The following is a 144,179-nucleotide window of genomic DNA, read 5'->3' as shown; positions in this document are numbered from 1 at the left end:
ACAGTCATACAGTATTGAGAACATGACCTTCCTTCTATTTTTTATTTTTATTTTCAGAACTACACTAAGCCTCCCCAACCCCTACCCATCCCCTCCTGCCCCTACCTTGAAACCCTTTAGAGATACAACTTCAACAAAAAAACACAGTAAAACAGAAATAATATGAATAATCAAATAAATAAATAAATATTCAAATGTATTGGCAATAATTAACATTAAGTAACACTGCCTGACAGCAAATCCAAAAAGCATATGAATGATATTACTCCATTCAGGTGTGAGTGTTTTGAAGGTCCTTTTATCGCTCATTGAAAGCCAGAAGGAGTAAAGTGGAAAAGCTATTAAAAAAATGCATGTTAGAGCATTGCTCACATCTTTCAATGTAGTCTTTTTGCAAAGAAGCATTTTTCTTGGGGAGAATCTCAGGGGTTGCATTCACTGTTAACAGCACTAAAGGAACAGGCTATTATCCTGGCAGGGGGGTGGTATAGTACAGAGAAAAACCCCTATTATGAAATGTGGTTACAGTGCTTCATTGTACCCTGGTCTTATGAAGTGCCAGAGCTTTGAAGTGTGCCTTTTTGGGATCAAAAGAGATGATTTCTTGTATCTACTTCAAAAGAACTACATTATTTAAGTCATGTTTTACAGTGTGCTACAGTGTATACATTCAGCTTTAGCTTGTGAAATCCTCTGGAAAAAAGAAGAGCGTGATCATAAACAGGACGTGGCCTCCTCATGGTAGTTATTCATCTTCGTTGTGTGGACAGACAGTGTATTATCAGACAGCAAGGGTTTGCAGTGTTTCTCAGAGAAACCCCGACAACATTGGTGGTCTTTGTGGAAGTCATGAACTATCCTCCAAACCCAGCTGCCAAACAAAGGGGGAAACAAAGCATTGTGGTGTTGCTCACTGTCTCTATGTTGTCTGTGGACTGGACTTTTGATTGAAGAGATAAGTCTGTGGATATTTTACAGTTGTCAACATTCCGTTGGGGGGACCAAAACCACCAATGAACTGAACCAAGTATTTTCTGTGTCCTTTCTGTGAAACCATTTTGCCTGGAACCTATTAAAAACACACCAGTAAACCACAGTATTGCATTGGATGACATGTTTCTTCATTAATATAACCATGGACAGTCTAGGTATTTTTTCCTTGCTTCAGTAAACACTCCAAAATGTGACAGATACACAACTGAAATAATTAAAAAATGATCACTATTTACACAGAGCCCAGCAGTTTTATGAATTTGTTTTGTCAAGTTAAAAGGCTTGAGGTTGAAAACAACACACAAGCTTGTTGCAACAATGCTTTGGCTATGTGAGGCTTTGTATTTCACAGTCGGGCTTTGCACTAGATGCTAACAGATCTTTAGCGCGTTAACATGCTAACAATTTACTCATAAGCACAAGCTAATGCTGATTGTAAAGTAAGTACATTTTTTCCAGTATTTCCTCAAAAAACAAAATAAAAGACAAATTAAAATTTGATCTGATGATGGCACGAGGTAAAAAGTTAATTCATAGTATTTCAAATGAAAGTTGAGACAGTTTTTCACAAACTCAAAGATGTGAGCCTCAAACTCAGGAGGTCCACAAAGTCGGACCTGAAATAAATCACAATTTATCAATATACAGTATATAAGAATAAACATCCGGTGTCATGGCCCACCAGACCATCATTACCATATAAGAAAAAGGAGACCCTTTATTTATCTTTATATAACGGACAATTCAGTTGCTCACTCTATTATAAACAGTACAATACACACATTAGGTCTAAATACATACATATACTGTATATAGAAAGGCATTTTTGTTATGGAGAGGAGTCAGAGTTAGAAGTGTTGTTGCCTTGCCTAAGGAATACCCATTGTGTTTTTGGTCCGAGCTGGACTTGAATCGGCATCCTTCGGTTCCCAAGCAAAGTCCCTATATCATCTATTGCAGCCCCACACATAGAGCCAGAGATGTGTCACAGCTAAAGTTTTAGAATACTAATAGCTCTATCCTTTCAACACAGATGGATTGCTGATACACATGACTCAACTGTTTACGAAAAATGTGAAACTTCTCTAGGTGCTTAATCACCCTTTCACAAAGGTGTTTCCCTTTCATTACGCACACAGGCTCTTGCCCAGTGATCCAGCTTTGCAACTATAGTGATGTTGTACAAGTAAACACCAATGTGCGTTTAATCCAGTTAGTGCACGGTTCTTATATAATAGTATCCTGAAAAACCTGCTTTACTGGTCCTCTTTTGAAGCTTCAGCAGTCCTTTGTTAGATGAGAACTTTAACACAGGATGTGAAGAGGCAAAAAACTGAGTGACATCAGGAAACATGCTGGGTATCCTCTCTGCCTCAGAAGGTTTTCCACTCCCTAAAATTAAAAGCACTGATTCCTCATTCTCCCTCAAACTCTGTTTTTCTACTGCACAAGCACAGTACCACACCCATCCGAAAACCTTAAAAAACATGTACATCCCAAATGTCGGGTTCAGAGAAGCTTGTTTTGAATGACATTTGAGAATTTTAAAAGTAATCAATCTGTCTTTGAAAGGGGTTTTGTAACATTTTCTTGTATGTGATCTTTTATTCAAAACTTTAATTCAAAATTGGAAAATCCCTTACAATGGAGTTATGAGGCTTTCAAATCCGCAAGATGTCACTCAACACCTTCAGTGTTTGGGTTTCCATTAGTCCCTCTCCTGTTTTGGAAGAACAGGATGATCTTCGTCCATCCTCTTTGTGGGGATCATATTACAGGAGTTCCCCTTTTGTACTTATATAAGACTTTTTCAAAGATGATGAGGGCAAAAGTGTTTAACTGAACTTAATCTAAACTATAACACTTGTGTTCTGTACAGTAAAATCGTCAATAAATTCACCATAATGGGGTTGTAAAAGCTAATCAGGATAGAAGAAATTTGCATACATTGAGCAACTGTTTTGGCTCCTCTTATGAATCCTTTATAACCCTTGTATTATTTTACAGTTTAGTTTCAGCCTGTCTACACAGAGATACATGTATTTTTGTTAGTTATTCAAACATCCATATACAATTGTAAGCCTTTCCAATGAGCATTTTGCTCATGAATGAACACACACAGTACATTCTAAATGGTTTAATGATAGAATACTTTTTGGAGCATGAAAATAATGTATTCTGAGCTAAGCTGGAAGGTATTACCTGGTGAGTATATGAAGACCAGATGAGGCTGGAGGGGAGCTGGATGCTCTTCAGGAAGTCTTGAATCAAATATGATTCCTTACTGCTGGACATTAAACTGGCTCCCATTACATTCATTTTTCAAGATCAGGATACCATGATGAGTCTTAATAGTGTTAGGACACATCCGCCCTGTTAGCCCTGCATTAATCCCTGTGGCTAGAGGGGAATCCCACCATAGAGGTTGGGATTCAAGTTTACAAATGTGGTAAACAAGGAAAAGAATAACACCTCACACTCACACAGGCCAACTCATGTTTCTGTGGCATCACAAAATAAACCCTGCAGCCTAAATACTGTGGGATTTGAAGCCTTTTTTAGTTTTTATCTATTTTGAGTGAACAGTTACTCATAATTTGGTGAGTATGGTGGGAGTGATCATAGCACAACAGACCTAACAGTGCCGGGAAAAAGAATGAGACAGGAAAAAACAGTTGTTGGTAAAATACTTAAAGCTCCTCTTTAACCTTGTTCTCATGAGTAGGGCAGATGGAGATCTTTAAAATGAAGACAAACAAGACATAAATGGTTCCCACTAAGGCCTCGGGGTTAGACCAGAAACAGATGTTACACGTGAATACCCTACCATCAGTGTGGCAGCCATTTCAATGTAAATGTTTACATGCTTTTAATACAGCTGCTCTTACTGTAAGCATCTGCCAAAAGTACCAATACCTGTATTAATGACCATGGAATTATTGTACTTGATTGACCAGCAAACTAGCCTGACCTGAACCCAATAGAGAATATATGGGGTACTGTCAAGAGCAAGATGAGAGACAGGATACCCAACAATGCAGACGAACTGAATGCCTGGGCTTCATTAACACCTCAGCAGTGCCACAGTACTGAGTACTCTTATGTAATATTAAAATGTTCTGAAAATGTACTGAATTTGGGGTTTTCATTAGCTGTATGCCAGAATCCTCAAGATTAAAACAAATAAAATCTTGACTTTTTTAAAAACTCATTACAAACTTTGTACGTAGTGAGTTTAACTTTTTAATTGAATTACTGAGGATTAAAGAGGTGCTGCAGCACAGGCAGTATCAGAAAAATAAAGACATATTTGAACACTAAAGTTTGTAAACATGTCACAGTAGAGCAAAAAATACAAATTTGAGGAAAGGAAAATATGTCCTCCCTAACATAAAAGGGATAGTACTGTAGACTTTAATATAACTACTTGTCAGATGGTTGCATAGCATCTGAAACCCCATAATTTTGGAATTTCAAAGCGCTGTGTCTGACATTTTCCTTTACTCTTGGAAAATCTGATATTCACACCCACTTAATAATTTCTCCAGCCATTTCTGTCACTCTATGTAACTACAAACGTATGCACTACTTTGTAAGCCTTTCAGGAATGCCCATAAACAATAGCAGTATAAACACTTCCCTTTAGATTGTGTTGACTGACATGCTGTACTATCTGGTTTTGATCAACTATACCCCGACCTTTACAGTAGTTTGGTTAGCGATCTGATAATATCTGTGTAAAGTTTGCTGACATTAGCCAGCGTAACCACAGGTGGTCATACAATTAGGGCTGTATCAGCACAAACTTGAATTAATACTTATGAATTAAACTCTTAATAGAAAAACAAGCAGGCTATTTTCTCTTTCATAGGTAAAATAATCTCACTTTAAATCTTTAATTATTGTTCCTCCCACATCAGCTGAGGTCAAGGGAAAATACTGAATGTGCTTTACGCAACCATGGAAACTGTCACACTAACCACATTACAGTGAAGCAGACAGGGCACGTCAATTCAGAGCTGGGCGGATCCTGAATAGATGCTGCTGCTGATGTCATGCTAAATTGAGACACGCTGTATGACTCACATTGGTTACAAAGGGAAAGAACATGGAGGTTCTTGTTTATTGTTGATATAGCAACAGACTCGTCTAAGAATAAATCCTTACCCATTCACCAGGTTGGCTTCTTGCAGACACCAGAGAAAAAAATAAAGACATGATGGGAAGACTTTTCAGTTTCTGTTGGTAATCAGTAATTAAAAATAATCCTAGTGTTGGGCCGTGTAGCCGTATCAGCCAATACATTGAACATTTACCTCATGGTTGCATAGACTATATTTTATGGTTATTCATTCTATGTAGATAGCTAAGCTAAATACTGAGTGTATATATATTGTATCAAATGATGCTAAACATGAGGGGAGATCTGATATTTATTACAGCAGTGCTTTAAAATGCTGTAAATATCGACTAATAAATAGTTTATTAGCTACATTTTTGTCACACAGACAAAACTGCTTAATTAAATGAGGTAAATAAAACACTGTAAAACTTAGACCAGATATTCTTTATGAATGAAACAATTAGTAAGAAGCTTTGGACAACAAATGTTAATTCAACAAAAAAATGTGCACTATTCTTAGATTTAAATGTAATAAATGAATTGCAGAACTTGACAGCTCTGAAGGCTCACAACTTCTGAACTACTGAAGTAATCATTAACCAGATACTTTTCTTTGTTAACAGCTACCCTCTGTTCCTGGAGGAAACGTACAGGACAAGATAACTGTAAGTGGAACTTGCACGCAGCACGGCTGAGTGACGGCAATGTGATTAACAAATAAACTGAATCATTTAAAAGTGCAGCAGACTATCAAGAAGGAACTCAATAGAACAGGGATCAAGGTTATCTAGTAAAACCTTCACTGCTTCTGTTATTAAAAAACAAACAAACGCTAGCCTTGGATCGTAGCTCATTGCTGCCATCTTCTGGTACTTTTAGGGAATTCATGATGCAACTGCTGGAGCCAAGCTCTGTTGATATTCCCTCTACATTGTAACCGATTTCAAATGGTGCTAGACATGATGGAAACTCTGAACACCAGACGAAAACGGTCAGCCTTGGTAAGAAGGGCAGCCAGCTTTTCAGGAGATTTTTTTTTCTTCTGGTTATTGGATCGAAAGCTAATACAGGATTCATCCAATGGCCACATAATTGTATAAAAGGATAGTCGTGACAGATGGAATAACACATCTGAAAATGGTTTTTTAAATAATTGAATGCAAACACTTCCACCAAACTGCATTACTAAACTTATTGATGGAACTTGAATGTGAATGAAGTGAACACTGTCGTCATTCCTGGAGTCGGTTCCCACTCAAGAACACCGATTTCAAATGGTGCTAGACAATATTTTACACTCTAAATCACCATCTGAAACCAGTTCCCTGGAGAGGATGCCTTTAAGAAAAAGAAATGTCCTTTCCTGCAATTAAAAAGAAGAAAAATCATTACTAAATAAGAACTTTTGAACATGTGCTTTCATTGATTGACTTAAATTATGGTGGGATAAAACACATGATCAGACATCTGATGCCTCAATGTTATTACAATTAAATAAATCAATAGTTTTCACTAACTAAAATAATCGTATACTATCAACAATAGTGACTGACCCTTTTACTGGTTACAATATGGTAAATCCATGTGTGAAGGAATGTCATCTCAATTTATACTACTATACTTTTACTACTTAATTTTCAAACTGCTTTGCTTCGTAGAGATGAATATGCTTTCAAACAATACTATCATTATAGAGCCATCATCTGCAACAACAATATACCAATGAATATAACGGAACATGAGACAAGGTATGGTAATAGCATGAAAGCATAACAAACGATGCAGTACAGGCAGGTAGACGTAAAACTTAACTGTGAATTTACACAGGCAATAAAAATCCAGCTCTTCAGGACACAGAAGTGTTTTTTTCATGGCTATGAGATTAAGATAACAGATTCCTTAGACACACACTCTAATACTTGTTTTGCCTATGAAAACATCTGCAGTTTGTTGGTGACGTTGCCCTCGATTGTATGCAGGGGGTTTGCAGACACTACATTTTACAGACTATATAAATCATGTTGTAAATCAAGTCTGTTGATGGATACATTTAAGTTTATTCATATAGGCTCTTATTTGCGCTGATCATATTATCCTTTAAAAACAATTAAGAGTTATTTCCAAAGAGAGAGACAGGCGTAAACAGAGACGTCGATGCAGACGCTTGGCTGGCACCACGGTCGAATAACCACTGAGTCATGGTCAGATCCTGTAGAGTGACACAGCAGCTCAGTCTCTTGCATAAGTGCATCAGATGATCAAGATCTCAGAGTAAGAAAAGACACGGCAGCAGACTGGCACCAGAGATGAACTCCAACAAAAACTGTCTGTGAATCATACTGTGGAAAAATAGATCCTTGCAGCTCCCTGTAGACTTCTTTGTAATGCACAATAGGATAATGTGTCCTCTCCTGGCTCCACCTTCAGGCCTGCAGTCCTGTTCCTGGTCCTATTGGGGTTGAATGTGGTGCAAGAAGCAAAAAAAGCAGCTCCTGAAATAGGTAAGGATCATTAGCACGAACCCCTGTCGTTCTATGCTGAGACATGCAGTGGAGAATGTCTATAGAGAGCTCATTTAATACTTTCTCTGTCACTATTCCTGTTCCTATTTTCTATCGAGATGACAGCATACACACAGACAACTAATGTGGTAAACTCGCTGGATTCTATTTGCAGGTCTGGTATTAAAGGACTGATGTTATCTGCCTTGTCAGCGTCTCAGACACTGTTGTCCTGTTGATGGGGAAAGGTGACGTAGCAACTAATCCAGAACATTCATGTGTCTTTCGGGTCACAACCTAATCCTCTTCACTGCTACTTTAAAGTTTTGTCTTACAAAACAACAGCAGCTTTACTGATTGGTTATATACCCACCACTGATAATCACATTTGGGCATGTATGATGGCCTTCATCATTGTTTTAACAATGTCCACCAAATAAAGATTAGTCAGTATTAAAGACAATGCACGGCAAGTGTACAGAGTAACTTCTTATAGACAGTGTATAGTATGAAGGCCACACAGCATTGTGTGTCCTCTCCTTGTTTTTGCTTTCTTACTCCCCCGGTGAAACAATGCTATTTGAGAGCGTGTCTCCCTCTTTCTTGCTCTCTTGATCTTTAACTACAAGCTCTTTCCTCCGACAACTGAGTGTGCAGAAACTTCTTTCTGCATTGTAGCATTTTTTCCGCCAAGTCACCTGACTATTTGCTGCTTGTTAAAGGCACATTGCCCCCTTTAAAAACAAAAATAGATAAAGCAACTATTAGTGTAATTTAGAGCCAATGTATCAAACAGTGAGCAAAAAATATTCAAATGTATCTGATTTAGCAGAAGGATAAAAAAGTTTCTTCACAACAATAAGATAATAACTGTGAATCAGGCAGCCCAAACTGTGTCACAGGGAGAGACACTGGGTCGGTTCATATTAGGGTAGGCAATGTAAAAAGAACACTAAACGCCTGTTTGCGTGTGACAGTGGACAGTGTGTGTGTGTGTGTGTGTGTGTGTGTGTGTGTGTGTGTGTGTGTGCGTGTGTGTGTGTGTGTGTGCATGTGTTCACAGGGTAGGTGGTTAATCCTCTTAGAGATTACAGGTCCTAATTTATCAGGAGTGAGAGGGGCAAACTCACTGAGGTAATGTGTTACTACAGTATCTAGATATCTACAGTATCTAGAATATATAAAATTGTGTATTACTTTACATTTAAAAATGTGTTTGACTGGACCAATCAAAGCCAAAGGTGGCACACACTTTATTTCCTGCTTATTTTTGCCTACAAACACGAGGTCCTAAAAGTACCAATTGTGTTTTGATCTTGTAATACAACTCGGGATATCTCCTTCTACGTTGCATCATCTTCCCTTCGGAGCAACAAATTGTGAAATGTTCGAAGATGAAGGAGCCTGAACATGCTCAGAGGACCCTGATGCTTTGTTTGTTCTATCTTCCGCGCGATGGTTGGAAATAGACTGGAAGGCCACAGATGGACGGGTTGATTTACATTTTGTCACCCTCTTCTGGCTCCCACTCTGCCTGTTGGGAAATATCAGATGTGTGGCTGATAACGTGTGTGGCTTTCTGAGTTAAATTACTAGAGTCAAACCCGTACATAAAGATTTAAAATGGGGCAGCAAGGTGTCTGGTGAGGCAGGTTTCCAATAATAAGCTATGTCACTATTCCAATCTCCTATTTACTGTAGATCTTAAAGAAATATTTACAGAACATATTAAATACCTTTCAGTAGTTTATAGACGTTTTGTACAACCTTTTGCAGCATGTTATGTGTGGAGCTGCTAACGATACATGCAAATGAGTGCTTCCACACACTTGTCTATTAATACATCGTCATCGAGCAAGGCCGGCAGTGCTTCAAGTTTAAAATTAGCATCGTCATCTCTTGGCTCTGTGCCACCTCCTATTCTATAATCTGTGTGTAGGAGGGATTTGTATTAAAAGGCAGTGGGTCATTAACCATTTCCTCTGAAGTTGTTTGTGGGCTACAGGTGATGCTGGCCCCCTGCTGTAAACATACGGGCCAGTACATATTTATGCGGCCTCTCCTCGAGAGTCTTGAAAGTGCGTTTTTGCTGCATTTAGTTTTGGCTTCAACAGCATCTTCTGAATTGCATTAGCTTTAGCTGATAAAGCAGGGATTGTTTTTGTTGTCAAATTTCTCCAAGAACTTTGAATAAAGTAGTAGAGTGCATAACATTTAGCCCACTTGTACTGGGCTCTTCTGTTTGTTTGACTTTAGAGGCAGTGCCGCTCCCTGAAAGAATGGCAAAATAACTATTGAGGTCACGTTTTCTTCTCGGTGAAACTGGGTCACTTGTTCTACTGGTCAGCCTCCAAAGGCATGATAACATCACAACTGCAGAGGATATGGTAGTCAGTAAAACATATGTGGTTGTAGATTTTTGGTTTTTATATCAGCAAATAAGCAAAAGGTATGTTCTTGCTGCTATAAGATCACCCCTGACACTCTTTAAGAGATCAGCTTGTACTTACTCCCATGACCTTTACCTGTTTGTTTTAAAACTGCCATAATGACATTCCCTCAGGAGTCAAGTTTCTATTTACTACACTTATTAAAGCTCCCCTCCCCTTCTGTCCTGATCTTTCTCTCTCTTTCCATTTTCTTGCCAAGGGTTTAACAAGGAAAGAAGCGACTGCTGATTCACCCATTGACCAAACAAATCCACTTGGCAGGATGGAGTTTCCTCCTCCTTTGTGCCTCATTTTCACCTCACCACTGTAAAATATGACAAATCACTTTATCTCCCATACCCTTTTGGCAGGTAAGCAGCAGGAGGCCTTCCCTTCACTGGGGTCACTGGAAATGTACGAGAGGCCAGGTACTTTGGTGTCAACAGCAACATCCCATCAGGCATTTCATGCATGTGTCCCATTATGCTTTGGCAGGTGTGCATTACAAGATCTAGTAAAGGGACACAAATCCGCTAAATGGTTCTTTCACAGCAACAACAGCTTAACAGAGAAAGTTCAAGGCTTTGTGTAATGTATTGTAGTTACATCATTTGTTATCAGTGCAAAATGACATAACATTGACTCCAGAGATAGGGGGGAAAAAAGCATAACAGTAAGTATTCAGGTTATGACAAATACCTGTATGTCAACATCCCTTTACAGCTGATGGTACATCCTAATGGTTGTGCTGCTCAATAGCCCCCCCTATGTTCGAGAAATAAGCTTGTTTTCATCATATCAAGTGCGCAATAAAAAGCCTGATTACTATTAAGGACCTCCTGGGATCTCAGTGACGCAGCAAATGTTGTTTGACATCTCAAAGATAAAGCATGCTGCGTCACCATTGTGTTGCTGTAAGTTTTTATTTCCTTTGGAATTATGCAAGCAACAGCACAACCATCCGTGCGTCAATATGTGACCATGTTTGGAAAGTCTCTCAGTATTCAGCTTTCAGGGGAAAAAAGGAAAAAAAAGGACACGTTCTTTCTAATAACAATATTATAAAAGAGGTGTGAATGATCGTGCCAATATGAACTGCGTAACATCGTCCTCTTCAACAACAGGATTACGCACGATCCATCTCTTGCGCAGCATCCTATTCCGAGCTCTCTCTTCACACGCCATCCCCACCGACTGCACGCTTTGTTTACACCTTCATTTTATCATTAAAATCAGCCCCGACGCGAGGTTCAGAGCCAGCACAACAACGCTGCCATGCCGTCGCAGCATGTTCCACCAAAGCAGCGGAAGCTCCCTCTGGATTCCATGTGTCGGTCCCTCTCGCTGACGCAGTTTAATTTACCTGTTGTCATGTCGATGATAAAAACACTTTTGATTTCAAAAGTGACATCAGGCTTTTTCATCAACAACACCCCGCGTCCTGTTTCTCTGCAATTATGTGACTTTTATATTCTTCCTTTCAATATTATTTACACTTTTACGACAGCGCCTCTGGGCTCGCGTTATTACCTATTCACCCAGTTCTTGAGTGGTTATGAAAAGCATAGTGGTATTTTCTATGCACCATACGCAGCATTATGTCCCTCTCTTCCTATAATAACATAAATGACTTACGTGTTTATCCAAATCATGTTCCCCCTCCTGTTCCGAAGCAGTCTGGTCCATTTCCCGGCTGGCTTTCCTCAGATCCGGTCCTCGGTGAAGGCTCAGGCTGCGAGGTTCCCGTTTCAGCCTTATTGTCGCTATTATCAATCACGGAGCGCACGTTTATCACTGTGTATCTCCCGTACAATTTTCCATAGAGCAACACGGGAACCCCGCCCCTGATACTCCCCCGGCCGCTGGTTGGTCGGAAACTATTTCCTCATCGTCAAAATCACATGTGGTTGACGCATGTTTACAAACATCGGTGAAATCACATGGTAAAAGGGCGCCGTTTTACCGTAAACTACCTCCGTTTGACGCAGCTTCCAGATGTCGTGCCGAGAGTCTGTTATTATTTATTTTTTTACAACAGTATTAGCCTGAACATTTCTATGTATAAGTGCCCAGCCTGTCAAAAGTCACATAGTTATGTAATACATTAGGGAAATTCCAAGGCAACCTATAGGAACCTGTTCCAACCCGATGAATAAAAAGGTCTAATAAGAAATGAGAAAATCCAATAGGCCTACGAGAAATGTCTACATTTTGGATTACTTTTGTACATTTCTTGCCTGCAAAATGTTCTATTCTTATATCTAAATTTGCCTTTACAAATCCATTAAAAAGGAAACATCCAAAACAGAAAGGACCTTTTTCACTGAACTGTTTACAACCCATATGAGGCCAGAAGTAATTGCTTTATTTTAAATAGGTCATTGACCAAAAGGATAATTTTCCGCTATGTATAGCCTTTAAATCTTCTGTTGTCAATATTCTGACATCCTGCTATATCCCCTGGTTATTGTTAGGTGTCTTCTAAATAGACATTGCCATTGCCATATTTGTCTTGTATATTCCTTATGGTAATATGATTACTTTTTTTGCATAACAACTGTTTTGTAATCCGTAGTACCTGATCAATTTGTGAGGTGACAAGACAACAATTTTTTAAAAAACGCCTAAATTGTAGTCTCGTCTTAGTTGCAGCAGATGGCAGTGTAACCTTAGTGTGTGTAAACCAAACGATTGACTTAGGAAAGTGGATGTGCTTAAGCTTTACATGAGTGTGTGTTTGGCTTTATACTTTTTGAATGCTCTTTTGCATCACCATGTTCTTAATTGGGTAGGGTTATTGTCTGAATTGACAGTATAGCTATAGATCTATAGCCTATAGGTGGTTTATAGCATCTAATGATGTATTTGCAATGTTTTAGGCTAAAGATAGTAATTTGTCCCATACTAGGCTGCTACTATACTTACACTCAGAAATGAAGGAAATACTCATATCTTGTACAGTACTTAAGTGAAAGTAGAAGTACCAGAGTGTAGGAATACTTCAGTAATAGCCATGCATTGCAAATGTTACTAAGTAAATGTACAAACGTATTTCCATCAAAAAATACTTAAAGTACCAAAAGTAAAAGTACTCATTATGCAGACTGGCCCATTTCAGAATAATATATGTTTTGATTATTATTATTGATGCATTTGCAAGTTTTATCAAAGCTGCTAAAGGTGCAGTTGGTTTTAATGACTGTATACTGCAGGGTAACTTGTGAATTTACTCCAAGTGTAACTAAAGTCTTATTTAAGAGTATTTTGTAACTCACATCATTAATACAAATTTGTAAAGTAACCAAAGGTACTAAATAAATGTAATGGAGTAAAAGTAAAAATTTTAGCTTTGAATTGTGGTGGAGTAGAAATACAAAGTAACGTAAAATGGAAATACTCAAGTAAAGTACAAGTACCTCAAAATTATACTCTTAGTTAATTTACACCACTCCTTATACTCGTGTTAAGGCTACTACTAGCCTGCTTGTACCGAATAGTACTCATGCAACTTGTGAAAAGGAATATGGCTACAGGTTTTCGAGGGAGATTGTGCTATCTTTGTTGCTCTTTTTTTCTTTGACACCATATCCAATATTCATTATTGCATGGTATAGAACATATAGCAACGACAAAGTCATATATTGAGTAGTGTTGTCTACAGCATGTCGATTGTAGGGGCGTAACTCACTGCTTCTCTTTATTGTCCCTTACGGTAATTGGCACCGTACGTCACGTTTTGTCGAATATCAACCGAGCCCCCAGTTCAAATCAAACAAACTTAGTGACAGGTGTGCTCGTCGTACCATGTCACACAGACACTCACTAAAAGCCCTCTCAAGTAAGTTCCTATGAGTAAACTTGTGTAGTACTTACTAGTTGTACAGTTTTAAAGTTTAGTTTAGTAGTTTCTTACACATTTTTGGTCTATGGTGGTTTAGCAGAAAACGCACACAACTTTCAAAGTATTTGACAAGAAAACAAGCTGTTTCATTAGTAGCATATAGCAACATGTAATACCGGTTAACACCGAGCACATATGTCCATGCCGACAATAACACAATCTGAGCTCAGTTTCTAGTATTCAGGCCTCTGGGATTAATCAGACATTTGTTTTAACAGCAACCATGAGATGAAATGACGAATGACTCCCAGTAGGTGGAGATACAGTATAAACTTTGGGTCGTGCTTGGCTGGAAAAACAATTAGTACATGGATTAAGTTTTGCTCTACCCAAATCTCATTCTCTCCAGGTTGTTTTTCCATGCTGTCAAAGTGTTAGTGACTATTCAATGTTGATGTGTGCTGCAGTGAAAAGTAAATTGTATTTGTAGGTTTAATAGAAATAGTGTAGCCTCCCTTAACCAAACAACTATATATTTTTTAAATTATTTTTTTTATAGCTAGCAGATTAACTTTGCTATGATTAAATGTGTACTGGTGTAGTGTACTACATAGTGGTTAGCTCAACATGACTAAAGTGCTCATTAATTTGGTATATTAAACCAACAATACAGTGGGGCAAAAAAGTATTTAGTCAGCCACCAATTGTGCAAGTTCTCCCATTTAAAAAGATGAGAGATGCCTGTAATTTTCATCATAGGTACACTTCAACTATGAGAGACAGAATGGGGGAAACAATCCAGGAAATCACATTGTAGGATTTTTAATGAATTAATGAATACATACTCTTTTGCCCCACTGTATGTGTAACATATGCCTTTAAGATCTATTATTGATCTGAAAGGGGTTATTCTGGATAAAGAGTACTATTCATTTTAGTACCGGACATTTTACATGTTTTACATGCTGCAATTATGTCTGTACTTTTACTATGGTACATTTTTAACTGCAAGACTGAAGTTATAGATTTAAATACTTTTTTTTACAACTGGTTATATTGCGTTCCTTGGCCTTTTATTTGTAAAGGAATTTTAAGATTGTATGAAATATGTACCTGATCTTTATTTAGATTTATGGGGTTTGAGTTTAAGTGATATGAGGTCCACATGTCAAAGTTTCCTTAAGCAAGAAACACACACCAAATGAATGGAGGTATAGTAAAACTTGTTGCTAACAATTGTCTTTGACTGAGTGGCAAATGTAATATTTTATGTTTTAAGAACTGACATTTTCCTATGTTTGGATATTTGTTGTTATAGGAGTTCAGCAATGGAGCGATACAACCGTGTTCAGAGTCATTGCCGAGCGGCTATCAGCAAACAACGTGCTGAACTTTGCACCCACTCAGCTCTGCAGAAGCCTCTAGCCCAGTGGGCTCGGTAAGTGAACCGTAACGGCAGCCATGTATGTGCTGTCAGGGTGTAACAACAAGGGTTGAAAAAGGTCACATCAGCTAGAATGACAGCAGCGGTTAATTTACTGCTGCTACATCAGCTGTGCACACACACCTACACATATAGAGTCAGGCTTTTCACACACACACACACACACACACACACACACACACACACACACACACACACACACACACACACACACACACACACACACACACACACACACACACAGACACACACACACACACACACACACACACACTCCCTCTCCGGAGTATCAATGTGACCTTGTGACCTTTTTTTGTGTGACTGAATGTGCTTCAAGGCCATCTGGAGTGCATAGGTCATTGTCTTTTTGTCACAAAACACTCTTGCATTAGAATGTTGTTAAGATACACCTTTAACTTCAGGTTACATATCAAGATATTCAATTGTTACATGACAATGCTGAAAAGGCACACTGTATGATTTAGATAATATTTTGTTTGGGATGTGTCAGTGTTTTGCTATTTCTATTTTTATCCATGAAAACACTAGTTGGCCTTCATGAATATTTAGTATATATTTGCCCCAAGCTAGAGGACACTGATGGAATTCAGTATGTTTACCGACAAATATGTATATACAGTGGTATGCAAAAGTTTGGGCACCCCTCTGAGATTTCATGACAATTTGCTTTTCCTTTATAATAGAAGATCACAGCAACAACATTTGTTTTCCTACAAAGATGTAGACGTTTTAGTGTTTTCCAGACCAAAATTCTTAGGGTAGCATTACATAGTTTTATTATAATAAAATAAAATGCAAAAAATGGGATGTGCAAAAGTTTGGGCACCCTTATAAATAGCATTCATTTCAACACCTGTACGGATTTATAGCTGACAGGTTGCTGCACAAAATTGCTTTGATTAGCTCATTAGACCTTCAATTACAAAGACAGGTGGAACCAATCATGAAAAAGGCTATTTAACATAGGTAATAGCTGGCTGTGCCTGGCCTAGGTTCTTTCTTAGGGAGTGGCAAGATGGGGACCTCAAAACAACTCTCCACTGACCTGAAAGCTAAGATAATCCAACATTATAAATTAGGAGAAGGGTACAAAAAATTATCTGACAGGTTTAAACTGTCTGTCTCCACAGTCAGAAACGTAGTTGTGAAATGGAAGGCCACAGGAACAGTCCGTGTGAAGGAAAGATGTGGTAGGCCGACAAAAATAGGGGAAAGGCACAGGCGAAGGATGGTGAAAATGGTCACAGAGAAGCCACAGACCACCTCCAGAGAACTACAACAACATCTGGCTGCTGATGGTGTAGTTGTTCACCGTTCCACAATCCAGCGTACTTTGCACCAGGAAGAGCTCATTGGAAGGGTGATGTGCAAAAAGCCTTTCCTGAGTGTTAATCACAAGAAGAGTCGCATGAGGTATGCAAAAGCACATCTGGACAAGCCAGAAGCATTTTGGAACAAAATACTGTGGTCAGATGAGACCAAGATTGAGTTATTTGGTCATAACATGAACAGGTATGCATGGCGAAAAAAACACACTGCATTCAATGAAAAGAACTTGTTGCCCACTGTAAAATTTGGTGGAGGATCTATCATGTTATGGGGCTGTGTGGCTAGCACAGGTACTGGAAAACTTGTTAAAGTTGAGGGCCACATGAATTCCTTACAGTACCAGGAGATTCTTGACAAGAATGTTCTAGAGTCAGTCACAAAGTTGAAGCTACGCCGGGGTTGGATTTTTCAGCAGGACAATGATCCTAAGCACCGATCAAAATCCACCAAGGAATTCATGCAGAAGCACAGGTACAATGTTCTGGAATGGCCATCCCAGTCCCCAGACCTTAACATCATTGAAAATGTATGGATTTATTTGAAGAAGGCTGTCCATGCACGGAGGCCAAGAAACCTGACTGAACTGGAGACGTTTTGTGTGGAAGAATGGGCCAAAATACCACCTGCCAGGCTTAAGGGACTTGTCTGTGGCTACAGGAGGCGTCTACAGGCCGTTATTGCAGCAAAAGGAGGCAATACTAAATATTAATGGAATTATTTCTTAGGGGTGCCCAAATTTATGCACATGCCTATTTTTGTTTGAATGCACATAAACATGTTTCTGTTTGACCAATAAAAGTTATTTCACTACTGAGATGTTTCTGTTACCATAAGGTATAACATATGTTAAAATGAAGTTGCTGCTTCAAAAGCTCAGCAAGTGACAAACTGATGCAGTGGTTTTCCTAAGGGGTGCCCAAACTTTTGCATACCACTGTACCAAGTGTGATAGGCAGGTAATGAGTCACAGTTTGATCATTTATGTTAAATAGTTTACCAGTAAACATGGATACATTTGTGTTTACATTTTAAAATCACATCACAACTTCACATTTTAATGTCTACCTTCATGTTTTTCTAATTGAGTGCGAAATACTCTGATATACTTATAGTGCACAAACATATCTACTGTATATCTATCTATAACTACTATATCTCCACGCTAATCAAGATATACTATAGAGTATTTTAATAGCAGACAAAGTTGAGTTTGGCTGCACAGTCCCAGCTGACCAGGTGCAGCTCCTCTAGTGTGAGGGCCCCACAGTGGTGATTCCAGGTGGGGCACTGGGACAACCCGTTTTGGCCCCATGCCTGGCTTGTCACGTTGTCCCCGTTCACCCACAGCCAGCTGCCTGCCAGGTAACGCATGCCGGTCCACACATGGTTTGTCTGGGCTTCCTTGCTAGTCTGCAGGATTTGAACCGGATCATCTTCTGCGTTTAGACTCACCAGGTCGGTGTATTGGTAGCGACAGTGATCCATCGCCTCCTCCCACGTCTTGTTTTCTTTCACCAAAAGCAGTTCTTCATGATAGCAGTAGAAGGGGTGTTTCTGGAAACAACGTGTTTTGCTCCAGCCTTGTCTGGTTAGTACCACACATTGGTTTCCTACTGCAGATGAAGGGGTGAACACACACGTTCCATCCACATCTTTGTAGGAACCGATCCACGCATGTTCACGCATGTAAGTTTGATGTTTTGCCATGAGTTGTTCATGTTGCACCTGGTTGCAGGTCGAAGACGGAGCAATGTAATGATCTATGCAGTATTGTTGGGCCTCTGACCATGTCATACATACATCCACATAGTTCCACCCACAAAGGTCCAACTTGACAAGACTTGCGAGGATGAGAAGCCGGAGTGCACTTTGCTTCATATTGAGTTGATGTTCCAGTCTGTGGAATTATCTCATCTTGTCAAGGGTCTTAAATACACTTCAAGGAGCAACAAGCACCCAATCACTGTGCATTCTAGGCTGTTATGAAAATACCCAGGTGTACTTATACAAATGAAGGGCATTCAAATTCATACAATAAGGCTTAGTGGAAAGATTTGATTGCCTTGACTTTGCTTGCAAACAATTATGTCATTACAAAACATCGATCCTTCCATTTAGGCTAGATAATGGAATAAAGACAACATATTTAATGTTAAGTTGCATGTTTTATGCCACACAACTGGACAAAACATAACCCCCAATAAGTAGATTGATGATCTTATTAAATGTTTCTGATATTGATCTTTTTATTATCAAAAGCTTCCTTTGTCACTAACTTAATAACATTGTATAAGCGCAAACCCATACATGCGTAAGACAGTATCATTACCATTTGCAAATCCTTAAAGAGTGTTGTAAGAACATTGAGCTTTTTTAAACTTACACATATTTGGCTAATGGTATGTTTTGAATATCAGATTTGTTTTTTCGTAATAAACATTCAAACTACACTACATCAGTTCTTCGGGCTATCCCCTCTGCATTAGTCAAATGACTGATTGTCATATCAATAGAAACTATGACTGACTGTAAAACCATGTGCAATTTAACCTTTGGTGTTGTTTAGTGTTGACTAGTCTTTCTATAATTGTCTTTGATCTGTGCTTCACATAATTCATATTTTGGGACAAGTTCAAATGTCCTTTGGAGATCAAGTCAAAATGAGTTAGCCTGTAATACGTCATAACTGAGTTAATCAAATCAACCAGCAGCCTACTGCTTTGCATGATGGGATGTTTGTTTATTGTTTTTAGAATAGTAAATAGATCAAATTAGCCAGGAACGTGTTCTGTTTCATTGGTGGTTAAGGATAATGAGTATGTAGTTCTCAATTCGTTTATGTTTGGATGGTAGACAACATATACCAAGTAGCTGGTTTAAAAACCACATATCCTGGATATATAGAACAACTGTACATGCTGTACATCTATACATTTCATAATGGGGGAAAAAAGTATTTTACTGGAACTGGCGTTGAGTAATTTTGATGTATGTATATATGTATTTAAATGTTTCTGTTCAAAAATCAAGTAAGCTCAACAGAATTAAGCTGAAGACGACCCACATAGATATTGTCAACAATCACAGTTTATGAGTCAGGCACAGGTACTAATAACAGAGAAAGCAGGCTTATTTACACATGCAGTACATTACGAAAGCAGCCAGTTGTTCCATAGAGAAGCTAGAAAATGTGTGTACCACAGATGTAAAACTGGTTTTATATCAACAAGGAGATAAAGGCGAACTCGGGAATGCTGAACCTGCTTTATGTTGTGTCAAAATTGAATGGCAGTTTCATATATCAGTTTTGCAACTTGAAAACTCTGTTTATTTTTCTGGGTTTTTCCCTTTTTCTCTGAATTTCAAAATGCTGCTACTCTTCCTCATTTAGAAAGACAATAGTGAGAGTAGTAAAAATGTGAATGTGTTATAGAAAAACAAAAACTGTACACTAATGTCATCATGAAAATCACCACAATATCACAAAAAAATGTACTTTCCAACCTATCCCACCTACATGTTGACCAAACGTCATGTTGTTCATTACGCTGATCAGTCTAAAACCTTGAGGCAAATACCTTTTCTGCTGACATTTCCATGTTGTGAATAACTTTTTAGTGTTGTTAAATCATCACTAAAACCAAAGAATATGCTTGCTGTTTCATTTATCAATTTCGTACATTGCTAATGCTTAAAGAATGGTTAAGAACGGTAATAAGCAATTCCTTTTACAAAAATGGCAATTGTATTTGTTACTTTTTCTGTTGGACAATCTGTGAGAAAATATAGAAAACTTTCAGTAAATTGAAAAGTGATATTTTCTTTTCCATTTTTTTGCCCATCCAACAGGTCTTAACAAGGTTGAGGCAAATAGAAAGGATAAGAAAACATACATTTCCTGAAACAAACAAATACAAATTAAAACAATCCAGCAGTGAGCATCAGTCCTTTTTTAAAAACTGTACAAAAGCTGATCTTCTTTCAACTGCCTGGCTTTAATGGTTTCGTTGCACCTCATTTGTGCATAAAACCATAGAGCATTGGCTGCTTCTTTGTTTTGAATCAACAGCACATATTTGGCATTATTTGGGGATTCTACAATGATTGTACAACTCGATGGAAGTCAGGGCAGCTAACAAATCCCAGTCAGTACCCTACTGAGCAGCCTCAGTCCCAAACACAGCGTATGTAGGCTCCTATTGACACCAGCAAAGGCCAGTGATCCCTAACTTTTCACATTACAGGCATTGTCAATATCGTCATCATAGTCATGAGCTTCATCGTTGTTGTCTTCATTGTCTTGAGATTTGCGGTACGGAAGAGGGGAGGTGAATGTAATTGGTGGAATTTGTCTCAGTGTTGACAGTCTCTGAGGCAGTACAGGGGCTTGTGGGTAGTGTGTCCTGGTGGGTGATGGGTAGAACAGGATGTCATGGGTGTCGAGATTCACATCTCCGTGTCAGCCACCGGGGTCTGGGTGGCAGAGTGTCCGTTAATGGTGGGGGTGGGGTTGTTCCCATTTTCTGGTGGAGACTCCCCATTTGCGGTGGGCTTGTTGACAGGCTCCTGGGGTAGAGGGGCCACGGACACCAGGGTGTTAGCCTGGTTCTCCTCATCCACTTGGAAGGTATCAGCCTAGCAAAAGCAAAAAGCAAAACACTGCCATCAGAGCTCATACACGTTTAAGATGCACTTTAAAACCAACATATTTAATTTAACGGTCAACTTGGACATGCCAAAAAAAAGCAAGCAAGGGTGTTGAAAATTGGTTGTTTTTGGCATTTAACAAATGCATTCCTTGTCATGAGGTTTATTGGTTTCATCTGTGAGCACTCAGAAGCATTTTGGTAATTTGTTTTACTTTTGGGTGGTTAACATTGTGCATTCATGCTTGTTGTTTCATTTAGCTACTAGTTGAAAAAAACCCTTGAACCTTTTGTACAGGACTTTTTAAAGTTTGGGGATATGCTTTGTCTTTCTGCAAAAAACTGGGGACAACATTTAATTCCTTTGCCTGACGCTTATTCAACAAATAAGGAAACAAGCGTAAGAAATTCAGCAATCTGTTTCATCCTAAGCATCATATGGGTGTGCCCCCATATGTAAACACTTTGAGGAGTGATGTCATGAGCTTTAGTAAAAACTGAAACCATCTGTTGCCCCCTGGAATGGGATTTGGAGTAGAAATATCAGAAAGCGCCAATGCTGCTTTGAGTTAAGGTGACATGTGAGTCAAGCATGTCCTCCCTTGAGTGAGGAATTGAACGGAGGATAACCATACGTTTGATCTAAAATCCATATGTACACAGTCACGGTGTTCAATTTCCTAAGTGAACTGGATCTTGTGGGGCATAATTATTTAAGCTTAGGTCAGTAAAGGTAGTCGCGTCATTGCCACACATGATGTTATTCTCCACACATTTTAAGCACTAAAAGCGAAACAGGACAGAAATAAAATATTGTGTCTGTGGGATTTATTTTAAAGTCAGTCGGGTTTGTATAATAACTGTTACCAGATGATGAACAATGATGGCTTTGATAACTTTAATGATCGCGCAAGTATAAACAACTACAGATTTGTGGCTCAGAAGGCATTACCAGTGTGACACCTCCTCTAATCTACTCACCAGTCTGACTCCTTTAGAGTTTTTGCGATGGGTCTTGAGGTAATAAGCGGCTACCAGCAGGGCAGCCAGCAACAGGCCAGCCAGCAGCAAGGAAACCAGAACCAACTTAGAGTTCTTCCCCCAGCGAGGACTAGCCTCCTCCACATCCGTCTGATGACAAAAACAAGAAAGAAAAACATGAGTCATGTGTTTGTGTCCGCAAACAGGTCCTTGAACCCTATCTAGGTATATACTTTATCCATCATGCATGAGAACATGATGTACGTGAAAAGGTGTACGTTATGTAATTATTATACTCTCTTTATTATTCGATTAATGTTTTCTATCATGACTTATAGCTAGAAAGGAAAGAACCCCACCCAAGGCCTTTGTTTACGAAGATGAATCTAGAGATTTGGCAGTATTTCCTCTGACTTCAAAGAAGTGTCAAAACAAAAAGATAATAAATTACCAAAGGTTTATTCTGTCTATAGTGTAGTTAAAACTGAAACGTAGTGCATGTGGAATGCAAAGAGGCAGAGGGGTGTGACAGGCACACCCATGACCCAAGATTGCTCCCAGGGTAGTAGAGAAAATGTTTTGCAGCTGACAAATGGTTTGTTTGTGGGCTTTTTGTTTGTCACTCAAACTGACAGCCTGGCAGCTTGAGGATTTAAGTCGTCACACTCAGGCAGTGTTTTGCTTCTCCCCAGTATATTCCCCTGTCTACTTTCATTAAGAGGCGACCAGAAAATCTGTGGTGGCTGAGTCTAGTAGATGTGTGTTTGTTATAGTGTTTTGTAATGACCCTTTATATTGCATGGTGTGATGTTAGCTGGATATGTAACATTGAATACCAGCTTATACATGACGCTGCAGTTCCAGAACAAAATAATAATTCATAATGCCACACCACTACCATACTATTGTACAATTAGGACATGAGAAATAGAATTTCTACTGTACCTTGTCTTTAATGTTGTCATTGTTGAACTTCTCAGCCATGCCTGCAACGTCATCTGCAAATAATAAAAAGAAAAATGTGTTTGTTAGTGTTTTCCTGTCAATAGTTTAAAGTAGAAGTAGAGACACCTACTAACTGATTGTTTCACTATCAAAGAAGAAAGATAAACCATCAAAATTGCATGCAAAGTAAAATAGATTTTGTGAAGTTTGCCACAAGCAAGCAGATTGTAAATGTTGGTTAGTGGGAAATTGATTGCTGCTTAGAACACTTACAAAGCAGCCTTTTATTGACCGCTCATTAAATATTATGAACACTGAATAACACCTATAATGAGTACTTGGTTTATCTTTATTTATATATTTACTACCACAAGGATGTCACTCACCTTCAACATATTTCCCAGATACAATGATTTCGTCTGTGTTGTCCTCCTGGTAGATCTCTAGTTTGCAGTCTTCACCACACAGCTCCTGCAGAACACTTTCAATCTTCCTTTTTGTGTCTTGCTGCAAGGAGTCCAAAAGAAAAGATGATGAGTATTGAAATATTTTTCATTTCAACATGTGACCAATTTAACTGATTCACTTTTAGATTACACAACGTGAAATTCAACAGTCATCCCAAATAATTAGCTCTCTCCAAATCTTAACACCTGCCTTCAATATTGTCTTGAGTCTTCTACTCCACCTCTAATCCCTTCTTCCTCTGTTTCCTCATCTTTTTTTCTTTTAATCCAATAAGGGAAGTGCACAACCTTTGTAATCCACAACCTCTGTAATCCAAACATCAGAATCTGCCGCACCGTAGGAGCCATTGATCCAAGATCAGATGGTTAGATTCACATCTATGGGTAGGACACGCTGACCCCTTCCTGGAAATCTTTATCATAGGAAGCTCTTTATCTGATTTCTGTACAAAGAAAGCTCAGAAACGACTGTATTTCCTAAGCAAACAGCTGGATTTTAGTTATCTCCAAGACCTGCTTTATTTACAACCCCATTATCCTTTCTCAGTCTCAGATCTGAAATACTGAATTTGATTACTTAACTTAAGCCCTTACTTTCAATATCTTAAAAACAAATGTGACAATATTTTTGCACCAAATAAGATTAACCTTGGTTTATTTTAACTTTGTATTCCAACAGCATCAAAACTGGTTTGAAACTGACTTTAAATCTCAGTTAAGTACTACATGTGTTGGAGAAACAATAACCTAAATAAAGGAAAACAAACCCAGAAAAATATATAAAATGTAGTTGTATTGTTCACCTATATTTCATGTCTTTGACCAAGTACACAAGGGCCGCTCTATGCTGTTTTCAGCTGTTTACATCTTGTTTGAATGTTAAATAATGCACTTTCTGCTCAGGCTACATGAGCTGAAATCACATCTCCTTATGCATGATTCCTGTAGAACTCAAAGCTGTTATCCTGAGAAACTGACAAATTTGTGTTTCAGAACATAAACACATCCACGCTGCGGATCCAGGCCTCTATACATCACATATTCTACAGCAGCACTGAGCCCACCCATGGTGCCCACCTCCCTCTGCCCTCACAGCTCAATATATACCCTGCCAAACAGGCAACAGAAATCTCTTGGACGTTCCACCCCACATAAGAAGAAAACTATGATAAAAATGTTGAGTTTTCTCCAGCTTCACTGATTTATGGGAAATGGAGATGAAACGGTCATAAATAAGGAATACATTCCTGCTGAGCTTCTGTTCAGTCAGCTGATGGCCAACTGAAAATGGCATCAAAACCAAGCCAGAGACTATTTTCCTTTCTAGTGTACTTTGTTGGTATGTGTGTAAGCATACATCTGCAAGAATATCTTGCACCCCGCCAAGTTCACACGATCCTTTTAAGATGTCTTGCGTCCCTTTTTTAAACAAAAAATATATATGTTGTGCTACACAAACTGCCTTTATTGTAAAGAGCACATATACATATACTTAAACAGATAGAAGGAGCTGCTTTCTGAACTTACACAGTTGGAGGATGCCTTGAGTTTTAGACTGACAGATTTTTTGTCCTGGACCGCCTCTTTGCTGACACAGACAACATCTTCCTTTGGCACCGGCTGCAGATAAAAATAATAATACATATTATTTATTTAGCATTTTTCAAAGTATTCAAAGACGCTTTACAATCGGAAAAAAAAAACATTGCATACAAACAGAGAGAAAAACAAAATGACTTCCATAAATTCGTAAAGGGGCTCTATTCTGCTCATTATCAGGTTTCATATTTGTATTTTGTTCCTCTACTGTAACATGTTTACATACTTAAATGTGTGTCATACTGCCTGCCCTGCAGCACCTTTTTCACCCTCTTTCTCAAACCAGAGCCCAGTCTACTCTGATTGGTTAGCTGGCTCTGTTATGATAAGTCATCCCCTTAGATATGTCCCGCCCCTTAGCTTATCAATGTATTGGAGCCAATAGAAGCGTGACTGTTACATAGTGTTATGGAAGAACTACAATCATGGCGTTTCAGGTAGATGGGGAGTGTGTGGGAGAGAAACTCCCTCTGGCGTGAGCTTGGGGATTTTAGCCTTTGCAGACCATTCACATGACCATAATAATGTTAGTAATAATAGATGTATATAGTGCCTTTCAGGGGACCCAAGGCCACTTTACATGGGGTAGGGACAGACAAAAAAACAAGTAATAATAATAATAAGGTAAAAAAGATAGGAGTAGGAGTGGAAGCAGAGGGACTGTGATGGGTTAGGGGTCAAAGGTTATGGTGAACAAGTGAGTTTTTACAGGAACAACACCCTAATGCCATTAAAACATTTGAGAATTTGATATAAAAGTGTGTCCTTAACATTTCAAAGTAATAATGAGGACTCATTAGACAACATAGCACTTGTATTTGATTGTGATGTCTGGTATCCCTTTTTATGTATTTATGCCATTTACTGGTTACTATCATATTACATGCTTCTTTAGAGGTGACCATACACATATATCCAGACTGAATATTACAAACCAGGAACTTGATATCTACATAACTTTATGAGAGACTGAGGGATTTGAAAGGACTTCTTTGTCTCACCTGTGGCAAAGTGTCAGAGCCATCCCCTCTGGCTGGGGTCTCTGGTTCCTCAGTTTTGGGCATCTCAGTATGTACCTCAACCGTGAACTCAGATGTATCATCTGCTGACTTCTCTGTAGCTACATGGCTGCTGTCGTTACTGTCGACGGCCTCTGGAGTAGCTGCCGGTGTTGCTGCTGCCTGTGTTGTCGCTTCAGTCGCTTCAGATAGAGTGGGGAAAACCAGGACTTGTGGATCCCCTGTCTCTGAAAAAGTCAGTCAACTTAAGATGTTAATTTGTGATTTGATAACACATACGTGTTGTTATATTCCAGACCACATCTTAAAGGGTTTGAATGAATCAGGTTTTAGCAAAACAGTATAGTATCTAGAACATTTATTTAGAATTTATTTCTCATCTCTTCATTTTATTTTACACATCAAAGCATAAACTGTAGTGTTGGTAAGCTTTTGCCTTTTGGTAGAGACTGATGGCTGTGTTTACAGAGGAAGGTCTTAGGATATAATGAACACATTTTATAGCAGCACACACGTAGATTGAAGGTCAAACACTATTTGTATTGAGGATGCGACGGAAATGCGAGGTCGCTTGTTCTTACGATCTTGATCTCTTCTTTCGAGCTGATAAATGACTCTATAGAGAAAACATACACAGTATTTCTATGAATAATTCTGGTCAGTATTTCTTACCAGGAGCTTCTGATGTCAGTGGATCCCTGTCTCCTCGTACAAATTCCATTACTTCTATAGGCGCCGCTGTCCCGGTTACAACCTCCTGTGCCGTGACTCCTCCTGTAAAATCCAAACAAAGCTAAATGTCACTTTGTTTTAAAGAACACAGTAGCTTATTGATACCATTTTATTTCACAGGAAGTAGCATATTGGTCGCTTTAAATCTTGGCAAGACTTTTTCAAATCGAGTGTCCAGACATCTTGGAAAAGGATGTGAGTAATGTGCACACAGCAAGCTCACATGTTCCAAAGTGAGATCTTATAATCACTGGTGCAAGTCTAATGCTGAGCTCTAATTTCTCTGCTTGGAGCACTCACTCACTTGCCACTGCTTGTGAGCACACTTTTCCATTTTGTATTACCAGCTTCTCACAGGAATCTGAGGTATAACTCCATTTCAACTAATTCTGCTGCCATAATATGATAAAGTTGTTATGTGAGGTCCTAGCTCAGAGCTTAGGTGGTTGGTAGTTTTCACCAGTGTGCTATTGTAACATCAATTATCTCCTAATGCATGAGCTCGTGCTCTTTGCTGTGCTCCCATCCAGATTTCAGTGCGTGTCCCTAGAGGCTCTACAGTGATGGAAGATTAGTTAAGAGATCTTATTGCAGTAGATAACAGATCTGCTCAGAACCACAGATCACATCATGAAGTCATTTACCTTGAAATCAAATCTTTCTCACCCTGAGGTTTTTTAAAAGATCCCGTGGTAACAGTGACTCACTTTAAGTTAGGCAAGAATGAGATAAACTAAATAAGTTGCTGAATTATATTAATTTGAGTGTCTGATTTTCCAGTTGAATGTGCTGATTAAATGTGCCGCTAGAAGGTGCCAGGTAATGATGCCATTGAAAAAATCACTCTTTCCAACTCTTTTGAATTATGTAATAGACCATTATACCATTTTCCATTTTTCAGGGATCCGCACGACTCTGGGGCAAGAGTCCTTGATAAATTGCAGCCCTAAATCAAAGTTCAGATAGGGTATATCTGGTCAGGTTCTCTCAGCTGTAAATGACTTCAGCTTGGAAAGTTTTAATAAGCTGGATAACTTTCAGGGCACATTTTTATTCTCCATGCAAATTAGTAAAATGTGCCACCACACCCTGCAGCCGCCCAGCTAATAAGCTGAGTCTTTATGGCTCTGATTTCCACAGGTCAAATAGCAAGTGTAGGATCCAAGAGGCTCCCCAGGATACCCAGAATACTTTTCTTTTACCTAGATTTCCCTCTCTCTGTCTATGAACAACAAAATTACCTCACCCGCAAAACATTCCCATAATGCCTTACCTCTGCAGATCTCATTACTTTGTTTCCCGCACTGGCTGCCAGATTGAGTTTGTGATTGATTTTATATTATTAATCCAAGTTTGCTGCCCCCTATTGTAATAAATCGTACTGCCATTCATACTTTTTTTCCCAATACTGTCCTCGGTTTTAACCATTGTGTCTTTTTTCTTTCCTTTTATGTACACACACTTTCCTAGCAAATATAGCTGATCTGATCATGATTGATTTGATGGCTGTCTTTGTTTCCACTTTGGGAAGTGACTTTTAAAAAATAGCTTAAAATACGTTTATTTATAATGATTCCATGTAAGGTTTTTCTAACATATACTGTAAATTAGAGGTAAACTGAAACATAGAATTTAATAGTTTGAAATGTCAAACAGAATAGCGTTTTTTTAGATATTTCCTCGTGTGGTTGCCTCTCGTGTTAAGAATTACAACTAGTTTAAACCATTTTACACCATAACCAATCTTTTTTTTCTCTTGCTTCCGCCTTCCTTGTACACTATAGTTTTTTTCTTTTTAGATCTCTGCTTCACCCTGTAGTCTTCTTGTGGTCGTCTCTAGTCAGTACTTGAGATTTTCACACTTGAGGCTCCTACATTCACACAGAGGTGGCACTGTGACACATGTACACTGACTGCCTCAGATAAATCCATGTGACAGACAGGTGCCACAAGCACATAGTAAACAGTGTGTGTGCCGTTCTAGCACATGGGGCAGTATAATCTGCCAGGAGGTCTTTTGGCATGTTTTAGTGCCAGCAACTGTCCACTGCAGCTGTCTGTCATACTGTGTCTAACAGGGGATTCAAGTCTACAATTTGTAACTAGTTGAAATAAATGAGAAAATGCATCAGAGCCACTGACCTTTTTAAAGCAGTTTTACAATTCTTACTCCTGTCTAACTCACAAAAAAAGGCCTAGAAAGCTTTTTGGTACACATCCTCAAGTTTCACTATGGATTCAGAATGTTGCCTTGTCCCACAATCCTCCCTGTCTCCAGTTTACTATGAGGAGCATTAGCGTAGGTGTGGACCAGCCTCAGGTCAAGGACTCCCTAACCTTGTTAAGTCTGTCCATTAGACCTGGAGTCTACAGCCTGTAGCCTACAGCTGCAATCCCTCACCGTCCCTGTGTGGTCTGGTTGCCTGTTTATTTTACCAGAAAGGATGGGGTTCACAATGGGTGACACGGTTGTGCATAAATCAGGGTTTTCCATACAAATGTGGCACACAGGAGTGTTAGAGTGCAGGAGCTGAAATGTGTTGTTTCAGCTCTGTGATCACTTTCTGTCATCAGGTGATTTGTAGCATAATGGGGAGTAAAGCTATGTCAGTGTTGTTGTAAAATAATAAAGCCTCAAGATTGATGCTGTGGCTGATGGCTATGTTTAGTTTTCAGTTACAGTTTAGGATTTTGGGGTAGTCTCTGATGGGATTTTAGGGAGATGCTGTGGTGAGTGAATGGAAATGAATTCACATTTCCTTTTAAAATGGAGAGAACTGACACTATTTGAATACAATTTCCCTGTTTGCATAACCGGTTTGAAAGATTAAACAGGATTTTTTTAACAGTCTTTTGGTAATTATGTCACGGCATCTCAAGCACTCTTGTAAAACTGGGCTTCTTCATTTTCATAACGCAAAACATGCTTATTTGTCTTCAGACACAATAATACCTTTTTTTTTTTGTTGCTACACAGCCAGTAAACTTTCCCAGCATTCATCACTCATCACAGATAGACACTTGCCTCAGATGGAATAAAACCACTGCATATAATTGCCACTTATGACCAACATGTGCAGAAGCGGCGAGATCTGATTCACCGCCTTTTATTGTTTTGTTTTTGTTTGTCTTGAAAACGTCAAGTCCTTTCTATTATTAAGGCTATTTCAGTCAAACTCTAGATTTGTTTTTCATGGCTTGTTGCACAACAACCATGAATTGTTGCTACTTTTCTAATGACGTTTTAGTGTTTATGAAGAGAAGGTGAACTGCAATTAGTTTACTGGTTTATTTTTGAATGAAATAGACGTCTTGACCTTTAACTTTGTGTTGTAATTAAAACAGAGGTGTCTTGGTATTCAGCACACTTCCTGTCAGTGTGACCCATCGCCACCTCACTTCCCCACTACCATCCTCTTCCACACTCAACAGTAGCCACAGCAAATCACTGGTTCTACAGAAACCATTCCTCTGAAACATACTGTACATCAGCTCACACCCCCCTGATCCTTGCACAACAAACTGACTTTACTTCTATTCTTTCTTTGTGTGCAATCAGAAAGCGTCCAAGAAATCAGTCATCATTCGTGACTCTTGCTATCAGCGCACAAACACGGCAGACCTAATCAGCCCTGACTAAATATGTCATACAGCCCGGGCCCTGACTTCATTGCCTCCTTGAAGATTTTCCCACTAGATTGCTCTGAATGACGGCTGCGGTCTTGAAATGCTTCACCCCACAGCCCCCCCCATCTCTTGGGTCTCCGGATGGAGGAATGTGGCAAGCTTTGGAAGAAGACAAGCCCGTAGCTCAGCGCCCTCCACCCTCCCAACCCTCCCTCCGTCTGCGTGCCCTCTCTAGTCACGCACAGCTTATCCCATGCATCCATCGAGGTGAGGCATAGGCTTCAGCACTCGCACCTCCAAAATGTTTAATGTAAAGCAACATGCCAAGAGACATATGGCAACAACTACTACCCAGAAAGCTTCACATGTTTGTAGTCTGACTATTTTCCCATGTCAAATGTCTTATTAGCATAACCTCTTATACCTTGGATTAGGACTTTGGGCTTGAAAACTAAGTACAGGGGCCTTTCATATTAGAGTACCTTTTTATTTCTTCTCATTCCTCTTATGGACATAAAATATTTCATATTGAGGTTCCTTCCTTCTAATTTGAGATGTTGGACAAGTTTGCATGCTATTTTCTCAATGAAGCATCTGCAACTACTGTACATCTTTAACCTCTTTCGTGTGTCTTCTATCTGAGACATGGACAAGCTGTTGGATGTTTTGAATGAGTAAACCCTCCCATGGCTTTGGCCCACAGTCCCAGTTAAACCCCCAAAACATGGCCTTCCACCTTTGGGCCCCCAGCCATTCCCTGCTTATGTTGGGGAAAATTACTGTGCTGTGTAATGGGGCATGGTGAGGTTATAATGGTCAGCACACGTTAGTGGACCACCCTGACAAAGTTGTGTTTAAATGTAAAACAATCCAACCCGAATGAAGACATATCATGTATCAAAGGTGTATCTATTCATAAATAAAGTTTGTCCCTCTGAACAGTGACAATACTCATTTTTCAGGTTTTAGGCTAAACGTAGGTTCCCTAGATGTGTGTGTCTCTAGACAAGACATCTTCTATAAACATTCGTAAGATACTTTGCCTCCTCTTTTCCTCTCAGGGTTTCATGTCTTGCAAATGTTCCTTTTGTGTACTTTATGAGTTTCTTCCAGAGTGTTGATTGAGTGGGGTCTGACGAAAGGGGCAGCAACAACAGCCTATAATTGAAATCCTTTAAAAGCCCCTTATCTGGGAATTGAATGTTCTGAAAGGTTCCTAATTGAACTGCCATCAAGTGTAATTTTCTTCCTGCTGCTGCCTCTGGACCTGTCTGAATTTTGTAATGTCAGAGCACCTCTGCAGAGGTACTCTGATGTCACTCTGGCATCTATTGGATAGAGATTTGATCCAAGAGCTCACACACCCTCCACCCCAGCCCTCCGGCACTCTGCCCAACATGAATTTTCAAAGTAGAACTAAGGGTGGAGACAAAACAACAAGTAAAATAATTACGCTTTAATACCCATTGTATTTACAGATTGTCTGGCCTTTTATAATTATCCTGCAATACAGTCCCATATAATCTTCTCAATGTTAAAACTTGCTCTCAGAAAGGGCAGAACAAGTGTAATATGGTTCACTTCCTTTCAACATAAGCTCCAGAAGTAAATCAAGTTATATTTTGAAAAAAAAATCTTTAAAGTCCTATAAGTTGTCCCCATTAAGCACCATCCATTTAGATTGTTCCCTTATAAGGAGTACTTTCCTGATTTAAATATCTTTAGTCATATCTTGAACAATCTAAATTTGTGAGGTGAGGAATGTGACATTTGAGCTACGTCCCTTAGGGTTAAACATGCTCTGCAACTCTATCCTCTTTGAAACAACAGACCGCTGACCCCACTATCTTGACCCCCCCCCTCCCCACTCACACACACACACAACCCCCCTCTCCTGTCGTTCCTGTCACAGCGATTAATAGCAGAACCCTGCCCATTCTTCCCTCTTGGCCGAAAAGCAACTGGATCTCATGGTTTCAATCAGGCCTGTTGAAGCAGCACTTACTTCACCCAACGCTGCCCAGCTGCAGCATTCAGCCAACCCCACCCTGAGGCCACGGCAGCCCCCTTATCGAAAGCATGATGCCTGTTTCTGAGGGACCACAACCAGGAAACATGACATCTGCTTTCAATTGGGAGCATTATATCAACCCCCCCTTCTCCTCCTAGCACGCACGCACGCACGCACGCGTGCACACACAGTCACATTTGCCCCACTACAGTTTCACTGCCTCGTGCATTACCTTGAATGAGCCTGTCTGGTTTGAGTGTGTGCAGGTAGACTGTTGGGGGATCCTGTTGCAGATCTGGGCGTCTCTAGCTCAGAGGCTCAACATTGATTTTGTCCAGAGAGATTTTCAGGCATACTATATCTTAAAAAGAAATCTACCAGAGTAACTACTTGCACACTCATTTATGGGTGGTAGTGAAAAATAATAGGCCATTAAGGTGCCAAACTGGAGTGCACTTTTGGCGATGTGCAAAGATTTGTTCCTGAGTTTCATTTAGAGTTTTTACAGGACGTGTTGCCATCTGATACTCAGGCTCTGACTTCCTCTCCATGTATCTGATTCCCTGATTAAACACGTCACGGCACCTAGTTTGATGAAGCAGCTTGTTTGGCATGTTAACGCTTATTGTATGAGAATACAGACGGAGTAAATAGTCTGGAACAAGATCAAAGACAGAGCTGTTAGGAGTGGAAAAGCAGCCTTCCTCCTATTAGGCGTGGATCACAAACACTATCCCAAGTGAACTAGAATCGTATGTGTGTGTGTGTGTGTGTGTGTGTGTGTGTTTGTGCCCAAACGTCTACCCACTTGACACTTGGGTTTGACTTGGCCCGCTCTGTGCCACTGTCTTCATGAGGACAGAACACTCTGTTGTTGACATTGTTTCTGTGCTTCTTTGGTGCATCCGTTACTTCAATGGGTACAGCACAAACTATGATTTACATAATTACATGCTCTTGGGTTGGCAGAGGAGTTGGGCAAGGTTTGTTGCTTAACTGCAGAGCCTCCTAAAAACCACTTCACAGCCCAGACTGAGCTGAAACTCTATGACGAAAATTGTTTTTAAGTGCAGTTTTAGCAATTTAAATAGAATTTTTCGACCCATGAGACATACCGGTCAAAACAAAGGAGTCTTTAACTCCCTGTTCATGCATCTTACTGCTTTTCTAAAAGAAGTCTGCCAAACAGTCTCAGAAGGGAATTCCCTCAGTGTTTCTGATCATCTAGCCTCTGTTACAATAACCTTACTCCTTGTTGTCTGGGTAACGGTTACACTCACTAGCATCTGTGAATCCGCTCTGACTTCATCACAGTAAAGTTGTACAGTAAGCCCATCTTTCCTCTGCTTGCGTAACTCTGCTCTGCCCTGGGTTTACAGAAAAATACTGCAGAGACTGTCAGAGAGGAGACAGGTGGTTTATCCTGTATTTAAAACATAGTTGAACTGTTCTTCTATAGTTTTTGCTCTGATACATCCAATAGCTGCTGTGTATTTGTTTTGATGAAAGGCACATGGTCAAACTGCGGTCTGTAACATACTGCTTTGTCTTGGCAACCCGGTTTATTTTCAAAAGCTAAACATTGAAGTGTTTGTAAAGAGGTTTTTTTCTTCTCTGGTTCAGACACTATAAGTTAAAATTATGGCCTGGCAATCTAGTTTTACAAAGTAGATGCAGATGCCTCTCATTGCTGATGATCTCATTCCCATAAGCTATATCCCATGAACAAGACACAAGGTTTGAATTAAGCCATTCAGCGTGGGGTTCATTCCCAGCCACAACACAGAGCACTGCAGATGATGGTAAAGCTTTCTTTTTGACATCTTGTTCTCGCTCTGTGCTTATTTTGATTGGACTTGGCTCGGCCACTATTGAAAGATGAAACAATAATCTGTCTAAAAAGTTTCACAGATATTTCTTTTTACCACATAATACATCTCCTAATTATTTGCCTGCAAGGAGTCTCTATATATCTACATTGTAATGCTTAAGCAAGTACAGGCAATATTTTTATATCTGGAAAAGAATTGCTCTTTTTTTATATGCTCTTGGTTTACTTTCATATACATGGTTTGAAATGTTCTTGGTTTGAACTGAAATTAACTCAAGTTAGGCATGAAATCATATAAGCAGTCGGGGGGGAAAAGGGACTCTTACAATTACATTTAAAGAATAAGTCAGAATAGATTCGTTCTCCAAAATGTGCTTATCAGAAAAAGAACCTGAATTAAATTTTGCCCCACCCTTTTGATTGGTTAGGAAAGCTGAGATAATATGAAGTTGTTGCTTGTTTAAATACAGCTGATGGATGGAGTTGTACCATTCCAGATGAGCTCTTCTTGCTGTATATAGAGCTCAGCCATGTGAGTCGCATGTCTTTACACATAGTTTAGCAGCCACAGTCGTCCCTGCTGCCTCAATAAAGCTCTCACTATATCAGCACGACCACATTCGAAACGACCATACTCCACACCCTTTTCTCACGCACACTTCATCTGATCTCCCGTTCCACGGCTAAATATAAATACATACATTTCTCATAGTCCTTCAAGATCGTGGGAATTGGCTCAATGAACTGGCCAACAGCGCCAGAGGCTCAAAAGTTGTTGGAATCGGGAAAATAATAACGGATACAAATCAATTCACAAAATAATACAGCACAATTTTATACATTAAGAAGTTCAGACTAGAGATCTGGAAATCTAGAATAATAATTTTATACTTAATGCCTCCACACATTAACAACCTCTCTCCAAAGTACATTTCTTGGAGGAGGAAGCATATTTAAAACCTTTTTCGAAAGAAATCACACATTATAGATTTGTTTTCAGCACATAAAAACATTCCAGAGAGTAAAAGGGTTGTAGGGTTAAAACCTGGCTTCAACTCAAAGACAATTCAAACACTCCTCCACCCTGACCCCACCCCCCAATGGCCCTCCCTCCTATGGATGGCCATACGATCCCAGAGAAGTTGACCCTCATTGCAGTAAGTTTTTGTTTTACTACTCACCATTCAAGGAGGCGATGAGAAGCAATGCAAACACCAACATTTTCAGGGGCCCGTTTGTTTTCTGTGCAGATGCTGCTGCCATTCTTGTCCGAAGCATGCACACGTCCGAAGGGTGTGAGTGAAAAAGAAGGGAGGAAAAAGTGTGAAGCTGGTTGAGCCGGAGCAGTTAGGGGTTTCCTCTTACCCAGAGCGGGACAGTGTGGATAAAGCACCACTTGTGTTCTGTCAGTTTTATATAGCCCCCCCCCCCCCATCCTCCTCCCTTACCGAGGCCCAGCCCTACACCCAGTCTTCCACTGGTTACTTTAACCCTTCCTCTGTGCCCCCACCCCTGAAGGCGGATGGAGGGAAGGAGGAAAATGTGGTCCTGTTGGGATGTTGAGTATTTAAAAAAACTATGCCCAACATTCTTTAAATACCAGTCAATGTTTACTCTTGTATAAATATATATATGTATTTGGCTATATATATATATATATATATTTGGCTCTATATATATATATATATATATATATATATACTGCTTGAGTCCAACATGATAAGACTACATGTAAGTGAAGTAGAGAATATGTTTTGGTGATCAAATCTGATTACTCCATCTTTTAGCACTTTGTTAGAATGTCTGCCTGAGCAGTGAACTCTATTTGTATGGGAGCCGTAATCCACCACACAATGAAAGGTGATCGCTGACAAAAGGGTGACACTCTGGTCCCTAATAGGCTTATGGAGATAGACTGTGGAGCCAAATTTCATACTGGAAACAAAAGTGTGATCTACTGTTATGCTAATGGTATTAATCCATTTCACTGGCTCCGAAGCCCCCACCACTCAGCGAGGCCATCAATCAACAACAGCCATCTCAGTAGTGAAGACACCACAGGATCTGTTTAGACCTTTCACACTTCAACAGAGTCCTGAAAGCACCCCCTCCTCCCCCTGCAATTTGGGGACCTTTACTTTTGTTAGCTCTTTTTGCTAGCTGTTCCCATGCTCTGTGTAAATCACACATCTGGAACCACTAATGCAGGTATGCTAAATGACTTGTTAAAAAAAAAAGCACCACACCCTCCGAGACAAAGAAAAAGTGTAGAAACAACAGCAAGTTGAGAAAAGCAAACTGGACCACTTCGTACATGCTTGTTAGAAATGCTCTTGTAATTTGATACCAGTCCCAATGCCCATAGTCCCCCTGTCCCTGTTTTGGCCCCAACCTTCCCCCACATCACCCCATTTCCTCCCTGTTACCCCCCTTCCTTCTTTCCAGACAACTATCAAATATTCAGCTCAAGCAGCAGGGCGTTGAGGTGGGCAATTGCTCCCTCACTGTGACTCGAGATGGTCTTTGCTAAAGCTCCAACTTCAATGATCAGTGCTGCGCCCATTACAGCAGCCACAGCTGGACACCAGTTTGTTGTCACCCCAGTAAAACATTCATTAGACTGTTAGTTGGTTAATTATTTCAGCTAGTTGAGTCCTCGTGAATCACAGCTTCCTTTCAAATGGCACATCATAGATTTGTTTTACACAAACACTGGCAGTTTATTTTTATTTTTACTTTCTATCACCTTGTACCTCTCATTAGGTCATTTTAAAAAGGTCCCGCGTGCTTTCATTTGCTTTAAGATAAGATAAGGCATTGTGTCTTTTAATTCTAGAATGTTTCAGTCATTGTGTCATTTCTTATTTCATGACCAAAATCTCATCTTAACCTTAAAGACTTGGTCTCCACTTGGACTTGTGCCTTTTGACCTAAAAAATATACTTTTTTTCAAAGCACAAAGATAAAGAAGGACTCCAATCATATTCCAGTAGTCTTAAACACACAGACATTACATTTATGGACATCTGTGAAAAAGTAAGGGATAAAATCCTAACATTTAGAGTATGAAATCAGGGAATACTTGGCATTGTTGCCTCAGTAAATATCCTGATTGTGATATCTTCAAATGATTGTTTTATTCCAAAATTCAATTAATATCCTAGTCAAAAATCCTGTAATTAATTCCCAGCAAATCAACCCCTAGTTCCCAAGATTCATGTTGTTTAATCTAATTACCAATCTAATGGCATCCAATACCCTTGCAGGAGAGAAACAGTTACTGAATTGACAGTCGGAAAAATCCAGAGGTGGAAGAAGTCCTCAGATCTTGTACTTGAGTAGAAGTACAAGAGTGTAGGAATACTCCTTACAAGTAAAAGTCCTGCATTAAAAATGTTACTCTAGTAAAAATACTCAAGTCATATACTTAAAGTACCAAAAGTAAAAGTACTCATTGTGCAGATTGGTCCATTTCAGAATAATATATATGATATGTTTTGATTATAATTATTGATCATTAAAGTGTTCTCAAAGCTGGTAAAGGTGCAGCTAGTTTTAATAACTGTATACTGCAGGGTAGCTTGTGAATTTACTCCAGGTGTAACTAAAGTTTGATTTAAGAGTTGATTTATATTTCACATCATACCTCAACATTGTACGTAAGTACAGTACTTGAGTAAATGTGCTTAGTTACTTCTCACCAGGATCATTTTGTTTACATAAACAAAACAAACAAAAAAACGGGCATTCAAATTTGGAACAGCATATTGTGCAAGGGATCGAGACATATTGTTACAATGACTCGGACTCACCCCTGGGAATAATTGTGTGTAAGTACAGTAAGATCCCCTCTACCGCCTATCATTATACACACAACACTAAAGGCAGAGGTAAGGTAATCTGTCTTCCTTTGTGACGGTGTTTGAAATAACGTCTCACTGAATAGCTTGTAACAGAGCAGGAAACCAACACAGACAGCACAAGCATTCCTCCAACAACCTTACAGAAAGCAAATGTGGAATTCATTTCTACTATTGGCATCCTGTGATTCAAAGCCTATAGGCCTTTGTTTCATATGGCTTTATTTGTTTATAGTATATTGACTGTTCTGGACATCTGTTGCAGCTTATGTAGTTTAAAAACATAGCCTCCATTTTTTTTTTTCAGCTGCGACCATGTTTCTTCAGTAACAGTACATTGCAATCATCATATATCTGCCGGTGCTGTAGATTATCTTTGACAGCAGTGTGTGTTTTCATTTAGCTTGCAAGTGCGTTTCAACCAGATTTGAGGATTGTGCTTGAGAGTTCCGTGCATGCTCACAGTATTGTGTTTTAATGCTTAATGTATGAAGTATTGTCTCAGGAGAATATAGGGAACCTTATTCCATTTTTTTTTTTAAAGTGTTGTGCTTGTACTTTCTCACAAGGAGTTCCCTTTAGAACCACCCTATACTTTTAGGACCACAACAATCCTGAGCACATGCCAAACAATTGTGAACATGCAATTGTTTTAACTCCCATGCCTACGGTCTTCTTTTTTCTGTCCAAGTGTATTCAAAAACACACAAACACCTTGTGTTTTCTGTGAATATGAACAGAAAACATCAAAAACATTTATTATTTTTGATATTATGTGCTTGCATTTCTATTTAATAGTATTTCATTTGGTCTCTATAATATATATTTATATCTATACTTTAGCTGTTAATGTCCCTGCTGTGGGAGGAATAAAGCATTTCTGATTCCGGTAATGAGGAAAAGATAGCCAAACTGTTCAGATGAAGGTAAAAACCTTGCTTGAATCTTACTGTAATATCTCACTTCTGGGATATCAGAAGATAGACAAAAGGTCAGATGTGTTTTATCTATGGTGACTTATTTTGCAGTCATGGAAGTTTAAGCTAATTGGACACCCAATGGTTGGTGAAGCTTGGCTGACGAATCTGCTTTAAAAGTCAGATCCTCCTCACTAACTAGAGAGCTAATTAGCAGAATGTCATAGTTCATCTTCTCAAGAGACCTTTTTTTAGATTTTTTACACATCATTTATAGCCTTACTGATAATACGTATCTTATAAGAGACAGTGATGTTTGTTGATAGTTCAATACGTTTTGCAGTACCAGCAGAGTGTTTTTTTTATTCTGTCTGGGAGCAAGAGTTCACCAGCAATAGAGCATTTGAGCCTCAGGCAGGACATAGAACAGGAAGTTGTAAAACAGCATCTCTTCTAATGTGACGGTCTTTTGTCTGAAGGCCATTTCTTTGCCCCCATTCATAATTAAGAATATATATCTACTGAGATTCATGGTTCTGCTTTGAGAAGAAAGAAGAGAAAAATTGGCATTCAATTCCTTATTGAAAGGGTGTTTTTAATTTAATTTCCGTTTATTTATTTGTGCAACACATATCAGACCCACACAATCCCATAAAACACATACAAGTTGGAATACACTTTTAAATGCACTTTGAAAATGGGTGCCATAAATCCCACATAACTGCTGCAAAGGAGGGAGCCTGTCTTGAAGTGATTTCAGGAGTGCTGGAGAAGGAGGGAAAGTGAGGGGAGGAGAAGGAGGAGTAGTGGGAGGGGATTTAATTTCAAACAGCAGCAAGTGTTGACCGTTACCTCAGTGGGCTGAGCAGCGAGGTCTCTGCCCTCCAGTGAGCGGGAAGAGGACAAAAGAAATTGGAAAGAAAAGAAGATGAAGTCACTTCTTCCCTAAACTGAATTTGTGTTAAGGTCTACCCAGGTGTTAGTCCTTCACATTCTAAAGGGCAGACTATGGGTTCAGAATTGGTCTGTGTCTTGACTAAAGCCTGTGTATATAAAGGTCATGACCTCAATGACCACATGGCTCTGCAGATGTTGCACACACACTAACACACCCTCAGGCCGCACTGATAAAACAGATACTTTTTGTCCTCTTCATGCACCACATTTTCACGTCCTGTCACATGATCATTTTCCCTGTCTCACAGTGTGTGCTCAAACAGATGGATAAAGAGTGAAAGAATAGAAGAATTATCTCCGTCATGCCTGTGATAATAACTCTGGCCAGTAGATGGCACCACTAGACTGTAGTGTTGCAGATCAATCTCCTGGACTCTAGCGATCAACATCATTAAATCCTTAATTTATTGTTCATGCTGTACATTTTTGCGGAACTGAAAGCATTTCAACCTGAGTCTATATAAATAATTCAGCTTTCTTTACTTGGGTGGTAAATAATGAAGGCAGTTAAGATCAGAGTCTGCAACTGCGTTGCTAGTGGACAAAAGAAAAAATTACTACAGCAAATTGAGGAAATAAAATGCCATCATGGATTAGCTCATCCAATAAATCCTGAAACAAGTTGTTACTGATAGAGGCTGAGCTGTGGTCCCGTCAGATTTATTCTATACAGTCATCTGGGATTTCTCTCCTGGTTTAGACAGCTGTCTTTTGTCCTTGGGAAGAACAAACATATCAGAGCCTGTTTGATTGTGTGCGCTCTGATAAGGCAGTCTGCACTTAATTAAAGCAGCAGGAGACTGATGCTTGCAGACCTCCATCGCCTGGAGGCTGCGTTCCAGAGGTGCTTCAGGGAATTTGAAGCTTGATTGTCCGGTAATGGACTGTCCATTATGGAAAGAGAAAAACAAAGGTACCACACATTTGTATTTGGACCGACTGACAGTGGATGCTGGTTTTCTTCCCAGCTGAAAGCAACCAAGGAAAAGCATCCACTGTTTATAAAAAGATGTATATGTTCAGTTAAAATGCAGTCTACCACAATAAGAGCCTCACAAATTACAAAATGTCAAATTACAGAATCCCAGAATGTCAAGCGCTCCGGTCCCAGTGGGCTTCACTTTTTAGCGTCACTTGTGTTTTGTGCTTCAGTAAATGCTACGCATGTTTCTGAGGTTGGTATGTTTGCTAAGTTATGCACGTGTTGTCACGTTGCTGAAGATGTTTCTTCCTATGCATGTGTTTTGTCTAAATATTCAAGGTTTTTATTTGCCCTTTTTTTTTTTAAAGTGCAGCGATTCTCTCAATGGAAGTGTTTTGGCCCACTGTAGCACGTTTGCACTTGTCGGCCACCATATTCCAGTAGTCTTAAACACACAGACATTACATTTACGGACATCTGTGAAAAAGGAAGGGATAAAATCCTAAAATTTAGAGTATGAAACCAGGGAATACTTGGCATTTTTGCCTCAGTAAATATCCTGATTGTGATATCTTCAAATGATTGTTTTATTCCAAAATTCAAACATAATCAACTGACAATCATAAGAAATAGCAAAAGGTGCTCTTTTTGGGAAATCTTGAACAAAGTTATAGTTGACAAACAGTTAATCTTCCTGTTAAACACTTGCCTTGTAAATTGTTTCAGACATAGTGTATCGTAAGCATTCCTGTTATTGTGTCCATCCCTTTTTCTATTTACGTATATTCATTTAACCACTGTCTGTGAGCTGAAGGACATTGAGGCAGCGTCTTGTCCATTGACTATTAACAATCCAAGGCCTTTTTTCCATTCAGTATTCACTCCACAGTAAGAGCCACAGTTTGAATTATTCTTCAAGATCTGCAGTCTGTGTGTAAGGTCCATTTTCCACTAAATGAAATATCCTGGGCAGCAGGAGAATCTGAGGATGTGTTCTCCAAGCGATCTCACAGAAATGCAAAAAGGGTTTTCTGCTGTTATTTTACTGTACATTACAATGTAGTGACATCGATCATTGGCGAAGGCATGATTGAGATATTATGACAATTGTCAGGGGTTGATAGGAGAATAATGGCTTTCTAATGGCTGTAGTAACTCCATAAACCTGCAAGGCACCATCCGACCACGGCGTCCATCAAGATGATATCCCGTGGCTCGCTCCGCTGTCAGAAGAGGAGGTTTGAGTCCTAATGATCCTCCTCTGCATGTGTGAAGTAAGTGAGGGGGGATGTCTGGCTGCTGATTGTAGGCAGTCTGACAAGCAAAGAGAGACTAGAGGAAAAACGAGGGGTTATTGCCCGGCAGGCGTACAGAGGACCCTTCGATACATTGATAACACCCCCACGTGGATCTGACAGGTAAAGCATGGGTTGGATGTTGGGAGAGATGTAGTCCTCCCCTTCCTCCCCCCTCTGCTCTGCTTGCCCACAGCCCCGAGGGTTAAACATGAATAATAAATCCCGCGCTACATATGGCAAGCGCTCATGAGCCCCTATATGCTGTTCACATGCCACACCAAATTCTGTCACAGTATGACGGCAGTGCAAACCAGTCTTCAAGAGAGGCTGCTCATCACATGGTGTCGTCTTTCATAAAATTCAAGAGAAGCTTATTTCCTCCAAGATATTTCTTTGTTGTTTCACAAGCTCAACTCCACTTTGATATCAAATGTGCTACTTTGGCCAGACAAGGCGTGTTTAAATATACCCTTTCCTGCATTTGTAAACACCAACTTTCCTTTGTATGATTACAAACAACTAAATTATAATTTCTACAAACAATGTTACTTCCAGTATAAATCATGCTACTATCTGTACTTTATGTTAGGTATGAATTGACTGTTCCATTGGTACATGTTGTGTACCATGTTATCCCAACCTGGTAGCACATAATGTAATGTAAATCTTGTGCAATCTTCTCAAAAAATATTATTTTCAAATCCTATCTGTAGTCCCTTGGCAGGTAAAAACAAATAAAGCACAATAACAAATACAATATATTACACTTGTGGTATATACTTTAATGTCCCCAGATGTGTGGTTCATTTCGGTGCAAATATTACATTCTCAACACCAAAGCACCAAAATATTGTGACCGTTATTTAAAAAAAAACTCCTCACAACTCTTTCTAAAATAAAAAATAACAGTAATGCATTCATGTAAAGTCCTTATGATAAGGAACTGTTTCATGATGAATAATTTTGGAGCATCAGTTGTGTTGGTTACTTAGATAATTGATTCCTCATTGATACAAAGCTGGATTAAAGCTTGCGGGTGGTGATGTCAGAGGATGGCTAATGCCGCTTGTCTGTGTCCAACAATTATGTTAATGTAGAAGTAAAAACCCTTTCAAGGAAAGCCAATAATAGCTTAACTGTCAAATTAGCATGCTAGTGGTCCACTAACGTAATAAGAATAGATTATCCAGTAATGTGTGGCAGAGTTCAGATTGGCTTGGAATTGAAGTCATCTCTCACAACAGCAGACCTTTGTCTCTAAAGTACACAACACAGAAACTCAGTATTCCTGAATAGTATTCCTTTATTATTTGGACAATCATCTGTCTTTTTTTATTGTTTTAATATAATGTAGTAATATAAGGTCAAAAAGCGCTCCAGCTTTTAATTTAAGGGCTTTATTCCAGAGTTTGCATCACCACGAAAGAAACCAGGCGAAAATCCTTTTCATCAGCTGCGCATTTAATGTATAACAACAGTACAAAGTGAATCTTTTGCTTGCAAAATAGGAGTGTTTTTTTATGTACAATATTTTTACAACAATATATAGCTTAAAAAACATTACAGTTTAAATGTCTGACAGTTTATTGCACAACACATTTATGAATTATCATCATCAAACCACACATGAAACAGATGAGTTCTGCCATATTTCAACACTTAACAGGAAATGTATTTATTATTTATATATTTTTATCTTGCTCTTCTAGATTAGCATGAATAAAGGTCCTGTGGGGAGTACATTAACCCCACTGATACTGAAGTGGTAAAAGGAGCAGTGCTCCGGAAAGACACTGATAGACTGTCCATGTGACTTTTACATGGAGCGATGAAACAGCCTAAAGCACAGAAAGAAGTTCATAGTTCAGCATTGCAATGGGTGACAATAGAAACGAAAAACCTGAATTACCTCGATGCCTCAGACTGGATTTCTCATCATGATAATCGTTTGCAGGTTAAGATATGGCACTCTATAAATACAGCAGCAAGGATACAGCAAGCAGTCAGGTAAAATGTACATGTAAACGCAAAATAAAAACACGGGAATTTTATGCTGAAAGATGGAAACAGTCAGGATGTAAAGCACGGCGAAGCGACAGACAGGACCAACTGCTGATCCAAATACATGTACCAATAATCATATATCCACTCTGTGGACAAAATATTAAAATCACCTGCTTTATACTGCTACACTCTCTTTTGCGGCACCCGCAGCTTAAATATATCTCCAGGGATAAAACTCCCCACAGCTTGTTTCTTACATTTCATTTCCAGGTCATGTTTTTAGTCGATTTTTTTCAGGGGGATCAATAGGGCATCAAAGCCTTAATCTGAGCAGATTACTTCAGAGGAGCAGCAGGTGTTGTTAATATCTCATACACTCAGCGAACTTCAAGTATCGAGCTTAATGTAAACAATGACTGATGAGACAGGCGTGGGGGAGGGTGGGGGGAGCTGTTGGCCAGGGCTTGGCTAATCTGATTCGTGATCAGACTTTTAGCATCATTAATCATGCTTTCTGCTACAGTTCAATTTGGTCTCCACTTATCTTTGAACGGCTGGATTGGTGGTCTATAGATCATCACTGTACAACATTTCCTATCTTAAATGGGATCTTTTCCGTTCAATGGCATGTATTATAAATAGCTTCTACGGGAGCATTTAACATGAATGAAACATGAGACATATTATATTTGGCACAAAAACCTGGGGATTTGGTCCGGAAATAGATCTACATATATTTCATATTTGCAGGTTTGCAGTGTTGTAAAAGCTGGACTCTCACCTTTTTTCAATGCCAAATTGTGTACTGTTCAATCCCTGGCAGAGTTGTGTTCATTAAATATAAATTTAAAGCAAGGACAGGGAGCTTCAAGTGTGGAAATGAAAAGTAATGGCATCACAGTCTTTTGTTTTCTCTTTTGTAAGCCTTTAAAAGGCAACAGGAAAAGGCTTAGCAACACAAAGTTACACATCTCTGCTCCAAACGGCGATGTCAGTCCAAGCCCGTGATATGTACTGTGAATACGAGTCTTTCATCTTTGACATATAAAAAGTACTTTGAGTCTTGTCTCTCTAAACGTGTTGTCCCATTAAATTGGCTCCTGTCTTTGTTGAGCTCCTCCAGTGACTTTTCTAGTTGAGTCATTCTTTTATTAAGTGCTGTTCTCTTCAGAGCTCCAGCCATGCCACACACACACATTTAGTATAAGCACCGACTACAAAGACAAACCATTACCCAGCGGAAAAGAATTGGCTGTGAATTCAGCAACCGTGATGGCCCAAATCCTCTTTGTGTCTCTCTATAGGAGCGTTTTAGAAGTTGGGTGTTTGTCTGCTGGAGTTTCTTCTGAAAAAAACGATGACATGGGATTCAAAAGTCGTGCTTCGGGAAGTGTGTGTGTGTGTGTGTGTGTGTGTGTGTGTGTGTGTGTGTGTGTGTGTGTGTGTGTGTGTGTGTGTGTGTGTGTGTGTGTGTGTGTGTGTGTGTGTGTGTGTGTGTGTGTGTGTGTGTGTGTGTGTGTGTGTGTGTGTGTGTGTGTGTGTGTGTGTGTGTGTGTGTGTGTGTGTGTGTGTGTGTGTGTGTGTGTGTGTGTGTGTGTGTGTGTGTGTGTGTGTGTGTGTGTGTGTGTGTGTGTGTGTGTCACACGTGTTGCTGATGGGTTGCTCATCTGTTATAGTATGTTTGTGTTTTTGTCTGTATGGAGGAGTCTCAGCTCTCTATAGACATGGCTGCGATGATCTGCTCCAGTTTGTATGCCAACTTCTGCTTCCGGGCCTGTTCATCCTGCTCCAGTGCCTCAATGATCTAAAACACACAAAAACACACACAAGGGCACAAACCATGAAACTGAGGCTTGAGGTTGGTCAGCAATAGGATTCATACAAATATGCAAGTACAGATTTACAACACCAACAGCTTCCACACTTAAAATGGTTGCACATGTTGCTGCATTCGAATCATTTTTGTTCCTAATAATCTGATCAGAAGTTGATGCATATGTAAACACATAAGCAAAACCATCATTCACCGGTTCCAGCTTCTCAAAGTTATAGATTTGCTGCTTTTCCAAGTTATATCTTTGTAGTTTAAATATCCTCATCTCTTTGAATTTTGAGATGTCTATCACAGAATATTAAATTTGAAGACGCCACCTTGGACCGCTGAAAATTGTGATTTTCTCTCTTCCAGATATTTTATAGGCCAACACTATCAACTAGAATATATTGAGTCATCGTGTTGCCACACATTGCCACACATTTTAGCGCAATTGAAATGTTAATTAATTAACTTTAATGAACTGAAAGCACATTGGGAAAGGTATGAAGTTCTACAATGAAAACAAGGACCTGAGAACACCAAGACAGCGACCCAATAAACTCATCACACATCATCAGAACAATATCTTGTTCTTTTAACACAGTTGATCACTATATTTTGCACAGCCCTCCACATTAAATCTGATAAACTGTTTTTCGGTTATATTTTCCATTTACTTAGTTTTTAGTATATTTTTATTAAACATTTCTCATCGTTTGTAATAATAATCATTTTAAAATGATATTGTTTTTAAATCTTTCTATTTTTGATCCTTCTTTTATGACATATTTCCTTATACTATGTTTGCACCACGATACACCAGAGCCAAATCCTTGTGTGTGTAAACCTTGTTGGCAACAAACCTGATTCTGATTCATAAGGCAAATATTTACTGAGGTAATCTTAGTGTTTAATTTAAGAGTAATTTTGGCATTTGTATGCTGTTTGCAAATGCTTCATATTGTATTTTATTTTGCTCCAGTAACGAAAATGTTTCCCAATTTGGGATAAATAAAGTATTTCTGATTCTGTTTGGTGCTAAACAGGTAGCATACAATCAACTATTTATCAACCATTCAGAGTCGGGCCATTATTCTCTGTGGATTCATCACAAAGAGCAACACTTTTCACAACACTCATTGTCATCCTATCCTTTCATTATATACAATAGCAGATTTAACATAAACAAATTCCAACTTCAGTGGGCTAACCACACTGTCAGAACCCTACAGCACATTTCCATGTTCCAGAGTGTCGACTGGGCCTCACCTCTTGGCTGTACTTGCTGACGTAAGTGTAGATCTCATGGAGGGCACTGAGCATGTTGAACTCACTGGAGTGAAGGCGGGCCTGTTCAGCCAGATAGGCATTCATATCCTGATCACTGATGGCAGGAAGGCGGTTGATGTCAGCGTAGTACCTGAGAGGACACACACACACACACACACACACACACACACACACACACACACACACACACACACACACACACACACACACACACACACACACACACACACACACACACACACACACTGTCAGAGTCAAGGGCACAGGCATGCACATAAAAGCTTTTCTCCTCACCTAGATTCAGTCTACTGTTGTGTGAGCTCAAAGAATATCTAAAGGCGTCAGTTAGTCGGAGACATTTTGGCAGGAATAAGGAAACGTGTCACTCATAGGTTCACTCATTCAGTCACAGTGACTTCAAAACACACCAGTTTTGCTAAACAAACACACATATGATTTAATTTAGAAAAAGCTTTCACACATTCATTCTTTTACTTCCACCCCTTTTAGAGCTGCATCATTAATTGTGCCAGAATTTGCGATAATAGATTTATGCAATGCCATTTTTACATTAATTCATTGCAGGGAGATCTGTTGAACCAATCCAAGCGTTACGTCGCCCCGTATGAGCAGGCTTTACGAGTAATGGATTAGATGTTACATGATTACATAATAAGGAAAAATGATAATCAGATTACTGGTACACTCTTAGAAAATGGGAATTACTAGCAGGATTACAGTGTACTAATAAGATAAAGATCAATATAAATTAGTTGTACTGCCTGCCTTTTCTTTTTGGTTTTCATTTAGGCTACTTCCATTTCATATTATTTTACCTTTTATTTTTATGCAGTAGGTATACACTTTATTTATTAAATAAACGTTTGGTTTTAATAATTTATTAAACTAAAACACCTTTTGAAAACTACTCTGTAGGCCTATAGCATATTTTAAGATGACACATTTTTGATAAAAATATATCTTGGTTTCTTTTTTCTAAGGTTAGATTTTTCTTTTGTGGTACATAATATACTTAATCAAAAGCCATTTTATTGATATTTATTTTCCCTCTTTTTTGGGCATTGCATTTGATATTGTAGTAAACCAAAAGTGACACAACGTAATCAGGTTACATTGCTTTACCATCGTGACACTTAGATTAGGTTACTGATTACAATTGTTTTACATATAACTAGAAATTGTGCCGGAATGCATTTTTAAAGTAACTCTCTCAACCCTGTGTATGATAAATGTATAAGAGATATGGAAAAGTAATGCGGTAAATTATGAAAAAGTGCCAGCAAATGTATTACTCGGGCAGTTCTGAGAAAACCTAGTTGTGCTTGTCAAAAAAGTACATAAATAGAAACCAATGTTTGGCATAGTAAAAATACAATGAAGCTATTGAGGCTTTATCACAGAACACCGTAATAGCGAAACAACCTCTCTTAGTGACAAGCTGATTTAATAAGAAAATTGCAGAATTCTCATCTCATCAAGTGTTCTGGACACTCTATATCCAATTACAAGCCTCTTCTGGCTCCTAAAATAACGTCTAAACCTGACACTTACAATAACCTTCAACAAAAAAAACCTTATCCTATGCAAATATAACGTTAAACACAACTAAAACAAATCTAACTTTCACTTTAAACAAAGGCCCTGATTCTGAACTGGTCCTGTTGAGACTTGAGGACAAGCACACACTCCTCAGCGAGGATTTAAATAATCTTTTATATCCTTGAGAATGACATTCGATTTTGCATGAGCAGAAATACAAACACACCTTTCTACCCAGCTCTTGTAATGCGGTATGTCCTTGGCGTAGAGCAGTTTGGTTGAGGGGGAGTCTTTGCCCAGACGGTGTTCCGAAGTAGAGCAAGAGTCCATGAAGGTCTGGGCCACCACCGAGAGACAGGCATCAGTGATGCTGTTCTTATGGATGTCAAACACAAACTGCGGATTCTTGATCACATTTACCCAGAAGCGCAGGGGCAAGCTGTGGGAAATAAAAGAGTACAAAGGAGTAAGAGACAGTAAGATTTTAGCCTTAGTCTCTTTAATTTTGACCTTTTTATAAAGTTACAGTTTGTGCAAGAGAGCAAAAGTTGGTAGTTCTTCAAAGAGCAGCATAGAAACAGAATAAGATAAGGTTGCACTCTGGCATTAAGGGTTTAATAATTCAGAAATGTTCACTTGGCCCCAATTCTTTGACTGTTTTTCAGTAAAAGTCCTATAGAAAATACTGCAAGCAAGTGTCATGTCTCTACAGTCAGGCTTCCTCTCTTACCAGTTGCTCTTCCAGGTGTGACGGACGTCTGTGTCATGGATGCCGTGCTTGTCGGCCTGCTCGTCCAAGAAGTCAAACATATATTTGATAGCGAGTGGCAGGGCGGTGCCCCGACACACAGTGCTGAATAGGGTCTCAAACAGGTCATCCACAAACTTCTGCAGGGTGCCCTATAGAGAACAGAACATAGTGGTTAGACCTAGCGCTGACAGCTTGTAGTTTCTTCTTTAAATCCAACTGGAAAGGCTACAACTGCATAGAAAAGGCAACTGTAGATGAGAAAAATTGGCACAAAGTGTATAAAACAATTCCTAAATCTAACTGAACTCTGTGACATCCATTGTCTCTCATTTTGTCATCTTGTATGGTAATGCGTAATTAGTTAATTAATTTATCTCCTGCATATTTTTACTAGATTGCATGTAACATATTGTACATTTTGTTAGTAGTAGCCTCATCAGGTAGATCTCAAAAAGCATCTTGCTGCAACTGTTATATCTTTGTAATTGGAATATTTTCATATCTTTGCGTTTTGGACTGTTGCCTGACAGAACACACAATTTGAAGATGCCATCTTCAGCTGCGGGAAATTGGGGTTTTCACTTCAGACTCAAGAGTGTTGGTTGAGTCATCGTGTTGCCAACCATTGCCACACACTTTAAGGCAACCAATGTTAATTAATTAACTTGAATGAACTGAAAGCACATTGCGAATGGAATAAAGTTGTGAGACATAAACGAGGAACTCCATCAGAACTGCCAACACCATGTAAGCCATAATTTAAGTGAGTCATTTTAAAATAATTTGCTCTTCTGTTTTGTGCTAGACATGTAGCGTACAGAGGGCTTTATCAAAGGGTGATACATCTCTGTGGATTCATAACTTCTACCCATAACAATGTTATCCTTTGCTGATGTAGGAATAGCTGAATAAACGTCCAACTTCAGCCTGCTTTCCAACTGAACAATATTACCTTTGTCGCTAGTAGCCTCGTCAGGTAGATCTCTGACACCATCTTGCTGCCGCGCTCGCCCTCTTTCTGGTCGCCGTGATCGTGGTTCTTGACTAAGTGCCAAACCTTGACCCCGCTCTCCATGTCAGGGGTAAGCATGGGCACACGGGAGTGGGGGCTGTCAGGGCTGGTGGGCGTGGAGCGGAAGGGAACGTCCACACCTAGATGTTTAAATGTGAGATAAGCAGAATAATAATTCTGAAAGGCTCTAGGTGTAGTTTGTAGAGAGAATACTTCTTGTTTGATAACAGAGGAAAAAAATCACATTTGTCTCTCGGATATGAATTTAAGGCGCATTGTCTCTTCGTGATCTGCAAGTGAGCATGTTGGGTCTGTGTGTTCAGACTGTGTAATCATTTGCTGCCATTCTCTCATTGGTTGTCATAGTAATGATGCAGACGTGCACTCATTGACTAAATACTTGTTTTCTATTCTAGCTCTGATCCTCACTTTCTGTCACTTTGTGCTTTCTTCTCTTTTTGTCATCATGTTTGCTGTTTCATGTATTTTCTAAAATATTTGAAATCTCATATGACAGACAAGTGTGAGTTGTATCCTTAGATAGCTGTCTCTGATTATAGCTCAGTAGTTTGTATAGATCTAAAGTGATAAGACTGGATGAATGTTTTTGAAAATAACACTTTTCTGTATGTGCTGTAAAACACTATCTGCTAATGTGCGTTACTACAGGCTGATGAGTGACAGCAACAGATGGAGCAACACTGCTGTGAGCTGAATGAATATTAAGTGTTTGTTTTGTTTTTTTGAACAGCACTGACCGTATCTGCTAATGCTGCGTGGGAAGCTGGCTGAGCAAGGAATATTGAAAGAAGACATCTGTTTGGGCACTAAGGCCACCACGCAGCGCTCCGACACCTGGAAGACAAAGGTTAGGCATGTCTATTATTTTTATGAATAAGTGGAATGAATGCATCTGTAGGTCAAGAGAAATGATGGCTTGAATTCAAAAGCTTATGAATAGTCAGTTGAATCACTAGACATATAATTGGACTGTACATCATGGCCTTAAGTTAAATTCACATGCATATATGCTCCATCATCATCGAATATACAGAAATCAAATCAGCATTCATCAGCTTTAACTACCGAATAGGACTAAACTTATTCATATTACAAATGCATACTGTAGAATACACTTTGCTTGAACTTAAAGTCAGAACACTTAGCTATACATCAACCTTCAAAGTTAAACTAAAACTGGATGAAGTGAGAGTATTTCATCTTTGAGAAAAGAAGAAATTCTCTTCACCGAAAATAATCCTCAGAGTGAAGGTTAAATACAGCCAAGGTGAAGGAATTTAAACTGTGTCCGACACATATTTATTTCCTTTACCTCTTGTGTGTATTTTACATCTAGAATAAGAGGGCACAGTTGTCTTAATTTTGTCTCAAAGGGGCCCTGTTTGGGGGGATTTCCCTTTTCTGTAGTGTGTTATATTTTTTGTGCATGTAAATGATCTGCAAGGCTAAAATCCCAAAGTTCCCTCCAGAGGTAGATTTTTTTCCAAACACTCTCCCACTGTCTGAAGCGCCTCCATTGGACTCCATTGTTTACATCCATAACATAGTGACATCACTATGTAACACTCACGCTTCTATTGGCCAGCGTTCCAACACACTGTACGTGATTGGCTCTTATTGACCATCCACAATAGAGTACGCCAGCTAACCAATCAGAGCATAATGGGCTCTGGTTTCAGACAGAGGTTGAAAAGAAGTACTGCAGCACAGGCAGTATGAGAAAAATAAAGACCTTTTTGAACATTAAGGCATAAAACATGTCACAGTAGAGGCAGAACATACAAATATGGACCTGAAAATTAGCATCATAAGGCTGCTTTAAGTATAAAATATATAGTATATCGGTCGGTTTGATAGAGTTTATCGGCTCTGGAATGTTTTTGAGTAAAAATGTTCAGCTGAAGGTCAGTGAAAGTGGCGGTCCTACATTTTGTCATTTCTTGGTCCCAGGTAGATACTGTACTGTAGCTGCGTTTTGTTGTCTGACACGTGAACAAAATTCCCACTACTGTTCTGCATGAGCTATAAAATGTGGCTAATACAAATCAAGTTTAGCAACGCAACAAATATTTCCAAAACCTGTAACAGGGTTAAGAATAAAGGAGAGAAATTCTTTATCTCCTTGCAGATAAAAAATAATCTTGTCAAAAACGTGCTAAAATTCAGATTTCCTTTCTCTTTATTTATCTCTTTGACTAAACAAAAGTATGCTCCCTTGAAATGCTTGCTGTGTGCCAGTGTTACATTTGGCCCAAAGCTGATAGTGAGGACAGACATTTGAGTGACAGCGGAGCGGGATGACTCATCTGAGTTTTGTGACCTGTGTAGTCGTATTTATGAGCTGAAAAAAAGATGTTGTAAAAGACCCAGGAGCACGAGTGCATGTTCGGTTGACTAAGCTTGCTTGCGACCAAGGGGTTGACAAAATGTTGGCAGGAGTGTGGGGGGGGTTACTCATTCATATATGAATATGAATGAGTAACGCTGTGTCCTTCATCAACAATATCTAGTGGGATGCCCTTGATCAACTGGATAATCACAGGCTTTAAAAAACAGATTCAGGCTTTCTAAGAGTGAACTGGCTCTGTGATTTATCATGAGTTGGAGCTGAAGTCAATTGAAGGAAATGAGTCTGCAACTATGTTTCATAATTTGAAAATCATTCACCATTCAAAGCATGAATCACTTAAACTAGCAAGCCTTACATAAAAACATAATACATGTGTTTGATCTGGTTTACAGTTTTTATGTATTTTGAAGTTGAATATCTTTGGATTCTGGACGTTAATTGGACAACAGAAGCAATTTATGTATATCCCGTTTGGCTCAGGGAAATGCTAATAGACATCTCTAAGTATTTTTTATGACATGCTGTAGACAAAATAATTGATCTTCTATTCAAGTAGATTCTTTCTTTAATAATAAATAAAACACTGAATGGCAGCCATTGGTTAAACGTTGACTTTTTTCATTGCTCAACAAAACACACTAAGTCACACTAAGCTTCATTTTGCTTCTTTAATGGTGGTGTATTGACATTATTGACAGACCTGGTAGTGCATGAGTGTGTTGAGTCTCTTCCAGTCGCTCTCTATCTTGGTGGTGATGTCCTCATCCTGCAGGACCACACGCGCTGTTCTGCCCTGCCGCCACTCTGAAGGAAAAAGCAGTCAATAATGAATGTGTGACATTTGTCATTTTGGGAATGTTTTATATCCTAAGTGCCTGACAGTTTGTCTAATGTCCATCGTCTGTCTTGCAATGTTCTGCTGTTGTGTGCTGCAGGTGAACTTCAGTTATCCTTTTGTGCTATGTTAGTTTGCTCTTGCAATTTTAGCAAGCTGTCACCCGTAGCTAAACGGCTGCATGTGCATTTCTTTCTTGATTGTGATTTGGTAAACACAATACAAATGACACAGTGTGTTCACAGAGATTTAAGCTACCCAAAGTAACAAGGAAGAAACTGATCCTCTCCAAATCCTTCACCTATAAGAGCTCCTTTAAAGTGTAAAACTACAAACCCAGAGCAGAATCAGACACTACCTTTGAAGGTGCGTGTCGGGTGGATTTGTGCCAAGTCATTCAGAATTAGATGACATGTTGTGGGCGTAAGCCTAAGTGTAGGTGAGCTGTCAGTAAGGTTTAACATCAGTGTTGTTGAGTGTTGCTGTGGTTGGGGCTGTAAACAGGTAGGAGGAAGTTGTCTTCCGGAAATTGATTTGGAGCCCTTTGTTGATGTCAAACGTCTTCAGTGCAGCATCTGTGATAACTCCCCTGACATGCCCACTACAAGTGGTACTCTTCCCACCTGTCATTATTCCAACATATCATGTTCCATGGCAAGTTTTCAGTCTATCTCTCATTATAGATATAACTAGACTTCACCAGTAGAATTGTACCCAAAGCAGCCTCACCCAGATCCATGTCTGCAGCCCGTGGTCGCTGTGAGTAGGGCATGTTCTTGTACACCGCATCCAGGATCTTCTCCTTTACCTGGGTAATGGTGTCACAGTTGAGCACCTTGACAGGGATTTCGGGGCTGTTCTCATTGTCTGGGTTCACACAGCTCAGCGTCTGGGGATGCGGGATATAGAGGAGGAAAGGAGGGGGCAGGGAGAAGTAAGAAAAAAAGGCAGAGGGAAAGGTGTTACTTGCTAGGAATGTCCTTTCATTACATACTCCTCACCAAACTGTCCTGGTGGAGAGGATCGAGGCCAGAAATGTAATTTCACACCTCCAGGATGTGGCTGTGCAGCTCCAGCAGGGGCATTACACAAGTAATGAGACACAGCCTCTCAGACTCTCCGACATGGATATCAGAGAGGTGTCATCCTGTCGCTGGCTGCCTCTGCTGCGGCGCTAAAGCCTGAGGGGGAACTTATTCTGACTGGCTACTGGAGGAACCCAGCCGGCTTGATTTTAATGGAAAAGTATAAAGAAAGAGGCATGTTGTGTATATAGGTGGCCCTACTGCATTACCCTTTATTCCAAAGCATACACTTTGTAAACTCAGTATTTCTAATTATCTGTTTAAATGTGTCTTTGTTTTATTTCATTACTTTTCCACTTATTTGTGAAGCCAGACTGTCTTAAAGTTTAAATCCTAGATAAGTGTTTTTTAACCTGGGGGTCAGAACCCTCAAGACGGTCGCAAGATTATTTCTGGGGGGTCCACAGATGTTGTGGGACAAAAAAAAAAACATTACATAAAAATAAATACAAAAATGCAATACAGTTTAGACGGGGAATATGTACTATTACTGTACCATTCATGTGCTTAGCTTTGGGGCTTACACCAATAACATTTGCTGGTATATCTTCTATAATAGTCATAACAATAGTGACATGTTCACCTTTTTGGAGCGATCAATGCGTTTGTATGGGAGGGTCAGGATCGCCAACTTGAATATTCTGGGGGGTTTGATGTTTGGATGAACCTATGGATGTGTATATAGAGAACTCGATACAGCGTTGGATGCCGGGCCCCATTCATTCATATGGGAGTTGCTCAGTGGCGGATTAAGCCCAAAATGGAGTGATTGTAGATTCCAAAAGTACTGATATGTTGGCCCATAGAGCGTGTTCACTTGGGTCTTCTGTAAGCCTGGTCTCCGATCTACTGCTCTCGGCACAGTCAGATGAATTGTGAGAGAAAAAAACTGGGATTTGCCTTTTAGCGCATTTTACAATTTGTTTACCCCGAAGATTTAAACAAGGGCTATAAAAGTAATAGTAACGTTTGGCCTCTACGAAAACATGCTTAAACGGCCGGCGCACTTCCTCAGGGCTTGGGTCACAGCTATGTTATCTTCTTTGGCTTGACATGATGGCCATCTGAGTATTTCACATTATTTATCCACTCCCTTCATGTTGTTGAAGCTCCTTATATTCAAAGTATCCACAAAATGCTACATTTCTGAGGATCTATCAAGGCTCTTTCAAAGTGATGTTCACAAATTAATACAAACAATCTATTTGATTCCCCCCCCCCCCCCTTTTTTTCCTCATGTCTTTATGACTCACCAGCGTCTTGTATTCAATCTGCTGTCTGATGAGCTTGTCCTCGCTGAGGGAATAGCGAGCCTCTCCAGTGATGGAGTCTATGGGTCCCTTCTCCATTTGCTGTTTGATGGCACAGAACAGCATGAAGAGAGGCTCGCCAGCACACTCCTTTGTTTTGGAAGGGAACCCAGGGATTAGAGGGAAAGGTGGGAGAAAGAAATATAAGACATGAGAAAGAAATAAAGGAGAGAGATCTGTATTAATCAGCGCAGACGATGAGACTCAGTAACTAGAGCATGGCACACCAAACATGAGAAAGGGAGCTTTTTCTCTTGTGTGAATTTCAAAACAAGAGAAAGTGTGACCCTGCGGGAAACCGTTATCTCTCAACAATGTCTACAAAACTCATCAATATCTCAATGTTAAATTGACAGCAGTCAATTCTAAAATCGATGCTTGTCGTTTTAAAATGCAATGTCGTAGTCTATCACATTGACACCTGTAGCGATAAGGCGTGAAAGGGATTTCAATTTACCTTGAGAAATTTGTGTAGCAAGAAGGCAAACCAATTTGTCAGCATCTTCTCCGCCACAGACTCAGTTCTGCAAGACAAGAAGAAAGCACACTCATTTGTTAGCAGGAGTCGTCCCATAGAGAGCGGCAGTGCTCTGATTATTCTTTTATAATTTAAGACGTTAGAAGAGCCCGGCATTGTTGAAACCAAAAAAACATGACATGGAGAGTTTACAGAGAAATACCATCCTTACTCAGTCGCTCGGTCTCAAAGGACACATACTCTGATACAGTCTGCTGTAAGTTAAGTGCCGCCGGTGCACAATGTATTTGGGTCATGACATAATTGTGCAGACACAACTTAGATGTCCACTTCAAGCCCTTTCACTTTTCTTCCTTGCTATGACTGCACTTAGCTACTTCACGAGCCCAGATAGAAAAGCTGTAAAGGCTCTTCTGAATCTGATCGAACTCCTGCAGTTTTATAGACACCCCTGTTTCCCTTTACTTTACCTGCTTTCTGTCTGCCATTGTTTTTTTTCGGTCCTAACCTGCATTTCAAGCCTAACCTGTGTTGACTCGACTGTTGACAGCATCCCATTAAATTGTAGTGTTTCCGCAAGAGCAGCATGTTTGGGCTAACAAGTTCTTGTTGAACCCGCTCCCATGTGAACCCATCCTTATATTTAATGAGTGTGATTCAGATTTAGAAAGCCCTCTTTTTCAAAAAAGGAAAAAAGAAACCTCATGAAACATTCAGTAGGCCAGTTTCAGCTCGGAAAACAATCTGCAGATATCCAGAGGTGAAGGAAAGAGGGAGAGAGGCGAGAGAACGGAGGACAGGAGAGGTGGCGGGGGGAAGAAACGTAAGCTACAGCTGAATGTTTCATGAGTAGCACGCAGAAGATAATTTAGACTGACATAGACCATGCCGCCGCTGCACTCTCTCGTCCACATTAGGTTCTCTTCCTCTGCCAGTCCCTCCCACTCTCACTCACTTTACCTCTCCTGTCTCTTTCACCTGTTCCTCAGACTCTTAACGGCTATTTCACGCCGCTGAACAAAACAAAGCTCAACAGAGGTGGGCTTTCCTTCACTGGCCTAGTTACTCATCCAAGAGAAGTGTCGTAACTGGGCTCGAAAGAACAATGCACAGAGGTATGATCTATGCTAAAAGATAAGCAGTGTTATTCAGTACTTGGCAGGTGTGAGATAGAAAAGGTCTCTCTAGGTGAAATCCTCTGGCCACACTGGAAAATATAGACGGAGAAAGTAAGGGAAACATAGTTTTTACTTAAAGTTCCTGATATGTACATGGAATGTTTGTAGGTAGCCAAGATGTGCTTAACCATTAGAGGTAAGTAGTAATGTGTTATATTGCATGTGTGCTTGTAAATGATCCTCAAAGGCTAAAATCGCAAAGTTCACTCCAGAGGGAGTTTCTCTCTCCCCCCCCCCCCACCCCGCCACCCCCCTTAAGTGCCTCCATTGTACTGTAGTCCTTTGTTGACCTCTGTTACATAATGACATCATTCTGTTACACTCACACTTCTATTGGCTAGTGCTCCAACACATTCTAAGTGATAGCCTAAGGGGCCGGACATCTCTAAGAGGTTGACTACAGAAACTCACAACAGAGCCGTCGATCTAACCAATCAGAGGCTCTGGGCTCTGGTTTCAGACAGAGAGTGAAAAGAGGTGCTGCAGCACAGGCAGTATGAGAAAAATAAAGAGCTTTTTGCACAGTAGCGGCTAAAAATACAAATATGAACCTTGAAATTAGCATAATAGGGCCACTTTAATTTTCTCAGCAACTTCAAATAAGCTGTCTGAAAGCGTAAACTGGGCCTCCTAAGTCACTTCTCTCCACTCCTTTTTTGATGAATTTAACGAAAAGGTATTTTTCCAAAAAGCTACAATAAATAGCTTTTTGCAACTCTTTTTATAGTACTTCTGGTTTACCTGCGGAGGAGTAGTTTGGGGTGGTTCTTGCTCTCCAGGTTGCGTTCTATGAGATCGGAGAGCAGGTGTTTGAGGATATCTGTAGCATACTCCAGCCGGCCCTGCAGAGCGGTCATGATGAGCGAGGCAACGTAGCCGCGGTCACGCATGGAAAAGGAGCGCTGCAGCTCCAGTGTGCGGATGAATGTCAGCAGGAAAACCTTGTTATTCACCAGCTGAGCAAACTGCTTCAAGGCTTTCTCCACATTTGCCTGTCCGCTTCCCGGCACCTACACGCATCATGCATTTTTGCACAGACACAAAGAAGCACATGCTCATTAGGTAATGCTCACTGAAGGATGAGAGAAGTCATAATGTGGACAGAGCAACATGAAGACAGAATAAATATCTACAGAAATTCTCATGAACATGAAAAAACAGAACCATTGAAAAACAGACCACCCCCCAGAGAGCAACTTGTGGTTTATAAGAATTGGATCAAAAACACAATCGATATAACGAATACAAGACACATTTATTCATTTAACTGAAAAAGGATAGTACGATCCCTTAAAATGCAATCAGACAGGCTCCTTAAAAATATACTGTGTAACCATCATGTTCAAATAATGAAAATGCAAAGGGCTGGATGTTTAAAGTTTCTCAGAAATAAGTAGAACTAAACCCCAGAGGTCAGGACAAAAATCAAAACAATTGGGCCATGTCAAAGAACATCATGAAATGTGATGATATATAGGGGTTCTTTGAAAAGAAAACAAATGCTACACTAGACCAGTAAGAAATAGGACATACCAGCAGTCGAACAATGCTTATGGAATTTATTGAACTGAATTGACTAAAATGTAAATCTATCTACATGATTACTGAACAGTTGTAGAACAATATTTTGATAGGAGAAGTTTGCCTCAAAATATGTGCATGACTGAGACTAAGGGATGTAGAAAACGTCTCAAAAATCTACCCACAATCCAGCTGATGTAGCTTCCAAAAAACAAACCAACCTCCAACCGCAGTGAGTACACTGACATTTGCTCACACTGCTTGTTCGACAACAGTTTGACAGCACTTGCCAACAAGCCAAAATCAATTCATTTTGGAGTATACTAGAGCCTTAAGGTCAAGATGTCAGAAAAATAGTTGAAAGTTGACTCGAGTGCAGCAGCCGTGCTTCAAAGGTTTCTTACCTCCAGCTCTCTGAGCACGGGGTGATCATCGATGCCGGGGAAGAGAACCCTCATGGCGTAAGTGCGATAGTCGAGGTAAGGGATGCCGGCTCTGTCCAGATCACTGGTTAACTCGTTGATGTCTGTCTGCAGCTCTGCAAATGCTAAATATGACAGAGGAATGCCTTAAACATTTTGCGGAACACGTTGCAACATGAGTCTTTTTGGATGAGTATTTTTATTACCCAACTGTTTCTGATTAAAATGGTTTGTCAAACACTACTGGATTCAGGAAGCGTTGCAATGTAGAGTTCACATGATATTACTAAAGAAATCCATATAGAGCATATATTACATTTTGGGTTTGTCCCTTTTTTTTATCTTGTTACCTTGTTTTCTCAAAATACAGTTATCCAAAAACATAGCTAAGTAAAGCTACCATTAATGAATATTAAAATATTCTCAAGCCAATACATTTATCTTTAATAACACTAAACCATTTTGTCAACACGGGTCAGCATTTATTAAAACATTAGTTCTCAACAGGTGGCGCTATATCTTTGTATAGGGACATGTAATAAACAGGAATTATGAGAGTTTAGAAGAAGAATAAGGAACCCTTAATCGTCCCACAGAGGGGAAATACACATTCTGTATTTGACCCATCCTAGCTTTAGGTGCAGTGGGCTGCCATAAGTATTGCACCCGGGGAGCTCAGTGCGGGGAGTGCTAAGGGACACTTCGGTAACACTTGGTCATTCGGGGACTTGAATCGGTGACCTTCCGGTTATCAAGCCAAGTCCCTATGGACTTCGCCACCACCACCACATTTAATCCCCAAGATCAGTTTTCTCACCTTCCTTGCACTCCAGAGCTACGCGGGACTCCAGATTATCCATCTGCATCTGCAGGCGCTTCAGAGTCAGATCGTTCTCATGTGATTTCCGTCTGTAGGCCAGCAGGACGATTATGACGATGATGAGGAGCAGACCACCTCCAGCTGTGATACTGAATATGGCAGGAAGTGTGAGCAGGCTGTCTGACCGGATGTGAACTTCTCCTGGAGAGATGTGTAGTCCTCCTACTTGGACCTGAAAAATGATATTTATAATGCAGACGTAAGCACGATATTTCAAAACAGTGTTGAAAATCCTAAAGCAACAATGAACATCACTAATGGAAAGGCTGGCCTGAATTCAAAACATTGTTGCTGAAGAATTGAATTGGCACATACAATAGAGATATGGACCAGTTTCCTGAACAATTGCCTTGAAAGGAAACCTTTTTTTCTTTTTTAAGTTCCAGACACATCAGCTTTCTTTTTTTACAGCTCCTTTCTCATTATTTGTAGGAGTGCCTGTCAATAATTCTGTGGGGCAATGTAATGTAATTGGGAACCCACCAGACCATGAGTGACAGACAATGACAGAAAGCCAGCGACTAACTGAAAGCCTGTCAGTGACCCACAAACGCAGTGACGTACAAACAGTGACCCACATCCACAATGAGAGGCGATCAGACGCTCAGAAAACCACAATATAGGGACACACTCTATGGACTGACCAGGACTTTGTGCTGCCCGGTGAGGTTGGGTGGCTCGCAGAGTAACTGAGTGTCGGACACAGTGAGGGAGCAGGGCGTGTCTCCAATCAGCACCGTGTAATTCAGCCGGGCTCCACCAGAAGCAGACGGCACCAGGTTACGTCCCTGCAACACAGTTAGAGAAGCAATAAAGCAAAAACTCAGACAATAACATAAAATTAGACATAGAAGACAACTAAAATGATATAGCAATTTAATAGGACTCAAACAATGTTGTGATCTGGAGCATTGTGAGGATGTTTTTTTAAACAGTACAGTAAATATATACGGTACATCAAAGGCTTTATTGTTTAAGCACAATGTGTAGAGCGAAGTTGTTGGCAAGGACATTAATATATATACAGTGGTATGCAAAAGTTTGGGCACCCCTCTGAGATTTCATGACAATTTGCTTTTCCTTTATAATAGAAGATCACAGCAACAACATTTGTTTTCCTACAAAGATGTAGACGTTTTAGTGTTTTCCAGACCAAAATTCTTAGGGTAGCATTACATAGTTTTATTATAATAAAATAAAATGCAAAAAATGGGATGTGCAAAAGTTTGGGCACCCTTATAAATAGCATTCATTTCAACACCTGTACGGATTTATAGCTGACAGGTTGCTGCACAAAATTGCTTTGATTAGCTCATTAGACCTTCAATTACAAAGACAGGTGGAACCAATCATGAAAAAGGCTATTTAACATAGGTAATAGCTGGCTGTGCCTGGCCTAGGTTCTTTCTTAGGGAGTGGCAAGATGGGGACCTCAAAACAACTCTCCACTGACCTGAAAGCTAAGATAATCCAACATTATAAATTAGGAGAAGGGTACAAAAAATTATCTGACAGGTTTAAACTGTCTGTCTCCACAGTCAGAAACGTAGTTGTGAAATGGAAGGCCACAGGAACAGTCCGTGTGAAGGAAAGATGTGGTAGGCCGACAAAAATAGGGGAAAGGCACAGGCGAAGGATGGTGAAAATGGTCACAGAGAAGCCACAGACCACCTCCAGAGAACTACAACAACATCTGGCTGCTGATGGTGTAGTTGTTCACCGTTCCACAATCCAGCGTACTTTGCACCAGGAAGAGCTCATTGGAAGGGTGATGTGCAAAAAGCCTTTCCTGAGTGTTAATCACAAGAAGAGTCGCATGAGGTATGCAAAAGCACATCTGGACAAGCCAGAAGCATTTTGGAACAAAATACTGTGGTCAGATGAGACCAAGATTGAGTTATTTGGTCATAACATGAACAGGTATGCATGGCGAAAAAAACACACTGCATTCAATGAAAAGAACTTGTTGCCCACTGTAAAATTTGGTGGAGGATCTATCATGTTATGGGGCTGTGTGGCTAGCACAGGTACTGGAAAACTTGTTAAAGTTGAGGGCCACATGAATTCCTTACAGTACCAGGAGATTCTTGACAAGAATGTTCTAGAGTCAGTCACAAAGTTGAAGCTACGCCGGGGTTGGATTTTTCAGCAGGACAATGATCCTAAGCACCGATCAAAATCCACCAAGGAATTCATGCAGAAGCACAGGTACAATGTTCTGGAATGGCCATCCCAGTCCCCAGACCTTAACATCATTGAAAATGTATGGATTTATTTGAAGAAGGCTGTCCATGCACGGAGGCCAAGAAACCTGACTGAACTGGAGACGTTTTGTGTGGAAGAATGGGCCAAAATACCACCTGCCAGGCTTAAGGGACTTGTCTGTGGCTACAGGAGGCGTCTACAGGCCGTTATTGCAGCAAAAGGAGGCAATACTAAATATTAATGGAATTATTTCTTAGGGGTGCCCAAATTTATGCACATGCCTATTTTTGTTTGAATGCACATAAACATGTTTCTGTTTGACCAATAAAAGTTATTTCACTACTGAGATGTTTCTGTTACCATAAGGTATAACATATGTTAAAATGAAGTTGCTGCTTCAAAAGCTCAGCAAGTGACAAACTGATGCAGTGGTTTTCCTAAGGGGTGCCCAAACTTTTGCATACCACTGTATATACATATACACTATTGAAATTTTCCTGGTTGTTTTATTGTTTCTAGAAGGGTTCTGTTTTGAAGAATAATTTCACAGTAATCATTTGCTTTGTATTTCATTTCTATAGCATACGCAATTATGGGTAACTAGTATGATTACTGTAATCAACCATCTTGAAGAATGGCAGACAAATATTATATGCAGAATATTATCCAAATATTATGCTGGATATGGAGCTAATGTGTTTTACCTAATAAAAGCAAATGACTAATGCAATATGCAACGAAATATGCTATACTGTTTTATGATGACACACATATGTAATGACACTTATATATGATGCAAAGCCAAATTAAAACAATTTTCCCAAGAAACTTTGTAGCCGTGCGTGGGGGTTCACACATAGCATATTGGGAAAATGTAGTTTTTCAGAAAAACTGAGACATTTCGTCAACTGTTTGTTTGTTTACAGTGTGTGCAGTAACGTGCTTCAATGAATGAATAGATGTAAATGTATTCATATTTCAGTGCCGATAGTTATAGAATTCAGAATTCCCTCTTGTATGGAAACTATAAAAAGAAAGCAAAAAAGCAGTAGCAGCTGTGACGTACTTTAAGAATGATTGGCGCTCCAGGTTTCTGTTCCAGGACCCCGGACAGACTGAGGGGCTCCAGGTACGGGTTCGGGTAGTAGACGAAGCTCGTGTTGTTGTAGGTGAGCAGAGCCTGGACGTTGTTGAAGACAAAGCCAAACTCGTCCACGTGTTTGATCGTCTCCTGGTCTGTAGTGTACTCTGCCTTCAGAGACGGGGCGAAGCAGCTGATGGTGGTTGTGTTCAGCACTTTGCACACCTGGAGAGGAAAGGAAATCAAGTTTACACACCTTACAGTAAATTACCCACAATCAGACCTTAGATGAGACATGCAGTATTAGAAAAGCCAGACGATACTTATCCTCATACGCATATTCAAAACTCACGGTTTTGTCTGCTGCATGATTAATCATTGCATACATTATTGAAAAACATAAATAATTAATATGCTTACAGGTGAATTATAAGAAGAAGAAATCCTTCAGCAGAATAATTACAAAGGATTTTGTTGGAAATCCTAACTTTAAAACATTGAATATCTTCTAGTTATTGTTCTGAATACATGTTCATAATAATACATTAAGAGTCCCCTGGAATTTCTTAATTCAATTTGCAGATGTCTAGTTTTATGGCCATATGTGGATGGTTTAATATTCTTACTCATTCTTAACATACAGATGTTGAGGATATTATGGAGCCTTCTAATCCTATTCAACGTATGCATCAACATGCACTTAAGTCTCTGTAGTGTTAACCTACATAATATGAGATTAAGGATATACATGTATGATTGTCATTCATGAGCTGTTGCTGTATTCTCTGCATATTAACTTCCTCCCCATCCATATGTTCTCCTGCTGCTCTTGTGTTTTTGACCTTCTGCTTGTGAATATATGGCATCTGCTTTGCTACGGCTAATGCTATAGTACTGACACTAGAGTCATTCATAGACCTGGGTCAGAGGTTAATAGGGGACCATTGACTGTTTTTTATATACCAGTATCTAGCAGAAACTCTATATATGAAGATGATCACTTGCTCCCTCAATGGGATATTCCTCAAACAGGTCTTTGTCACTACTGTTTTAAGTCGTTGGTACTTAATTATTATCAAATAGCTTTCTGTTTTCCTTGCAGTTGTTAAAAAAAATTCTCAATATCCAGCAGATAGTTAAATTCCCCCAGCTTCAGGACAATTTCTAGCTTTAGTCTTTATCTATGCTATTACTAAAAGTTGTTTCAAGTCAATTAACTGCTTTTGTGATCCAAAACACTTTTTTAAGGATTTCCAATGATGTTTTCGAGATATGCACGATGCAGAGACTGCCCTCATTAATTTTTGCAATCACCCTCTTTTAGCATCTGATGTGGGTCAAAGTTCAGTTTTAATCCCCTCAGATCTCCTTGCTGCCAGGGACACCGTAAAACACACAGTTTTAATTGACTGGCTTTAATTCTTGGCTAGCATCATTAATGCACCATTTAATAAGCTTGGGGCATACCTCAAACACAAAACATTGTCTATTTTAAAAACAACTCTTCCGCAAGTATATTTGAAGTTTTCATATGCCTCATCTTGGGTTTCTTATACATCTAAAATACAGATGTTTTCAATAGTCTAAACAAGCCATTAACACTTTCATATCATATTTACCTTGTCTTCTATCTTTGGTTTGAAAAGATGTATTTAAAAAATCGATTTACAGCTGGTACAAGCAATTATCTATAGCTATTACCACTCATCTGGCATCACTTCACTATTTCTATTTTCTCTTCAGAATTGACTTAGAAACATATCGATCTATTTCAAGGCTGAGCTAAAAAAGTTATTTCCAAAAGTTTCAACCCTTTTTCTCAGATCCTCAGGCAATTTCCTGACTTGTCCAAAGTGTAAAAATAGAGGCTAAAGGTGACTGGACTTATGCCACCGGGGCTTCAACACTTTGGAACAATCAATCACTTTGAAAGGACCTGCCTTGCTCCTCAGGCAAGCAGAGTCAGCACTATCAATCACCTCCCAAACCCGAGGTGCACTTTCATGTCAGCTTTTTTTTAAATCTCATTTTGGTATGATCTAAATGCTACCTACCTTCTGTTTATGGGTGGCTTCATTTGTATATCCAAAGCCATGACAAACTACATCCTATTAGATTTTGCAATAGTATTGTAAGCTGTTAATGGTTAATTTGCTCTCCACCTACAGGGTGTTTGATAAAGACACTGGAGGTTTTGTTGTAGGAATATAGTAGTTCTCCTTAAAAATAAATCAGTTCAAACATTATGTTACCATTGGGAGATTGCAGGGGGGCCTATTATGCTTTTGGGCTGGTTTCCCTTTCCTTTAGTGTGTTATATAGGTTGTTGTGCATATAAATGGTCTGCAAAAGTTAAAACCCCTCACGTTCATTCCCACACACTGCCCCTCCCCTGCCTGAAAAGCCTCCATTGGACTCCTTTGTTTACCTCCATAACATAATGAAATCACTATGTAACACTTGCGCTTCTATCGGCTAGCGCTCTGACACATTGTAGGTGATACGCTTAGGGGAGTGACAGACAGAGTGTGAAAAGAGGTGCTGCAGCACAGGCAGTAGGAGAAAAGTAAATACATTTTTGAACATTAAAGTATATAAACATGTCAAAGTAGAGGCACAAAGTACAAATATGAACCTGAAAATGAGCATAACAGGTCCCCCTTAAATCATTTATGAAGATGCTACTACAGACAAGTATGTAAAGGAAAAAAGTATCACATTTACCACAACCATAAATCTACCTTGTTGCTATAGCGATATATCACTGAAGAACACTTTTGACATTTACATCAGCTTAAGTAAGCAAAACCAAAGTTGGAGTGCAGTATATTAGCAGTTGTCTCACTCACATTGACAGATTCATGGCCGGCATATTTGACTCTGACTCGGGGCTCCTGAACTACGTCCAGGTTGGTTCCAGTCACTGTCAGGGTGGTGTGTCCACTGTTTGGAAGAAAGGAAGGAGTTTATTTAGAAGCAAGAAGACTACGGGTCGAACACACACACACGCATGCACATACTGTATGTGCTCCAGGTAGCCAGGTAACATATATGAATGCAAACCAATATTTAATGAGAGCGATGGCCGCAGAGAGAGCGATCTTTTTAACTTTTGCACCCCGCATTTTCCAGAGAAACTGCATTAATGCGGATGTGAGGAGATAGCCGGCATGGTAGCTCTGTCTTTGTTATTGGGCAGGAGAGCCAGATCAAACGGCAAACCAGCTGGCTGCTGTTTTATATTCATCCATGACTGTGAGGCTGGCATAGCATGAATACAGGTGCTGCTTGTTTACATATCTGTGCTCGATGTGATTAAAATAAACAACACTCTCTAATCTTGGTGTAACCTGTGCAGCAGTGTGAGCTTAGAAAACTAGAGTGGAATTGGAAAGTAAGAGAAGGAGAGACAAAGAGTGTGGAAAAACATGAGAGAATGAGGGGAGAAAAAATGGCTTCAGAAAGAGTGGCCGGTCTCGTCAGCCTGACTGAGTGCCAATCCTTCTCTTCTCACACTTCAAAGGGTACCTATAAGCTTGTAGGGCCACATAGTGGGACTGCACATTCATGATGAGGGCTCTTGGTTGCAGCTCCACAAAGCTCCCTCTGTCACCAGGCTGAGGGCCAGGGTGGCTCTGTGAAGTCTAATCTGCAGGGACATAGTGCTGTGTAATCCCAACCCAGACCAAAATAAGTGTACGTTTCTCTAATTAAGCGGACTACACGTAAATCACGCTTCAGATTTGAGCAGATTCCCTTTCTTTGTAATATTTGCAGCATCACATTCCATCACACTAAAATTACATGATTTAGAGCGCCACTGAGCTTAGTAAAAGTTATATTTTGTCATTTATTTTTACATTAGTCATGTTGTTACAAACACTGATTTGATACTGTGAAACAACCTTGTTATAACTGACAACCGCAACATCTAATTGTGTTGCATTTATCTCGCTGTAAACCTGATTAACTGCACAAAATACAGATTGTCATAATCTGCACTTGGCAGGCCAATTTTTTGATGTTTTTATAAAAACTGCTATATATATTATACTGCTAAATTATATGGCTGCCCTGGTCGATTAGCTGACTAATTGGTTGTTTTGGTTTAAGGTGTTTATTATTCATTTTTTTGTGTTATTCTACATGTTTCCTTGAAATGTATGAGCATGTCTCAAGATTTAAAGTAATGTTTTTTCTCCATTCTAATTGTAATTTTACAGATCTGTCAATTACATTGAGAAATCATAGTGTTTTCGAATGTCTTTAGTCTAAGACCGCCTTACTATATAATAAATGTAATGTTAGAAAACAGACGAGACAGATAAATAGACAGATTGTGCCCCTGTATATATTTTGCTCCGTGCAAATTTACTAATGCCCATGTGCGTCATCCTTCTGTCTATGTTTGCCACGCAGTACTACAGACATTATACTTCCTAGAAATACATTTGCAACTTGTGGACAGAGTTTGTTTTGTAACCCTGTATGGGTTTGATGTATATGCCATTACATTTCAAAAATGTAAAACAGAATAAGCAATATGAAGAGCTGCTCGAGTTCCCATTCACACCCTGTTAGAGCCTCCAGGCCTGCTTCATCAAACACGCAACATGCAAGCTGCAATTTGCAAAATGAAATCACTACCTCTTACATTAACTAGTACATGATATCCTACTCCGAACTAACACCATACTTGTAACCCCCAAGCATATGTGAGCACTGTAGGACTGTCGAAGGTGTTCTGTCACCATTTTTTTGACTTTCTTAGGCAATAAGACCACATGTGGCTTTATTCATGGTACGATGATGCGTTGTGTTACCTTGTGATGCTCCACAGGGGTTCAATGCGCTGGACTGTGGGGTCCTCTATGTACTCAAAGGCCAGACTCCCAGGAACGTTGGCTTGGTCGACACTCAAACTGACTGGCACCGGTCCAGCTCTCGTCATGGACGGTGCAGAGAAGCACACGATCTCTGACATGCTCCTCCTGTTGGGAGCATCAAAACAGCAGTTTACACATCCTTTCAATTGTGACTGCCCACTCATTTGTGCGTTTGCATATCCTTCACTTCACATAGTTATGAACCATGCACATTAACATGAGGAAGAGAGGATTCATTACAGTCAGCCCCATCCCTTCCTCTTTACTGACACATTACGGATGGAACACCGTAATTAGAGGGTACTCTAGCTAATGGCTCCTTCGCCTCAACCTCCTGACTCCTACCATGTTAGGCATTTTGAACTTTAAATAGATATCTATAAATACATAGAGAACAATACCTACTGCTGTGGGTCTCGTCACCGCCTTCACAAATCATTATAACGACTTTTCATGTAGCGCATCAACACTTAATTGCATCTTAAGTGTGCTTCTTTAAATAGAGTGATCTTTTACTCCGTTTCGTAGAGATTAAAGTCGGCTTTGATTTTGTGTGCAGGCGCTTTCATTGTCTCTCTTAAGGATTGTAAGATTAAATATCACATTAGGAAGTTGTGTTATAATCAGACTGACCTGTACAGCTCGCAGGTCTGATTCCCAAAGTACACGGTTACTGTGCTTCCAGCTCCCAGGTTCTCCCCGACAATGGTGACCTTGGTTCCCCCAGATTCAGGTCCTCTCCCTGGGGTCAGAGCCAGCATTGAAGGGGTCTATGGAGAACCAAATTTCATTAGGTTTCATTCAACAAATGTCAAACACAGAATTCAGTCTGTCTTTATAATCATCAACTGGCCTTGACTAAAGAAAACACAATGCAGCTAAAAATTAAACTAACAAAACTATTAAAAAAGCAGACTAAAAAGCTTCTTTAGAAAAATAATATGGTTGTTCAAGTATAACATACGCTGGCCGACAGGAGCAAATGCCATACAACTGCCAAAACCACTTCCATTAGGAGAAACTGCAACTACAGAAACTATTCGAATATACTGTAGAAACAAAACTTTTCAAAAATGATCGCAAAGTTATATTTTCTCTATAATCTTGTATTTGCAGTGTTGTTTATGCAGCACTTTTTGCGCATATTTCGTGAATGTTTTCTAAACGCTTTTCGTATGTTGCCAAGTTGGTGAAGATGTTTCTTAATTTGCATGTGTTTTGGCATAATTGTGTTTTTTTATCTGCATTGTTTTTGATACTTGAGCATGATTCTCCTAATGGAAATGTTTTGGGCCGTTGAAGCGTATTTGCACCTGTCCTCCACCGTAATAACCCATACTTAAGCAGACTTAATACTGTGTAATACATAATACTGTGGCCCTTCAAAAGCAAACACAAATCAGTCTTGGCTTGAATGCAATAAACAACATCATACTTTTGATTAGCCATGAAATGAAAATCGTGCAGAAGGTGAACAAGGCATTAGAAATACCTTCGTAATAATGATGAACTCTGTTATGCACAATCTCTTGTACTCAGAAAAAATGAATTGTCTTATTCTATCTCTCTAGTTTATGATTGCAGTGGCTCGGACAAATTAAATTGATTTTCTGGCTTTCTACCTGCAATCACATGTTCAGCCTAATTCATTGCAAACACTTGATGTTTGCTTTGGCACAAATTGCCAAAGTAAATGTTTTTCATAGTCAGAATTACCACAAAGGAGTAGAGCTGGGAGGACTGCGTGCGTAGTTCTGGTCTGCATTCGCCAACGCACAGCTTAACTGGACCTGGAGCACTTCCTTTAGGAGCTGCAGCCATCTCACACACAATCCTGTCAAGACAAAAAGATACAAATACGCAAATGTACTTGCATAAAACAACAGGCGTGCAACAGATTACCATGTATACAAGTAATAACACACGCCAGGCTGCAGAATCACTGAACTGTATCACGTTTGCTATCAATTGCACAAGTGGGAGATGGCCTCTGCTGGCCAGTGTGATTGAAGCAGACTTTCATAGAAGTTGTGGGTCAATACAGAGGGCCATCTTTCTTCCTAATGGGAAACCTATAACAGCAATATAACTCAAATGATAAACTGCACCCCTCCCCATCTCCAGCACGATTGCCACCCACCATTACCTCCGGTTGCCATGACAACCTAGGGGTTTCTTCAATAAATCAGTATTTCCTGTCAGGTCAATAAGATAAAGTGTGCCATGAATAAGTCATTATAGCAACTGACCCCATGCTGAAATTAATGGTTGTAACAGTTGTAATGCCGTGTTTTAAAGCACTGCGTGCCGAATGAATGGCCCTGCAAATGCACTCCTCTGCGCAAGGAACTCTGCTTTCCCCCTTTTACAATGTGAGCACCCAATGAATCCTCTCTGCCCATCCCCTCTATTCATACATCACGAGAGTTTTCCAATTTTCTGCTGGCATGTTCTTTTCCTTTTCCTTTTTCTCCTGTTTTTACAAGGATATAAATAAAGTCCCTGCAGCCAGAGCCCAATCGCATTACATGGCTGTGAGAGAAACACATGGCTAACAGATTGTCCCTCCAGTCAGCGACATGCAGCGCATTTCAATTACAGCTGTGCCTACAGCCTCATAACGACAACGACACAAAGACTGTCTCTACCTTTGGCTGTGACTACACCACAGCAATGCAAAGCTCACCCCCCCACCCACAATCCTACAACCTGATGAGGCATCTCTGGGCTCAAGCCTATTCACAGATTCTGTTGGTGACTGTGAGAAAAAATGGTGCAAGAGAGGAAAAGAGATTTTTTTTTGCTTCTGTTTGCATCTGTACTGTATGCCTGTGTACAGTACAGTAGGATTTCATGTGTGTCTGGGCAGGGGAGGGGAGGAGTCTCTCTTACTGTTCTGCAGTAATGTATCCCTCCTCCTGTGGGGTGCACTGCATACCCGCCACCTCCACGTTTCCCTCCAGCTCAGAAAAGGACAGACCCAGGTTCAGGCCCTGGATGGTGATCAGAGTGCCCCCCTCCACAGGACCTGCCACTGGGCTCACCTACATAGGAAGAACAATAAAGTGATGATGAAGACAGGATTTGACATACAGCGATAGATATGACCTCATGCTTGTGGTTTGTCCACTGACTGTTAAACATGCATGTTCAGTTAAACCAAATCAAATCAATTGTTGTTTATATAGCACTTTTCATACACAAAGGTAAATCAAAGTGCTTCACAAACCAAACGCATAGATAATTAAAAATAAATAAAAACTATAACCCTATAACCCTAACCCTGGGTCTCCAGGTCTGGGATGCTGTTCCACAATCAGGGGCCGAAAAAATAGAAAGAAGCTTCACCGTGTGCCTTAAAGTCAATATCATGTTTAGATTTATATGCAAGAGTTTCCAGTATTGGAGAATGATGTGCCATAACGAGAGCTTAACTCCAGAATGATTATTAATTGTAATTTGCTGCTGTTTTATTTGAGAATCACACAGTGTAAATGGTTCTCCCAACCCAAGAGGAATATAATTATGGTGAAACACTAATTCTGTATAAGCCGCGGTCAGACATGGGACTAGTACTTGCTCAAAATATAAATTCTTAGCTGCTATAGGACAAAAACGCTTGATGTCAAATTGTATTTTCCTAGCTAAAACATTAGCTTAATGTGAGAGTGCTATGTCAAAGGCAACTGGGCGTTTTTTTTTAGATGTTCTATTGTTTTAGATTCTTTCAGTAATCTAAGCTAAGTCCAGCTGCTTGTGTTTTAGCACTTCTACATGACCTTAACGACTGAGGTTCTCCACAGAGTCTTCCCACACTCTTCATGTAAACTCTATGTAAACATCAAGTAGATTTACCGTAAGTCACATTCTGAAGGGGTTATTCAAAAAGCCTTAAAATCCACCATAATTCAAACTAAACTTTAATGAATAATGCATTGTATAAAAAAAACCTTGAGAAACCTTTTTCCCAGCGTAAACTTAACCACCACGGCAGGAAACGTCCGGACCTGCAGAGCAGAACAGGAGTAACTCTCCCTCGACCCAGCAGCACTGGGTAGTTGATGCATTCTGCTGCAGCTCCTTCAGGAACACTAATAATGTGACGGGAACATCAAAGGCTTGCGGCTCTTTGAAGTGGAAGAGCCTGGCATCTCTGTGCCTGACCCACTGTGCCTCATTCAAGAGAATGAACAGGAGTTTGTGACATAAAAGATCCATCACCACTCTCTAAACAGACTGAAACCGTTTAGCTGTCAAGCACTTTAGGTAGCCGCCCGGCGTGGGATAGAATGTGAGATATCTAGGTATACAGGCACTTGGATAGGATATTTGAAGGTGGTCAAAGATACATATTGTGTTTTCTACCAAGAGTAACAGGAATAGCCTTGCTCAAGGGCTCAGAACCCCACAAAACTGCCTAAGGGGAACTGTACTATACAAGGAGATGCATGGTTGAAGAAACAGGCTTCAAACTGGACATTTATGGACAGTCCCGATTTTTATCTTGGGCATTTTGTCCCCGATCAATAAGGAACAGTAGATCTTAAATGTTTCGCAAAGCTAATGTTATTAGCCTTTCACTAAATATGCGTACTGTAGGAACAAAGCCATGGTATTTGCTCTTTAGAAATCTTGTTTATTCTCACAAAACTACGCATCAATCCTAACCTCAGGTCAACTCAGCTGTTACTGTCACAAGAAGGAACCATGGTGACACTAATCTACTCAGTTGGCAGCCAGACTGAGTGAAATAAAGAAGTTTCATTCATTTTAACAACCTGCTTCACCTTGGTTTCTGTGTCAGACACTTCTTTGACTTCAGTCAGTGAAATTGGCTTTTTTTTATCGTTAACAAAAAAAACAACTAAACTAGGCTTTGACTTACTGACATCTTGAACTTCAAAGTATCCGAACAAGTTCTTGCAATGTCATGATCGCTTCCATCTGGTTTGCCAAGTTCAAGACTAAATAAAAATGAAATATTAAGTTCAAGAAATCCAGGCTTTTGAAAGAAGAACAAAAGGTCACATTGCTGCTCTGTTGTTTTAATTGCCATGACTAAGAAAAGTGTATAAGACTACCAACCCCAGAAGCTGCTTATTTGAAATAAAATGACTTTCTGAGTAAAAAGAAGTTCAAATCCCACAGTTGAAATGCACATTGTATTTCAGTCTGGGTGACTGACTGACTGACTGACTGACTGACTGGGCAACAGCCAACAAAAACAAACAAACAACTGACCTCAGTAATGCGTGGGTTGGTACACTTGACATTCCTGGCAGAAAGGTCTAGCCAACGGCTAGCGTAGGGAGAGATGGGAGGACAGTGCTGCTTCATAGTGCATCGGCCCTCGCCGCTACACCAGCCACACTGAAACTTCCTGTCTGCCCGCAGACACATGCCACAGCTGTCCCGCTGGGCGCTGCACTTGTAGAGATGCACTGTGGGAAAACACATAAGACAGTTTTAACACCAAGTATTTTTTTCACATTTCAATATCGATGTTTCTGAAGAATATGCCTGTATGCCTATAAATAGGTTGTATAAGCCAATGTCAACCATAGATTATTCTGTGAAAACACCAGCAGGTAGTCATGTTATAATTTGATTTAAAGAGGCTCTATTAACACACATACTCTGATATTTATGCCTATATAAAGTAACTTCCCTAAGTAATGACGAGGCTTGTTGAAATTCATGGCAATCTCCGTTTATATCCATGACTAAGTAGATGTATTTATTGCACAGCCCACAATGACAACTGACAAACAGCTTTTCTTGGATGCTGACGGAGAGGAAAACAAGAGCAGCTGTGAGAGCCAAACAGAGCAAATATGAAGATTCATCCTTCACCCCTCCAGGCACACAAGTGATTGGGTGCTTTTCGTTAACAGTCCTTGCTATTGTGAACTTTCTCTCAAGGCCCTTTGGGAACATCGAAGCAGTCTCTATGACCCATATATCCCCTGTGGATTGAGTGCTTTACACTTCTTTGGCCTGTCAGTGATGGATGGCAGAGGCACCTTTAATCTTCTCGGGATTGTCAATGATGAAATTGCCGTTCCATACGATGGAGAGGTCCACTGCCAGGTCACTGATCTTCACACCCTCGTACATGTACTGAAAAGCAGAAAACAGAGAATGAGGGAGTGTGCCGTAAGTGGATCCAGAAAAAGAGAAAGTTAAAGCGAGAGAGAGGATGGAGTTAAAAAAAAAAAATGATACAGACAGAGTGGAGGAAAATGAGAGGGATGAAAGGGCAGAAGAAGACGAGGCTTTTAACCATCTGTCATTTCTGCCATGGTTGTCTGCTCCTCTCCTCTTTGACATGTGGGGACGCAAACCCTGGCTGGGGTGGCTGATCATCCACATCTGAGGAATATGGCCTTTTCATTTATTGTCACAGAGTAGCAAGGTATGCTTTGCATGGAAATATAGCCTGTGATTTGCATTCTGCAACAAAAACCTCCCGTGTTCATCCCAAACCTGGGACTATCCGTATGTCAAAGTCATCACATTCACGGTGGGTGAACACCTAGATGTTAGTCAGACAATTTATCTTGGAGACAAGGTTGTATTGAAGTAATGGTTTTCCATTCTTTACGCTTAAACCAAACCTTTCCTTTATTCTTTCTTGTCTTCCTTTCCTGTCAGTCTTCTATCCCTCAAATGCTTTCCAACTTACCTTATCAATCTCGCTTTCCCTTTCCAATACTTTTTCCTCAGTGTGCTCAACACCTCAGGCGGTATTCACTGATGTACCCTATGTACCTTGCCTACACAGCATCCAAGCTGTCTGCCTCATTTGACAGCTGTGAGACTCCCACTGGGAGTGTTTGAGGTCATACCGAGCTGTTCTGGCACTGCACGCTGGTGCTGTTGAAGCGCAGCGCCGTGACACGGTGCCTGACACCCTGCACATGCACCACGCACTCGTAGCCCCGCTGGCCCGACTGCGGCTGGGGAAGGTTACGGGCCCTAAGGGTGATGGGTCGGACCTCACCGGCCGGAAGGAGAATCTCCCCAGAGTGAAGGAGCTGGGGGCAGTCCTGTGAAAGCAGAATGCAAAATCATGTAATTGTAAGGAAACATGCTTTTGTTCAGGTTGTCCAATGTCCATGTTGCCATGCCTTAATGATAAGCCATGCATGCAGTGAATAGTATTTAATAACTAGTTTTCGCTTCAGATATTAAGATATCTTATGTATTTATCCATTATACACTAGCTGTGTATGTGCATCTATCTTTCTCTCTACTATGTTATCTGAGTTAATACATGCCACAGTTATATAAACATGAAGGACTCATGTAACACAGGGATTAATGGGGCAAACAAATTGCTAATCCAAATATAATTTGCATTCATATGCCACATATTACACTTTCCACTGTAAAGTACACCATGTTAGAAGATTTATCTAATATTTTTTTATCTGTGGTAAAGTCAATAGTATTTTCTTTGCTCTCAGTGGCCCGATCACTGTTATTGAGCCACTCTATAGCGGTGTCACTCTCGGGTTGGCAATGACACTCAGTCAGTCCAACACCCATTTGATTCAGACTCAAATATCTAAACTATCTGGATGGGTATTTTGTATGAATATCCATGGCACCCGTAGATCACGGTAATAGTGTATTGATAATCCTCTGACCTTTAATCAAGACCAATCAGCAGGTCAAAGTTCTCACTTATTCAGTAAAATGTCAAAAAAAATACTGTTTTACTCGATATTTGTGGTTTCTAAAAGATAAATCTTTGTGACTTTGTTAATTGCCTGACTTTTACCTCTAGCACCACCATGAGGTTAAATGAAGTAGTTTTCAATAACAGTTTTAACTATTTAGCATCTTGCTATGACATTTGGTACATCCATTCATGTCCCTCTCAGGAAAAAACCATGATCCCCTTTTCACATCCCCATCATCAGTTTAGAAAGTTAGCATGTGATGCTAGCATTTAGCTCAAATCCCCATTAACCCTCTAGAGCTTCTAGCAGAGCTGTATACTCCTCGTCTGCTTGATTCTTTAGTGGAGCTATACCTTTACATCTCGATCAATGGATTGTGTGTCTGAGGTAAAAGTGTCACACAGCAATAGATTAATGGTGCTCTTGAAAGCTACACTTTAATCAGCTAATGAGATTGTAACGCTCTAAAAGGGAATGTACATTACCTCTGAGGCGTTGACTCTGCCCTCCTGGAAGGAACAGCTGCTGGGGTCGTGGGTGCACAGGTTGCGATATTTACACCAATGACAGCGAAATGTGCTGTTCACACAGGAAAGACACCTGAAGGAGGAAATTAATGCATAACTTAATGGCATGCAACATTAAAATAATGCCTCTTGTTTATTGAGTTGCTCTGCATTTACATAGCATATTAAAAGAAGAATTAATCCTTCTTACAGCTACACCCTCCTCTCCTGGGTGAAGAGGATTTAAAGAGAAGACTGATAAAGGATTAAGCTTGTTGTTGAATTTATCATTCCAGTGTGTTTCATTGAAAGATCAGATGTCCCATTTTCCATTTTGCAGACAGCAAAGAATGGTAGTCTTTTTCTCGGAGATGACAATATATGACCCTTATTGTGAAGTCATTTCAGGAAAGTTCCATTCAAGTGCTTCTGTCATTGAAGCACTGTTTAGCAATGAAAAGTACAAATTAAACAGTGTTACATAATAAGATGTACTGGGAATACCTGTCCTTGTACTGAGATTTCATTGTGCATTGAAGTTTTTTTAACAAACGCTTGCCTTTTTTAGCTTTTGGATTTCCTTTATATTCACATTTTTGACTTCAATACAAACAGTACATTTAACCCGTCCAATTCTGGATTATCAACAAAAACATGAATGAAATGGAAAATGGAATATTTGATGGGTAGAATTGCACAACACATTGGCTTTGATTCAGTGAACTGCAGCCAACGGTCAGTTATGGATTACAGTTGAGCTGAAGCAACTCTGTTGGACTGGATTTAATCCATCTCGTTCAGCAAACAGGGAGCTGCATTTCCATACAACTTTGGGTGTAGAACTGGGAGATAAAAAGATGAGAGAACCGAGATGTGGTGCACAGCTGTTGATAAACCAAACAAAGCAATTGGAAAGCTGAAAATTGAGCATGTCCTATTTTCCTGTTGGGGGTAACGCAGGCTTGGCTGTGTATAATAGAAGTGTACCACTGTGCAGAAAACAGATCTATGCATTTTCAAAGTGTGTTCTCCTGAATTTGGTCATGCAATAAAATGAAACCCTGAGGAAACTATAAACCACTAGCAGAACTCCAATACTGCGGCTCACAGCGAGCTACAAATGTCAATAATTGCAGTGCAGCACCATTACATTTTGATATTAATTAGCTGCCCAAGGGAGGGGGGGGTGTGTGTGTGTGTGTGTGTGTGTGTGTGAGATATATATTTGGGGGGGTCTGGTATTAATAGAACTGGACTGGCAGGGTGCTGCAGACACTGGATAATTAATTATGGAGGGTGATGTGTTGCTTATGTGATGGTGGTAGTGGTGGAGGAAGAGGTGCTGGGTAAGGAGTGTGTTTGAAATATTAATGACAGGAGTTCACAGGGTCGCTCCGCATCTAATGGAGGCCGTATTGGTACAGGGCAGATGTGATGAGCTCCCGACTGTTTCTCTCTAATGGCTTAATATGGTTGTATTAGGGCATTCATGTCACAGTCAAAGTGCGCTTTGAATAGGTGGCGTGTGCGTCCACTGTAGGCTAATTTCCAGGGTTTGGCTATGAAAACACCATTCAATCAAGTGTTCCATTCTAGAGGGAACTTATTCTACGTCCCTGTATTACATTTTAAGTTTTCATCTTTCTGTATAATTTATAGCACAGTCAAAGGTTAGTAAAGGTCGGCAACACCTAAAAAAAGTAAGGAAATTTGACTTTTCCTCTGAACTATTACACAAAAGTAAAACTCTAATGATAAGGTCTTTAAAGTTATTCATTCAACATTGTATAAGTTGGCCTTTCCAGAGCTTTGTGAAGCTATGAGAACTCTGAAAGTGCTGTGCCACTGACATCTTTTAAAGCTGACAAATGCTGGTAATTGGCATTCATCCTAATAAGAACCACCTTTGTAGCCGTGTATGGTATTACTATTCAGATGGAAACACTCTTGTCATTTACTGTTAGGATAAATAAAGTTGACATTAGCATAATGGCTCAAAGTCAAGGCCCAGTCAGTAAGCTTATATTGGCGAGACAAAACAGAGGAGCATTTAAATAAAGTCTTCTTCAATTTCCATTATGTTATTTGCCCTCATGGCACTGGAGCAAGGCTAAAAATCTAAATCTAATGTCTTAAAACAAACAAACTCTGGCACTTGGGACAACATTAAGTCAGGAAAGGGATCTGTGAGTCTACTTCTTATTTATTCAGGGCTCCTCTGGGACCGTTGGCCTACAGCAAAGCACACTGCATCTACTGGGCAGGTACAGTGATGTATAAGTATAAGTATGAATAGGATGAAATTGCATGAAAAGAGCCTAAATAAGCCTATCTCTTTGTACTATCAATAAATGCAAAAAGGCCCCAAAAATAACCTTAAAAAAATAAGTATATTTGCTTTGGGTTTAATAAAAATAAACATCATTGGGTTTCACTAGTTATCTGTATTTAAAGCTGTAAGCAATCCGCTCACAAACTGCCAGTTTAAGTCGAAACAAACAGGCCATGGCAAATGCATCATGTTGATTTAAATGAAACCTGACAGATAAATTGAACTGAGAGGTTATCTAACAGCCCGATCTTAAGTGGAGTTGTGAGCATCAGTACATCATTGCCCTAAATTAAGTCGTGTTCTCCCATCTATTGAACAAATCAGAGTGTGGAGGGGGGAGGGGGGCTGGCAGCTGGACTCACGTTTGATGGGTGCTGCAGTTGTAGAACTTCACCTCCGTGCTGGCGACCATTCGACCCGTCTCCTGTGAGTTTAGACGAAGCTCTACGCCGGCCCAGTCTGAGGGAGGGGGAGAATAATAAGTGAATAGATGGAAAGAGGGAATTAATAATATGCAAGAGTCAATGACAGAGAGAGAGAGAGAGAGAGAGAGAGAGAGAGAGAGACAACAGTGTGAAAGAGGAACAGAGACAGGCAAAAAAGGAAGAGTGAAGGAACGGAAATAATGAGCGAGAAGAGGAGGTCAAAATGAGAAAAATGTGTAATACTTTTATCACACTTTTGTAAAGAGCCACCTGGTGTCTGCGTCTCTGCAAGGGCACATTGCTGTTGTTGGGAAAAAAACCTTCAGTCATAAACTTCAATTGAAGGATTACTGTATATGCTCTGAGAGAACTCCACTGCTCCTTGGTACTTATCAAACTCTTTGGAGAAACAAAAATGCAAAGTGGTCCATCTGCAGAGAAGGGTTTTTTTTACAGCCTGGAATGTAGATTTTTGAAGTTTTTCACCTGACATTGACAACAGTTTGAATATTCAGGTTTTTTTTTTTATTAATGTGGTATGTAGGCACAGGCTGAACCCTACCGCTACCTGAAGAGGGTTTAGACATACAGTATGGTTATATATACTGTATACTGTGAGGTTGTCGCATGCATTAGGGAGGGTGCTTCGTAATTGGTCGGATACATTTATGAAATGCAAATTCAGTGGTTAAAAGTTTTTCATGGGGGAAAAGTATTACCTAAGAGTCCAGTATAGGGCGGAGCTTGTGAGAGTTAGGACGATTGTTACGTATTGTCACCCTTGTTCTAAAAACAGTTCAGAAGAGGACTAAACGTGTGTGAGTTAGAACTTCACTTAATTTGTTTTGACACACACTGAGCTCACCTTGTCCTTCTGGTATCCGAGGGACCTCCTTCCCAGCCGGGGACAGACACATAACCCTGTTCCCGTTGACATGACCCTCTACACCAGCCTGCTGTCCGAATGAACAGGTGATCCCAGCAGAAAGGTCTGGGACGTTATTCACCTCCAGCAGAAGCTAAAAAGAAAAAAGGGGAGGAATACAATGTCATTTTCTGAACTTAATGAATACTGTGGCAGTGCTTTGGCATTAAAGTATAATTATTAGTTGAAAAAGAAGTTGAACGTTCTGGGAAATAAGCTTCTTCATTTTCTTGCTACTCTTATCTTTTCTGTGCGTTAAATATGAAGCTGAAGCCAGGAGATGGTTAGCTTATCTTAGCTCCCTTTGTTCGAAAACTATAAACACGGAGAAACTGCTTTTTCTTTCGCCTCTTTTGCTTTTTTCAAAGGCAACAAACTCTTCCTATCAGCACCTCTTTAAGTCACTAATTAACAAGTTAAATATTGTCGTAGTATAATCCCTACGAAGGCCAAATTTTAAAACTGACAAAATTGATTCAAGGAAGTTACTGCTCCTGGCTAAGAAATAGTTTGGCACACCACTAGCTTGTAAAAGCATATTCTGTTGTTTTTACACTTCTGCTTTTCTACAGATTACACCAACAAGACATAAGACGTTAATTAGTGAGCTGAAGAGGTGCTGCTAGGCACGGTTTGTTATGTTTGAACATAGTCAGGCTAGCTGCTTCTTTGTGCAAAGCTAAGCAAACCAGCTGTGGGTTCCAGCAGCACATTTAAGAGACAGATACAGATGTGCTATTGATCATCTCACTCTCGACAAGAAAGAATGTGCGTTTCCCAAAATGTTGAACTATTCCCTTAAGGTAATCCTCAACTCCTACTGTACTTAGCTCCTTTGTGCTCCTGGCTACTGTACAATAAACAGTTGAATTAAGCTTTAAGGAAATGTAATCAACCTTCTGGTGGATGCATCACAGATGCAGACACAGCGGCTCACTGCCACAAAAACAACTCCCACCTTTTTTTCCATTTTTTTCCCTCACATTTATCCTTCATCCCACAGTGAATATGTTCAAACCAAGAGAAATACAGTTGGTGTCCTACAGGGAGAATCACCCTCACAAAGCTAATCTTCTCTACTAGTATTTTTCTTACTATACATGTGGCTGTACAACGCTACTCTCAGTGATTGCTCATAAACATTGTGAGTGGAGTGACAGATTGGTGGATGATAAGCAGACTCACAGGGACACTATGTGCTGACACAGCAATGCTGTCGGGGTGAGCGATGACCTTCACACAGCGATCAATGTCGGTGGCGAAACGGAAAGCCTCCTCCGCCCTCAAACACCGATCCCTCCTCGAGCACCTGTAGACCAAGCGGGACTCATATTTAAAATTGTAAAATATAGAGGAACAAGTTTAAATGATGAATTATGCAAATGCTTATGGTTTTTGACCCGCCGCCTCTATATGGCAATGTTGATTCTTCTTCGTTCCAGAATAAGGTATCTCAAGCCCAACTGAGTATGTTGGCATTCAAGTTTGTGCATTTATTCATGGTGCCCAGAAGAGAAATCCTTCCGAGTGATTAGTGATCTTTGGCCTATCCTTTTGGTGCCCGAAATGCACTCGTACATGCAGGACCTATTGACATGCACTAATGAAGAGGTAGCAGTTGGGAATTCAGGGCCTTGCTCAAGGACACCTCAGCAGTGCCCAGAAGGTGAACTGAAAAGTATTTCATAAAGAGTCCAGTAGGGCTGACTGTGTGAGTTAGAACGATGTTTACGTATTGTACCACTATTTTTATAAAGAGTGGCAGACATCTACCAGTCAACGCTCAATATTTTAGTCCAATCGGGACTCCAACTGGCGTCCCCATTGGTTTCCAAGCCTTACAGGCCCCAAAATATTAGTAAAATGTCTGATCAACTATTGCATTGATTGTCATTAAACTTCGAGATTTATCCTCTTGGTGACTTTTCATCTAGCACCAAAAGTAAAACATTGACTTTTTCCCAATCATTGATAAGTTACTCCATGAATCACATTATAGAACAAGGACAAATCGCAGGTATCAGTTTAAAATAATTTCAAAATAATTGTTGTTGGTTTTTTTTACGCGTTCTTAGATTTGTGTTTGGTGGTTATCTTCTTTGCATGGCTGTTAGTCAGCTGCGTTTTTAGATCGTTCCCTTTACATTTTTACTTTTCTTCAGAGCACATTACACTGATTACAACAGTAGAATAAGCTTCAGCTCCTAGATCCCAACAGGCAATTAAAAGTAAGAATTGAAAGGGTCGGCACCAAAGTGTGACCCTAGAATAATCATGTAAGAGAGGAGTGCAAAGGTATATTCAAAGTTATGCCAAGGGGAAGGGATTGTTAATACTTTAAGAAATGTATCCAGTTCCTGAAATGGGGATTTGTTGTTGTTTTTAATGCGGTATGCAATAATTTCTTTGAGTGAGTTAGGTCTCTGCAGGCTCAGAAAGTAATAAAAGAACAAGAGTCTCCTAGCTGTAGAATTAAATCGCAGTGGCAAACTCAGAGAGTATTTTGGCGGCACACCATCATCTCTTTCTTTTAAATGCATAATGCGCACAGCGAGGGTTGATAGTACTTAATACACTCTCAGCTGCTGCTGAGGGGGTGGCACCTCCTGAGAGAGCTCAAAGAGCACAGAGGCCTCTGCTGTAATTACAACACAATAAAACGGCGGAATGGAAACGCTGTGACAGCTGTTCCTGGCTCCGCTCCTTGAGGCGAACCGGAGCCACAGGAGTATAGACAGTCACCTCCTGACCACTCATCAACTGAAGTGGCTGGAAAAAAAGTGCACCTTTTATCTCAGTCTATCTTTCATTGCCTTTTATTTTGCCTCTTTTATTCACCGCGTTTTGTCTGATGGAGCCATTTGTTTCCTTTGCCATGAGGCTTTGTGCATGTCCAACTACGCCCCCCCCCACACTTTGTCGGATAGGTGCTTTGGTGCACCGCATCAGGGGTGGGAAAGAGGGATCCTGAAAGACACTGTGAGAGTCATTCAGAGGCTAGAAAAAGACCCCAATCAGGATTTAGTAGACAGAAAAATAAAGTAGCCTCATTCTGCAATGTGAGGGATCATGACTCACTGCGGGTTACTTTGGGAAACAGCAGCCTATCTATTCACTGATAAGTGTGAGGAATTAATTTAAATAAACAGTGTAATGGGAGTTGCAGACAAAGTCAGCACTCTGGAAAAAAAAGGAAAAACAACTGTTTAATGAGGTCATTTGGATTAAGACAAAAAATGTATTCTTCTTTCTCTCACTTTGCTGCAGATGTAATAACACTGAGAGCTGCAATTTAAATAACGCTGATCATCATCAAGATATGGCCCGCTGAAATGTAGACGTCATATGATGAGATGGGTAAATCCCTGTCTGAGGTCAGCTTCAAATGCAACCGCTTGTTCAGAAACACAGCGTTTTAATCTCCCGATTCCCTTTGCTCGATATTGAGGTTTTATGCAAGCTAACCTGGGGGTCAGATAATTAAGATGGAAAGGATAAGCTTACTCTGAGGTCCAAAATATTCCCCGGGTATGTAGAGGTGGAATTTTTATACCCGCTGTGATTTACAGGCTAATCCTTCTTTAGCCATTAACACTCCGGCTTGACAGACAATAAAATCTGGTGGGCATGCAGTTTTTTGGCTGTCCTGAATGGCTGTATTTATGAGGGATCACATTGTCCAACAACCACTTCCTGGTTCTCAGTTAGTCCCGCCAGCTGTTGATAGCGGTGAACCCCAGGGATCTCTGTTGTATTAAACCGCACAAATCTCATGCCAACATGCCTAGCCACTTTTATAGCTTTCCACAATCTGTATGATGAACATTAGTGTTGTGGTTTCAATCCCTCGAGTGTGTATGTGAGTATGGGAAAAGATAAAGAAGGAGACTCACATGTTGTACAGCACACACCAGCCGCAGTGGGGGTCACCGGAGCTCAGGCACTCAGCACATGTACCGTACTGCTCACACGCCTCAACAGGGACCTGAGCCACCTAAACCAGAGGAAGGACAAGGAGGGTTAAAATGGTGAGAAGTACAGGCAAGGGAAATGCATAAAGGGAGCATAAAAATGGCACTGATTTCCTTGCTTATCATTTGAACATGTTTTATATTATCTGTTGGGAAAATACTGAATGTGCTCTTCTCAAAGATACAGAAGTGGGTGTGGTAACAGAGGCCCAAGTGTAGGACAGTGTATACGGCAGGGTGTTTGACCTCCTAAGGATAAGCATGACATACTGCTATAGGCATATCGCTTTGAGACAATGTTTAACATGATGTTTAGCCTCTGAGATAGGCATATGACAAGCATGATCATTTCTGATGTGGGCCTCAGCTATCTTGAACAAAGCATAGAATACTGCTTTGAACCAGTATCCCTCCAACTTGTGTAGGACATTGTTCGGGGAACTATTGTACCATTGCTGTATGTGATGACTACTTCCATTCTTGCAAGGATATTAAATTCATGTATCCTGCTTATTGAAACTGAAGCCGGTGTCGAGTGAGATTCTAACATTATGTATTTGGCATCTGTAAAGTTGTGGACATGACTCAGTGGCAGACATCTTGAGTTTACTTCACAGCCAAGAAGGAGTTTCAAATCAGAAAGTGAAGCACAATCAATGTAAAAATTCAAATGTGTATTTTTATCATATCTTCTTAGCAAATTTGTCCTCACTTTAGGATTGACTGTGGAAACATGGGATGAGAGAACAGGTGTGACTATAGGCAACTGTATTGTTCGTTTTCCAACCATTAAGGGATGTATGCAATTTGGCTTTTCACAAATCTTTACTATTACAAATAAATACAGTTAATCTGATAAACAGATCTCAATCTAGATTGCATTGAGCATTTATGTATCTATCTGAATTAAACATAGGCAGTTAGTCAGTAGGTATTTAACTATCTTTCCAGCCACATTCAAGCATGTGTTGTATTAACCAATAACCAGTACTCACTTTGTATCTAAAATGACTTTAGTTTCATCAATAAAAATTGCTCAGCTCTGAATCAAATAAAAAATTGTAGTTTTTGACAAATTCTCATTAATTATTTCATTCAATTTCAAACCTGTCAAATTGTTCTGATTCCAGCTATTTTGCTGCTATTGTTTTATTTTGATGTAACCTGAATTCTATGGGTATTTTTTAACTGTGGTTTTAATGAGTTGAGACATTTGAAAATGCCAACCAGTGCTCTGGGAATTAGGGCTTTTTAAAATTATTAATTTACAAAACTATTCCTAGCAAACTGATTTAATGGAAGAAAAATACAATAGAAAATGTGATGACAATTTAACAAGCCTACTATAATGTGTATGTAACATAGAATTTCACCCCAAATATATCTAATCAAATGCATAATCCTGCAGATGAAATCAAATCACTTGCTTTGTTTGACCTTCCCATGTTTAAACTACTATGCAAAGGACGTCTGATTTTAAACGCTAATTTTATGTTAATTTCATTCCATTGCTGATTTAAGTTCCAATCTCTTTTTGACAAACGTAAAAAGTGTCTGCGATTGGTCTGGAAATAAGGTCAACGAAGGCATGCAGCCAAAACATTCTGATGAAATAATAAGCAGTTCTGATGAGGGACCAGAGTCCATTTCATCTTGTTGTCTGTCTTGCAAAATGGTGAAGCCTCATCACAGCTCACTCTGTAGAATTGTTTTGTACTTCTTGCTGCTGACACAAATGTGCAACTTGCAGCATTGTGGTTCTGCCCACATGACACATTTCCCGATTTTCTTATCCTCAGATGTCAGAAAGAACATGAAATGACTCCACAACTTTTTGAAAAGCATTTTTGCAGCAATGTTACTCTTACTTCACTTTTCTTTTAAGCGTTTGATAAAGGACGTTCTGGAACTGCTAAACCATGACGATTTCTGGAACAGCAATTACTTTGTGAGGGCCCAGTATAGGTTTATGCTGCTATTTTTCACACACAAGAGCGCACACAAGCATAAAGACATAGTCAAAGTGACAGATAGACAGCCATACACTTTACGACTGCTGCCTGAATGTCTGGCAAAGTATAAACTCTCCATTAGCTGCTGCGAGAGGCACCACCTCTGCATACAAAACCAGGTCTGGAGCCGCAGCCTGAGCCCGGTTATTTTATACTTTGTTATTATTCAAGGTCTGGACGTATGATGCAAGCAATTTCTTGATGTAGGCAATCACAAATGAAGAGTGGATTATGGATTAGAGTGTCTCCGGTGCTCCTGATAGCGTAAGTGGGTGCTCTCTCAGGTCTGTGTTGGCAAAATGGATTATCTGCTGCTCCCTATGAAATAACTTTCTCTCTTTTTCCAGCAGTTCAGAACCCATTCAGTGCATTCCATTAGCAAAATGATTTTGCAGCGCAGGAGGGGCTGAAGTTCTAAGTCCATATCTGACGCAGTGGGAGTAATCCATGAATTGTTGTGGACTGGAGCTCGCCTAAACTTACAAAGTCGGTCTGTGGGCGTTAGGCAGCGTGACCTTTGCAAGAGGAGAGCTATGGATCTTCTGCTTTCTGGAGAATCAAATGTGAGGCTCCAGCAACACATCAGGGCTGATTTGTTTAGCGGAACTGACCCCAGCAGGAACGCACTGTGTTGAATCCAAATAAGACCAAAACACATGACCTTAGTTTGTATGTCCATGAGCATTGCAGCTCAGCATGTGAATCGATTACATTGTATAGTATTCACATAGGTTTTATGGTTATATTTTCATTTCGTTTTGTTTTATTGGTCAGGGAAAGTGAAGTTTTAATTGGACGTGAAGTGCAGAATTTGGATTAGAGAGTTGAGTAAAAAACGATTGCTTTCTGTTCAAATCAAAGCAGGGACTATGCTCTTAGTGGCTGTTAACCACTAGATACTCTGTAGACTTAAATAGAACCCTAACATAACATCCTGTAGCCACAAAAATGAGAGTGGAATTAAATCCTCCTTAACAATGAAAATCACATAGACGTTTGTGTTAATGGAAAATACTAAAATCCAGACTTTTAGCAGCCTTTAAAGAACACCATTTTCCGCAATCCCTGGACCATCGCAGGTTAAACTTCAACAGCAAAACAATATCGTGTGCAAACTTGGACATGGCTGAATGGTGTAGACATTTTTAGACAGGAGACATTACAGCTGAAAGGTGTTTAATTATATAGAACAGAGCGTCGGTTGATTAAAAAAAAGACAATAAATGTTACTAAGACCTTAGCAGCAATACTGCTTTTCCAAATGAGTTGAAATTAATCATTGACAAATATCAAGTGTTGTTGTAGATTCTTGTTCATCTTCTTTTAAAAGAAAAAGATGAAAGTCAAATGTTGACAGACAGCTAGCCAGGACTTTGGCTTCTTTTTTTACATTTTCTTTGATTTAGTGTGTCCGAACCTATTACAATCAACATGTATCTACATTTAAATGTTCTATGCAAACGGGATATGATATAGGTATTTCATGGTGACTTTGGTTGTAGCTTAATCCAAGGACACTGTTTTGAGTAGTTAATACCGGACTGTCAAGATACATTTCTCTTCCAACTATAATTGGTACACTCTGTGCTTTTCATCTTCATACAATCGTGCCTCAGTGAATTAAGCCTTCATCCTCAATTAATGCACACAGTACTGCATAGTCCTCATAAATCATTTATCATCAGTAGTATTTCTCATTAAGCTTCTGTTTATTTTGTCTTCGGAGATCCTTTATCATCATTTAAAGCAAACACAAAACCATAAAAAACCTCTGTTCAGGCGAGGTTAAATCAGTTTGGCTTTTTTTCAGCATTGTACCGCATCCATTTTTCCAGCTCTGGGACTTACAAAAACGTGTCTTTTCACAACATGTGGGATGCCCTCATACTAATGCTGGGCCTTCTCATCTTATCAGTTGCTATCTTTTTAACACTTTCATCCGGATTTACTGGAACTTTATGAATGCCTTCAGATAAGCATGCAGGCTTTTAGACTACTTGACTTACTGTCTTCTATATCCATTCATCTCATTTGGTTATCCGGTCGTATAAAGGGATGTTGAGCTTTTATATTTATATGTGTCTATATTCTGTTTTAATTTCCTAAAATAATCACTTCTTGATCTAACTCATGAATTAAAGTATTTTCCTTGAGGCTAATTGTGACGCAAGCATTACATCCTAACAGACTGTATCATATATCACCAATTTAATGTAACTCATCATTTTGGTCTTGTTATTTATTTATTTATTTTGCTTTGACTAACAGCGCACAAAATCATAAAACTACCGATATGTCACATTTAAAAATATTTCTTAATAAAGATGTTTACTGTAGAATTACATATTGAGCATCACTTCAAAATGACATGATATGATCTATTATTTATGAATTAATATATTGACTGTAACTTCAAATAGCATGTGAGTTAACTCTGTTGAAATCACATGCTGTGCGGCTATGATTTCCAACTATGGGTATGTGTACCCAAGATGCACTTCAGGAGTTGATGGAATATTCAGGGGAATATGCAAATATTTTAGTATAGTAGCTCATTTTGAAGAATGTATTAAAATGGCCCTATTAAGCTCATTTTCAGGTTCATATTTGTACTATGTTCCTTTACTGTGCCATGTTTACATGCTGTAATGTCCAAAAAGGTCTTTTATTTTCTCATACTGCCTGTCCCTAGTTCGCTCTGATTGGTTAGCTGGCCGATCTTGTTGTGATTGGTCAACTGCTTAGAGATAGATATCCCTCCCTTAAGCTTATGAAGTACAATGTGTAGGAGCGCTAGCCAATAGAAGCGCCAGTCTTACATAGTGATGTCACTTTGTTACGGAAGCAAACAAAGAGTACAATTGAGGCGTTTCCGGCGAGGGTGTGTGTGATCTAATCACCCGACTGCACAGGACACACTTCCCACAAACTCAGGTTAAAATACACCTGAATATGATCGTTCATCATATCCAGTAAGCAAGCATGAAGCTTAGTTGAAATAAATAGTTAAAGGGTTGATGAATGGTTGTTGTGTCCATTGTCTGTGATTCACTGTATACCTGACTGAACCTAATTAATAGTGTTCTACAACATCCCGTTTTAAATCTATTCAAATAAGCACATTGGGAACATGACGGATGGTGTTGTTAAACGGGTGCATGAGCTCATCTGATAGAGCTGCGAAGGTACGTCAGATTAAAAGAGATTGAATAGCAGACTCGCATACAGGTGAGAGAGAGAGGGAGGACAGACAGACAGAGAAACGCAGAACGGGATGGGGATGGCACTTTGGGAGATTGCCCTAAAATACCCTGCAGCAGTTTTCCCCCTTTAAGGTTTAAAGTCATCAGCTGTGTGTTTGGATACTGAGCATTTCTATTCTTAGAAATGATCAAGCCTAAAGGCACACAGTGAGGAAAAAAGAGATTACGGAATTTTTCATATTAATAATGGCTCCCAAATGATATTTTGGTGTGGACACAGGCACAGGCACATACTGTATATCTAAATAGACATACACACACAGACACACTGATTCCTTTCCTCACTCTTCATCATCATGCTAACCCTGCGTGTTTCACTCTGCAGGAGACAGAGAGGCTCATTGTTATTCCACAAGGGTCGGCTGATCTCAGCCAAATCTGTCTGTGCCTCGCTCCTCATTCTACATCATTCCTGTATTGTTTGGCTCCCAGGAATCAGAACATCTCTCATCTCAGGGATCTACTAGAAAATGTGGGAAATATGTGAGTGAAGCCCTCTCCCCGGGGGTTTCCTTACCCTATCAGCAGGAAAGTCTGAAGGGAAAACTGAGCAAAGATGGAGAGGGAGACAAAAAAGAGGAAAGCTTTACTCTGCTCCAAACTGCTGAGGGCTATAAAGCCAAAGCTGTTCTAATATTGAGAGAAAAAGCCTGGCCAAGCTGTGTTTGGTTATTATATGTCACTGGAGGCGGAGTGAAGAGAGTAGCCGGCTATCTCCTTGAAGGAAGCATGTGTCTCTCCTTGAACGACCAGAGCTCATCAATAAGTGATGTTCTGTCTCTTCCAGTCTATCACACAGAAGAAAGATCCTCCTTGATTTGTTTTAAAGACAGTACCCGACGCAATACTGTCTCTATTCTTTCGCTCTTCACATGACATCCTTTTTTATGTCAAACTCGATGCTTTTATAACTTTTAGGCCTGTTTTTCAATTTCCCAGAAAAGGCTTTTTGGAGCTACCCGGAAACAAATGACAGATCTGCAATTGTCCCGATGCCCTTTGCCCATCTGTCCAGTGACTCTGGCTCAATACATTCCAGCAGTCAGAGAACAACTGAGAGCAGTGATAGGGGCTTTTTTTTTTGGCCGCACTGACACCTAATCCCATTTCACAGTGCCATGCAACTGCGCCAAAATAAGCACTTGATGGGAGTTGAAAGTGATTATCACTGTTCACTCTTATCTCCAATGAGTGCAGAGAATATCGTCCAACAACAACAACAACTGCTCGCCTCTGTGATGCCAGGCCAACTGGGGAGCAGACGAGGGGGGGATACAGCCACACAGCAAAAAGCTGCTAATGGTGTGTGTGTGTGTGTGTGTGTGTGTGTGTGTGTGTGTGTGTGTGTGTGTGTGTGTGTGTGTGTGTGTGTGTGTGTGTGTGTGTGTGTGTGTGTGTGTGTGTGTGTGTGTGTGTGTGTGTGTGTGTGTGTGTGTGTGTGTGTGTGTGTGTGTGTGTGTGTGTGTGTGTGTGTGTGTGTGTGTGTGTGTGTGTGTGTGTGTGTGTGTGTGTGTGTGTGTGTGTGTGTGTGTGTTGCACAAAAGAAGCGTGCACTGTAAGGCGATTCGCATGGATAAGTAATTAGAACAGTGGTCCATCCCCTTACACACAGCCTGCATATTTAACAATCCCTAGACATACAGCTCCTGAGTGTTTGGGAGTTGCCACATTGGATTTTGGGAATAAATCAAAATCATCTGGTAGGATTCCAAGTAAATAGCATTAATTTATCATTTAACATGAACTAATGTTTTGATCTAAAACAGTTTTGCTGCTAATCCCCTGTCTGTACGCGATAATAAGGCTGACTGAAAAGCTAGTATCTATGCAGAAAAAATAACCTTCTTTTTGTAAAGTCCTGATAAACTGGATCCAATCCAATCCTCAGAAAATGGGGATTAAACTTTTTGTTTCATTGACACGATGGCAAATTATTCCCATGCTGCATCTTTTTCATGCAGAGTAAAAAACTGCTACAGCTGCATATACAGTATCTCGCTCAAGGACGTTTCAGCGTGGCGCGCGCTCACTGTCACAGGGCCGTGAACTCGTGGGTTTCTAGCTGAAGGACCGTCTCGCTTCATCTCCCTGCCGTTTAGTGTTTTTTCCTGACAGTAAGATCTCAAAATGAGCACGATTCTTCACCTGATTGTCAGACATGACATAGAGAGAGTTCCTGTCCAGGGAGAAGGCCATATCGCGGAGGATGGAGCTGCTATCCTTCATCACGGTGACTGTCTCGTACAGCACTCCTCCCTCCAGAGGACCGTCCACTCTGATCTGTGGAGACACAGAGAAATACAAAGATGAAGACACAGTGAATGTCTGACTGCAGGACACAGTTACTGTACCGATATGTACTGTCCACTAAATCAATGTTTATGCCTAGTACGCTTCCTTTACATCAGTTTGCAAGTTCCCACTGTCCCTCAAACCATTGGTGTTAGGAGAAAATATTATTTAAAAGTCAGCTTTATAAGAAATTAGACAAACAGCATGTTTATATGTCAAACCACAGACATGATCATTGATTAAAGAAGACATCCCTACATACATGAAGTCTTATCCATCAAGAATCAGACGGTGGAATCTTACAAATACCTCAGGTCAATGATTGACTCGAAATTAAACTTTGAAACAAACTGTGAAGCCGAATGCAAAAAGGGGCACCAGCCGGTTTATTTTGTCCTAATTCAACATTACTAAACCATGATGGTGAGGTTTTATTGTGCTTTTATTGACTCCATTCTGTCTTTTTCTTTATCCAGCTCTGCTGTGTGTTAAAGGATGACTCCCACCCTCTGCACAATGAATTCAAGCTTCTTCTTCAGGCCGGAGGTTAGTATAGGTCCCTAGGTGAAGAACAAAACAGTATAAAATGAGCTTTGCTCCAGCAGCCATAGCACACATTAAGTTGTTTACTTGATTGTTTCATGCAAATGCCAATGGTTTTTAAATTTGATGGACCATAGGGTACTCTTTTTTCTGTTGTTTTAAAAAGTGTGGGATAATGGATCCCTTGTCTTTTAACTGCAAAACAAATCTACCTATACTAATGAAATAACCTGAACCTGATCATGGATATCCATGATCCTTGATGCCCGCCCAATTTCAACTTTTTCTTGCTTACAATCGGTCAGAAACGTATGAGAAACCATAACTGTTTTCACTTATTTGAATTTTAGTACATTGTGAAGCAAACATTTTGAAATATTCACTTAAATGTAACCATTTCTCCAGTCACCATGTGTACAAAATGTCCTCCTCGTGTACAATTGTGTTCAGTCATGACAAATGAACTCAAATCAAATCATGACAAATCAGTTGTGAATACTCTCCTACTGTATAGAGATCAATTAGGACATCAGATCAAAAACCCAGAGGCTGCTTATGTGAAATGACAGCCTGTTCATTTCTACAGGAACATGAAGTCCCCTGAAGTAATTCACAGATTCTTACTGGAAGCAAAAGTGAGCAGTAGAGAAATCTCTTCATTACTCATTTATATCACCTAGAATAGGTACGTTCATTGTAGATGGATAAGAAGACAAAAAAAAAACATCTGCCGCCGCTCATTCAGTCGTCCGATGCGAATCAAATCCTTACCCTGAGGTAACATTTCAGTAGAGTTTGGAAATGTGTTCAGTGAGCTCAGCCTTAATTTGACTTCGGAATGACTTTCAGGCAGCAATCTTATCTTTTGGGGCTTATTAAATGCAAGCATGGAAAAACAGATGCCCAATGGTGAAGGGCTTTCAATTCTCTATACTCCCCCCTCTGTCTACAAACAAGATGTGCTGTTGCAGTGAAGCAAACAAATAAGTCGAGCTGTCTTTGTAACAAGTGGCTTACTGATGTCGGAGCTGTCGAGCCTTGTAAGGAGGTGAAACAGTTTGTTGAGATGTAAAGTGGTGAGTAAGCTGAAAACCCTTTATAAGTGATAATATAAACTACACGTTGGTAATACTCTACTTACTCGAAAGATAACCCTTTTTCTTCCTGATTGATAATGCATAGCTATTGCTCTGTGTCTTTTTCACCAAAAAGACTAGGCAATGTCCTTTTAAAAATGTTATTTCACAAATATATCTTTATTTGCAATCATGGCTCTGATCTTTCACAATTGGTGCCGGAATGTGTGTGAATTGCATCATACAGAGATGATAACTTGATACTTGAAATATAAGTCAGAAATGTGAAATAAGAGAAAAGTCTGAGCAATGCAGGGAAGCTGGAGAAAAAAAATCCGTATTAGCTATGCAAACCCAGGTTGAAGCCTTATTTAAATTCCAGGGAGATTGGATCATTAACCATGTGATGCAATTACAGTGAAGCTGAATTAATTTTTCAATCATAATAATTGAAATAAATGCAAGATAATGAGGAATTGGAGCTGAGAATGGTGGAAGTGTTACGATACGTCTGCGGTGCGATTACGCCCGTCTTCCCTGCACGCATCCCGAAGCGTGGACTCAAATTTGACTACAAAAGATTTTGAATTTGTGCCAGGACTGGATCCGCACATGGTGGCAGAGTCTCAGCAGTCTCTCAATGGGGACAGTCAATCAATACAAACTGATTACATGATTGGATCCCATGGGCACCAAAACTTCATCAATCAATCAACGCCTACACCTTCCAGGCAGCTGTGCCTCTCCAACCGTCAGCCAAAGATGAAAGTGTGTGTGTGTGTGTGTGTGTGTGTGTGTGTGTGTGTGTGTGTGTGTGTGTGTGTGTGTGTGTGTGTGTGTGTGTGTGTGTGTGTGTGTGTGTGTGTGTGTGTGTGTGTGTGTGTGTGTGTGTGTGTGTGTGTGTGTGTGTGTGTGTGTGTGTGTGTGTGTGTGTGTGTGTGTGTGTGTGTGTGTGTGTGTGTGTGTGTGTGTGTGTGTGTGTGTGTGTGTGTGTGTGTGTGTGTGTGTGTGTGTGTGTGTGTGCGCGCGCGCTGTGGGGTACAGAGAAGGAGGGGCAACGTCTCCCAAATACGTAGTAATGAGCACAATAGCAACATGATTTTGTCTGTTGAGTCTATATCATTTGAGGCCACTGTCTCTCGCTGGTTATTACCTCGACACCATGCAAAATCCAATTCTTTAAATAGTTATTTCATATACAGATTTGTCTCTGAGCTAAGCTTCTTTCTCTATGCTCATTGTCTGGTTTCTTTCTCTTGCCCTGTCTCCTCTTTTGCTTTCTTCTCTTCCTCCACCGCCTCCTCCTCCTCCTCCTCCTTATCCTTTTCCTACCCTTACAGCACCACTATCCCACGCAGAAATGGAGCCAGTTTATATTATTGTTTCCCACACTCGTTATTTCATAAATAGCTGAGATAGAAACCAGAGCATGCAAGCGTTTTTGTGATGAAACCATGTTTTAAAAAACCAAAACAATCCAGTCTAGAGAAGGAGAGCCTCTTAGCTCTTTGGGTTGACTGAGGGCCAGGGGTTCAGGAATGAGCTCAGACTGATACTGACCCATCGTGACCGATTCATGGTGTTTGATTTCAGCGGATTTAAAAGTGTTTTTTTATCATTTTAAACAGGGCTGACCAGGCAGCAGCCCTCTGGGAGTACAACAGGTCCTCAATCTCTCCTTAAGCCCCACAGCTTTATAATGAGAGTAAGGCAGGTTTAATTGGTTTTATAATGAGCCTGCTTGTAGGGAAAGACACACAAAGTTGCACACACAGGCAGATACTCAAACAAAGAGACATGTACACTTGCATACAAACACTCTCCATTTTGTTGGGTGCTCCCATTAAATTTGTTGTAAATTCTGTGCATGATCACTTGTTGGGTCAATACATTATCATGGATACCAGGAACACACAGCCAACATGCATCAATCCATATAAAGCAAACTTAGGCCCCATTTTCACTTGACATAACGAATGAATCCTGTTTATGATCCGAAGCAGGACAAAAATGGGCTCTTCTTTAAAGTCTCACTATTGTATATATATTTTTTTTAAATGATCTGATCTGCGTGAGATGCTTCTGTGGTCTTGTTTAAGTAGTGAATACATCGCTTTGAGAGCAATATCAAGGTCTACATACATTCCAAAAGCCTCAGTAAACCTCTTTTTAAATGCAAGCTGATAACCCTTGTGTGGTCTGTGTCATGTAAGAGGAGATTTGCCATTAATACCACATATTCATGTGACCTCAGTGAGCTCGTCTTTTCATTCTCTCTTCCGAGCGTCTCACAGTCAAATGGGATATATATTTATCCCATGAATAATGTTTAAGCCAATAACAGCAATATCCTTCCTGCTGCTGAAATTCCCTTGCACAACCGGTGATGGATATAAACAACCCAGCTTAGTATTGCTTCCACAAACAGATACGCAACCTGAGCCCATGTGCTCTTAACAAAAACAGCCTCCTTTTCTGGGGCTGGGTTTGCATCTTAAATGCTCGGCTGCTCTCTCATCCTGTGAGAGCCAAAGAAAACAAAAAAAAAGCCAGACTTCTTAGATCTCACTTGGCTAGAGTCGGGGTTGGCTCCGTTGTAAAGCTGCCAGACCATGCAAGAGCAATCCACTCACCAAAATGAGTGGATTGTATTTACATATGGGGTTGATTTGGATATTCATTTCAGGGGATGATTTTATTCATGCTGAGAGGAAGTATACATGGAAATGTCCTTAAACCTCTGTTTTCCGCTGCAGATTGGGAAACCTTGTAAAACAGATGATTACAATGTTTATGTGGTAATGGCTGCCCAATCAAAAAAAAATAATTGTGTCCATATGTGGCCAGCTGGTCGGTGCCCTTCACATTCACACAGCTAACTTAAACATATGGATGATGACCCAGGAGGCACGAAGCACTCTACTAAACCAATCATATCCAATCTGCCACTCAGACAAGGTTTCATCTGTCCCTGCAGACTTTTCTGTCCAACAAACACAGAGAAGTTGATTCATTTCTGTTGTAACTAACTTGTCTTATCCTTATACGTGACATTTTTCTGGAAATCAGGGAGTCCTGCATGCAAACAACTCCTTTTTCAGAAAAGCCTTGTTTTTCATATAAAACCACAAAAAGTAAATATGTCACAATTTGGCAGGAAACCACACATAAATCTTGAATAACACTGGAAAAAGGGCCCCGAATGAAAATACACTTAGGACTCGATCGAAAGAAGGAATACACAGACTGTAAGCAAGATAGATTTTTGCAGCAGCTTGACTCAATATTGTGACACGGGGCATGCAAAGACATAAGGGCCAGACAACTGGCCACCTTTAAGGTTGAGTGGCTGTGCATATGGTCCGATCGAGGATGACAGCCGAGGAGAGCGGCCATTGATTAGCCCATATAACCGTCACGGCTCTGTGAATGCTAATGAGACAACGGTCAGGGAAAGAGCTGAGCTGATGGAAGCGATGAGCGTTCAGGGGAGGGGTGGTCACTGAGGTGGAGATGTGTATTACAGGAGAGGACTAATCATTCAGCCATCACATTAACTACCGTCACAAAGAGAGACATATTGATCCCAACCACTAGATCCGCTGTTTTTTGGCAAGTGCCCATACCTAAACACGATTACCAACTGGGTTGGAAGAGAGGTCATAGTGTGTGAGAGTGAGAGCACGTGTCCATGCATTTGTTTTAGTGCATTATTGTTAAAAGCCTTCCAGTTGCTACAGCCAAAATTTCCCCTAACCTTCAGCTGCATGGCGAGCTTCCAACTCTCCATACCACAATTTCTACAACTCAACCACAGTCTCCTCTCATTCTCAGCATGTTCACTTCTCTTCTCTCTCCTTGAGGACATGGTTTCCTGTTCTGTGTTTCCTGTCCTCCTCCATACGCCCCCTTGTCCCTCCAATCATTCCCATTGTTCGTCAGGTTCCCATGGCCCACCAACAAAAGCAGTGGGAGGGGGACAGTAGAACAATTCATGGCACCCGTATGGTCTTCATTTTGCTGACCGCAATGCAGTCACAGTCCTCTTGTGTGTTTCCATTTGTGTGAGCCGGAGAAAGAACAGAAAGAGAAGGAAGAGAGGACAAAGGGAGTTGTAGAGAGAGAGATGGAGCTGCTAAATAAAACTGCAGTCAGGAAAAGCAGACAGAAGGACACTTCTCTTTGTTATCGCAAAATTGCCTTTCTTAATACCATTTACTATTTCGGCTGCACTAAGACATCTAATAGCGATCCGCTCTGAAGACTTTCACCCTCAGGTTCAGCTCCCTCCATGCAGTTATGGAAATTCTTTCAATTTAGCCTCAAACACACATATTCAGTCGGGGCTCCTCCCCTCCTCTGAAAGTCCATTCTGAATGATTTCAATCGCCAAATCTCCTCTTCCTGGGTCTTCTAAGAAAACTGTGACTTTGAAAAGTCCAAGTCATTTAGCCACGGACTGAAGAATTTTTCCACCTTGTCAACTCTCAATAAGCCATAATGAATCCACTATTTGCCCATTACAGTATTTGGCTAAGGCTTTATTTGCCGTGAGCTTAACATTTCCAACCGTTTCTAGGGAAAGCTGTGAACACTGAGGTAATGTACTGGTTGTTTTTTTCAGTTTTAACACTGCACTACCTTAATATTTAAGTGTGTGCATCCTTCAAATTATATTTACTAGCACAGAGCTAATTTTCTCTTACAATAATTGACCAGTAAAGGCATCTGAGGCTTGCTTGAACATTGTCGATGCATGGTTCAAGTGCATGATGCTTCAGTTAAACCACAACTTCTCCATTTAATCTCAGTCCCAAGCTTATGAAGAGTGATGTCTACCCAAGGTTTGAAATCACATAACCAATTCAATATGTCATGGATGCATCTGATTGCTCTCTTCATGCCATTGTGCTCCTTTTGAGTATTGCTGGCCTTTGCAAAAACATAAAATAAATTCCACTCAACGCCCGTTATGTCTCTGCAGAGTGTTTTATGCTAACTCACTAGCTAGAATACGTCAGCATAGAGACCCAAATATGCTGTCCTTGTGGAAACAGCGTTTAGGCCCTGGGGAAATGTGTTTTTATAGAGCCCTACAGTAGTAAAGCCAAGGAAAACGGTCCAATGAAATATGACCAGACTTATTTTCTCTGCATACAGTAAAGAGAAATGTATAGCAGCAATGTTGAGTGGTTACAGTGTAGCATCATAGCCTGCACAAGTAGTCACCGCAGCTAAAGCTCGCCTCCACAGAAATCTAACTACGCTAGGAAAATACCACATGGAGACTCAAAGAACTGGGATTTGTCAGTTAACCTTGTGGGTTTTTTTTAAACATGTGATAGCACGGTGATTACACAAGAATAATTTTGCTCTAATGCTCAAACAGGAGGAAAAACAGTAAACACTGTTGAAAGAAAAATAGAAGTGTGACAGATCGTGGTCATGATTATCTGTCTTGCAGTTATCGTTGGCCTACAGTTAACTCCATGTGCCAACTCTAACTTAAAGGGGCCTTATTATGCTTTGTGGGTTTTTCCCTTTCCTGTAGTGTGTCATATAGGTTTTTGTGCATGTAAATTGTCTGAAAAGGCTAAAATCACAAAATTCCACACACAGACCCCACCCTGAAGCTCCACGATTAGACTCCTTTCCCCTTTTGTTACACAATGACATCACTATGTAACACTCAAACTTCTATTAGCTAGCACTCCAACACATTGTACGTGATATACTAACGAGCCAGACATTTCCTACACATCTCTAAGGGGTTGATCAATCACAACAGACCCGGCCAGCTAACCAATCACAGCAGACTGGGCTCTGGTTTCAGACAGAGGGTGAAAAGAGGTGCTGCAGCACAGGCAGTATGAGAAAAATAAAGACCTTTCTGAACATTAAAGCATGGAAACATGTCACAGTAGAGACAAACAACACAAAAACAAACCTTAACATTAGCATAACAGGGCCCTTTTAAAACAGAGCACTGTTACGCAAATAAAATTATAACTCCCTATCCCAATTTGAATTGATTTGTTCAGTTCAGTCAGTAGCCACTAACTGTGATTCATTATATTTTTTCAAGAGATAAGTGATCCTTTCATCATCCAAACATGCATCACCGAACACACTCGTGATCTACCATTCATCTTTAACTGTCTACATTTCAGTAGTAACATTATTCTCAGAGATTTTCTCTTAAGATTTAGTCAAATCAGATAAGCCGGTCATTTTAATTTTATAGATTTTTATGAACCAAATTCCCTTTCTCTTTCCTCCAAACAAATGGGTATTTATTTCAATGAGAATTGTTCATGATTCTCACAATACGTGAATTAAATGTTGTGTTCCTCTAGTTTGAGCTCTGGCACAGTTTTTGTAGAGCTTGCATAGATTTTCTTTCTGATCATCACCAAGAGGCACACCGCCACTCATTATTGTTGCAACAATTGGTATAAACCTTGATGTGACTCTACTGACTGTAATGCTAATTTTGCAATTTGTTGCCCCTAGCATTTTGCTATCAAATGGAAACTGTGCAACTAAAAGTTACATCAATCAACTCCTCCTGCTTTGTGACTGGAATACATGTAAATAGGGATCAGTGAGTTATAATGGCTTTTACCTGGATTCACCTCATTAGTGCACGTCATGTAAAGTGCAAAAGCGCCTTTGTATTAACACATCAATACCCACCGGGTCATATTACTCAGCTAAATCAACTGCCTACGGCAACAAACTGTGGCAGGTGATGATAGAAATATCCTGTTTTAAATCTGGACGAGGAGCAGGCTAAACGAGAGATGTTGACGGATTCATCCATATGCTGCATGCAGCCCGGATGGTGGTTATCCCTGCGACCTTTAACCCCGGTTACACCCTTCCTGTGGCAGGTTTGACCTTTGCAATGGCCCTGCTGCTGGAGTGATCTGCTGATGGCATTTGTTGTCATGCCCCATTTCAACTCGGCATGTCCATTTAGGGTTGATGGAATAGGCTTTGAGAAGTGACCCTGTGCTCCTGCGTGGCTCCTGGGAGTCTGAATCAAGGCTGCTCATTCTGTCAGTGTAATGACAAACTCTGGCCCTTTAGACACTCTGCACTTAAAGCAGTAATGATGGATTCCCTATGTTCCTAACACAAACCTACTACTGCCTGAGAACATGCAACATTTTCTTTGTGATTTCCTTTGTCTACCTTCTCTCTCTTCCGGAATTCGTTCCTCTTTATCTTACTTATTATTTCAGTCTTTTGACCTCTGTTTCTGTTGTTTCTCCCCTTTGCTATTACTCCTTCTCAGACAGTCCTTCCCTCTCTTTCTGTCAGGCTACCTTGTCTTTTTCCCCTATGGCTCATCCAATGAAAGAGCTGCAGTGATGCTATCTGTGCTCCCAGTCTGGACCGTGTGTGTGTGTGCGTGTGTTGTGTGTGTGTGTCAGACAGATTGCTGCTCATAAGACTGAGGCCCCCAGGCTAATGTCACAACAGTCCTCTCACACATTTCCTCAGTCAGCTCTATGCCTGTGCGACTGTGCAGAAAGCAGAGCCCCCGGTGCTACCAAGTCAATTCAGTTCGATCAAAAAACAAGCCTTATAGGAACTTGATTATAATATATCATTACAGTATGTATTTGAAATGATATATGATGGACAATAAGCTAAATCAACTTCATGAACCGCTCAGAAAGAGGTCATCTTATATCCGTGGGCCTGGTGTAAAGGGTCTTACAGCGATGGAAAAAAAAGACAGAGGAACATTTGAGTGGATTATGCGTTTCTATAGATGAATGTTTCCTGTACATGTATAAAGATGTTGTTTAGTGAGTTTCAAACATACCTAAATGCATAGTAAGGCATACAGAGGAGCTTTAAGGGTCAGTGTGCTTCAAACAAACAAACACACAAAAGTGCTTCTCACACATTTCTGAGGTCTAAATTGAGGGACTTTGTCTGACGATGTTGTATCTTTATGAAACTGACAATATGATGTGCCTGTCCACTTCAATAATCGATTGGCCAGGTGTGCAAAGCAGATAAAGAAGTCTAGAGCAGAAATTATGGCATGTTTGTGGATTGACAGATAACTTGAGACAATGTTGATCATTTATTACTTTCTTATCATTTGATTCAATAAGAAAGTCATCAAAAGCTCCCTAGATAGGAGATGTTGAGGATATTTTTTGTCTTATATGATAATGACCTGAATATCTGTTGGTATTGGACAGTTGTTCAGATACAACTAGCATTTTGGGCTTTATTTATTCCCACTGTTATTTTTCCATTATTATATTTGTAATTGATTTATTCATAAATAAATAAAAATGTGTATTTTATTAATAAGTAATGGAAAAAATCTTTAAAGGCATCCCTGCCTCTTTTAATTATTCCTTATTTTTCTAAACCCATTTATTTTCAACATTATAAGTGCCTTTAAGGTGACTCTGGGTCTTAATGTGTGCATCAATATCCCCATTGCAATATTTATCTTTTATCACCCCTCTCTAAGACAGCTACGGTCGATCAGAACAGCTATAAACCCTTCTGCCTTCAGACACGGCCATGTGACACGTTTGAACTAGTTTCTTTCAATCATACACTTGTCAGTCAGTACTTGTCAGTACTGTATTAATCCTCAATCCCTACAAGAGCGGGTGATGCAAGCACGGCAGAGCAGCAGAAACCTCACGCTGAAGGAATACCAAAGCAGGCTTAAAGGAATGTGATTGGCAATATTCTATTTTTCATAGAACCTGAACCAACAAAGCTTGAGTAAATCTATTAGCAGTTTAATAATGACCCAGCCTGTGTGTAGCACTCAACTACTTCAGTTTGTACCGACTCTAATTAGGTCACTAGTATATTTTTTAAGGCTTAAGCTAAGTAGTTCCCCAAAACAGCTGGGCACTGTCATATTTTCGAAAGGCTTCTCAAGTGGGAGTAAAATGGGCATGTGTTGTGATCTATTTTCAGCTGCAGATTTGGTATGATAAAGAGTATTTTTGGCAGCAGAACAATATATGTGGGGTGACTCAGTAAACTATTGTGCCCAAATTCATCATAATGAAGAAATGTGTCACCCAGTTCAACAGTGTGACTCACTGGTGTTTTTAATAGTTTTAGGACAACAATGAAGTTTTGTGCACAGAGGAATATAACATATCAAGGTTGAGGCAACACACGGACCAGACTGATCACAAAAACATAAGTCAGACTTGACAACAGGAGACTCCCAACACACAAGGAAGAGTCTGCCTAAAACATACAGACAGCACTGTGTTATTCAATATGCAAAAATCCATGTCAAGTACAGAGAGATAATTGCTCCTTTAAATACTTCATAATGCTTAACGCTATTCAAACCAAAATCCACCAGGACAGTGTTAAACAAGAGGCACTAGAGGCACATTATTTCCTGTAACTAATGCAACTAATACAAAGGAGCTGGAGGAACAGGCATGTGCTTCAGTTGTGGCTCAAGTTGTCATGGGTGGAAATTCATGTCGATTTGTCCTCCGCACAAAAGGCTGAAGATGCAGTGCTGCATGATAACTGCACCTTTGTTCAGTATAATGTCCCACATAATCACCATGATATATTAAACGAAACTAGTCATGCTAAATAGGGTATTAATTGATCACATAATTACATTAATTAGTGTTAATGGAGTAAAGATCATTATTACCTAACTGTGCGACGACAGAAAAAAGGCACAACAGCTGTCGGTGATGAATCTCTGCAGTGGATTTCTAGATGACGACTAATAAATGATGAAATAAGGAGTTGCTTGGCGGTACGTTTTTTTCAATGATGCAAGACATTAAAGGGACATATCAACAATTTTCCTTTGAGGAGCTGTGTTACATCTGACAGTGTCAATATAAATAAAGTCACGGGGTTATTTAGGGTTTCGCATGGATAAGCCTTTGTTACCAAATGTGGGTGTGGAGTTTGATTTACACCACAGGGAAGGACGAACACAAAGATGCTCTATGTTGAATTGTGGGAAATCAAGGTCTAAATATTATTAGATTTCGAACTTGCAAATAAGGACATTTTGGTCGCAAGTCCCCAGACTCTAATGGAGTGCTGGACTAAATCGCTGGAATACAATCATTTTTAATTATGAGGTTTGGTTGTAAGTCTATAAAAATCATCAGTTTACCTCTTTTTTCATGCGCCATCAAGTCAGGTACCTTCATACAAAACACTCTCCATCAATACGTCCTGGTGACTTCATTTTTTGTTGACAGAGACATGTAGCACTTGCGAGTAGCAATTTATTTTAAATGTCCAGATTTATAATAGAAATTAGACAATCATAGTCGTTTCTGTGCTTGGACTTGATTTTTGCAACTTTTATAGCATGAGTCAAGCTCATCCAAGCATTTGTCATTTTTTTGTTGCTAGATTTTAGTGTAGCTAGTACGCTTTAGGAACAGGACTTTCCCATTGTTATCCCATTTACTCTCATTAGATTATCTGGAAGAATGTAGCTGTAAATGGACACTGCAACACAATTATTCAAATCACTCCACAAGCCTGAGTTGTGGGCAGTGATTCGGAGATCTAGGACCAGGCTACATTTTGCATTTGTATTGAAAATATGAAACGGGAAGATAAATCTCCCTGACAGAGATGCCAATGGGTCATCAATAGCAGCCTCAAGAAATCATTGTTGTGTTTTGAGTAAATTAGTGCAGTAATTTGTTATCAAGTGGATCTGTTTACATCTCTTTGCTGTCAACAGCCACACATTCCCTCAGTATTGAGCTCAGTGTGTGAAAAAGGCAGATTTTGCCTGTCCTGCTTGTCGGTGGCTGCATTTCTGTTCTCACCTTCTTCAGCCGTCCACTCTTGGTCCCCAGGAAGATCACACTGTGTCCGTTGTAGACATAGGAGGTGACAGAGGTCAGCCTGTCCCTGCTCTCAGTGAACACTGTGCGACCCGACACCAGCTGCGAACCCCCCAGGGGCTGGTTTATATCCAGGCCACAGAAGTGATCATCGATGGGAACGGGCTGCATGGAGAGAGGGAGGGGGTTAGTGACGGGTGTTGGGGTGAAGATGAAGAAGGCATTAAGAGTGGAAAGTCGGAGATGTTGTTTGGGAGGAGGAGAAGGGAAGAAAACGGGAGAGTAGGTTAAAGAAAGGAGGGAGAGAGAAGGGGAGGAGAAGTGAAGATGACACATGTAAGAAGGGGAGGTGGAGGTAACGAGAAAGGGGAAAGAGTATAAGTGGGAGCTCTAAAAATGACTGAGATAGCTGCAGACACATATGAATACAAGAGAAAAACTCAAACTGACCTTTGGTAAGCCCTTCATGCATTAAGAGCACAATTTTCGGGGTTACTTCAAGAAGGTTCGTTGTGCCGCGTTTATCAACAAGCCTCAGAGCGGCAAAATTCGCAGAGCGAACTTATTGCTGATGGCAAACATGAGAAATGCTGTGTATTTTTTGCGCCTCTTTCTGTGATTTTAAGATTACTTGATCTGACATCCAACAAACACTCAGCACAAGAGATATCAGGGTTTGATTAAGCATCAAAGAGAGCTGCATGCTTTGCAGTCCTGTTACATCTACTAACATGCACTTCAAACTTTTGCTAATTGCCTTCCTCTCACTACATATAAATCTACCTTTTAGGGCAGCTAATTTCTTATTTCACCTCCTTGAATTCCTACGCATATTAATCTTTTGTTGTTTTCCTTCCATCAAAGTACCTTAGTTTACTGAATGTGATCGGTGTAGTAAACTCAGCAAAAACACTTTTCCTATATTACCCCAAATAAGACTTTTGTTTTTCAAGCTAAATATTATATTTGCTTATGTGCACATAAGTCATTAGAATATGTATTACAAGAGCATTCGTTCCTACTCACTGCATTTAACATTAACCATCTGGAAGTAGCTGCCATATTTCTAATGTGCATTTGAACTACTTGGACAGAATCCTCAGAAATATTGTATAAGGGATTAATCTTACCGACCGACATTCAAAGTCTCCAGAGGATGAACCCTACTGAAGAAAACGATGCCCTTATGTTTCATCTAGCAACACCAGCAGATTGACATTTGTCACTTTAGGTTATACGTCTTATCAGCTATTGGCCAGATTGCCTTGAAATTTAATTCAGACCTACATCAGATTTATTTGTAGTCGCAAGCAATTGTTTTAGTTTTGTTAGCACAACTAAGCATGGTTATATCTGCTATAATTTAGCATAACAGCATTTTAATTACAGTGCTGAAATGAGCATTTAGGATAATGCACCCCTATGGCTTAGTACAGTCTTTCAGAGTATTTTGAGTCTGGGAGTCAAATTTGTAAACTAAGTTTTGTTTCTTGACAAAGGAAGGAAAATATCTGCTAACAAAACATCCTCAAAAAGCGACATTGTGGCTAACCTTAACCTTAACCCTGACCAAGGAATCATGTTACCAAAGAAACACAGTATCTAATGACTTCCTAACAGAGCTGGAACCCTTCATTTCGTTTACAGTCAAATGTAAATATCACGCTCTTTGTTTAACTGCACAGTCAGAGCAACTTATAGCATTATTATGGGTCTCCTTCTCCCGCTGTTGCGTATTATGAATTACATTACATCTTATTTGTTTGATAGCATGGTGAAATCAAAGTACACAGATTCGATGAACATCATTTTTTTTATGGGTTGCTTTCAGCTTGTTTCGATGAAAGCCACTCATTATGCAGAATTATAGCTTTCACTGAGGGAACAGACTTGGACATTTACAAGAAAGCTTTTCTCAAGATCAAGAACAGGTCTCAAAGGGTTCAAAACTGCTGACAGCGACAAGAGTAGAAGGAAGGAGAAGGAGGGGGGGAAGAAAGCGGGAATCAGTGCACAAAACCCTTAATAAAATCAAAGCTCAACACAAAACTCCTCTGATTAGCATTGTGGAATTAATGTCCTCCAGGTTTTTCTGCTCTTGTGGGATCCTAAAAAACCTCAATAGTGTCTTCAGCAAAGCTCTGGTTGCCTACCTATAGGCTATTAAAGCTTCAATCATTGTTGTGGATAACCAATTTGTTGTAAATCTACTCTATATCAATGCTGCTCACCACCTTTTATTGTGAATATAAATGTGTGTGTTATAAGTGAAAAATAAGGGTTGATCAGACAATTTCTCCTTCTATAGTCCACTTACCGCCTTGGTGCACTGCACGTCTTTTCCCAGCAGCCAGTGCAGCTCCAAATTCCCCTCTCCTTGGTAGCAGGACTGCAGACGCTCCTTAATGCGTGTATTGATGTCTTGGATAGTGAAGACACAGAGAGCGGAGTGGTCTGGAGGGTCGCGGCACTGCTTCTGTCCCTTGGCGAAAACGGCAAAGAGCACGTCCTCCTGTGCACTGATGTTGAGCGACTTTGCCAGAACCCTGCCGGCCTTGGACAGGAATGCCGCCTGAAGCAAACGGTACTCCTCGCCTTTGTGTACGCACCCCACAGGAAGCGACACATATGAGTGGAACTTTTTGTCACCTTTGCAGAGGCGGATTATGCGAGAGGTGTAAAACAGGTCACCAGGGGATCCTCCAGCGGGCATCCCATTCTCAGGTGTCTCCGGCTGCACTGTCATGAAGTACACGAAGTTGCCGCTGGCGAAGCCGTAGATGTAGTTGATGTCAAAGTGTGGGACAAGAGCCAGCGTGTCTGAGGGGATTTTAATAAGAGAGGACACAAAGTCAGTATGAAGCTCGTAGTCCAGCATGGCAGAGGATTCTGGGTCGCGAGGCAGCTTGCGGCTGGAGATAGTCGGGAAGTAGTCCTGTTTGCCACCGACGGCCGTGCCGATGTACAGAGTGGCATCCTGACCCTGCGAGGGCACAACAACCCCGTACATCGTCCCTGTCTGGTTGTCACTGGACAGGTAGTGTTCCTTCTTGTGTGTGGGCTCCACGAGGATGAACAAGTCATCCAGCCGCATCAGCTTACAGACGCCCTGGTAGAGACTCCCGCAGGCCAGCAGCCGGTTGTGAGAGTAGTCGATGAGCAACAGTTTGTTAACATTGTCAGTAGATGCAAGCGGCTCTGAACATGGCTGGACAATCAGTGGAGGGTAACATGCCTTGTTGTCATACTCAGGCCCTGTATCATGGGACACCAGGAGGGTGAGGTTAGCTGACAACTTGTAGATTCGGTTGACAGCTCCGATGTACAGAGCTCCTGTAGACTGATGCAGAGTGAGGTGGTTCAGCGACCAATCCTTCCTTTCCGATTGGAAGGCGTTCATAGTCTGTCCAACAGTCGTCTTTTGATTTACAGAGATTAGAGTCAATAGCCATAGTGCCAGGGGCCATGACATGACCTTTAGAGGACGGTGACCTTTAGCAGGGCCATAGTAAGTCCTTCCTTTATCAAAGCACGTTCCCATCCCCATAGGGCTCAAAAAATACCGAGCTCAGACAAAGCACCTGGGATAGTGTGTCTCCAAGGATTTGAAAAGATGAGCTGAAGTGTTGTCTCGTCGTTGTTAAGTGTTCTTCACATCATTCTAAAAGAGAAAAGATAGAAGTGTTTTTAACTCAATAAATGCATGATTTGTTTCGCGAGTGGAAAACCTGCTTTCATGGTGTCATAAGACACATCTGAAAACATAGAAATGTATGTACTTGTTTCCAATTTTATCTCTACTTTATCAGACAAATGAGACATCAAAGAAACAACTAATCATTTGTCTCCCCATATTTACTAACCCAAGAGATAGTCCAATATTCCCACTATCAACAGGGGGCTCATTATATTTGCCTCTCTGTAAGAGAGATCTAACTGTGGCCTATTACTTGAACAAAGCAGTGACACACTGTAGCTGCGCCTTCCCCCTGTTTGGGTGGCTAATTAAATGATCCAAACGTATTAATTATGCGTCCATATTTTGGGCTCCCTGTTTTCCTTTCTCCCCTCTGCCTTGTTCGTTTAAATGGTTGAATCCAGGAGGAATTAATCACTCTCCAGTGTGACCGACATTCCTAAATTAATCAGGCTTTTTTCTAGGGATGGCAGGGAGTCATTAGATATTCAGAACCAGGCAGCATCAGCCCTCACACTTCCCTCTTTAATTTCATTAACATATTTTATGTAGATATTTTCAGGGGACAAACAATGCCCCTCAAACACAGGATGGACTGAAGGATGGATGAGTAAAATGCATGGCAAAGGATGTTTGATGTGTTGTTTGCTGTTTTTTGCACCCCTTTGTTAAAACTATTATATGATGCATGTTTTAGTTTTATGTGAGGTATTTCTCATACAGATGACAAAATAAACTCATTTCAAACCACAAACAGGATTTTATCTCAAAATAAAAACTCTTTAGTGAAAGCAACACAAGGATCGTAGATAAAGTGGCTTTACACACGCTGTTACTTCATGGTAGTCCATTAATGGAGTAATAAACCTGCCTGCATAGGAGGACGGACCATAAATTAAGACCCCTACATCACCCTAAATCCTGTCTGTGTGCAACCAGAAGCTTCTCCAATCCCGCTCCTGAAGGCTTTCCTATCTCCCCCTTGTATTCCCCAGCATCCCTTTCACACTCCTCTAATGATGCTTTTTTTTGCCTAAATCATTCAAACCCCTTCTAAATTCTTTTAAATTTCCTCTAAAGATATCGTGCCAAAAGCTAGAAAGCTTTAGCTCAAAGGCAACTGTCTGTTTTGGCTGCAACTAAAGTAAACCGGGTGTTTTCTCAGCTAGACTTCCCGGTATAAGTAAAGGTTAAATGAAGACAGCCATGTCAGATACTAATGCGGGGGTCATGATGCGGTGGGTGCTCTCCATTGGCTTGCTTAGAGGACGTCCGGCGGAGTTGAGAGGGAGCCAGGGATGGAGCGGATGGACTGACACTGAGCTGGCAGGGTCGGCTCTTGCTCCTCTTCAACATCTCCTGTCCATCTGTCCCCGCCACGCTCACATCGGGGGAGAAGTCACTCAAGTGTCTCGACCTCCTCTGCTCAATTTGGCAGGCTCAGTTTGAGCAACTCTACCCGTAATTGGCCACCAAAGAGCAACATCTGACATGGGGCTGAGATGTATATTAATATAATATCAATATAGTGATATGAAACTATATCGTCTTTTTTTATTTATTGTCATATTGTAATGAGGCTTGAATCTTGCATCTTCCTGGTTTCAAAATGTTATAACAGTAAATTTGTGTAATTTGTATTATTTGTCTTTACCTCTACTGTATGTCATTATATCGACATCACTGAAGATTATTTATCAAAAGCCTGTAAATATGTTGTTAAAGCACCAATAGTGGACCCTTTAGTGTGGTTGCAAAGTAGATTTATAGGTATTTGGTCAAAAAATGTGCAATAATTAATCCTCTCTATACCCTAACCCTAATCTGATGCACACTGAATATTTTTCTTTAATTGCGATACATGACATTTACTCAGACCATTTTAGTCACGCTCTGATTAGTTATTCCTCTGCTTTAAAAGTTACATGATTGAAACTTCCTCTTTTTCTACTGTGAGTTTCCAACTGCGCAGAAAAACTGTGTATGCTTTGAATAATTCTCAGAAAACTGAGATTTAGCAGGAAACGTTGGCTCTAATATTAACATCGTCATTATTTTGGGAAAAATGATGTCCAGCTTATGACTGAAAAGTCCTCAAATCATGTGCTTTCCAATCCGATGAGTTCTTGATGTTTCTGTGTTGATGTGCCAAATGTTTTCATCATTTATCCGTTTGTATGTACAAACCCAATGAATAGCAAGTATTCAGGCAATTTTCAGAATTTTCAGAGGAAGCAGTGACAGTCCTTTCATTCTGACAGCTTCTGGGTGAACTGAAATATAAACTCTTTGAAGCATTCATGTGTTTGTTTTCAGTAAACCAAATTGCTTAAACCAATGGACAACGGAAACCTTTACTCCTTTGAGTGAAAACCTATTTCTAAAACGTTCTTCTTCTTTTTGATGTAGGCTTCTTTTTAAAAAAGTTTTTCTTTTATTTTCTTTACTTTTTTTTATCAGATTTAATCCTTTTTGCGTATCCGTAAACTTCCACAAAAAGGAGCAGAACATTCATCCTGTGTTTACCAATCTAAATATGTTATCTTTACTCCATGGGGTGTCCTGCAGAATCCCATAACTTTTAACTTTTAATATTCAAATCACACTTCCTAGCAAAGACCTTTGGTGTAATTTGCATTGTAATCGTATCAGAACCTCAAGCCTCTTAGAAGTAATGAAGACAGTGCTCTCGATATCCGACCGCAAATAGCAGACCATATGATATTTGCAGAGCCAGGTTTGAGTTTTGCATGACCTTAAACAACAGACACCAGCAGTGCCATCCAGAGGTTAATTCAGGATGGAGAGACTTCTGTCAAATCCCGAGAGGAATTACGAAACAGGGAGGAAAAAAACAAGAAGAGAAAGCAGGAAGTGCTCGTGGCAAACGAAGCGAGTCATTCAGGCAGCCGCCTCATGGTTTCTTCCATTTCTGTTCTCCCGGCTTTGGTCACGTCTAAGGCGTGCAGTCATGCTGCTCAGTGTTTACCCTGGATTATAGAGACAACTCTTTGCCCTGCGCAGTCCTCCCTGCTGAATTCTCCGCCTCGCCACTCAGACACGCTCCAGCCTAGACGTGACTCATTCACACTCACACACAGGAACATGGTTTGCTGAGGCCTCTGGGGGATGCCAGCTCTCAGCGGGCACCAATCGTAGCTTAGATCAGGGAGATACCGGCCTCTTCTGCTCCACAAACACAACCTTTTGACCTGGATCGAGATCAGTGGAACCAAAGCTATCCTTTGGGTTCAGCTTTTATTGGGGTGAAATGCTGTCATAGCTCAGCTATCACCCATTTTGGCATGATTCATGAGACAGAGAAGGGTTAGTTTGGACTAAAATGATAATGGGGGGTTTTCTTTGTTAGCTTGTCCATGTGTATCACTCTCAGTCCTTGCTTATGTTCTAGTAAGTGGGCTGCACAAACATGGTCAGCAAAAATAATTATTAGGGGAGATTTTCTAATTCTAATGAGCTTTATTAATGTTGGCTTTAATTTAAATGTATTCTGTCAACAAATCTCACATAATTGTAACAGGTTAGTTGAAAGCAATAATATTATGTTGAAGTTTAACCTAATATTTTACCTAAACTTTAACTAACCAAATACAATTATGTTTCATTTGTTGACAAAATACATTTAATTAAATTCAACTTTTACATTTTTTGACTGAGTGTATGTACCATTTTTTTAAAGGCAATTTATCTCATAACTGAAGTTTTTTGGCAACTTTTAAACGTATTGCTGCAAAAATGTAACTTTTTTGATATGATGAGTTTAAGGAAACATGCCTTTAATGTTAAAGGCATAACTATCTCTATTCCTTAAGAAAACACAAATTATAGAACAATTAAGCACAAACAGCACACTGTTAATGAGTAAGTTGTTTACGTTTTGTTCTCAGATTTGTTGGACATCAGTAACACTGTGACAGATGAGCCATGATCTTTTTAAAGGTCAGGAGAAAACATCTCTACACTCACACTTAGTCATCAGGAGTCATTGTCGCGAGCATCAGAGGTGATGAAAAATATTTTTTTGTCGCTGTTGTTCTTTGTGGCCTAGATTTATCTGGCTGCACAAAAGCAATAACAGCATAAGGCCACAGGAGCAGAAAAGTATCTTAACTACAATAGCCATAACCTGTGGGGATTTTTGGTCAATGGTTTTTGCCTAACCGGGTCAGTTCATAAAATTCCTTCCAGGAGATGATTTCAGATTTGGGGATTACGCTTCTGCTGCAGCTGTTCTTGGCAATGTACTGTACAATATTTGCACTTACAGTTTTTAATCTCTCATGGCCTGATGGGATACTTTTGTAAAGGGTTTCCTGCGAATACACATGGACGAGTCATTGGGGGGAGGCCGTTGTACACATTACACATGAATGAGCTGGGAGGGCGCCATCCGCAACATAACTTGACTTCCAAATGAATAAATGAAGGCAATTAGTAGATCTGTTTACAATGTTGTGGAGACATAAGTAGGTCAAACGTGGCGGAGGGAGGAGGGAGGAGGGAGCCAGGGCCAAGGGCTGTCGCTGGTACCTACAGTGATGAGTCGGGGAATTAGGACATGAAAATGCCGTCTTTATTAAGGATGACTTGTAAATGAATGTCAAAGTGAATCACATGGGACCAGTGGGGTTTATTAGAAACAGCAATGTTTTGTGATCAGTCCACCGTGTTTTATCTGTGGCTGCGTTGTGGAGGGCCAGCCCAGGGCGATTGGCGCCTCCCTTATAAGGCCCTTTCACGGAGACGCAGACTCGGGCCTTAGAGGGCATAATGCGTTGTAGCGTGGATGCTCACACTGCAGATACCCACAGGATATCACCACTTTGATGTTCCACTGTGAAATTTTGTGACAGTTGGCCTGTGGTTAATTTTCCCCATTATGTTTTGCAATGTACTGTATATTCAACCAGAAATGTACCCCCCAGACTTTATCCCAGTCAGAGGGAAAAAATAACTCTACAACAAATATTTAGATGAGAGATACGCTATGTAATGGAAAGAATCGCAATTAATTTGTTTTGTTGGTACTTCTGTGTCCCGGCATGATTTTATATTAACAAAATCAAACCATAATTGCCTTTTTTTTCCTGACTTGTTGTTTGGTTTATTGGTCAGCGCAGATATTGCATGCTTTAGTACTCTCCAGACGGCCACTAATCTTGAAAGTATTGTAGCAGAGGACGTCTGCGGGGAACGGTAAAGCACCAGTATGTCATCGCAACACGCTCTGCTCTTAATAACTGCAGGATGCTGCGAGGGACCTGGGCCGAGGCAAATGTGACAAAGGGGACCAATTCCAACACATCCCCACAACACAGTCAGCAGCCTGCTCTGCAATGCATGCCATTATCTTAGGGCGTATACATTATACATGCAGATACAGCACCATATCTGAAATTGCTGTTAAGAGCAGGGACCAGAGGAAGGGGTTCTGCTACCACCGTCTCATTTGCCCATGCATGCCTTTCTCCTCCCTTTCCTCTTCTCAGCTCTGTCTCCTCTTCCATAAATCTCATTGTCGGTTTTCCTTGGTTAATGGTGACCTCAAGCAGGCTCTCTACTGCCGAAGCCCTCGTGTTGCATATGTGATGAGCAAAGAAGGGAAAGTCAAAGTGACCTCCAGCACTGTGATGAAAACCCATGTAGCTCGCATGCAATAGAGGGTCTTCTATAATTCAGCGAGTGCAAAAGAAGACAGATCGAGCAGCGTTTTTTCTTTGGAACCACACAGCATATGCGCCTTGCTGGAGCGGCTGCCCCAGCACCCCGGAACCCCTCATCCTTAGTGTCGCTTAAGTGTAAGAACAAGGAGAACAATTGGTAAACAGAGGAGTCCGACTGGGGCTCTGAGTGATCTGTGGAAGGCGCAGCTGAGGGGAATTGAGAATGAGGGTGTTGAAATGTGAGATCTACTCTCTAGCCCTGAGACAAGTACAAAAAGGCTCTCCAGTTGTGTTTTTTCCTGTAAGAGCACTCTGTCTGAGCCATTTTTACTTGGCTCAATAACCACTAGCCTTATATTCAGCCTTTAGCATGGCTGTGTGTTTTATTGTCTTCTGGGTTTCTGTCTTCTTTTGTCTTGACATCCATACAAGAAATCTATATTTCTGCACAGAAGGATTCAGTTACGTATGCGCAGGGTTATATTGGTTTTGCTTGCATGAATCATGGAGACCTGACAGTGAATATACATTAAATTTGGCACTGAGACTAGACCCCAGCCAGTGTATGAATGAGAAAAATAATCAAACGCATTGACGCAGGGCATCCATGTGAAGCTGTGAAGCACATATGTCCATAATTCCCACACCAGTGCACACAGAAATCAAAGAAGTTATTCCAAAGACGCCTGTATGTTTCCTCTGCTTCCTCCGTCTTTGCCCATATGGCTTTGTGGGGTGGAGGATGCCAAGGTTGGAGGTAGCTGGCACGAGTAATTACGATCAAAGAAATTACAATGCAAAAGGAACAGCTGCTACCTCCACTGCTGACAAATCAATGTGAGCACGAGGAGACAGCATTAGACAGTGAGCAAAGGGATAGAGAAACAGTGGAGAGGAGGAGCGATGGTTCATGTTCCACTATTCAACAACTTTCCCTCTAAGTATCTGCTCCTGCAAAAACCCATTTAACATTTAATCCGCAGTGCAAATAATGCCCTTGGTGGCCATTCACCCAAAATCTGCACAAACACAAGCATCTGCCCAGATTATCTCAGTGAGTGGCCACGGTCGGCCCGGCTTTTCCCTAATTCTGACTCTGAAATTCTATCCAAAAGTCACTGAAAGCTATTTTTGGCCAATTCTTAGACATACAGTATCCTAAATGTTCAGAAATCGACATTGCCTTCATAAAAATAAGGCCAGAGGTCTGCAAACAGAGGAATTTCACTGGAATAGACATTGACTGGAAGCCACATGGGACCACAAGTTTTACAAAATAGTTTACGCAGCCGAGAACATTTCCCCTCCCTGTAACCTTTCCTTCTTGATAGGATTTGTTCTACAAATTAATATTGAATTTTCCAAGTCTATTAAGTAAGTCCAGTCCCACTTGGATTGTGGCCCAGGGCCGAACACTGCTCGTCTCGGATGTAGTCCAGGTGCTCGGGGCTTGTGGGACATGTTGTAGGAAACTGATTACAAACTTTCTTTTAGGGACCAGCCAAAGCACCTCATTCAGTGCTTGGCTACAACTTTATTATTCCCCCAAAGACTGTGTCTGTCGGCAAAAGACCCAAGGTAGAAGCAATTAGGTACTGTCCTCCTTCTGTGGTTCAATTCAGCTGGTTTGAAAGATTTTTGTTATCTGTATAACCTTGAACTTTCTCAAACTCTTCATTCTTTAAAAACAAGCAACTGAAAATATACTGATGGTATTTTAGTAACTGAAACTTTTAGAATTTTTTTATGAGGGAATACCCCGAGCTGAACGTCATGTTCTTTAAACTTGGAGTTTCTCTATGAAGGAACAGATTAATGTGAACATTGTTCAATAGACTAACAGTATTTATTGGGATTTTTACCTCCTACAGACATGAAGAAAGTACTACAAAGGTTTCAATTTCTCAGAAATGCAAAATGATTTAAGATGGAGGCGTTTGCTGAAATACAGTCGAATGTTTTAAGTGCACTGACAAAAATTTACCATGGCTCTTCTACAATAAGACTGATTTCCATACATTTCCCCACGTCATAAAACACATTTACGATGACCAGTGATTGAAATTCTATTTCTATATAAAATTCTCTAATTTTAATGAATAGCTATTTAAAAATGTTCCTAGGCTAACACCATCCATGAAAGACTAGTTAACCGGTATATTGGTGATTTAGCATTGCACTTCATGATAGAGAATCGTACAGAAGAGGCTGAGATATTGGGACTTTTGGTCCCTTAGATGAGTCAACAGTGGAAGCTACATTTCACATAAAGCAACTTAATAGGTTTATGTTAAGCCCCCCGTAACAGGAAAATGCTTGTTACCTTAAAACTCCACTTCAAGCCCAACCGTAGATAACCCTGATGATATCGTCAATTTACTCAGAAATTAGAAAACTTCCCCTGAGCCTCAGAAAACGTTACACACCTGTTTAAATTTACTGAATAGTGCCACTCATGAGGAAGTAGCAGATCCTCATGTCTAAAATCACTTCACTGCCCCTTTAAGAAAAACCATATCACAAATTCTAAAAAGTGATGTGTCAACTCTTTCACAAGAAAAAAAAGCAAACATGCATGACTTCCTTCAACTTTGTCATTTTTTTTATAACCATATGCTGTCTGCTTACACCAGTGCCAGGGAAAATGATGCAAAACACACACATCAGCAAAGTTATTGCACTGTTTGTATTAACAACGGTGTGACAATCTGGAGGCGGTGCGCCATATTGCAAGACCGCCATCACTGCATGCTGAGTGCTGCCAAAGCTGCCATCTGGCAGGTGAGCTGCACGCTTCCCACTTGTACCTCTCCTCCTTTTCACTTCGCTCCTTCACTGTTTGCTAGCACTACTCTTTTTTATTGGTCGGTCTCACTTCTGCTTTTTTATCTTTTTCCCCCTGTCCTCTCTGCCTGTTTCATCTCCATTCTCCACCTTTATCTACCTGTCTGTCCACCTCCCTCCGGGCCTGGATCACATAGTGAAACAAGCGTGAAGATTAAAAGGGGGATGAAGGAGAGGAAAGAGTAAGGACAACAGCATAGCAGTCGTGCTTTATGATCTGCAGTATTTCTTTCTCTCCGTTTCTTTTCCACGTCACTGAAGGGTTCATATTGCTAGTATGTGTCTCCTCTCTTATTCTTGCTTTCTCTCCTGCTGCTTATTCCATTCCCTCCTGTGCAATAGTAAATCCACATGTGAATGGACACACACACATACAAGCCCACACATGCGAACGCTAACACACACACACACAATACACACACACTAGGGGCTCTCCTTATTCTTCTTCTTCTTCCTCGGGCTGTAGCATCTGAACAGTCGTGTTTAATCAGTGTCTCCGTTGGCAACAGGGGTAATGGGGGGGGTGAGGGTTTGAGGTGGGGGGTCTTCAGCTATGGGTAGTAGTAGTAGTGAGCTGCTGTGCACTCACACACCGTGTAATTGCGTTACATACACTAATTCTCCTGATGTATTATTGCAGCGTCTGCGCCTCGCCTTTGCCCCTGACCCACATCACGTTTCCTGATGTTCAAATTAATCTAAAATCAATGTCATGGTTTGGAACTGGTGGTCATATAAAACAGAATATGTTTTCCTGCAGCTTTAGCAGAGTTGTGTTCCTGATTTATTCCTTTTGTTTCTTTCCAAACAAACACTAAAGTGCATTAATCTTCTTAGAAGCCGGAGATAACTCCTTGGCTTGTGGGTGAATTTGACAGAGACAGATGTTCTGAATTACTTCACCTACACCAGTCCGATGTGTCTTTGGGTTAAAAGAATCCAAAATATTTCAGTTTCACCACCGCAATCGCTCTAAATTCTGAACTACCATTAAAAAACCTCGAACAAATACAACAGGCAAAAAAATCAATGACCTTTTTTTCCATTTTGTTGGACGTGTTTTTATTTAATGCATCAGTCTGACTCAGCATGGTGGGAAATTATATATAGGGCCTTAAAGGGTCAGTTAATCAAACTCTTGACCCTGTTTTGTCTAGTCATTAAACTGATACCATCCTTTGTTACTTCATTTGCTGGAAAACACAATAAGTATAAAAGTGTTTGTGTCCCACAAAATGTTGAAAAATGACATTAAAATCTTAAAAGCAACTTGTCTTTTCAGAAACCATGCACAGCAGGTCACCCTGGATGATCCAAAGTCTTTGTAATTTGTAAAAAATGTTTCTTGAAAAGTAGAAAACTGGTCACACTGACATCTGTGGGTCAGCTTGACATGACATTACAGAACAGACGCCCGATGTTGAACATGTTCCATTGAATTGATGTGGCAAGCACAAATATTGCAAAAAAATAGAGACATGTAAAGACAAAAACATCTTAATGGCTAGAATCCACAGATAGTGGGGGGGTAACATATATCTGTTTGTCTTTTGATTGAACTCTTCAAAAATGGGTCTGCCTTAAGAGTTTATATTAGTAAAACCCTCAAAGAAATCCTTTAAACTACTTTACATGAACCACAATCTTCACAACCAAAACTTCAATTTCATTTATTGCCGTCAAACGCAGCATGGAGTGAGAGACAGAACTAATATGGAGATTCATTTAAATTCTAAAATTAGCAGGCAGCTGATAAAGTGCCGGAGTGCATGACTGGCATGAACACGCTGAGGGAGAAGCCAATCTTTCTCTCCCTCTCTCCACAAGAGGCTTTACCCACTCTGGAGGGGCCAGGAGAATAAAAGCTAGTCCAACTGGTTCGGCCTGATAAGCCGGACCAGAAAGAGCATAGAGGGAAGAGGGGCTTCATCTGGTTTGCATGAAGCGTAAGAGTCAAAGAACCGTGAATTCAACAACCACCCCTCCTCACCCCCTCTGGTAGCACCCAAACACTCGCACAGACGGGGGGCTCGAACAAAGACGCACTTGGTCAACAGCATTGTTGAGGTTGGCACAGTTACAGCCCTGTGTGCTTTAGTTCTTTCAGGCTAGAGGCTCCATCTCAGCTCCTGCTCGCATTATCAGTGTCCCAGTGGTTTTTACTCTGCCCAGGCTGCCAAGGCTGCAGGAGGCAGGGCAGCAGTGCATGACTGACAATCTCCAGGCTAAATACTTCACTCTGGTATTCTCTTGATGCACTAATCTGATGTGCTGCCCAGAATAATCCAGAAGTGTAGAGAGTTGTGTACAAGCAGGCTGTTTTCTCAATTAAAGTGAAATATTTCCCAGTGATAATTTAATGATTTTCTGCTCCTGTGTGATGGGTGCTGTGGCTGAGGCGTTTACAGCAGCTCTGTCAGAGCATCAGTCCACATCTGTTGTATGTTCCAAGTGGCCAGCAGAGAAATAATCCCATTATTGGCTCATGCAACATTTTTATACAACATCAATTTAGCAGAGTGCACCGGGCGTCTTTCGCTGCGTCCTATAGGCACGTAAAGTGTAGCCTACCCAACTTTAGCCTCGTGAACCCTACAGGCTGCTGCTCAGCGTCTGACAGTAAGGGAGAGGCTACTCACCTTGAAATAAGACGAGATTTATTCATGAATAGAGAAGATCCAGTTATTTCAATGGGATTTGTAGTTGGGAACGTCCCGCGTCGGAAGGTGTGTGCACGCTTAATGCTGCGAGTTACAAACTGCCGGTTAATTTATCCTACGCGCTGCACGCAACGCACAGCCAGTAAAGTCATGTGGACAGCAGCGAGCATCCCTCAGTCAGCCGCTGAGAGAGAGGCGGAATCAAGTGACCCTGCTGCCTCGTTCAGGGATTGATCATTTTCTATAACAGCCTGCCACACAATCTCTCTCGCGCGTGTGCACTCTCTCTCTCTCTCTCTCTCTCTCGCTCTCTCGCTCTGTGTGTGTGTGTGTGTGTGTGTGTGTGTGTGTGTGTGTGTGTGTGTGTGTGTGTGTGTGTGTGTGTGTGTGTGTGTGTGTGTGTGTGTGTGTGTGTGTGTGTGTGTGTGTGTGTGTGTGTGTGTGTGTGTGTGTGTGTGTGTGTGAGAAGTCACCCATCAGTTCACTTGCACCTCACGTACAGTGTGCTCTTTCTAAACCCAACCTCCGTCGCGTCATCCTTTGGCACAACTTGAGCGCACAGCAATACATATTTTATGTCTTTTAGGGATGAAGTACACTCTTCAAAGTGTCTGTAGATTTATACATCAAGGCAAAAGAAAATCAATATATTTTAATAGGGAGAAATTATCAATAAATGTTATGCATGTAGTAGTAGAGAATCGTCAGAACTATATGTAGGGTGGTAGGATGTATAATTGGAATATATATTTATTGGAGAGAGGCTGCCTGTGTTATCAGTAGGACACAGGATGAAGATAATGTCAGGGTTTAAAATAGGCCTATTTTTCAAATGATTGCTATCTGTATGTCTTTGTAAAATGACTGCCTTCCACATGTACAAATGGGTTCTAGTTTCGGTTGGTTGATGTACAGTGGTATTGGTATAGTGGTTTTGGTAAATATAAACTGTGGTTTTAAAGGTGTAAAGGGAAATTAAGTTAAAGCAGTTCAAATGCACGTTAGGCCAACCCATCAAGTCAGAAAGAGAGTTAGACTGGGTCATTTTGATAAAATAAGTAATAAAACCTTTCACATGGAATTCATGTTCTTCTTTTCATTCAGAAGTCCAGATAAAAGCACAGACACTCGGAGTTTCCTTTGAAATACTGCCATCTGTAGGCTGAGTGATACAACACATCCTCCTAACTCAAAGCCTGTTTTTACTGAAAAAGCCTCATTATTGAGTTGCTTCAGGTAAAAGATTCAACACATGTGGCTGTTGAGTAAGAGGGAGTATAAAGTATGGATATCCCTTACTTTGTAAGAAAATTATGCACACACACACACACACACACACACACACACACACACACACAGACACACAGAGGCCCCCGGCTGTGGAGGCACAGAAGGCCCAGGATCCCTGCTCACTGGTTTTAACCAGTGCAGATGTGTGTAGATCTCTGAAAAGGATCAACGCACACAGGGCTCCTGGACCTGATGGCATCCCTGGCCGTGCTCTCAAGGTGTGTGCAGTTCAGCTGGCAGATGTGTTCACAGACATTTTCAATAGGTCACTGCTCCAGTCTGTAGTCCCCACATGTTTTAAAGAGTCCATCATTGTCCCTGTCCCCAAAAAGACAAAACCCATCTGCCTCAATGACTACCGCCCAGTTGCACTCACCTCCATCATCATGAAGTGCTTTGAGCGGTTAGTCAAAACTTGTATCACCTCCTCCCTCCCTGACTCACTGGACCCCCTGCAGTTTGCCTACAGAGCAAACAGGTCCACGGATGATGCCATCTCCCTCACCCTCCACACTGCCCTTTCCCACCTGGACCAGAGGAACACTTATGTGAGAATGCTGTTCATTGACTATAGTTCAGCATTCTACACCATTGTTCCCTCCAAGCTCATCATTCAGCTCAGGGACCTTGGGCTCAACAGCGCCCTCTGTGACTGGATCATGAGCAACACCATCATCAAGTTTGCTGACGACACGACCGTCATCGGCCTGATCACAGACGGAGACGAGATGAGGACAGAGAGGAGGTCAGAGCCGTGACATCTTGGTGCCAGGACAACAACCTCCATCTCAACGTCAGCAAAACAAATGAGCTGATTGTGGACTACAGAAAGAGGCAGAGAGAGGCACACACACCCATCACCATCAACGGGACTCCTGTGGAGAGATTCAGCAGCTTCAGGTTCCTCGGGGTAAACATCAGTGAGGACCTGACATGGACACGTCACACCATGTGTATATATATATATATGTGTGTATATATATATATATATATATATATATTATACACATCTGCCATACATATCTGTTTATAGTACACATATTTATATATTATACATATCTGCCATATACATCTGCTATACATAATATATGCATCTGTCCATACCTCCTCATTCAACAGTGTAAAGTATTTAAATACTTTCAATGTATTCCACATATGTATATATTTCACATCCTTAAATCTTTATTGTTGTTATTGTAAATATTTTTCTCTCTTTTTGCACTATTTTATTTATCTTATTTGCACCATGTATGTTGAGTTGTTGGAGGAGCATGGGATATAAGAGTTTCATTGCCAACATATACGTTGTATATGCTGTGCATATGACCAATAAAACCTTGAAACACACACACACACACACACACACACACACACACACACACACACACACACACACACACACACACACACACACACACACACACACACACACACACACACACACACACACACACACACACACACACACATAGCCACAGCCACAGCCAGGCATCAATTTGTCCAGATGAAACTATCACAGAACTGCTTACGTTGCTGAAAAGCTCAGTCGGCACTTTTCCTAATGTTAGTGGGGGGGGGGGGGCACACTGGGTCCGTCAGCCGGCTGTCTGCCCCTCATTATCTGCCATTTGGTGTTTTGGAGATGAGTTGGAGATGTCAGACGGGCTACCTGTTTGGGGCGCGTAGCTCTGGGAGGCCGGCGGTGTCCCTCAGGGCTGAGCAGATGGCAGCTATCCTCCTCATCAGCCACACGTCAGGTGCTGGGGTTCACAAGGCCATGTTACATGCACACAAACACACTAATATGCAAAAACACACAAGCCTGCAGATATAAAAAAAACATAGGCAAACATGCACCTGAGGCAAGCAGATTGACAGGGCTGGAAATAAGTATGCAAACATGGCTGGAGGGAAACTACAGTTGCAGGTGAGGGGAAAAGTGAAACATAGATTCAGAAAAAAGACCGACATAGGTGTGTTGAGTAGGCTTTGGTGATGAGATGAATTCCTTGTATGAATTTGAATCTTTCTCCAAATGTTAGTTTTTTGTATCAGTAAAGTCTTGATCAATCAGTAAAGGAGCTACCAATTGTGCTAGAAAGTATATTAGATATGAGTTACAGTAAATTCACAGATTCAGTCTTTATTGTCTTATTCAATACTATAAAACACAATACATAAATAAATACTTTGGCAAAGATAATCTTAAGATGGTGACTCGTACAACTATGTAATATAATACATATAATAACTTAAAGGGGCCCTTTTTGCTAATATTCAGGTTTATATTTGTATGTTGTGCCTCTACTGTGATATGTTTACACGCTTTAATGCTCAAAAAGGTCTTTATTTTTGCTCCGATAGGTTAGTGTGTCAGCTCTGTTCTGATTGGTTAACCACTAGCAGGTGCACTGTGTTGGAGAACTAGCCAATAGAAGTGTGTGCTTGTTACATAGTGATGTCACTATTTTACATAAGTGAAAAAAACGACTGCAATGAATGTGTTTCAGGGTGGGGGGGGAGTGTGTGAGATAGAATCTCCCTCTGGAGGAACTTTGGGATTTTAGCCTTTGCAGACCATTTACATGCACACAAACCTATAGAACACACAACAGGAAAGGGATAAAAGGGCCCCTTTAAGACAAAACAATGGTGCAATTAGGTTGCAGGAATAGGAAACATAAACATATTGATTGAATATGAAACAAAGGATCAATCAAATACATACAGAAGAAGAAATACTGTAAGACAAAGTACATGTATATGTGGAATACATACCAAGGTAAACATGATGATTCCTGTTTGTATCCATGAAAGACAGTTGTTGACAGCTGTTTCCAATGTTGGTCAAGACTGTGATAAAGACTGCGAGAGAAACTAAGTTGAGCAGATTGTTATATTCACTGCACACACTGAAGTACTCACCACTGTTTAATTCAAGGGCGATTGCGGTTGTTAATTAGTTTTCAAGTTGCTGCGAAAACTTGTGTTATCACTTCTTCAAGAGCAGCACTCCTGCAGTGTGTTCAAGACTCTGGAGAAAACTCACGAAGAGGAGAAGCCACAGGTTAACCGCTCAAGTGAAAAGCATCTGATGGAGACTGCTGTGGATGCAAAAAAACACAGTTGCCTTCGAAATACCTCATTAAATCATAATAATTGAAAAATGCTTTTTGAATTTGCCCGAAAATCTCTTACAGCAAAAAGAAGATGTAGCCTCGTCTCTTCTCTTTCCCCTAAACTCATGGTGGCAAATATGGATTCTAGCAAAATTGGCTCTACAAAACTATGCATTTAAAATTTTGCAGATGAAATAAAAATCTTTGATTGGAGAACTAACATTAATTTTTATCGATTAACTGCTTAATTAAAGGGTTAGTTCTCCAGCTTGACTAGTCAATTAGCCAATACAACCATGTATGGCTAAATTATGTTTTTAACTCTGGCATTTCACCATCAGTGTCAGCCTAAGTAATTGAGTATTTAAAGGAGTAATATGGTCCTGTGAATACTTTTAAGACAAGTAAAGTCTTGAAAATCAATTTTGTGGGAAATCACAGTCTTTCTATGTGTAGTCAAGCAACCCAGCTGATTTCCATAACATCCAATTCAATGGTGCACATGGAAAGATGCAGGAGTACAAGACAGTACAGGATGCCCCTTGTTTCAGTGCTGTTTTATAACAGTCATACATCAGGCTCATATTAAAAAGAATATACATCAGAATTAATAGTTTCAAATAATTCAAATAAAAACTTTTGATCCTTGTTGAAAAATTCCATTAATGCACGAGGGGACAAAACACTATTGGCCAGTGTTTTGCACTGTGATTTTCTCAAAGGGTTCTAGGTATAAAGACATTTAATTAGCTAATGGGACATTTTTATTCATATTCATATTTATATGCATTGTTAAGAGTAAAATCTAATATTATGTAACCCAAATTACAAATTAGCCTTAAAGGGCTTTACAACATGTTTTAGGTTCTGTCCTTTGACCTTTGTATGCAAGCATTCAGGATAACCTCTCTGAAAAAAAACAAACATGTAACAGATGTTGTATGCACAGAGAAGACAGAATTATTATTCATAAACCAAGGTTAGTAAAATTAGGCCCTTTATTCTTGCTTAACCATGACACCATAGGGCACTTTAGCCTGTGATCAGTTTAAATGTGAGTGCTGCTCTGAATGAACTCTAACACTAAATGTAACCCTAATTATAACCTTGCACACAGATGTGTTCATTATGATCATTATACTATCGCACCGGGCTTCTCCCACAGACAGAGGAGAGCCAGCTAGATGTAATCTACTTCATGAAAATTACCATAACAACACAAGCTGTGGGAAGGCAGCAAAGGGAGGTGCATGCAAATGAAACAGCGATGAAATAAGACTGCTGGCCAAATCAAGCTGTCATAACACACAGAATAATAACCAACGAAAGCCATTAAAACCTTTCACTCCGAAACCGTTGCACCTGACTGTGCAAAGAATAGGATTGAGAGGCTCTCGTATCGCTCATTTTACCTAAATAGTCACATATACACTCCAGGCTTTATCCAACTCACATCCATCATCCCCGGATTATAATGAGACATTCATCAAAAGGAGTTGTGTGCTGGAGAACAATTATCTCTCCTGTTGTCACAAGTTCCTGTTTAGGCTTTTCATATAAATCTCTCTTCTCTGTTGTCCATAACAACAGTTTCAGAAGTGGTTTCCATCCAAAAGAAAAGTAAATCTAGGGTAATTTTTCAGGTGTGGCCGTTTTGAGGTTTTAAAAGTGTTTGTGTTCATGATACATATCAATATTCTGATATAGAGTTCTCTGTGCAGTATACCTCCAATTTTTTCGCCAAAACTAGTAAAGAACACATAATTGGGACTAATGGGTCACATTTATATTTATTTCCACATAGGCGCTATACAGCAGTTTATTTAAAGGTCCCCTATCATATATGCAGAATGCACTTTTTGATCTCTTTTATACATAAATATGTGTCCCCGATGTGTAAGGAGACTCACAAAGTGTAAGAAAATACAACCCTCTCTCTTTTCCTCCTTACCCACATCTCTAAAAACGGGGGTACAAACGAGCTGTCACAGATTTGCTGCCGATATGACGTCATATCGGAAATGTGGGCTGGCTTTACATTGAACTCTTGGCAACGTCCCGCCCACGTGACAGGTCTCAACCTATCAGTCCGCAATATACAGTCGCGTGCGGAATCCCCTCTGCAGCACCTCTGTGTCTGGATGTCTGCAGGAGGGACTTAGAGTTGTTTTTTATATAATACATTTAATGTCTCTGTTCTAGTGGTAAACACTGAGAAGTGTTTCAGAAATAATGCTTGATGTGGTTTGGAACATAATATGGGGTTTAATCAGGGCAGCGTTTAGCTGAGTATCTCCGTTAGAAACTTCTCTCTTCAGACAGAGAGCTGCATGCGCTCCAAAGGGGCGTGGCCAGCTTCAGCTCAGCTCAAATTTAAAGCTACAGGCACAGAATCAGCACTTCAGGAACAGGGCTGAAATAGAGGGATAGTGGACATGTTAAAATGCATGATCTGTTTGGTATTTTGAGCAAAACACGTCAGAGACATGTTGTATTTATATATTTGAGACCTATAATATATGCCCAAAAAGAACCTAATTGCAGACCTTTGAGCATCAGCTGAAAATAGTCCCACTTGTCAATATGCCCTTTTTTTATATGTAATGAACTTTATATTTTATATATGTTTTATTACTTTTGTGACCTGTTTTAAAAGTTTCCTAAAAATTCTCTCTGCGTTACAAAATGGGCTTAGGGCCAGAGACAGACAAAGTGTCAAAGTATTTAAAGATATGAAAACACATTGTTGTACATTTTGGTATTTTCATTGGATTTGTTGACAAAAGTATAGAAAATGTGCCAGCCTTATCCTTTAGGTAACAAAACATTGTCTGGATTACATAAAGGTTTAAAAGGCATCTTGAAAAGTATCTGTTTTCAGTTTAGAAGCTAAACAGAATCACAAATAATGCTTTCCTTTTAAACGTCTGACTCCACAAACATAATTTTAAACTGTGTGAGATAGCTTGAGGTAACAACAGAATAACAGTGTGTCTGAGAAGTTAAGCACAATATGTTCAATATCATTTAGATCCTATCACTTAAGTTAAACAATATCAATGGAATATTTATATTGCCATAGTAGGGTTGCAAACAGTGTAAAGACAACAACAATTTAACAATTCAGTATTTATTATTTAATAATCTGTTGAATAACAATTTTGAAAATCATAGCAAACATACTGTAACAACGCTCGGATGTCCATCAAGTTTCAGATTTCTCCCCTTGCTGAAACCTTTGATGTATTAAGAGTGGAACGTAAATCCCACAGGCAAACAGCCTGTGGCCAAAAAAGCACTTTCTCTATAGATCACTATTGTAAAATTACTATAAAACTATTACCAAATGATTGACTGATAGAAATCTACCAAGACCAATTGTCTCTTTATATTTTATTTATAGGGAAGAACAGTGAGTGAGATACATGAAATATACAGAGATGTTAAAGGGGCCCTATTTTGCTTTATAGGTTTTCCCTTTCATGCAATATGTCATATAGGTTAGTATGTGCATGTCAATGGTCTGCCAAAGTTAGAATCCCAAAATTCAGGCAGGAAGGAGTTTAACGCGTTGATTTGACTCCTTTCTTTACTTCAGTAACATAGTGACATCACTATCATTCAAAGCCGACAGGACTCTGGTTTCGGACCGAGGGTTAAAACAGGTAGTGCAGCACAGGCAGTATGAGAAAAATAAAGAGCTTTTTGAAAATTATAGCATGGATACATGTCACAGAAGAGGCACAAAATACAAACGTTAACCTGAAAAGTAGCATAATATCCCCTTTAATGAACCCCTTTCCTTGAAAGGCATTTATGAAAATCACTTCAAACATACCAAAATTAGGGTGTCTGTCAAGTATAGGATTTCTCCACTTGCTGAAACCTTGGATGTTTTTAGAGTAGAAAGTAAATCCCATAGACCCCCACAGTTTTGCCTGTGGCCAAAAGCATTTTCTCTATAAAAAAAGATGCCTTTCAAATGATTGACTTATAGAACTCTACCAAGGTCAATTGTTTTCTTTATATTTTCTTTATTTTTAAAGCATGATGGTTTATATTTGTGAAACTATTACAGAGCCTAGAACAGGGAACAAGATACTGGTTTTGATATGCAGAGATGGTAAGAGGTTTTTCACACTGACGAGACGTAGCAACAGTTAATCTCAGATATGTTTAGCCTGAGCACCCATGAGGTGTGGGTCATCTGGTCAGGTGATCATCTTGTAGCGATAATAAAGAAGACCACATTTTACGAGACCAGATGAACCCAGAGCTGCCTACACGGCTCTCATGATGTTCCCATGATCCAACATGATAAAGCTCTTATTTACATAATCATATTAAGGAGAGGTACGAGGAAAAAAGGAATATCATCTGACATCCAATACAACAATGTAAGGCATACTTAATATGAAGCAGTTCAGCAGCTATTAGATTTAATTACCTGATGAGTACGTATGTAAAGATATACCCATATGAATTGTATTTTTCAAGCCCAAAAATATGACTTTAATTCATAAATGTAATTCACCCGTGGGAAAAGTTCCGACAAAAATACAAGCTATGGCTTAATCTCATAAATGTTAATTAGTTACTTTATCCAACAAAACTGACTGGATACAATTACAGGAACATATACATATTTTATTTTAAAAATCTGCTAAATTCACTTTCCTGCAATATGCAAATCCTTGAGCATCAACTGAGAGGTTTTTACACATACAGTACATCTGAGTATCACGATTATTGGCTTATTAATGTTTATTCAGGGGTTCATTAGTACGTTTTAACAACATGTTCTTCTTGAACATTTCATTTATTGTTAAGTTTTTATTTGTATTGTTTTTGTTTGGACCCCAGCAACATTGTTTAAACTAGTGGGGATCCAAATAAATTAATTTGCTAAATAATCAATTGTGCAGGCTCTAAAGCAACATTAATCCATCATATAAATGATAAAATACAAAAAGAACAACTATCACAAATAATATCCTTACAAATCTTTCTTTTTTTAGTCCAAACACAGCTCAGGTATAATGAGCTATGCTTTGTGCTCCATTCACATTCAGCTCACTCACTTCACAAATTAGATTAAACCTCACATTATATGCTAATGACAGAAACCTCATTCCCAAGTTCTTGACGGATTATAGAAGTACGGCGAAAGATTTATGAATGTTATAAACAATCCTCCTCCTCCGCTGATTGAATTTCGGGTAAATTGACCCTTTCCTCGGTTACAACAGTGTGTAAATGAAGTTCTGTGATCTGTTTATGTGAACGCGGTGTTTATCATAAGTTTATTAGCCTCATTGACTCTGATCTGAGAGTAGTTTTTGCAGAATGCCGCATCCCATAGCATTAGGGGAGGGGGAAAGACAGACACTGCGAGAGCCAATTGTGTGTGAATCTGATATGAAACACACAGCTCTCCCATCAGTCATGTATTTTCATCAGCTGACATTTGCTGACATTTTGTGCCTGCCTATTTATTCAAGCACTTATAATGAGACAAATCAATACTGTAAATATTGACACAACTTAGCACAAGTGGAAGACCAGAATATTGTTTTCTAATGGAAATAGAGTATTCATATTAAATCCACTTTTTATGAAAGGCAGCAGCGCATACACAGTGAGGTTTAGATTTTGCATTTAACCGAGCCTATAAGGAGCAGTGGGCAGCTATTGTATATGCAGCGCCTTGGGACTGATATAAATATCATCTCAACTTGTAGGTCGTTGACGTGAAATGAAAGCCTCCAGTTACATTCAGAGTCCCCAAGCATTCAGGTTTTCTGATCTCTATTTACAAATGAACCATAACTTTTTCTTGTAGAATTTTATTAGCTTCAAATGTTGATGTATTCTCTAATGTCCTCTATGCCGTTAATACACAGGAAAGTGTAGAAACTGATCCCAAACAGATGATTTCATTGGATGCTGTTTATTTTGATGTTTATTGCAGAGGTTGCACAAAACCAGATTTCGAAGTGTTCTCAGGTTATACTTCCGTTGCCTCTTGTCGTCAGTATCCTGCCGCGTCTTGTAAGAAAGGTGTGCGCTCACTATTCCTGTGCCTTCCCTTAAAAAAAAAAAAAATTGATTCAACTTAATATTATTGTTTTCAACTAACCTAAAACAGTTATGTGAAATCTGTTCACATAATGCATTTCATTTAAGTCAATGTTTCCATTTTTTTCTGTCACCCTCTTTACTCAGCCTGCGCAGCTAATCCCCGCAACCAAGCATTCAGAATAATACTGCATGATAGATCTAATCAAAATACAAAACATACCGACAATCCACTCCTACGTTCTCTTTTTCACCGTTGGTTTTCAATAAAATAATCAACAGAATAATCAACGATGAAAATAAGCCCCCTTATCCATAGCGGTGTGACAATTTATTATAATTATATATGTATGTATATTTTATGTTACTTTTTTTGATAACAACCATTTAATTAGACAAAAATCTTACCCATACACACACATACAGTACACCCACACACACACCCTGTGGGAGGGACACAAGAAGTTAATATTATCAATGGTTCAATGACCCAACAGCTCTTACAATACCAGGTGGCGTGTTTTTATAGCCGAAGTTTCTGGTTATTTTCTTTCCATCTCACGTCTTTGCCTCTCATTTAAATGTTGGGTTTGAGCTCGCTCCTCTTTTCCTCACTCAGTTCATCATTATATGCATCACCTGCATACTTGGCTGGAGCACGAACTTTCCCTGCTGGGATGTCTACCTGTTCCTGGAGGTCATCCCTCTGCGAACAGGTGGGAGGAACTTGATCAGCCCACTCAGCATTTCCCCACTTCCTGTGGAGCAGGATGCACCCGTTAAGCCAAACTGCTCTGGTAACCTTCCCACTGCACACATTTGAGTCCTGTGTATGCAGGAAATCTGCAGAAAAATGTCAAGCCGAGGGGTTGTGAAACAGAAAAATTAGATTTTTATCAATTGAAAGTGAATTCAATAGATCCCATTTTTTTTTTATCAGGCAGAAAAATCAAAGGCTATTGAAATGTGTTTCATAGCAGTTCCATATTTAGACTAACATCAGACCCGTTTTTTATTAAAGGGTGCTTGGAAATCTTGAATATGTTTGACCTTCTTTACTGGAATTAATCTGCATCTGGCTTAATGGATGAAAGCAATTCTCTGTGCCACGTAAATTGGCATTTTTTTGTCAGAAGAAGATACTGCATGTGTAAATATTCAGCAGGAATAGACTGAAGCCTTTCCCTGGGGCTGCAAATTAATGTGGTGAAATATGAAATTGGGTTCTTAAATGTAAGACCGAGTCAGCCGGTGTGGTCAAAAGAGGACTTCTCTTTTGCGAAATGAAAAAGTGTAGAAAATGTCTAGCACTGCCATTTAACCACCAGCTCAGCGTGATTTCAGAATTGCCCCTTTGCAGATGTGCTGGGTGTCACTTATTGAAATCTCAGCACAAATGTCAGACTAGATTTTTCGTTAAATTAGCGCTATAGGAAATGTTCCTCAGACCTGACCAGATGCGATAATTCTGAAAATGGCTTCTGAAAATGGCTGCTGATGAGCACGGCTCGGGCGTACCATGGACATTGGCTCAGTACAATGTGTGTCTCTGATTAAATCTCTGCAGGGTTTCTCTCACTTTCAGCCTTTATTATTGGATTCTTTCACAATACACAGGGCGGATGAAGCCTGTGCTCAGAATAGAGTTTAATGTGTGGTGCCTCTGCCTCGACACAGGAAATCATTGCACAGTGGTTGAGCAAATAAAAGAAAAGCGAGGGAGAGGAAGAGAATGTGCTTCAGCATTCATCCCCGGTTTTTGGAAAGCAGTTGTGAAACCATGTTTGTTTCATCGTTGGAAATATTACCTGAAATAAAGCAGAGAAAAAGGTTTCAGGTATACACTACAAATTATGTGTTTATCCACTGCAGATGTTTATATTGTATGTCATGGTCAGGCTGTTTTAAAATCGGCATATTTATCCGTACATAGCCTTCCTTTCCAGATATCTGTTCTTACAATACTACATCTGCACTTCTGGTATTTATACAGGAACTGCTCTCAATTGCACATGAATGGGAACATTATCTATATGTCTACACAGACAGCATTTTAGCAGTTGTTAGATCAGATCGATTGCTGTGAAATTCTTTACGGACAGTCATGGTTCCCCGATGAATCTGACTTTTATTCTAATATCATCGAGAGGTTAGCATAATAGTTTTCAGTTAAATTTATTTACAACTATCAGATGAATCGCCATTTAATTTGGTGCAACATTAATGTTCCCCTAGGAATGAAATGTGTTAATTCTGGTGATCCATATGCTTTTATCTAGTCAGCATTTCAAGTTGCCCAGAAGTTTTTCACCATGTACCTCCAAAATGATGTTCCCATTAGACTCTGCTGTACTACGTGTTTAGTGATAAGGAGCAAATGTTAGCATGCTACCACAATTACCTCAAATAAATATTATAGCTGATAAACATTAGCATTGGAACAGGTTGCAATATTATCATTAGTATTTAGCTCAAATATTTGCCTATCGTTGCTAGAAACTTTGCCAATAAGTATTTAAAAATGTTCAAACCAACTGCTTTGATCTTAGGGAATAAGTGATAATAATCAAACAATATACTGTAATATCTCTTATATTTCACTATGAAAAGGGTCACCCTGTTTATGTAATCAATACCTTTATTTGTAGATACTTTGAGTGCAATTTGCAAAAATAATACTTTGATACTATTACTTGATAAAAGAAAAGAACTAAAAGAAGGACTTTTTGTATTTTGAGTGGGGTATTTCCACTTTCAACAAGTACTCTAAATACATCACTGACATTCACTATAAACACAGATTCAGTCCTGAATTGAAACTGAGATGAAATGAGCTCTAATGAATATGACTCGCTTAATCATAATAACAATGAAAAGCAACGATGTGAGGAAGGCATCAAGTTAGACAAATGGTATTTTAATTACCACAGAAAATGCATCATATAATATGGGCAAATGCGGCAAAAAAAACCCCTGTCTTATACAAATCATAAATCGTATTCTGCAGCTGCGGCAGTAAGTAGAGAACATAATGAGAAGAAATGTTTCATTCTGTGAAATTCATTTTCATCTACCTTTTACCTTTTGTTTAACAATGCGGCTTACTGTGTTTGTGAATACACTTCAAGATAAAATCCTTCTGATGGACACTGTGTTGATAAAAGCACCCCAGAATATTTATTTTCCATCTAATATATTGTAATTTCTGTCAAACCTACAGATAGAGAAAGCAAACACAAGTCTTTGTATGTCAGTTTCAGCACCACGGACAGCTGCACTCAGTCATCTTCCTCCGCGCTTCGTCTTGAAATTGCCGGCCCAAAGCAATCACAAAAGTTTTGATGAGTATATATCTGCCTCGGCAAAGTTCTGCTGTGACACATTTACCCGCAGAATGTCCTCAGAAACAAGAAAACACACACCTGAGGCCAAATCCATATCTTCTCTTGGTGTAAAATAATTACTGCTCTGACAGGCCTGTCCAGCCCTCTTATCACAGTATCATCCCTGCACTCCTTTATCTGCTTTGACGTTTGAATTAGGTTGTGCGATGTGCACATATACTCGGAGGTGAGGCTAGCTTGTGTTTGCTGTCACAAAGAGTCACCGGAGAGAGATGATGACCTGCGCACCATGCACCATGCCTCGCTGGAAGCTCTAATAAGCACAGCCCGACACCCGCCCCGAGGAAATTCTGCAATATCACCCATCGGATCAGCAGGTCAGCTGGGATTTGTAGCCCCGGCCTCGTCTGATGAATGAATAATTTCCTCTCATCTGTCTCTCAAAATACTCTCTGTCCAAAGGCTGGATTGTACAGGACATCAAATTCAGACAGGGATGTGAAGAGAGGAGAAAACATAAACACAGTGCGGCTGTCATGAATATATGAAACTCCTCTTCAGGGAGACACATGTCGAGGGGAAGAAAATGTGATTTATGTTGGTTGTCTTCAAAGATATGTTTTTTTTGGGATAGAAGCACGTCTTCAGACATAATTTCAAGAAGAATTACAATTTAACTTTATTGCACCGCTTCCCTTTGTCTCTCCCTCTGTGTCTTTATCCCACTCTCACTTTTCGCTTAATTTATTTTAATGAGGACCTTGAAGTAATTGCCCCTCATTCCATGCAAGCTGAGTGATTTTATTTGTGTGACGGTGGCTTCCTGCGGACATTATGCCTGCAGTTCTAGCTGGTTTTGTTGTAGCCCTGCACAGTGAGACATATTATTATTATTATAATGATGTTTCTATTATGTGGTTGACCAATCACTATAGAGCCGGCCAGCTAACCAATCACAGCAGAGTGGGCTCTGGTTTCAGACAGAGGGTGACAAGAGGTGCTGCAGCACAGTATGAGTAAAATAAAGACACTTTTGAACATTAAAGCATGGAAATATGTCACAGCAGAAGTACAAATAAACGCTTCCGATAAACTATTTTTCTGGAGAGTTAAATATTGCTTTTAAGTAGAATTAAAGCTATTAAAGTATTTGTCTTATTTTTAACAAATCCCATAAAAAAAACGAAACCAACAGTTAATTAATCGTACATTCAAAGGCTCTCTTATTGACAAATACAGATTTTCCTTTGTGTCATTGACCTCTAGTGTTTTAAAATACTATGAATAGCTTATCATTGATCTGCTGTATTGCTCACAAAACTCTTTGAAAAAACTAAAAACATAAGCATATTATTGAGACAGTTGCATTTGGCCTAATCTCAATTTCAAGCAACCAGGAATCAACCAGTATGAGTGACATTTCTAAATGCACTTTGATGCACTGGGCTGCCTAGTCTTTATTGTATGTGGATGTTTCTGGGTGTATTGTTGTTAAGGAGAATTTTTAAATATATGTAATGCTTTTCAACTGCTCCTCAGAAACCTTGGTGCTGACACAGAAAATACTTTTATATTTTATAAAGTCTATGATAAGAACCATTAGCCTTGAGGCTGAGTGCCTTGACAGGAAAGGATGTTGAAGGTACTATGGATAAATTAAAAGGGGAAATATTAAGATGGATAAATTGTTAGTTACGATCTTTTCACCTGATTTATTGTTAAAAAGAAAAATGTGGAATATCACCAGGCTTATTCTCCTTAAATGTAATATACCTGCTTTTAAATAGCATTTATGTTCTAGTGAGCAATCTCCATTTAAACATATTTGCAGCAATCCTACAATTAACATAGGATTACATGTCCTAATCACAGGATTTCAAGCTTCGACTGCCTGTATCTTGAGTGAATCCACATTCATATTCCCCCACCTAAATGGTGATCAACTTCTGATGCTGCTTTTTTCTCCCACAATAGCTTCCACGAGTCAACTAATCCCAGGTTTTCTCTGCTAAGACGTGCGGACATATTATCAAAGGTTAAGCTACCTCGCAGACACGGAGGGAGCCCGTAGAATTCAAATTTCAGTTCAAGTTGTTCGAGGCAGCTAATGAGAACTGAGGGATTATCAGAGTTATTGGCTGTGATCAGGTCAAATGGAAGGTGCTGGGCATCGGGAGGATGAGTTTGGCCAGAAATGAGAACGGATGAGGAGGGGGGGGGGGGGGGGTGGGACAGGGACAGAGGAGAAGCCCCAGACTCTCTCAGTGACAAGCAGACATGCTCTGGGTCATGCACACTCGTAATTCCCAGAAAGGTCACACAAAATGACACCTAGCAGCATTAAGCTCGGCCCCGCTGTCTTTCTTCTCTCTCTTCAGAGCTATAATCTGTCTGATTCGTCTTCCTACCGCCGCTTGTGTCAGCTCTCACACTGCTTTCAGCCCCGCTAATGCCACCTCTGAGAATGAGAGGGCAGAAAGGGCAATCTCGGTCACATTCCTCAGATGTAATGTTTCTCCTGCTGCATCGTATCTGACTTAAAAGCACAATCTCTGTGTGTAACACCAGAGAAAATCAATGAAAGTAGATCTCACTGTGAACGCAGATACATTTCTATTATTCTTCTTTTATTACCTGAGAAGGAACAGTATGTCAAGGATTTATTATGGTGTTAGCATTACATTGCTAAAGCAATTTGGTCAACTCTGGCAGTAAATTGGCTTGTCACATAAGATAGCATTACCGAGATGAACGGGGAAATGTCAGGGAGCACATTAAATTATGAGAGATGGGAATTATATTAACATTTAAATGAGACAGTCATGGTCCAGCTGGATTACAAGTTTCCCGTGTTTATGGGGTGGAATGATGTATTGAGAGGTTATTACAGACACATGGTTGTTTTTTACACAACAGCGGTTTACTTCTAAATAGCATCCTGATGAAACTGATGTGATAACTAATCATCCTGATAGGCTCATTAACAACCAGTCTATCGCTGATTTGGTTAATAAATAAGAGGAAAATGGAGCGGAGCAGCAGCTAGACTCCATACGTTTACATTTCCGATGTATCCATATATCTGCTTGAATGAGAAATGTGGAAATCACAGCTCCTGATTCCCCCTGCTGCAGCTCCTGCAATCACAGAAAACATGTCCAGAGGGGACGGAGAAGGAAAATGAAAGCAGCAAGTACTGGCAATGACCTTTGCAGACTCTAAGCATGATAAATGTCAAATGTTTTCTTTTTTTAATTTGTCAGAGTTTCCAGGGAAGCCTGACCTATCCCTACTTTCAGCCACAGCATTCCCATCACAGCAGTCGCTGAAGCGGCACCTCAGAACCTATTACTACCCGCCTTTGCTGAGGCTGGTGCTGTCAAAGCTGCAAATTAGCCTATTTGCAACCTTTCATAATGTACTGTAGCAAGCAGCATGTTTTTCTCAGGGAGGGCTGACGCTGAACTATGTAATGTATTGCAAATGAGACACACTGCCGACAAACCAGAGAATATACATTCAAATGTGGCAGCTGTCACTTTTGTGCCGTTTGGCAATCCATTATGCTTCCTTAGCAGATTTTGACCTTTTTGTGTTTTATTACGAGATGTTGATAAAGGAACAGGAGAAAAATGAAGTCAGGACTAGATTTAGGCTTTGTGAAAGAGCACAAATCTTTACATTCCTTTATGTTATGACATAGATATGAATTTAATGACTAATCTATGAAATCACCTCAAACAGGTGCAAAATACCAGTAGAAATATATCATTTTCTGTATATGTGTTTCTGATGTCACTTTACAGGATGAAAATAACTGAATTGTAAAATGATATCAGTTGTACTGTACTATAGTACAAATTAAGGTATTTATACTTGAATTGAGTATTTGAATTTCCTGCTCTGTACTCAACTACAATTCAATGGACAATATTGTACTTCTTACTACATTTATCATTACGCTTGAGATTAAATATAAATATAAACAACAAATAATTATTTGTACTATAAGAAGTTTAGTATAAACGTTATCAATCCCTAAATAAAATTCCCAAGCTAGCCTGCAGAAGATATATAAATGCATGTAAATAAGCTCCTCCTGAAACATTAAAGTAATCAACACACTATTGCATCATACATATCATTGATATAATCCAAATATACAATTTTTAATGTTCTGAAATAAGCCGATTAGGTTTAGCGTAACCTTCGTACTCATTTTGATCGTAATACTGATAATAGGCTAATGTTAACACTGAACTTTTACTTTACTTTTAGGATTTTTGAACTGCAGTTTTGTTACTTTCACTCACGTAAAAGATCTGAGGTACTTTGTCCTCGTCTGATGTTTACCATCTTAGATTATCATGCTACGATTTGCTAATAATCTTTAAACATGAGGTACAGCTGATTGATTAGTCATGAATTTTTGCAGGTTTTTATTCATTAACTATTGTAATTTTTGCCTCACAAATTTCTAAGAGTAAAAGTCAGTAAGGTCAGTAGTATCCTCTTTAACTATGTGCACCACATTTCATGAAGATAGATTTAATAGTTTCAGAGACATTTTAGCCTGATCAATATCTCCATCTCTGGAGCCACACTCCTTGCATCCCTACAAACATACAAAATTGAAAACAACATAGAATTACAAGTACAATATATAAACAATGAAGTTTTGTTTAATGTATTGAATATTAGCTTGTAGATGATCCTATTTAACATTCTGATGCACAACATAAATGATATCAGACAAAGATTATTAGTTATAGCACGATTGATGTGACCTTGAATTTTCTTTATGTTTTCTTTAAACCAAGAACAGACATGAGTCAGACACTTGATTACTGTTTTCTGAAGTAGAAGCTGGGGCCCAGGGTTCGTCCCCTCAAAGCGTTCTTTGTTCCCTTCTTGGAGAGCTTGATCAATGAGCGGCTAGTAATCATTTAAAAGAGCCTCTGGTCGATTCCGCATTAGACTCCATCTTCCTTATAAATTGACTTTTCTTTTGCTGCCTCCGCCTACTCAGTGTTTCAAGACAACAGGATCCTATTGCCAGATGAAAGTGCTGGTGGTCTCACTTTAAGATGTAAATGTCTTCATCTGCCAAAACAAAGTGTCACACTGTGATTGCAGCCAGCTACAAGCATTAACAAGGAATCAACAGCACTCAATGTCACATAACATTTTGGGACGATATCTCAGATAAGGTCCATAAATCATAAACATAGGCTGAACATGAGGTAAAATCATACTTTATTGATGGATCAAGTCAATTTCTGTATCTCCATTTTTTAGCTTCAGCAAGGACAGATATTAAAAGGGACCCTATTATGCTTTGTGGGGTTTACCCACTCCTGTACTGTTATATAGGTTTTATATAAATACATAAATGGTCTTCAAAGGCTAAAATCCCAAAGTTCCCCTCTAGAGGGAGTTTCTCTCCCACACACACCCATCCTGCCTGAAACGCCTTCATTGGACTCCTCTATTTACTTACCTAACATAATGACATCTCTATGTAACACTCCCGCTTATATTGGCTAGCGCTCAAACACAGTGTACGTGATAGGCTGAGGGGGGGCATCTCTAAGAGGTTGACAAATGACGGTGGCTTCCTGCGGACATGTTGGCTGCAGTTCTAGCTGGTTTTGTTGTAGCCCTGCTCAGTGAGACATATTATTATTATAATAATGTCTCTATTATGCGGTTAACAAATCACTATAGAGCCGGCCAGCTAACCAATCAGAGCAGACATGGGCTCTGGTTTCAGACAGAGGGTGAAAAGAGGTGCTGCAGCACAGGCAGTATGAGAAAAATAAAAAACGTTTTGAAACCTAAAGCAGTAGAGGCACTAAATACAAATATTAACCTGAAATGTGCATAATAGGGCCCCTTTAAGACAAGAAAACAAAAACACAACACTTTAATCACTGTTGACCCTTTAACGTACATTAAATCTGTTAAAAGTAATTATTTTGGTTTTTTTATTAACTGGTGAACAAAAAAGTGCTTTAATCTAAAAATGTAAAATCGTTGGACATTGTAGCTCCAATTCGATGGCAAAAGTTCCTACTCTCTCTTCAGGATTGAGGTTTGAATTCAAAATGTTTGATTTGTCAAAGGGATGTTTCCCTAGAGGTCAAAGATAGAAAGAGAGGAAATAAACCTCTCTTCAGCATGCAATGAAGCCACTGCAGTACGTCCCTGACCTTCACCACGTTACCCGACCTCCTTGCTCCCCTCCTGGGGCCTCATGTGATGCTGTCCTGGACGACTGCCAAGGTCAGGTGGAGGGCCGGGGTCCTGTGAGGAGGCCATGAGGTGCTGTGTCCAATGCCCTCTACTGTTAATGAGTGTATTTGGGGGGACCATAGGGGGGTAGAGGGTGAAGCTGGAGGTGAAGTGGTTTCGCTAAATCCACCTGAATGGGCCAGATGTGTTTGTTTGTGCTGAAGGCTGAGGAGTGAAGGGGGTTGTATGTTGATGTCACTGCTGCTGGAAACATGTCAGTTTGAATGTAAATTAGGAACAAAGATCACTGCATTGTAATTATCTGACGGCCAGGTTTATTGATTTAAATTAAATGAGATGAAAAGGTATTTTTTCCAAGGACAGGCCTCTTTCATTAATGCTATTGTATATTGTGTTATTGTTATTCCTTTGACTTTTCTTTCCACTTTAGTTTGATTTTAAGCAGTCAGTGGCCAAATCACAAACATGTTCCTATCACCTGTCTGTCCATCAACAGTCTACCAGGACATGAATTCCAAAATATTCATCGGTATCTTTATAATGCTGTGACTTCAGACTGTATATGGCCACAGCAGACAATAGTATGCAGACAAAAAAAACAAATGGCTCTCCTATAAAGGCTTATCTGGCACTGCTGCTGTGCCATTGATCGCCTGGCTTACTGTGGCGCTCCTCCACACAAATGAGTCAATACATTATTCAGTGCATAGAAACTGTGACACTGCAGAGAGCTATTGGCCTCTGCTGCCTACTTACCTAAAAATATCTTTGTTATCATGAATAGAGCCATACATTTGCACTTAGCCTGTTCTCTCATTTGTGTGGATTCACTTAGGCTTTGGCCTCATTGATTTGTTGCAGGCTGCAGGAATGTGTTTCTTTCTTTATATGTCAGATATCCACAAACATACTGAAACGGTGAAATCATTTGTTGACTCGTTCATCAATTGTAATGAAAGTGATCCCAGAGCTCTTATGCCAGTTGAAATAAGCTCCTCATGCGGTCACTCCAAAACATTTTTTACTTCATTTGTTTGGTGCTCAAACTGCTTTAAAGATAGTTATATGACATGCAAAAATGAATTTACAAATAGGACCACTAAAAATGTAATGGAAATGTAGCAGTAATCTGATAATGTCCGATATAGATTTATTGTTTCATTAACATAGAGAACACCACGGGCCAGGTAGTACTCCAGTAGAGCGTGCAGGTTGGTTTCTGTGTCTCTGAAAGCAAAATATGAAAAATGAAGATGCCATATTTTAGTGTGTTGTGTGCAACATGCAGTATTAGTAAATGTATATCTGTCCAGCCATACACTAAAGGTTTCACTTATTTAGGATCAGAGGTAAAAGGTACACATTTAATATAACTGTATCGTAAACTTCAAAATCACAAAATTTGGTTTTCATAAAAAATTCCCAACGTTTTGTTGACGGTCTGTGAATCCATAAAAAAAAAAAAAAAACATCAGTTGAACTGCGTATACTTATCGTATTGTAAAATGTTTTTGTTTTAGAATAGTTTCTGAATAATATTGATTTCAGACTTATTTAGTAATTTATCAGCGCTGCATTGGCTTTATTCAATTTGCCCCTTTATTGCAGTTCCATGAAGAATCAACAGGTGGCATCCTCTGCTGCCCCATTTCCAAACACTTGAAGGTACACAATCTGAGTGTGTTTTACAACAACACACTCTCCCAAAATATCTTCCCAGCTCACAGATAGAAATTTTGGATTGGACATGTTGGCCTCTAGAAGCACAGTGAGGCTGCTGCAACAAAACCCATCAGTGGTAGGTGGTCCGACTCATCAGACACTGGAAAGTGAAGTAGAAATGTAGTGGGACTCATCGCCTGCTACAAACGGTGATGTGAGTGCTCCACTCTTGTCTTTTGTAATTACTCTGGCAGCAGCTGTACGATGCACAGAGGATTCATCAGATCTATTATTCAGCTTTAAGTTGGTAAAGTGACACCACTTATTCTGAAAAAGTACAAGGACACTCAATTTTTTAAAGTATGGTGAGGAAACGCTGCTTATCATTTCATGCTAACAAATCCCAACCCCGGGCAATTTATCATCTTGTATAAATCCCATTAACAGTGTAAGACTGTGATTCATCTAAGTGCTCTGTATATGGACATACAATATGTGGAAACTGAATGTTCTCCCACTTTAACACAAGGGGCACAATGTCCTGTTCTCCTCACTTTATTCTGCATTTCCTTCACCTGTGTGAAGGGTGGTGCTAGCAAGATGAGATATGTGTGGCTGTTGTGTCGGCACATGCCCACGTTGTATAATTTTACAAGGTCTGTTGCTCTGAGGCCCAGATAGCAATCTAAGCCTGTTTAATAGAGCACTTGTAAATGTCTCCTGCAGCTTTGGAGTTAGAGTCGTATTAAAAACATCTTGCTGCGTTTAGGGCTCTTTGTGAGACTTTCTTAGGTGGATAAACAAATTGAACAATGTGTTAAAATTACTTATGTGTTAATCTGCTAAAGCAAAATAGATAACCACATTTTGACTTCATTAAATGGAAAAAATCAGAGGCTGAGTTCCTAAATGTACTTTCTGCAGGATCCTCGTGATAATCACCAGCAACAGTAGCATCTATCAACTCTGCAGGGCAGAGCTATATTTGAGTTATAGCTTAACAAACTCCCCTGAAGGGAGAATTAAGGAGGTGGACATGATGTGCACAAGCTGAGCACCTCAACACACTGTTACTGCCGAGATGCCGCTCTCTGCAGGCTTGCTCCATCTTGTCTGCATTCCACAGCAAACTCAGTGAAGTGGCTGGTGGAAAATTCCACTTTTGTGGCATTTAGGGAGGAAGATGAGAAAGATAAAGGGCAGGATCCTTGTTACTGCTACGGTGTGAGTTTGACACCAACACGGCTATGTTTTGTTGTGACTAAAGGTCTCTGTTGGATCAACTGGTTGATTTCACAGCCAATTAAACATTGTGAAAATCCATCATTTTGGAAAATTATACTGCAGATATTTACCATTCATAGTTCAACATGAAGAGGCCTGATGTCTGTGTTACATGATTTTAAGGAATGTCACTGAGGTTTTCAGCGAAAAAGGAGTGCAGAATTTTGCATCTGTTTTAGCTCTTTTTAGGCTTTTTATAGTCAAAATAAAGAAATGATGAACTGAGCAGACAGTTGCAGATGGCTTCACTAGAATTCCTGGAGTTTAATTCAATTTTGAAAACCCAGTTATGGATGTAAAAGTGACATGTAGATTTATAAAGAGAGCATGTTTCAGGAAGTTACTGCCACCAGCAGAGAAAATGATTGGCACATAACCTTGTCGTAAAATTGTCGTTTTAACACATATAAATCATTCAAATATGATGTGTTACTAAGTGAGCTTTGGATGTGTTGATGTATAATAGGTAAGTATTCCTTAGCCTCAGAAATGTCACTTAAGTGAAGAAGGATCTTAATTTTGCATTTGGTTTAGTTTTCAGACATTACATTGAAAATAAAGCTGTGCAGTCAGTTGCAAATGGCTTCACTAGTATTCCTCGAGTTTAATTCAACTTTAAAAACCACAGTTCGAAAAGCCCCGTCGTGTTAGCTGCCTTTTAACCGCAATCATTTAAAGAGATTAAAATCTGGGCGCTGGGTTTATACATTCATACATCATTCAGCATGAATCAGCGTCCCTGAGGGACACGGGATTGGCTCATCAAAGAATAAATCTCTGCAACCGACATGTCAGTGAAGACCGATCCTCCCTGATACACATTCATTTCTCTCTTGAAATGTATATTCTGCTTTAAACAGGGATCTTGATCTCAAGGAGACTACCTGAATAAAGATAAAACAAAAGCTAAATCACCCCTGAGTGATAAATTATAAGACACATACTGACGTAGCACATACTGATCCTTGGTTCACGTCGGGGCAGGCCTCAGCTTTCAGTTCACCGAGTTTAAACTGTCACTCCCATTTTTAGGGTGAAAGATTGTTAATATTCAGTTTTTTTCTTAGAAGTTTATACAACATTTTCATGCCTGTTTTCCTCCATCTCAGCAACCCAAGCCTTTCTCATCCACTCCTTACCCTCTTTCCATTTTCCTTATATTGCGATACATTGCTAGATAGGGCGCAGTGCATCTTGA

General features: G+C 40.0%; 3 protein-coding genes and 1 long non-coding RNA gene across 11 annotated transcripts in view; 1 reads left to right on the top strand and 3 right to left on the bottom strand.

Moving 5' to 3' along the window:
• The window catches only part of im:7151449 (complement factor H), a 9,428-nt gene extending 8,332 nt beyond the window's left edge, over nt 1–1,096 (top strand). For all 8 annotated transcript variants that reach the window (XM_063910365.1, XM_063910362.1, XM_063910368.1 and 5 more), the window contains one exon: nt 1–1,096. This exon is cut by the window's left edge and continues 974 nt beyond it. The gene's annotated coding sequence lies outside the window, so the exon portion shown is untranslated.
• Nucleotides 1,097–6,485: 5,389 nt separating this feature from the next.
• On the bottom strand, nt 6,486–11,821 carry LOC134882578 (uncharacterized). Its single transcript, XR_010168175.1, has 3 exons — nt 11,682–11,821; nt 10,407–10,557; nt 6,486–9,151 (listed from the first exon to the last, which is right to left on the bottom strand). It is a non-coding gene; the product is annotated as an uncharacterized LOC134882578 (long non-coding RNA).
• Nucleotides 11,822–19,750: 7,929 nt separating this feature from the next.
• Nucleotides 19,751–35,912, bottom strand: si:ch211-286o17.1 (hematopoietic progenitor cell antigen CD34). Its single transcript, XM_063909939.1, has 8 exons — nt 35,721–35,912; nt 27,011–27,112; nt 26,321–26,565; nt 25,248–25,340; nt 23,640–23,760; nt 23,254–23,306; nt 22,309–22,458; nt 19,751–21,316 (listed from the first exon to the last, which is right to left on the bottom strand). The coding sequence occupies exons 1-8, from the start codon at nt 35,815–35,817 to the stop codon at nt 21,128–21,130; spliced, it is 1,050 nt and encodes a 349-aa protein (XP_063766009.1). The 5' UTR covers nt 35,818–35,912; the 3' UTR covers nt 19,751–21,127.
• Nucleotides 35,913–46,114: 10,202 nt separating this feature from the next.
• LOC134883541 (plexin-A2-like) lies at nt 46,115–120,136 on the bottom strand. The gene is made up of 32 exons (XM_063911941.1): nt 119,929–120,136; nt 107,382–108,725; nt 105,047–105,229; nt 92,446–92,580; nt 84,948–85,048; nt 82,240–82,363; nt 80,995–81,148; nt 80,067–80,163; nt 77,352–77,466; nt 76,027–76,227; nt 75,202–75,298; nt 74,420–74,619; nt 72,071–72,222; nt 70,895–71,012; nt 69,812–69,948; nt 69,116–69,283; nt 67,142–67,235; nt 64,278–64,517; nt 61,651–61,794; nt 60,944–61,178; nt 60,109–60,251; nt 58,925–59,193; nt 56,985–57,051; nt 56,471–56,617; nt 54,862–55,021; nt 53,998–54,101; nt 51,685–51,781; nt 50,867–51,066; nt 49,894–50,063; nt 49,390–49,602; nt 47,583–47,733; nt 46,115–46,301 (listed from the first exon to the last, which is right to left on the bottom strand). Exons 2-32 carry the CDS (start codon nt 108,609–108,611, stop codon nt 46,206–46,208), a joined length of 5,742 nt encoding a protein of 1,913 aa, XP_063768011.1. The 5' UTR covers nt 108,612–108,725; nt 119,929–120,136; the 3' UTR covers nt 46,115–46,205.
• Nucleotides 120,137–144,179: the final 24,043 nt, after the last annotated feature.

The sequence above is a fragment of the Eleginops maclovinus genome, chromosome 20, assembly GCF_036324505.1.
Source record: "Eleginops maclovinus isolate JMC-PN-2008 ecotype Puerto Natales chromosome 20, JC_Emac_rtc_rv5, whole genome shotgun sequence".
NCBI classification, from domain to species: Eukaryota; Metazoa; Chordata; class Actinopteri; order Perciformes; family Eleginopidae; genus Eleginops; species Eleginops maclovinus.
The sequence above is the reverse complement of the archived record's forward strand: the minus strand, read 5'-3'. Positions and strand labels throughout refer to the sequence as shown.

Excerpts from the sequence above, each read along its gene's own strand:
- si:ch211-286o17.1 (XM_063909939.1), bottom strand. The coding sequence starts at position 35,817 with ATGCTTCGGACAAGAATGGCAGCAGCATCTGCACAGAAAACAAACGGG. Across the intron at positions 26,566-27,010 it reads ACTGACATCAGAAGCTCCTG|AGACAGGGGATCCACAAGTC; the intron begins GTAAGAAATACT and ends TGACTTTTTCAG. Across the intron at positions 23,307-23,639 it reads ATCTGGGAAATATGTTGAAG|ATGACGTTGCAGGCATGGCT; the intron begins GTGAGTGACATC and ends TATTATTTGCAG.
- LOC134883541 (XM_063911941.1), bottom strand. The coding sequence starts at position 108,611 with ATGGGGATGGGAACGTGCTTTGATAAAGGAAGGACTTACTATGGCCCT. Across the intron at positions 92,581-105,046 it reads AGAGTGGACGGCTGAAGAAG|ATCAGAGTGGACGGTCCTCT; the intron begins GTGAGAACAGAA and ends GTGTCTCCACAG. Across the intron at positions 51,782-53,997 it reads ACACACTCATGCACTACCAG|GTGTCGGAGCGCTGCGTGGT; the intron begins GTCTGTCAATAA and ends TTTGTCTTCCAG.